Source organism: Thamnophis sirtalis, unplaced genomic scaffold, assembly GCF_051295495.1.
Source record: "Thamnophis sirtalis isolate CommonGarterSnake01/CBP01778 unplaced genomic scaffold, rThaSir2_p1.2 scaffold_8, whole genome shotgun sequence".
NCBI lineage: Eukaryota > Metazoa > Chordata > Lepidosauria > Squamata > Natricidae > Thamnophis > Thamnophis sirtalis.
The window spans coordinates 4,160,841-4,271,904 of NW_028261388.1; the positions used below are offsets into that span (position 1 = coordinate 4,160,841).

Consider the following 111,064-nt stretch of genomic DNA (forward strand, 5'->3'; position numbering starts at 1 on the left):
GGCACTTTTAATTGTGCAAGCATTCCATCGTGAAATTCACCGCTGATTTGGCGCTGCCCTTTGTTTGGTTCTTGGGAAATCTTTTTCCTATCGCCATTCCGACGTGGTCTCACCAGTGCCGTATAAAGCGGTACAGGCAAGTCCTCGACTTACGGCCGCAACGGAGCCCCAAATTTATGTTGCTAAACGAGACATTTGCGAAGTGAGTCCCGTCCTGTTTTCACGACTTTTCTTGCCACGTTTCTTAAGCAGTGGTTAAAATTAGTCACAGGGGTCGTTAAGTGAATCCGGCTCCCTTATCCGACTTTGTTTGTCGGACGGTCGCAAAAGGGGAATTGCGTGACCCCAGGGATGCAGCAACCGTCGTAAATGTGAGCCGGTTGCCAAGCATCCAAATGTAAACTCCATGACTATGGGGATGCTGTGATGGTCGTAAGTGTGAAAAATGGCCATAAGTCTTTTTTCCTCCAGTGCCATTGCAACCTTACAGATGAACAGAGTTGGAAGGGACCGTGTAGGTCATCTAGTCCAACCCCTTTGAACGGTCACTAAGCGAACTGTTGTAAGTCGAGGACTGGCTGAATCAATCTTTCTTCCTAAGGAGGGAAGGAAGGAGGGAAGGAAGGAGAGAAGGAAGGGGGGAAGGAAGGAGGGAAGGAAGGGGGGAAGGAAGGAGGGAAGGAAGGAGGAAAGGAAGGAGAGAAGGGGAGAAGAAAGGAGGGAAGGAAGGAGGGAAGGAAGGAGGGAAGGAAGGGGGGAAGGAAGGAGGGAAGGAAGGAGGAAAGGAAGGAGGGAAGGGGAGAAGAAAGGAGGGAAGGAAGGAGGGAAGGAAGGAGGGAAGGAGAGAAGGAGAGAAGAAAGGAGGGAGGGAAGGGGGAAGGAGGGAGGGAAGGAAGGAGGGAAGGAAGGAGAGGAGAGAAGAAAGGAGGGAAGGTAGGAGGGAAGGAAGGAAGAGGAAGTAGGATTGTTGTAAGATAAGATGGGTTTATGGGATGGTAAGAAAGCAATTTCAAGTAAATTGTCAACTGTAAGGGAGAAAAATTGTTACAAATACATATTATTAATAACAGTTATGAGATCATATAATTGTGAATGTATATATGAGAAATATTTTTTTTTTTAAAAAAAATCTTTCTTCCTGTGGCTTCGTTGAGTTTGTTTGCACATTGGCCTGAGATGCTTCTGCTTCTGTTTTTGCCATTTGAGATTCATCTTGTTTTGCTAAATCAGATTTATAATCTTTGACTCCCTCTTGTGATCAAAGAGGGAATCTTTCAGGCGGCAAACATAAATCTGTAATTGTGTCTTAGCCAGCCTGGCTCAATTAAAATCTAAAGCCATTATAGGTGGTCCTTGACTTAGTTAAATGTAAAGGTTCCCCTTGCACGTATCTGCTACTCGTTCCTGACTCCAGGGGGCGGTACTCATCTCCGTTTCAAAGCCGAAGAGCCAGCGCTGTCCGAAGACGTCTCCGTGGTCATGTGGCAAGCAAAGTCAACAGGGAAGGCAAATTCACTTCACCGCCGTGTTACTAACTTAACGACTGCAGTGATTTGCTTGACAAAAGCACTGAGCCGAGGTGGCGCAGTGGTTAGGGTGCAGTACTGCAGGCCACTTCAGTTGACTGCTATCTGCAGTTCGGCGGTTCAAATCTCACCGGCTCAAGGTCGACTCAGCCTTCCATCCTTCCGAGGTGGGTGAAATGAGGACCTGGACTGTGGGGGCAATTTGCTGACTCAATTTGCTAAAAAAAAAATTGTAAACCGCTTAGAGAGGGCTGAAAGCCCTATGAAGCGGTATATAAGTCTAATTAATAAAATAAAATAAAATAAATAAAAAAGTGGCAAGAGGGGTTGTGAAAGGGGGGAAAACTCCCCTAAGAACCATCTCACTTAGCAACGGGAATTTTGGGCTCGACGGTGGCCGTAAGCCGAGTATTTGAGAGGCTGCTACAAAGAGGAGGGGGTCGACTTATTTTCCAAAACACCTGAAGGCTGGACAAGAAGCAATGGATGGAAACTAATCAAGGAGAGAAGCAATCTGGAACTAAGGAGGAATTTCCTGACAGTGAGAACAATTAACCAATGGAACTGCTTGCCACCAGAACTTGTAAATGCTCCAACACTGGAAGTTTTTAAGAAGAGATTAGACAACCATTTGTCTGAAGTGGTGTAGAGTTTCCTGCTTAGGCAGGGGGGTTGGACTAGAAGACCTCCAAGGTCCCTTCCAACTCTGTTATTCTGGTTATTGTTCTGGGAAAATACTGTACAAGGAAGAAGGAACATTAAGCCTGTTGTCTGCTTTTGAGTTACTTGTAAAGTAATAAAAGTAATAAATAAATACTGTATCTTTTCTGGTGCATGATTTATTTATTTTTGGCTGAATGTTCTGGATTCTCCCCTTATATTTTTAATTGTAATCTACCCTTTCAAGGGTTGCTCCCTGGATGTCAATCCATTTGGGAAGGATGCTGTCCCTAAAAGGTCCTGATTGCCTGAAGATTGTGGATTGTGACCTCAGCTGTCAGGCCATTTCTGACATCCTTGAGATGTTTGATAGAGGCTGTTTCCCTCGTGGGAACTGAGGAGCCTTCGGTGAGTATGATGGTTTCTCTAATCCCCACAATGGTTTTACTTGTTTACTAGTTTGATTTTGATTGCTTGTTTAGTAACCTATGACTATCACATCACTAAGTGTTGTATTTTATAATTCTTGATCTATGTATTTTTTTCCTTTTATGTACACTTAGAGCATATGCACTGAAGACAAATTCCTTGTGTGTCCAATCACATTTGGCCAATAAAGAATTCTATTCTATTCTATTCTATTCTGGTCTGGTCTGTACAGTACAGTACAGTACAGTACAGTACAGTACAGTACAATACAATACAATACAATACAATACAATACAATACAATACAATAGCAGACTTGGAAGGGACCTTGGAGGTCTTCTAGTCCAACCCCCTGCCTAGGCAGGAAACCCGTTTCAGACAAATGGCTATCCAGCATCTTCTTAAAGACTTCCAGTGTTGTGGCATTCACACCTTCTGGAGGCAATTTCTGTTCCACTGATTTAATTGTTTTCACTGTCAGGAAATTCCTCCTCAGTTCTAAGTTGCTTCTCTCCTTGATTAGTTTCCACCCATTGCTTCTTGTCCTGCCCTCAGGTGCCTTGGAGAATAGCTTGACTCCCTCTTCTTTGAGATATTGGAAGGCTGCTATCATGTCTCCCTTAGTCCTTCTTTTCATTCAACTAGACATGCCCAGTTCCTGCAACCGTTCCTCATATGTTTTGGCCTCCAGTCCCCTAATCCTCTTTGTGGCTCTTCTCTGCACACAACTAGCTGTGATCAAGTCCTGTTCCTTAAAAAAAAGATCTTGTAGCAAAGGGAAGGCCAATATTTGAGATGGGGAGCCATATTGTTCCTTCGGAAGTGTTTGTAAACAGTAAGGCAAATGGTTTATGATTTACTGCCATGGTTTCTTGACCTGCTCAGGATATTATATATACAACAGTGAAAGTACATAATCATTCTATTCTATCCTATTCTATCCTATCCTATCCTATCCTATCCTATCCTATCCTATCCTATCCTATTCTCTATTCATTCCATATTCTATTCTATTCATTCTATCCTATCCTATTCATTCTATTCTATTCTATTCATTCTATTCTATCCTATTCTCTATTCATTCCATATTCTATTCTATTCATTCTATCCTATTCTATTCATTCTATCCTATCCTATCCTATTCATTCTATTCTATCCTATTCTCTATTCATTCCATATTCTATTCTATTCATTCTATCCTATTCTATTCATTCTATTCTATTCATTCTATTCTATCCTATTCTCTATTCATTCCATATTCTATTCATTCTATTCTATCCTATTCTCTATTCATTCCATATTCTATTCATTCTATTCTATCCTATTCTCTATTCATTCCATATTCTATTCTATTCTATCCTATCCTATTCTCTATTCATTCCATATTCTATTCATTCTATCCTATTCTATTCATTCTATTCTACTCTATTCATTCCATATTCTATTCATTCTATTCTATCCTATTCTCTATTCATTCCATATTCTATTCATTCTATCCTATCCTATTCTCTATTCATTCCATATTCTATTCATTCTATTCTATCCTATTCTCTATTCATTCCATATTCTATTCTATTCATTCTATCCTATTCTATTCATTCTATTCTATTCTATCCATTCTATTCTATCCTATTCTCTATTCATTCCATATTCTATTCATTCTATTCTATCCTATTCTCTATTCATTCCATATTCTATTCTATTCATTCTATCCTATTCTATTCATTCTATTCTATCCATTCTATTCTATCCTATTCTCTATTCATTCCATATTCTATTCATTCTATTCTATCCTATTCTCTATTCATTCCATATTCTATTCATTCCATATTCTATTCTATTCATTCCATATTCTATTCTATTCTATTCTATTCTATTCTATTCGATTCGATTCTATTCTATTGAAACTATGTGAAATCTCTCCACACGCTGTGAAATTGAAGAGTTTTCTTACATCTTCTAACATTGCTTGTTCTTCAGCAGAGAACAGTGCCGGAAACCGATTTCTTTCCCATCCCAGCACCGTGATGAAAACTGTAGCATCCCTCCTGATGGACAGCCGAGAAGGCTTAAAGAAGGAGATCAGGAACCTAAGGGTCAAAGTGTCTAATCTTGAGGCAGAAAAAAACCCAGAAATTATCAAGATCAGGAAAGAGAAGAACAGGTACCCGCAAAGCCGAATTAGTTGTCTGGAAAAGGAAGAGAAAGAATTTCAGGAGATGTTCCGAGAACTGGACGACACCAAGGCGACTCTGGAGGTCCAAAACCAGACCTTGGCCCAGACCAACCAGGTGCTCCATTCCAAAATCCAGAAGATCTCCAAGAACTTGGTCAGGTTCCAGGCGTCCAAAGCGAGTCGGGACCGGGATATTTTGCGTATGAAGCAGGAGGTGGAGAAAATGGCAGCGGACGTTAAACGGGTGGAGGCGAAAATCGAAACGGCCGGGGGGAGGTGCGAGGACAGGAGGAAACAGTCAGCCGAGCTGGAACTCATGATGGCAGAGCTGGAAGGGATCTGCCAAGCTCAGGACAAGGAGATCCATTTTCTGGAGGGCCGACTGGGGCAACCCAGGCGAAACACACTGTTTTCTCTCTTATCTGGAGGAGCCTGGATGTTGGTGGCTTTAATGGTCGGTCTGGGATTTTCAAACTTGTTGCCCCTCCTGATCAATTCTTGGTGCCTGAGAACCGATCGTTGATATTTTAGGAGTTCTTGGACCAGGTATATAGGACATCCTGTCCCCTATCTCTCCTTCTCCCTCCCTCTCTCTCTCTCCCTCTCTCCCCCCCTCTCTCTCACACACACACACCGGATGCTATTGCCTTTTGGAGCAAGACTCCTAGGTGGGGAAATATAGAAAACTGGTAAATAAAGGGGAAAAAGGGGTGTTTCTTTTCTATATTCAGGAAATGTAATGTACTTGTTTCTTCCCGATAAAGAATTTTGGGTAATCGGACTCAGTTTAGAACTGGAAGGGGCCTTGGAACTCTTTTAGACCAGCCCCCTGCTCAAGCAAGACATCCTATACTGGAGATCTTCAAACTTGGCAACTTTAAGACTTGTGGACTTCAACTCCCAGAATTCCTCCTCCAGTCATGTTGGCTCAGAAACTCTGGCATTGAAGCATGCAAGTCAGTGGTGGGTTTCAAAATTTCTTGGAACCTCTTCTGTAGGTGTGGCCTGCTTTCCGGGTCCACTGGTGGAACCTCTTCTAACCGGTTCGGTAGATTTGACGAACCGGTTCTACCGAATAGGTGCGAACTGGTAGGAACCCACCTCTGCCCAACCCCCTCTCAAGCAGGAGACCCATTTCTGACCGATGGTGGTTTTTAAGAAAAGATTGGAGAGATACGTGTTTGAAATGGCATAGGGTCTCCTGCTTGAGCAGGGGGTTGGACTAGAAGACCTCCAAGGCCCCTTCCATCTCGGTTATTCTGAGTTTGTGTGCTTAGAAAGGGAGCCCCCTACAGGCTCACAAGGAGAACTACATGCTTGCAGAAGGGCAAATAGTTCCCTTGAGGCTGCAGGCTGCCTGGGGAAGGATGAACCTGGCATTGCAATGGATCGGCAGGATACCTCTTTGCAAAAAATATTCAACCAAAATTTTTTAAAAAATGTTGCTGCCGGAGCCGGCTGAGGATTAGGCTGAGTCTGGGAAGACCTTAGGAAGGCCTCAGCTTCTAAGCTGTAACCACTAGAATCTAACCACCAAGAGCCAAGGTGGCGCAGTGGTTAAATGCAGCACTGCAGGCTACTGCTAGATCAGCAGTTCAGCGGTTCAAATCTCACCGGCTCAGGGTTGACTCAGCCTTCCATCCTTCCGAGGTGGGTAAAATGAGGACCCAGATTGTTGTTGGGGGCAATATGCTGACTCTCTGTAAACCGCATAGAGAGGCCTGAAAGGCCTATGAAGCGGTATATAAGTCTACTGCTATTGCTATTGCTATTGCTATCTACTGCCTGGACTTGGGCTCCTTGGATGGCTGAGCAGCCAGGTTGAAAGCAGGCCAAAGCCTGCAGGGAACCATGGGATTGTGGGGGCAAGAAATGGGGGTGCATTGCAGTGTCCCTGTTCTGACCGAGGCTTCCCGAGAGCATGAAGCCAACTCCTTGTTGTCCTGACAAAAACCCCTTTGATTAATTTGCTGTGAATTCTGCCCAGTCACATCCAGCAAAGTCTTTCAAGGGAGGATTTACGGTCACAGACCTTATCTGGCTTGGAGAGCTGCCAGGACGATATCTGAAAAACCTGGCAAGGAGTCTCGGAGAGTCACGAACCAATTAAGGGAACTAATGGTCTCCTGCAAACTACACTCCCCTTTTGCTCCTCTTTTATTCCCTCTGGGAGGGGCCATTCATCCTCCACCTGTGGCCTTACTCCCAAGTTGACCTCTGTTCTTTAGCTGTACCATTTGTCTGGCAACTCTGTGCATGCACGCACTAGGAACAGGCTCCAGATGTTCTTCTGCCTCACTGATGTCTGACTCTGAAGGCAGGTGAAAACTTTTGGACGGCCCTGGCCCCCTCTCTGCCTCCGACACAGAGCCCTCATCAGAGCCTTCCCTAGACTCCAGGACTGGCCCATCTTCCTCCCCAACCTCCTCACTGTCCGAATCTGCCGCCAGCTCTGCTGACCGCTGGCGGGCCATAACCATCCCTGCAGTGAGTCGAAAGGATGAACAACTGCAAGGGATTGCCGTGGGTGTAACTTTGAAACGGATCGTCAGTAGTTTTCGGGGAGCAAAGTTAATGGGGAAACCAGTTTCACTTAATGGCCAAGTTATTATCTTAACAACTGCAGCGATTCACTTAGCAACCGTGTCAAGAAAGATCACACAATAGGGCAGAATTCACTTATCAATAGTCTTGCTGAACGCCAGAGGTTTTGGGCTCAACTGTGGTCCTAAGTGGAAGACTTTGTGAGAGTCGCAAAGAGAGGCCTCAGGAATGAAAGGCAGGGCTATTAAACTGCAGACTGTAAAAAGGCATTTTTTGGAATGAGCACCATAACCCCCCCTGTCACCTTCCCCAAAAACCCCTAACCGATGTTAACATGTGGGGGGCAGGTAGCAGCTTGGCTTTTCTCCAAACATGTTGTCTGAACTCAACCAATTTATCTATGACGACCATTATCCCACACAGCACCCTTCCTGAAAGATTCTTGCAAACGGACTAAATGTGCAGATCTCAGCATCTATTGTGTGGCTTGGGCTCAGAGACTATGGCTTATGAAAGGGGAAGGATGAATGTCTTTTATGTACACTGAGCGCTTATGCACCGGAGAAAAATCCCTTGTGTGTGCAATCATACTTGGCCCATAAACTATTCCATTCTATTGTCTTTTCTATTCTATCCTGTTCTATTCTATTCTTTTTCTGTTCTATTCTATTCTCTTTTCTATTCTCTTTTATTCTCTTCTCTTCTATTATTTTCTGTTCTATTCTATCCTGTTCTGTTCTATTCATTTTTTGTTCTGTTCTATTCTTTTCTATTCTATTCTCTTTTCTATTCTATTCATTTTCTCTTCTATTCTTTCTATTGTCTTTTTTATTGTATTCTGTTCTATTCTCTTTTCTATTCTATTCTCTTCTCTACTCTATTCTAACCTGTTCTATTCATTTTCTATTCTATTCTATTGTCTTTTCTATTCTATTCTATTGTCTTTTCTATTCTATTGTCTTTTCTATTCTATTGTCTTTTCTATTCTATTGTCTTTTCTATTCTATTGTCTTTTCTATTCTATTCTGTTCTATTCTATTCTGTTCTCTTCTATTCACTTTGTTGTTCTATTCTTTTCTTTTCTATTCTATCCTGTTCTCTTTTCTATTCTATTCCCTTTTCTATTCTATTCTACCCCGTTCTATTCTATTCTGTTCTATTCTATCCTGTTCTCTTCTATTCACTTTCTGTTGTTCTATTCTTTTCTATTCTGTTCTTTTCTATTCTATCCTGTTCTCTTTTCTATTCTATTCTTTTCTATTCTATTCTATCCTGTTCTATTCTATCCTGTTCTATTCACTTTGTTGTTCTATTCTTTTCTATTCTGTTCTTTTCTATTCTATTCTGTTCTCTTTTCTATTCTATTTCCTTTTCTATTCTATTCTACCCCGTTCTATTCTATTCTGTTCTATTCTATCCTGTTCTCTTCTATTCACTTTCTGTTGTTCTATTCTTTTCTATTCTGTTCTTTTCTATTCTATCCTGTTCTCTTTTCTATTCTATTCCCTTTTCTACTCTATTCTATCCTGTTCTATTCTATCCTGTTCTATTCACTTTGTTGTTCTATTCTTTTTTATTCTGTTCTTTTCTATTCTGTCCTGTTCTATTTTCTATTCTATTCTACTATTTTATTCTATTTTCTATTCTCTGTTCTATTCTAACATGTTCTACTTTCTATTCTATTCTTTCTATTCTATTATTTTATATTCTATTCTATCCTGTTCTATTCTATTCATTTTCTGTTGTATTCTGTTCTGTTCTATTCTATTGTCTTTTCTATTCTATTCTGTTCTATTCTATCCTGTTCTATTTTCTATTCTATTCTACCATTCTATTCTATTTTTTATTCTCTGTTCTATTCTATTCTCTATTCTGTTCTATTCATTGTTCTATTCCATTCCATTATCTATCCATTCTTTATTCTATTCTATTCTATTCTATTCTATTCTATTCCATTCTTAATGAAGAATTCGTGTACTTCAGATCAGGGGTCTCCAAATCTGCCCCTCTCAACTTGTGGACTTCAACTCCCAGAATTCCCCTAGCTCGCATGTCTTAAAGCTCCCACGTTTGGGAACCCGGATGTAGATAAAAGACCAAGTTACTCCTGAGACCGCACCAAAGATTTCAAGTGAGGAATCCTTTATTGGAGCAAAAGAAATATATTAAATTTCCTTTAGACCGAAAGTGGATGCAATCGTTATTCCACATCTACTATTTTTTTAAAAAATTATGCTTTTTCTACAGGCTCCCAAGGGCCGCCAGCCATTCTGCCTTTGGCCAGGATAGATGGCCTTAAGAGGCTTTAGACTCAAGCCAAGGTCAACATCGGTTCCCAGGCGCAAGAGTTGTGAACATTCCAGGCCAAGCGGTCATCATCGCCGCCATGTTCTTCTGCGTAGGAGGTCCCGCGTCTCTGAACTCCTCCTCCTCCTCCTCCTCCTCCTCCTCCTCCTCCTCTTCCTCCTCCTCCTCCTCCTCTTACAGCAAGGAGTCCATCTCCAACTTTCTGAAGGACAATTGCTCAAACCGCTCTTCCAGAGACAAGATCTGGCTTTCCTGAGCTTCGCAGATCTTCTCCAGATCCAGCACCATGCGCTCCAGCTCGGTGGATTCCTTCTTCTGGTCCTCGTAGTGTTGCTTATCCTTTTCGATTTTCACCGCCAGCTCTTTCAGGTGATCCAGGATCTGCTCGGTCACCTGCTTGATGCGCAAAATAGCCCTGTTCTGGCCAGCTCTGGCCACTTGGAATTTGACAAGTTGCTTGGAGGCCTTCTTGATTTCGGAACGGAGAGCTTTGTTGGCCTCCGCCAAGATTTGGTTCCGGGCCTCCAGGGCTGTTATGGTGTCTTCCCGTTCTCGGAGCATCTCGTGGAGTTCTTTCTTCTCCTGATCAAAGTCCTTTACCATGGCTTCGAGAACAATGGGTTTTGGGTTCTTCCAAGCTCTTTTCGGATGCTCTCGGGTATCCTTCAGGATCTCCTCGTTTGTGGGGAGAACGTCACCTTTGGAAAATGTCAGTTAAACGAAGTTAAATCAACCCGGTTATTCTGAATTGGGTCAAAGCATCACCCCGATACGATGCTTGTTTATTATGGGGGGATTCGAGAAACCATCATTTTGCCCACTTTAACAGATTAACGGAAGGGACCTTGTAGGTAGCAATAGCAATAGCAGTTAGACTTATATACCGCTTCATAGGGCTTTCAGCCCCCTCTAAGCGGTTTACAGAGCCGAGGTGGCGCAGTGGGTAGAGTGCAGTACTGCAGGCCACTTCAGCTGACTGCTAGAACAGCAGTTCAGCGGTTCAAATCTCACCGGCTCAGGGTTGACTCAGCCTTCCATCCTTCCGAGGTGGGTAAAATGAGGACCCGGATTGTTGTTGGGGGCAATATGCTGACTCTGTAAACCGCTTAGAGAGGGCTGAAAGCCCTATGAAGCGGTATATAAAAATCTGCTATTGCTATTAGAGTCAGCATATTGCCCCCAACAACAATCCGGGTCCTAATTTTACCCACCTCGGAAGGATGGAAGGCTGAGTCAACCTTGAGCCGGTGAGATTTGAACAGCCGAACTGCAGAACTGCAGTCAGCTGAAGTAGCTTGCAGTGCTGCATTTAACCACTGCGCCACCTCGGCTCTCTAAAGGTCATCTAGCCCAACCCCTATGAAATGACCCTCTGTCGGAAATGACTCTACACCAGTAGTTCCCAACCTTTTTTTGGCCATGTCCCAGCTAAGCATCGCTAAAATCCTGATCCCCGCCCTCCCCCCGTGACATATAATTTTTACTTTACTCAAAAAGTGAGTCCTACTCCCGCACGGAGGAAGCCTGAAAGGCCACTATCTTGGTTTAACCAAGGTTCAAATTCCCCCATTAAAAATCAAATTGCTTCCCTGTGGGGCCTACACTGGGAACCACTGCTGTACACTATTTCTTACAGATGGCTGTCCAGTCTCTTCCTGTCCAGACCCCCCTTGGAGGTCATCTAGTCCAACCCCCTGTTCAAGCAGGACAACCTATACCACTTCTGACAGATGGCGGTCCAGTCTCTTCTTGAAAGCTTCCAGGGATGAAGCTCCCACAACTTCCGAAGGCAACTTCTGTTCCATGGGTGGATTGTTTCTCACCGTCAGAAAAATTCTCCTTATTTCCAGGTTGAATCTCTCTTGGATCAGTTTCCATCCATTATTCTTTGTCTGGCTTTTGGGTGCTTTGGAAAATAGCTTGACCCCCTCCTCTCTGTGGTAGCCCCTCAGATATTGGAAGATGCTATCCTGTCTCCCCTGGTCCTTCTCTTCCCTAGATTAGCCATGCCCAGTTCCTGCAACCGTTCTTCGTATGTTTGAGCCTCCAGTCCCCTCATCATCCTGGTTGCTCTTCTCTGCACTCTTTCTAGAGTCTCAACCTCTTTTTATAGTGTGGTGACCAAAACTTGGAAGCCGTATTCTTCTAGGTGTCTTACTAAGGCCTTAGCAATAGCATTTAGACTTACCGCTTCACAGTGCTTTACGGCCCTCTCTAAGCGGTTTACAGAGTCAGCCTCTTGCCCCCAACAATCTGGGTCCTCATTTAACCGACCTCGGAAGGACGGAAGGCTGAGTCAAGATTGAGCCGGTCAGGATCGAACTTCCTAGCTGTGGGCAGAGTTAGCCTGCAATACTGCATTATAACCACTGCAACACCACTTCTTTCTTTCTTTTTCTTTCTTTCTTTCTTTCTTTCTTTTTTTCTCTTTCTTTCTTTCTTTCTCCCACTCCCCTTTCCTTATTCCTTCCTTTACAGAGTTAGCCTCTTGCCCCCAACAATCTGGGTTCTCATTTGACCCACCTCGGAAGGACGGAAAGCAGAGTCAACCTTGAGCCCTGGTGAGATTCGAACTGTCAAATTGCAGGCAGTCAGCAGAAGTAGCCTGCAGTACCGTAGTCTAACCACTGCGCCACCGTGGCCTTACTTACCAAAGGCTCATCAATTCCCACGAGAGAAATGGCCTCTGTCGAACAGCCCAGCATCGACCTGGCCAACGTCCGAGCCCAACTGTCAGAAACTGCCTCGCAGGTGATGTCACGACCCACACAATCTCCAGCCAATCAGGACCTTTTATGGACCGCATTCTCCGTCCATCATGCAGGGGAGACACACTCACGCTCCTAACAGCGGAAGGGAGCATCTCTGTGCAAAATCTCTACAGTAGTCCTCAACCTACGACCATAATTAACCCCAACATTTCCACTGCTAAGCAAGAACGTTGTTAAGTGAGTTTTGTCCCCCGTTGAATGCCACAATCGTTCAGCGAATCGTTGCTATTGTTAAGTTACATGGTTGTTCAGTGAACCTGGCTGATTTTGCCGGTCGCAAACGGGGACCGCTGCAACCGTCATAAATGTGAATCGGTTGCCAAGCGTCTAAATTTTGATCACCTGACCAGGGGGGATGCTGCAATGGTCGTAGGTGCGAAAAACAGCCGTAAGTCACGTTTTTTCAGTGCCATTGTAACAGTCACTAAACAAATGATTGTTAAGTCAAGGACTAACTCTTACATTTTCCTTTTCGCCCATTGGTTCTCGCAGCCAAAACAATAAAGCTCTCCTGTGGGAACCAAGGACATTCTCACTGGTGGCTGGCCAGAGGAGGAGCTAGTAACTAAGCGACAGACAAGCACTTGGGATTGGACTGTGCGACCAGGCAAATGTTGCAGGAAATTTCAGAGTCGGCTTTCACCAGTTGTGCCAATGTGATGTATCCAATAAACTGCCTCGGAGTTCTGTTTTCTTTACCTGCGACGCTGACGCCCATATTGTCTTCTTCTCAAATCCTTGTCACCATACTTGGTAGGTTCAGCTGGAACAGTTCCAAGAAGTTACCATCCATACGACCCAAGCCTGCTACTCCTTCCTTGTTCCAAGTTGCGTCCAAGAGAAATTAACATGCGGTCTTGGGAATTGAGTACAGAACATCTGGAATGTCTCGTCCCCCCAATTCTCTCCACAGGAGGAACACCCCTCCCCCCCCACAGATTCAAGCAAAAGCACAGGTAGTCCTTGAGTTACGTCCACCAAAATTTATGTTAAGTGAGACATTTGTTGAGTTTTACGGCCTTTCTTGCCGCCGTGGTTAAGTGAATCACTGCAATTGATAAGTTAGTTGTTAAGTGAATCCGGCTTCCCCATTGACTTTGCTTGTCAGAAAACCGCAAAAGGGGATCGCGTGACCCCCCCCCCCGGGGCACTGCAACCGTCATAAATACGAGTCAGTTGCCAAGGGTGTGAATTTCAATCACGTGTCTATGATCTGCAGCGGGATACTGCAATGGTCGTTAAGTGAAAAATGGCCATGTCACTTTTTTCAATGCCGTTATAACTTTGAACAGTCACTAAATGAACCATTGTAAGTCGAGGACTACTTGTAAATTCTCTTTCTCCAATCCCCTTAGCATCTCCTCTTTGCTGCCATCCCTGGTTTCTTAAGACAGTTCTTAAGTGAGTGCTGTCCCGTTTTACGGCCTTTCTTGCCACAGTGGCTAAGTGAATCACCGCAGTTGCTAAGTAAGTCACCCGGTTGTTAAGTGAATCTGGCTCCCCCCCCATTGACTTCGCTAGTCAGGAGGTCGTAAAAGGGGATCAATTGACCCCAGGACGCTGCAACCCGTCATAAATATGAGTCAGTGGACAAACAATTTCGATCACGTGACCCCGGGGAATCTCCCACGGTCGTTAAGTCTGAAAAGTCACTTTTCTCGGTGTCCTTGTAACTGTGGTCACTAAATGAACTGTTGTAAGTCAAGGACTACCCATAAAGGAAGAGAGTTCTCTGCACATGCTTTAGAACACTCTTTCCTGCCTCAATTGCACAGGTGGCCACGAGACTATTTTCAGCAGGGGGAGAAACGGTGCTCCATAAAATCCAGACGGCAATAAAAAATTGGTGAATGGACTTTTGGATGCTTTTTATATTGCCGTTGTCAACATTTGTCTTCAGCTGGTTTTCCATGCATTTACCATGTTTTTTTTCAGAGTATAAGACGCACCTTTGCCCCCCCCCCAAAAAAAGAGGGTGAAAATCTGGGTGCGTCTTATACACTGAATACAGCATGCGCTGTTTTGGGCAAAAAAACAGGCCCGTTTTCGTGAAAACCGGGCCGTTTTTTGCTCGTTTTTGCCCCCTCCCCCCCAGCCTCCAGGAGCACTTTACAGGCTTCTCAAACTCTCTGTATGCTCCGTTTTTCACAAAAACGTGCAGAGGGTTTGGGAGGTGTGCAGAGTGCAAGTGTGTGTGTGTGTGTGTATGTGTTGCATTTGTGCTGATAAATAAATAAAGGGAGACTAGTATAGATCTATTTCAAACTATTTAGCTCTCATCAGCTAGCCATACCCTTACTGGGAATCGAACCTGGGCAGTATTACATATTAGGCAGTTATATTAGCCACTAAGCCACCGGCTCCCCTCCTTTATCAGCTTAGTGGCTAATATAACTGCCTAATATGTAATACTGCCCAGGTTCGATTCCCAGTAAGGGTATGGCTAGCTGATGAGAGCTAAATAGCTTGAAATAGATCTATACTAGTCTCCCTTTATTTATTTATCAGCACAATTGCAACACAAATGTAACAAGGCAACATAAAAAAAAAAAGGCTTTCTGCCTGGATGGCTCCCAGAGTGAGCTGATAGACAGAAAAGGGAAGCAGTATGCTCCCTCCCATATTTGGGCATACCAGGGGTTGTGACACAATACATACATACATACACATACACACATACATACATATATATAAATAAATAAATATTGGAGCATCTTATACTACAAAAAATACAGTAGATGCTTTCGCCATCTAATGTTCTCACCTTTTACAAACCAAACCAGTGTGAAACACCCAGGATCTAGTTTATTCAACACCACCTGATTTTGCATCCATCGTTTTCATATCACACAAATTTTTAAAAAAAGTTTTTCCCCCCCACACGAAGAGACCAACATTCCTGATACACACTGATGCTCTCACCCGTAGCTGGATCTGGAAAGACTGAATCCTCAGTTGCTCACAGGCCCAGAGAAACCAGTCTTGATACATGCAGAATCATTATTTTTGGCAAATTTGGAAATGGGAAACCGTGATATTCTTTACCGGGGCAGCAAAGAAATACCCCCAAAATTCAAGCCTTTCCTTCACCCCAGTTCTCGAGGTTTGTGAAACCCTATTTCTGAAGTTAAGGGCCGGATGAGCAAAGTTTCCGTATTGTTTCGTCTGAGATCATGAAAACCATAGTAGCTTTTCCCCATTCGGTGCCTTCCAGCTGTCCTTGGACTTCAACTCCCAGAATCCTTCTGGCCAAGGGAGACTCTGGGAACCAAAGTTCCAATCCATCTGGAAAGTTCTGTTTTAAGCTACCCTGTTTCCCCGAAAATAAGACAGAGTCTTATTTTCTTTTGACCCCCAAAATAAGCGCTTGGCCTTATTTTCGGGGACGTCTTATTATTTTTGAGGTGCAGGAGAGCGGGGTCACCTCATGGCTGCTGCGGTGTTGCAATATTTTCAGGGAGGGCTTATTTTTTGGGGAGGCCTTATTTTAGTGCATGCACTCAACAGCCCGATTGGGCTTATTATCCGGGGGAGGTCTTATTTTTGGGAAAACGGGGTATTAACCAAAACAGTCCGATTAGGCTGTCCTAAACTGCAGTTTAAGATGGGAAAGAGCCATAGGGATTTAATCAGAAGGCAATTTGTTTCTCATACGCACATACACTCGCACAAAACCTCAAACACATTGCATGATCCATCACCGATTAATTAACCTTCCAAAAAGGGATGGGGGGGGGGGGGGAAACGGCCGATGGTGGTATTCATCCTAACTACTTCAATCTTCTTTTGACGCATGCAAACTTTCTCTGAACATCAAGTGGTTCGCAGGGGAAAAACATTAATCGCTTTCCCCTGCAATTATAAAAATCAGTCCACGTTTCTCTAAGCCTGCCTTAGTTTTCAAGTAATCCAAACAAATTTTCAGTAGTTTTAAGAATTAGGCTCCCCGAAAGGTATCGAGGATGCCTAAAAAAAACCTGTTAACTCGCTTGGGGAAAATGTCTTCTAAAAAGTTTCCGCGAGAAATTCTTCTCTCTCATTCTAAAAAATCCGTATATTAAATCCGTACATTAAAAGATCCAAGTTGCCTACAATGTTTGCTTGGCAACAACGCAACGGTTGTGATCAGCCAGCCTTTTCATGGGAGTCTTGCGAGAAAGGCAGCGCTCCTAAACTCAAGAGTTACTCCGGAGTTACTCCATCGCCGTAAGTCCGTTTCTGGATCCTCCATCTGAATTTCATGATTCCAGCCACCAGGACAGAAAAAAATTTAAATGATTAAAAGGCTTTTCTGCACAGGGCAGACATCCCGAAAGAGGAACTTTTAAAAAAAAATAGTCTCTTAAAAAAATGGAAGAAAAAAATAAACCCAAAAGGATAAAACCGAAACTGTTTGCAGAAAGATTTCGGAAACAGCTGGTGTAGTCTTTTTTCTCTCTCTCCCTCTCAGTGGTTGTTCTTGGTGGCCTCTTTCGCTGCAACGATCAGAGGGGTGAGGCTGGAGAGGGGCTTGGCAATTTTCAGGAACTGGTGCTAGAAAAGAGGGAGAGAAAAGGCAGCCATGGGAAAACAGTCACAACTTTTGTGGGTCTTTACAACCGTTGGTAAACAGAAAAGTACGTCGTATTTATGAAGTTGCTGTAGTGCTATTTGGAAAACTGAATAGGAATAGGTCCGAGTAGAGTAGAGTTGAATTGAGTTGAGTTGAGTAGAGTAGACAGAGTAAATATAGAATAGAATTCAGAATGAATAGAATGGAATCCAAAATAAGAATAAAATGGAATGGAATAGAATATAATATAGAATAGAAAATAGAATAGAATAGGAATAGGAATAGGAATAGGAATAGGAATAGGAATAGAATAGAATATAGAATAGAATAGGAATAGAATAGAAAATAGAATAGAATAGAACAGAATATAGAATAGAATAGAATAGGAATAGAATGGAATATAGAAAATAGAATAGAATAGAATAGAATATAGGAGAATATAGAATAGAAAATAGAATAGGAATAGAATAGAATAGAATGGAATGTAGAATAGAAAATAGAATAGAATATAGAATAGAAAATAGAATAGAAAATAGAATAGAATAGAACAGAATATAGAATAGAATAGGAATAGAATAGAATAGAATATAGAATAGAAAATAGAAAATAGAATAGAATGGAATAGGAATAGAAAATAGAATAGAATAGAACAGAATATAGAATAGAATAGAAATAGAATATAATATAGAATAGAAAATAGAATAGAATAGAATAGAAATAGAATAGAAAATAGAATAGAATAGAAAATAGAATAGAAAATAGAATAAGAATAGAATAGAATGGAATATAGAATAGAAAATAGAATAGAATATAGAATAGAATAGGAATAGAATAGAATAGAAAATAGAATAGAATAGAATATACAATAGAATAGGAATAGAATAGAATATAATATAGAATACAATAGAAATAGAATAGGAATAGAATAGAAATAGAATAGAATAGAATATAGAATAGAAAATAGAATAGGAATAGAATAGAAAATAGAATAGAATAGAATATAGAATAGAATAGAATACAATAGAAAATAGAATAGAATAGAATGGAATATAGAATAGAAAATAGAAGCAGCATTCAATATCAATGAAACCCTGGCTCTCTCGCTCTCTGGATCAAAGGGTTACCTGGAGAAGCTCCTTGGCAGAGCCTCTCTTCTCCACGTCCATTTCCAGGCAGCGGTTCAGGAAGTCTCTAAATATGGGCGAGAGCTTCTCCGGGTTTTGCAGCTCCGGGGTCCCGTTGGTAGCAATGAGATACAGAGCCTGAAATAAAGAAAGAGTGGGGAATCTCAAATATTCTCACAGAGGACGAGAAGCATTCGCTGCCTAAGGGAGACCGGGGGGGGGAGCAGTGGGTGGAAATGGGAAGAGGCCTCTTGAAAGGGCCCCAGAAGCAGAGATGGAGAATTGCTGCTCCTGATGCTTCTTTCTGCCACGCAGGGTCCTTAGCGCTTCTGGCATCGCCTGGTTGCCCTTTCCAGCTTTGCTCACTGAGAGATTGCTAACTAAAGTAATAAACTGCCAGTTGTTTGATCTACAATTCATTTTCTCCTTTCTTTCCTTCCTTCCCTTGCTTTCTTTCTTCTTTCTGTCCTTCCCTCCCTTTCCCATTCCTTCCTTCCTCCCTTTCCCATTCGTTCCTTTCCTTCCGTCCTTCCTTTCTTCCGTCCTCCTTCCTTTTCCTGTTCCTCCCTTCCTCCTTCCCTCCCTTTCCCATTCCTTCTTTCTCTTCTTCCATCCCTTCCTTCCTCCCTTCCCCATTCCTCCCTTCCTTTCTTACCTCCCTTTTCCGTTCCTTCCTCCCTTTCCCACTTCTTCCTTCCCTCCTGTTCTTGTTCCTTCCCTCCTTTCCTTCCTCCCTTTCCTGTTCTTTCTTTCTCTTCTTCCTTCCTCCTGCCCTCCCTTTTTCATTCCTTCCTCCTCTCCTTTTCTTTCCCATTCGTTCCTTCTCTCCTTCCTGTTGTTACTTCAAACAGTCACTAAACAAACTGTTATGTTGAGGACTACGAGAGAGAGAAAGAGAGAGAGAGAGAGAGGGAGAGAGGGATAGGGAGAGAGGGAGAAAGAGAGAGAGAAAAGAGAGAGAGAGAAAGAGGGAGAGGGAGAGAAAGAGAGAGATAGAAAGAGGGAGAGGGAGAGAGGGAGAGAGAAAGAGAGAGAGAAAAGAGAGAGAAAAGAGAGAGAGAAAGAGGGAAAGAGAGAGAGAAAAGAGAGAGAGGGAGGGAGCGAGAGAGAAAAAAGAAAGAGGGAGAGAGAGAAAGAGGCAGAGAGGAGAGAGAGAGAGAAAAGAGAAAGAGAGAGAGAGAGAGAAAAAAGGGAGAGAAAGAGGGAGGGAAAGAGAGAGAAAAGAGAGAAAGAGGGAGGGAGAGAGAGAGAAAAGAGAGAAAGAGGGAGGGAGAGAGAGAGAAAAGAGAGAAAGAGAGAAAGAGGGAGAGAAAGAGAGAGAAAGGAGAGAGAGAAAGAGGGAGAGAGAGAAAAAAGAGAGAGAGAAAGAGGGAGAGAGAGAGAGAAAAGAGAGAGAGAGAAAGAGGGAGAGAGAGAGAGAGAGAGAAAGATAGAAAGAGGGAGAGAGAAAGAGAGAGAGAGAGAAATTCCCAGGTGGGGGGGGGGCTCCAGCACTGGTACCAAAATCTTGGAAGAATAAACCTCAGGAGGGTTCCAGGGACCGACAGGTGGGATCCAGTCACATCCTCCTGGGAGGCTTATATTTGCCCTGAATTCGCAGGTGATGAGCCCTCCTCCTCCGTCAGAGGACACCCCTCCCTGAGGCCCCAAACTTACCCGCAGGGGGTTCTCGTTGAGGTACGGGGGCTCCCCCTCGATCATCTCAATGGCCATGATGCCCAGAGACCAAATGTCCACCTTGGGGCCGTAGGCTTTCCGGGTGACCACTTCGGGGGCCATCCAATATGGCGTCCCCACCATGGTGCTGCGCTTGCTCTGCTCCGGCGTGATTTGGGCGCAAAAGCCAAAATCGGCTGGAGGAGAAGGAAAAACAAACAAAAGTGAATGGAAGGAAAGGGGTTGAGGCTAAACTTGGTCTACTCCAGTGGTGCACCCCAACTCCCAGAACCTGGAGCCCCCATGGACAATGTGCAGAAGACCTCCCCCCCCCCCGCGCAAAAAAAATAAATATACACTGCTTCTGACTGGGGAGCCATGCTGGCTGGGGAATTCTGGGAGTTGAAGTCCACAAGTCTTAAAGTTCCCAAGTTTGGACACCCCTGGTCTAAATAAATAAATTTAAAAATTGGAGCAAAAAAAACAGAATTAATAACCCGCCTCTCTGTGCGTGCAATGAATAGTTTTTCAACTTTTGCTCACTGAAAATTAATACCCAGTCGCAATGCTGGGATCAAAGGCATCTATTATTCATTCATAAGGGTGGGTGGGTAGTTATAGTTATAGTTATAGTTGCGTTTATTTATAGGCCGCCCTTTTCCCTGAGGGGACTCAGGGCGGCTAACAACTTGTATGGGAGGGGAAGACATACAATAACATAAAAACACAATGTATCATTAAAACCAAGCAACATTCATACAACATTCGGGTGGGGGCGGACTATGGTCTTTACCCCCAGGCCTGGCGGGATAGCCAGGTCTTGAGGGCTGTGCGGAAGGTCTGAAGGGTGGTGAGGGTACGAATCTCCACGGGGAGATCGTTCCAGAGGGTCGGAGCTGCTACTGAAAAGGCTCTCCTCCGCGTAGTTGCCAGCCGGCACTGGCTGGCAGATGGCACTCGGAGGAGGCCTAATCTGTGAGATCTTATGGGTCGAGAGGAGGTAATTGGCAGGAGGCGGTCTCTCAAGTATCCGGATCCACTACCATGCAGGGCTTTATGGGTGACTAATAGCACCTTGAAGCGCATCCGGAGATCGACAGGTAGCCAGCGCAGCTCGCGGAGGATAGGTGTTATGTGGGCGAACCGAGGTGCACCCACAATCACTCGCGCGGCCGCATTCTGGACTAGCTGAAGCCGCCGGATGCTCTTCAAGGGCAGCCCCATGTAGAGCACGTTGCAGTATTCCAGCCTAGAGGTCACGAGGGCGCGAGTGACTGTTGTGAGAGCCTCCCGATTCAGGTAGGGTCGCAACTGGCGCACCAGGCGAACCTGGGCGAATGCCCCCCTGGTCACAGCCGACAGGTGGTGATCAAAGGTCAGCTGTGGATCCAGGAGGACTCCCAAGTTGCGGACCCTGTCTGAGGGGTGTAAAATTTGGCCCCCCCAGCCTAGATTTCACACACAGGCAAAACATCCCCCACAGACCCACAATTGTCAACAATTATCCAAGTCACGTACTTAGCTTGACAGATCCATCCATTCCAAGTAAGATGTTGTCACTTTTGATGTCACGATGGATCACCTGGTTGCAGTGAAGAAACTCCAGCGCTTGAAGGCACTAAAGGGGGGGGGGGGGGAAACGCCAAGCACAGGGGTGGGTCTCTGGGGGTGGTTATGGGGGCATCTATGCATTTCCCAATGACCAACACCCACCCACCCACCCACCCACCCACTAATGATGCAGGGGAGACGGTAGGTGAGAATAACCTTGGGAGAGAGAGATAGCAAAGAGGGTGTGGAGAGAAGCACTTTCTGTTAAGGAAGCTGTACAATAAACAGAATTAAAAGTATCTCTGAAAGGATGATCCGGAGGGAGGAATGGAGGAAAGGCAAGAAGGAAGGAAGGAAGGAAGGAAGGAAGGAAGGAAGGAAGGAAGGAAGGAAGGAAGGGAGGAAGGGAGGGAGGGAGGGAGGGAGGATGAATAGAGAGGGAAGGAGTGTGGAGAAGGAAGGAGAGTAGGTGGATGGCTAGACAGAAGAAAGGAAGGCAAGGAACGAGGGAGAGGGAGGGAAGAAGGAAGGAAAGATAAGGATGAAAGGGAGGGGGGAAAGAGAGGGAAGATGAATAGAGAGGGAAGGAATGTGGAGAAGGAAGGAGAGTGGGTGGATGGTTAGACAGAAGAAATGAAGGAAGGAAGGAAAGAAGGAAGGAAAGGAACGAGGGAGAGGGAGAGAAGAAGGAAGGAAAAAGAGGGAAGAAAGGAGGGAAGAAGGAAAGATAAGGATGAAAGGAAGGGAGGATGAACAGAGAGGGAAGGAGTGTGGAGAAGGAAGGAGAGTAGGTAGATGGCTAGACAGAAGAAAGGAAGGCAAGGAACGAGGGAGAGGGAGGGAAGAAGGAAGGGAGGAAAAGGTAAGGAAGGAGAGGGAGAGAGGGAAGAAGGAAGGATGAAAAGGGAAGGAAAGAGGGGGAGAGCGGGAGGAAGGAAGGAAAAAGGGGGAAAGAAAGGAGGGAAGAGGGAAGGAAAGATAAGGATGAAAGGGAGGGGGGAAAGGGAGGGAAGATGAATAGAGAGGGAAGGAATGTGGAGAAGGAAGGAGAGTGGGTGGATGGTTAGACAGAAGAAATGAAGGAAGGAAGGAAAGAAGGAAGGAAAGGAACGAGGGAGAGGGAGAGAAGAAGGAAGGAAAAAGGGGGAAGAAAGGAGGGAAGAGGAAAGATAAGGATGAAAGGGAGGGGGAGAGATAAGTATGGATGACTAGATAAGGAGGGAGGGAGTGAAGGAAGGAGGGAAGAGAGGGGAAAAGGGAGGGAGGGAAGGAAGGAAAGAGGAAGGGAGGGAGGAGAGAGTGGGTGGATGGCTAGACAGAAGGAAGGAAGAGGGAAGAGAGAGAAAAAGGAAGGGAGGGAGGGAAGGAGGGGGAGGGAGGGAAGAAGAAAAGAAGGAAAGCGGAGGGAGGGAGGGAAGAAAGAAGGAAAAGGGAAGGAAGGAATGGAGGAAGAAAGGAAGGAGGGAAGGAAGGAAGGAATCTATGTGCTATACAGTTCAACCTGGGTTACTTCCAGGGCAGTCCCATCTCAATACCTCCTTGAATTTCTAAATACCTTTTCCATGACCCCTTCCAAGCTCTGCCACTGTTGGAGCCCCTGAGGAATCCGGGAAGGTCATCTCTCTGAATCCCGGAGCCAAAGGCACCCCAGGGGGGGGATCTACCGTCATCATTACAAATCCTCACCTCACGGCACACGGCTGCGATCTGCCCTTCATCCATACAGGTCTCCGTTACCACGTCTGTCAAGGAACCGCCGGCCAAATACTCCATGACAACCCACAGCTCGTCTCCCACCAGGTAACTGCAGAGAACGGAAGAAACAGCGGGCGTCACCCTGGTCAGCCAAAACACACAACCACAACCGAGCGCCAAAACGACAGACGGAGCAAGGTTTGAAAAATCGGAGCCGGCGGGGAAGGAGGCCCATCAAAATAAATCCAGAAAACAGCAAAACAAATTCATTAATTAAGCCAAAAAACAATATATATATATATAAACACATATAGAACTGTGTACAAAAGTGCGTAAATATAGAAGCCAAATATTATATGCATGTACAGGTATGATGACATAACAATGTTGACATCATGACTGTAATGGGGTTTTAGAAGGGAAAAAGTAATTTTAAAAAATCTGCTATAAAAAAAAACAACAAATCCAATTTACGGTAGAGGGTAGGAGAGTTAGAGGCGACATTTTTCCAAAGAGACTGGAGAAACTCTTGATTTTAAATCTGCTTTTTTCTATTCTAGAGTTGGCCAAATTCTCCTGTGAAGGAGAAGGAAGGAAGAAGGAAGGAAGCAGAGAAGGAAAGAGAGGAGGAAGGAAGGAAAGAGAAGAAAAGAAGGAGGGAAGGAATGAGAGAAGGAAGGAATTAGAGAAGGAAGGAGGGAAGGAAGGAATGAGAGAAAGAGGGAAGGAGGGAAGGAAGGAGAGAAGGAAGGATCTCTCCTTGGTTAGTTTCCACCCATTGCTTCTTGTCCTGCCTTCAGGTGCTTTGGAGAACAGGTTGACTCCCTCTTCTTTGTGGCAGCCCCTGAGATATTGGAAGAAAGGAAGGAGAAGGAAGAAAGGTGAGAAAGAAAGAAGGGAGGAAGAAGGAAAGAGAGAAGGAAGGAAAGAGAAGAAAGGAAGGAGAGAAGGAAGGAAGGAGAGAAGGAAAGAAGCAGAGAAGGAAAGAGAGAAGGAAGGAAAGAGAAGAAAGGAAGGAGGGAAGGAAGAAGGAAGGAAGGAAGGAATGAGAGAAGGAAGGAAGGAGAGGAGGGAAGGAATGAGAGAAAGAAGGAAGGAGGGAAGGAAGGAGAGAAGGATCTCTCCTTGATTAGTTTCCATGCTTCTTGTCCTGCCTTCAGGTGCTTTGGAGAATAGCTTGACTCCCTCTTCTTTGGGGAAGCCCCTCAAATATTGGAAGAAAGGAAGGAGAAGGAAGGAAGAAGGAAGGAAGGTGAGAAAGAAGGAAGGAAGGAGAGAAGGAAGGAGGGAGGGAGGGAGGGAAGGGAAGGAGAAATGGCTGTTCAACCTCTTCTTCAAAACCTCCAGCGATGGTGCAACTGAGGTAACCTTTTCCACTGCATAATTCTCCTCACTGTCGGGAAATTTCTCCTCACTTTTTGCTTGCTTCTCTCCTTGATTAGTTTCCACCCATTGCTTCTTGCCCTAAACTCTGGGGCTCTGGAGAATAGCTCGACCCCTATTGGAAGACTGCTATGATGTCCTTCTCTTCGTTAAGACTTGACAATCCATAGGATTCTCCTTCCACAACCGGGTAGAGAAGTCTGAAGAGGGATTGTGACTGAGACCTGGTTCTCGTCCCTCATGGTAAATTTCCAGAGGTCTCACATTGCTCACTTCTGAGCATGCAAATTCACAGGTTTCATCTCGCCTCCAGAAGTCCCCCACCCATGTCTTCTCATAGAATGCTTGGAGGTGACACTTTCCTCATTTCTCATCTCACCTACCTCATTTCCCATCAAGGGAAATTTAGAGGCCGCGGCGTTCTTATTTCAAAAGTGCCCCTCTTCCTTAAATTCTCGCCATAAATTCCACAGGTAGAAACATACAAAAAGGAATGGCAGAAAAAGACCAGAAAACAAGAACAAGATCTCAATGGCCCCACTTTTGCAGAAAAATCTGGAGGCAAGCAGTGCCACCGATTGATTGATTGATTGTTCTTCTCGGGAAATTCCTCCTTAATTATAGAATATCAGGGTCAGAAGGGACCTTAGAGGTCTTCTAGTCCAATCCTCTGCTCAAACAGGAGACCTTCTACCATTTCGAAGCAAATGGTTGCCTACTTGAAATCCTCCAATGATGAAGCACCCACAACTTCTGGAGGCAAGCTGGTTAATTGTTATAGCAATCAAGAAATTCCTCCTAAGTTGCTTCTCTCCTTGATTAGTTTCCACCCATTGCTTCTTGTCCTGCCTTCAGGTGCTTTGGAGAATAGCTTGACTCCCTCTTCTTTGGGGAAGCCCCTCAAATATAGAAAAAGCCTATTGAGTTTGCCCTTGGAGTTTTTGTTTGTGTGTTTAAATTTATTTATTTTTCATTTACAGGGAAAAAAAGTTCCCCTTCCACATACGTGCCAGTCGTTCCTGACTCTAGGGGGCGCTGCTCATCTCCGTTTCAAAGCCGAAGAGCCAGCGCTGTCCGAAGACGTCTCCGTGGTCATGTGGCCGGCATGACTCAACGCCGAAGGCGCACGGGACACTGTTCCCTTCCCACCAAAGGTGGTTCCTATTTTTCTACTTGCATTTTTTAACCTCCTTTCAAACTGCTAGGTTGGCAGAAGCTGGGACAAGTCACGGGAGCTTCCTCCGTTACGCGGCGCTGGGGATTCGAACCGCTGAACTGCCAACCTTTTGATCAACAAGCTCAGTCGTTGCCACTGAGCCACCGCTTACAACAGTGATTGTCGTAAGTCAACAACATTGAATTGTTGTTGACTTACAACAATTCATTTAGTGACTGTTCAAAGTTACACCCGCACTGAAAAAAAGACTTACAGCCGTTTTTCACACTTACGACCGTTGTGGCATCCCCACGGTCAGGTGATCAAAATTTGGATGTTTGGCCACTGACTCATATTTATGACGGTCGTTGAGTCCCCGGGGTCATGTGACCTCCCTATTAAACAGCCTCCTGACAAGCAAAGCCAGTGAGGAAGCCAGATTCCATTTAATAACCGTGTAACTCACTTAACGACTGCATTTAGCAACTGTGGCCAGAAAAGCTTGCAAAAAGGGCAAATCTCAATAAACGTCTCGCTTAGCAGCATAACTTTTGGCTCAATTGTGGTCGTAAGTCGAGGATTACTTGTAAGCTCGAAACACCCTGATAAAATCCCTGTCAAATCTCACACACTTTGCAATTGCTACTCAATCTCCGAAAAAGCCGGTTTGGGCTACTACATGTTGCTAACCGAACTGCACTGATTCGCTTAACAACGGTGGCAAGAAAGGTTATCCCAATGGGGCAAAACTCACTTAATAACTGCCTCGCTTAGCAACAGAAATGTTGGACTCAATTTGATTTCGTAATTGATAAATATAAGCCAGTTGCTACACAGCTGAATGCAGATATTTCGCTATACAGAATTATTTTAGAGTTGATCAGAGAAATGTGTTTTGGTCCTTGATAGCTCGATAGATTTAAAAACCATTAAATGAATGATTAAAATGGCTCCCCGTGTATTTCATAATTAAGAATTATAGCTGTCTGGGCGATGTTTTGGCTGCCATGGCAACAGATACTGTACCCCAAGCCACTTGCGAGGATCTGTTTTTTAAAAAGGATTTTAAAAAAAGAAGATTGAACTCCACAAATAAATCCACATAAAAACAAAGAGAGGAAGAAGCAAACAGAGAGAATGAAAAACCAACGGGAGAATATTTTAATCCCAATCATCTGAAAGCATCTTTTTTTTTGCCATCCCTTCCACAATGGAAGAGGGGGAAAAATCAACAGATTTGGCACAGCATGGAAGTCCATAGGAGGGCCAAGATAATACAGAATTACATAAATTAAAAGCTGGCCAACATCTTTATATATATATTTTTTTTAAGAGGGTTTTCTTTTTCAACGAAGGCACAAAATGGATCTCGAAGTAGAGCTACCAGAGAAAATGCGTTCAACAGAAGGTATAATAAGAGGTAAAAGATTGAATTATGTCCTGGAAAGGTGGGATTTACAGAAGCATCAATGCACATGGATTTACGCTTATGTATTCATCACCCTGCTGGTTTTCAGGCTCAAGGCAGGACTAGAACTCACAGTCTCCTGGGTGATTGGCCCAAAGTCACCCAGCTGGCTTTAATGCCTAAGGCGGGAATAGAACTCCCAATATCCTGGTGATTGGCCCAAAGTCACCCAGCTGGCTTTAATGCCTAAGGTGGGACTAGAACTCCCAATATCCTGGTGATTGGCCCAAAGTCCCCCAGCTGGCTTTCATGCCTAAGGTGGGACTAGAACTCCCAATATCCTGGTGATTGGCCCAAAGTCACCCAGCTGGCTTTAATGCCTAAGGCATGACTAGAACTCACAGTCTCCTGGTGATTGGCCCAAAGTCACCCAGCTGGCTTACACTTAAGGCAGGACTAGAATTCACAGCCTCCTGGTGACTGGCCCAAAGTCACCCAGCCGGCTTCCAGGCTTAAGGTAGGACGAGAATTTACAGGCTTACAGTCACCCAATCAGCTTTCATGCTTAAAGTGGGACTAGAATTCATAGGGTCCTGGTGATCGGGCTCAAGAGTCACCCAGCTGGCTTTCCTGGCTAAGGCGGGACTCGAACTCACTGTCTTCTGGTTTCTAGCCTGGTTGCTTAACCACTAGGCCAAATTGGCTCTGTTCTCACAGATCTGGTGGCAGAAGGTTGGCGGAGCCTTACGGGTGGAGGTCTTTGGTGATTTTTGGAGATAGGTGGCCTTCAGACGGCATCTGTCAATCAATCAGTCAAGATTTGACACACCCCCTCCTGGTTATCAAAAGGCCTCTGTGCAATTCGGTCTGAGGAGTCCTTGGTGCTCTCTGAACGTGTTTTGTTTTTCCTGCAGACATTTCATTACCCAACTAGATAACAAAATCAGTGCTAGTAGGGAGTGGGGATTGAAGAGAGGAGGAGGAGGAGGAGGAGGAGGAGGAGGAGGAGGAGGAGGAGGAGGAGGAGGAGGAGGAGGAGGAGGAGGAGGAGGAGGAGGAGGAAAAGTAGTCCTTGGTGTTCTCTGAGCTTGGTTGTTTCCTTGCTGACACTTCATCACGAAGACGGCTCCCACTAACACTGACAGGGCAAGTATATAAAAAGAACAAACCCCGCTCCCTTCTAGCACTGATGACATTCCCTAGTTGGGTCATGAAACGTCTGCAAGAAAACCACCCAGCTCAGAGGGCACCAAGGACCCCTCATTTCAACCCTGAGCGACCAATATTCTCCTCCTTTCTTCATACAAATTCTTTCTATCAAATTATAAACCCATCCACTGAATTCCCATCAAGGCCATCGGTGTGGCAACTTCGGGACGAGGCCCAGCCCCATCCATGCTGACGTCTCTCACATCATCCCCGTCACCTCAGATCCCGTTTTATAGGATGGTTTTTAAGGGAAAACGAGGGGCAAAACTTTCGGTCTTTTCACCTCACCCTCCCAGTTAAGAGACCACACAGACGTCAGTCAAAACGGACTGCGTAAAGCGAGGCGCCCCCGCCCCGTCATCTGAATTACAGCTACCTGTCCAGGTAGTTGACAATGTTGGGGTTCTTGTTTTCCCTCATGACGAGAATCTCGTTGATGATCAGCTCTTTCTTCGGCTGCTGCTGCAGATTCATCTGTTTGATGGCAACCTGAATTTTGGAAGAGCGGGGAAAAAATGGAATCCATAAGTCTGGTTGAACGAGTCACACTTCTAATGGCGGGAGAAGATATTAGAAAAACAAGCAGTCCTTGATTTATGACCGTAACGGAGCCTGCTCATTAGGGTGGTACGTTGTGGCGGTCGTTAGGCAAAGCGTCCATGGGATCACCTCACTTAATGGCCATAATCTCTGCTCTCCTCATTGCTGTTATTAAATGGTTGCATGGGTTAAGTGTGACTTTCATCGGATCTCCTCACTTAATGGCCATAATCGCTGCTCTCTCCATTGCTTCATTAAATGACTGCATGGGTTAAGTATGACTTTCATCGGATCTCCTCACTTAATGGCCATAATCTCTGCTCTCTCCATTGCTTCATTAAATGACTGCATGGGTTAAGTATGACTTTCATTGGATCTCCTCACTTAATGGCCATAATCTCTACTCTCCCCATTGCTATCATTAAATGGCTGCATGGGTTAAGTGTGACGTCCATGGGATTACCTCACTTAATGGCCATCATCTCTGCTCTCCCCATGGCTTTCGCTAAACGACCGCATGAGTTGTTAAGCAAGATGTCCACACAATAACCTTATTAAATGACCATAATCCCTGTTCTCCCCATTGCTGTCGTTAAGTGAATGCATGGATTGGAAGTATGACATCCACGACCTTAGAGGTCTTCTAGTCCAACGCCCCCCCCCCACCTCCTGCTCAGGCAGGAAACCCAATACCATTCCAGAAAAAAGAGTTGTCCAGTTTCTTATTGAAAAACTCCCATGATGGAGCAACTTCTGGTGGCAAGTAGTTCCATTGCTTAATTGTTCTCACTGTCAGGAAATTTCTCCTCAGTTCTAGGTTGCTTCTCTCCTTGATTAGTTTCCACCCACTGCTTCTTGTTCTGCCCTCAGGTGCCTTGGAGAATAGTTTGACTCCCTCTTCTTTGGGGCAGCCCCTGAGATATTGGAAGACTGCTATCATGTCTCCCCTAGTCCTTACAATACAATGAAATACAATACAATACAATAGCAGAGTTGGAAGGGACCCTGGAGGTCTGCTAGTCCAACCCCCTGCCTAGGCAGGAAACCCTATATTGTTTCAGACAAATGGTTATCCAACATCTTCTTAAAGACTTCCAGTGTTGGGGCATTCACAACTTCTGGAGGCAAGTTGTTCCACTGGTTAATTGTTCAGGAAATTTCTCCTCCGTTCTAAGTTGCTTCTCTCCTTGATTAGTTTCCACCCATTGCTTCTTGTTCTACCCTCAGGTGCCTTGGAGAGTAGTTTGACTCCCTCTTCTTTGTGGCAGCCCCTGAGATATTGGAAGACTGCTATCCTGTCTCCCCTAGTCCTTCTTTCTATTAAACTAGACATACTCAGATCTTGCAACCGTTCTTGATATGCTTTGGCCTCCAGTCCCCCTCCAGTCCCCTCTGCCCCCACCCCACCTCACACTTGCCAGAGCCTTTACCTCTTGTGCCGTTGCGACATCCATCGCTGTGTAAACTGTACCGGAAGCCCTGAAACACAACACAAAAGAGACAAATCTATTTGAAAGAGCTTCAATTGCCCTATAAGCATTTGATAAGCATTGATAACCTCCCCCCCCCCTTTCAGGATAAGCCGACTCTCCAATTTTTAATTAAAATAATATGTAAAATGCGCCACCCGTGGATGCCAGCCCCCCACAATTTTCATATGTTTTTATTTTCACAATCGGCTTATGTGTGGCTAATCCACGGATGATCCATTTTTCATCTTATTTTAGTTCAAGGCTCGGCTTATCCGCTGATGGCCAATCACCAGGAGATCGTGAGTTCTAGTCCCGCCGTAGGCATGAAAGTGAGTTGGATGACTTTGGGCCAATCAACCGGGAGACGATGAATTCTAGTCCCGCCTTAGGCATGAAAGCCAGTTGGTTGACTTTGGGCCAATCACCAGGAGACTGTGAATTCTAGTCCTGCCTTAGGCATGAAAGCCCGCTGGGTGACTTTGGGCCAATCACCAGGAGACTGTGAGTTCTAGTTCCGCCTTAGGCATGAAAGCCAGTTGGATGACTTTGGGCTAATCACCAGGAGATGGTGAATTCTAGTCCTGCCTTAGGCATGAAAGCCAGTTGGTTGACTTTGGGCCAATCACCAGGAGACTGTGAATTCTAGTCCTGCCTTAGGCATGAAAGCCAGTTGGTTGACTTTGGGCCAATCACCAGGAGACGGTGAGTTCTAGTTCCGCCTTAGGCATGAAAGCCAGTTGGATGACTTTGGGCTAATCACCAGGAGATGGTGAATTCTAGTCCTGCCTTAGGCATGAAAGCCAGTTGGATGACTTTGGGCCAATCACCAGGAGACTGTGAATTCTAGTCCTGCCTTAGGCATGAAAGCCAGTTGGTTGACTTTGGGCCAATCACCAGGAGACGGTGAATTCTAGTCCTGCCTTAGGCATGAAAACCAGTTGGATGACTTTGGGCCAATCACCGGGAGATGGTGAATTCTAGTCCTGCCTTAGGCATGAAAGCCAGCTGGGTGACTTTGGGCCAATCACCAGGAGACGGTGAATTCTAGTCCTGCCTTAGGCATGAAAGCCAGTTGGTTGACTTTGGGCCAATCACCAGGAGACGGTGAATTCTAGACCTAATTTCCTCCTGAAAAACCAGCTGGGTGACTTTGGGCCAGTCCCTCCCTCTTTCAGCCCAACCCACCTCGCAGGCTTGTTGTTTGGGGGGGTAGGGAGGAAATAGGAAATAGGAGGAGGGAGGAATATTAGGCGTGTCCTCATCCTGAGCCGAGGTGGCGCAGTGGTTAGGGTGCAGTACTGCAGGCCACTTCAGCTGACTGTTATCTGCAGTTCGGCTGTTCAAATCTCACCAGCTCAGGGTTGACTCAGCCTTCCATCCTTCCGAGGTGGGTGAAATGAGGACCCGGATTGTTGTTGGGGGCGATATGCTGACTCTGTAAACCGCTTAGAGAGGGCTGGAAGCCCTATGAAGCGGTATATAAGTCTGCTATTGCTATTGACTGATATCTGCAGTTCAGCGGTTCAAATCTCACCGGCTCAGGGTTGACTCAGCCTTCCATCCTTCCGAGGTGGGTGAAATGAGGACCCGGATTGTTGTTGGGGGCAATATGCTGACTCTGTAAACCACTTAGAGAGGGCTGAAAGCCCTATGAAGCGGTATATAAGTCTAACTGCTATTGCTATTGCTATCCTCGAGTGATTTACAAAGTAATAACAGGCAAAATAACCTATTCAGAGGTGTCCAGGAGGGCTCCTAGGGAATTGAAATAAGCTTGCTGCAACCGAGAACCGCTACTCCCTCAACCCCGTTTCAATTCTCCCCCCCTTTACTTTCCCTTTCTCACCAAACCCCCCCATAGGGTCATTTGTGGGGGACTCGGAGAGTTTGTGGGAATTGTGCGGCCGTGTGACAACAATTAAAACTGCGTGACAAAACCCGATTCCCGACTGCTTGGAGCCCTTTGTCTGAGGTGACCTGGCTGCTTATTCGCCCGTGGAAATCGGTTCGTGCCCAGCGGAAAACCCTCACAACCGATACAGGGCACTCTTTATGTGCACCTTCCGAAGATCCGGCTGCTACACCCATCGCACAGAAACAGACGCTTGGAAAAACCACAAACATGTGCAAGGAAAACTTCCATGGTTTCGACTCAAGTCCGAGGCAGCAAATTTCCACCGGAAAAACAAGGTGGGGGGGAGGTTCCTGGTTTAAAATGTCCACATTTGGAAAAACTACGGGTAGTCCTTGACAAGGAGTGGTGCGGTGGCCTAGAGGTACAGCTCTCGCCTAGCAATCATGAGGCTGGGAGTTCAATCCTAGGTAGCGTTGTGACCCGCCAGCAGCCAGCAAAGCTGGTGGGAGATTCGGACGGTGAGGAGGTTGGGGAGGAAGATGGGCCAGTCCTGGAGTCTGGGGAAGGCTCGGATGAGGGCTCTGCGTCGGAGGCAGAGATGGGGCCAGAGCCGTATGCCAGTTATCAGCTGCCTTCGGAGTCGGAGATCAGTGAGGCAGAAGAACAGCTGGAGCCTGTTCCCAGTGTGCGCATGCGCAGAGTTGCCAGACAAAGGGAGCAGCTAAGGAAGAGGGATTGACTTGGGAGTAAGGCCACAGGTGGACGATGAATGGCCCCTCCCAGAGGGAATAAAAGAGGAGCGAAAGGGGAGTGGAGTTTGCAGGAGACAACTAGTTCGCTTCACTGGTTCGTGACTCTCCGAGACTCCTTGCCAAGTTCTGCAGAGATCGGCCTGGCCGCTCTCCAAGCCAGATGAGGTCTGTGACTGTAAATCCTCCCTTGAAAGGCTTTGCTGGATGTGAACGAGGAGAATTCACAGCAAATTAATCAAAGGGGTTTTTTGTCGGGACAAGGAGTTGGCTTCAGGCTCTCGGGAAGCCTCGGTCAGAACAGATAAGAGGCAGATATTTCTCTCTCTGGGCATGCTGAGAATATTATATGCTGAACAAAACTCCGCATTGGCGACAGGAAGGGCATCCGGCCATTAAAACACACCGCTAGCTCCATTCAGTTGCCCAGGCTCCACCCCGCAAGGGATTATGGGGTTGTTAAAAGATGATGATGATGATGATGATGATGATGATGATGATGATGATAGGTAGTCCTTGCCATATAACCATTCGTTCCAAGTTACAACAGCAGTGAAAAAAGTTATTTATGATCATTTTTTTCCCATTTCAACCCTTAAATACAAGGTAGTCCTCAACTTACGACTGCAAATGAGCCCAGAATTTATGTTGCTAAGCGAGACAATAAGTACGTTTTTTCCCATTTTACAACCTGTCTTGCCACGGTGGTTAAGTGAATCACTGCAGTCGTTAAGTTAGTCACAGGTTGTTAAGTGAATCTGGCTTCCCCCATTGATTTTGCTGGTCCGAAGGTCGCAAAGGGCGAATCACGTCACCCCGGGACACTGCGACCGTCATAACTATGAACCAGTTACCTAATATCTTAATTTTGATCACGTGACCACGGGGAAAGCAGCAAGTGTTGCAAATATGACAGTCGTAATTTGCTTTTTCCGGCGCCGTTGTAGCTTCAAACGGTCGCTAAATGAACTGTCGTAAGTCGAGGACCACCCGTACCGAAGAAGCAGTCGCTCACAATTAAAGACTTACCCTTGTCCAATCTTCTCAAAACTGGTGTATTTCTTCTTGGGATCCCCAATGCTTACGATACCTCCTTTTAAAGCAAAAAAAAAAAAAAAATGTAATCAAATTTTAATTCTGCAGTTTATAAGCTTTTGGATACTTGCAGACATCAATTCCTTGGAAATACAGTTAGTTTCCCGGGATAAAAAAACCTACGAAGGAAAAGAACTGAAAGTTCAAATCGTGGGACTTAAAAAACAACTTCCGTAAAAAGTTTTCCAATGTTGATATTTTTCCTTATAGTGCAACTTGATCAATGCAGGAACTCGCTGGCAAAGTATTTGATGTGGCCCAGTCTGGTTAAATGGAAAAGAAAGAAAAGAGAAAGGGCACGTTTCTAATATGTTTAATTTCACAATGCTTGTGGGTATAGAATATCTGTTGTCGTTCCATTGTCTGTGCAGATTATAGAGATTGTCTGGTTTGCTGAGAGTCTAGAACACGCAACCTATAATTGTCCATGTGAGAAACAATTTTCAATTGTTGGGCCGGCCACATTTACCAACAGCACGTGAAGAAAGAAACATTCCCAGGGTGGTTCCCTCCGGGCGGGGCCATGTCGTCGCCAGCAGCGGCAAGGTTTGTGAGGATCTTGCCCACCTGGGGGGCCCTGCTACTCGCTGAATGAAGCTGGAGAGAGGCCGAATATACTATACTCACGAAATGACCTCAAGACTGGACTACTGCAATGCGCTCTACATGGGGCAGCCCTTGAAGAGTATTCAGAGACTTCAACTCGTCCAGAACGCAGCGATTGTGGGTGCACCTCGGTACACCCACGTAACACCTATCCTCCGCGAGCTGCACTGGTTACCGATCAGTCTCCGGATACGCTTCAAGGTGCTAGTCGTCACTTATAAAGCCCTTCATGGTATTGGACCTGGGTACTTGAGAGACCGCCTGCTGCCAATTACCTCCCACAGACCCATTAGATCTCACAGGGTTGGCCTCCTCCGGGTGCCATCTACCAGCCAATGCCACCTGGCTATTACCCGGGGGAGGGCCTTCTCTGTGGCAACTCCGGCCCTCTGGAATGAACTCCCCGCAGGGATTCGGACCCTCACCTCTCTCCAGGCCTTCCGAAAAGCCGTCAAAACCTGGCTTTGCCGGCAGGCCTGGGGGTGATGAGTTCCCTCCCCTCTCGACATGTATGGTTGTGTGACTGTTGTCTACTTTTATTATTTGTATTTTGTCTTGTACGTTCCCCCTTTTTTCCCCCTTGAATTGTTCACCGCCCTGAGTCCTCCCGGAGAAGGGCGGCATACAAATAATAAAATACGATACGATGGTAAATGACACAGCTCAATTCCAACCCAATGTCACGCGCAATAATTAAATCCAAATGAAAATAAATCAAAATCTATGAAAATTCGATACAACAATGCAATCGGAAACACTGAAATGGAATCGTGAAATATTTAGTATAGCGTGTGTTGCTTTTACGTCCAGCAGATGGCGCTGGTTTTCAAAAAAGCATGTTTTTACCTGTCACAGGTGTGACATCTATATAATACAGGTATATAAAAACACGCGCGCATTCGAATGCAACGTTGTGTCAAAATTTCAAAGCAATCGGTGAAGCACTTTTCGGAGATTTAAGATTTTGGACAAACGAGCATTTACGTTTTTATTTATATATAGATGGATCAATTTCCTTCATTTAAAACAAGGGGTAGTAGAATAATATTCCATAAATATGGATGGGGAATTTGCAGACAAATCTCCTCTTTAAAAAATCCCTATTCAAAGTGTTGCCTCTCAAAATATGAGTATCCCACCCAGCTTTGTTTCATCTACCCTGTTTCCCCGAAAATAAGACCTTCCCGGATAATAAGCCCAATCGGGCTTTTGAGCGCATGCACTGAAATAAACCCTCCCCCCCAAAAAATAAGCCCCCCCGAAAATATTGCAACATAGCAGCAGCCATGAAGTGACCACACTCTCCGCCTCCTGCACCTCAAAAATAATAAGACCTCCCCCAAAATAAGGGCAAGCGCTTATTTCAGGGGGTCAAAATAAAATAAGAGCCTGTCTTCTTATTTTCAGGGAAGCACACTATCCATCTGTCTGCCTGTCTGTCTATCATCTATCTCTCTATCTCTCTATCATCTATCTATCTATCTATCTATCTATCTATCTATCTATCTATCTATCTATCTATCTATCTATCTATCTATCTACCTACCTACCTACCTACCTACCTACCTACCTACCCACCTACCTATCCATCTATCCACCTATCTTCCATCCATCCATCCATCCATCCATCCATCCATCCATCCATCTATCGTGTCTGCCTGTGTCTTTCTGGCTGTCCGTCCGTCCATCCATCCATCTACCTATTATCTATCTATCTATCTATCTATCTATCTATCTATCTATCTATCTATCTATCTATCTATCTATCTATCTATCTATCTACCTACCTACCTACCTACCTACCCACCCATCTATCCACCTATCTTCCTTCCATCCATCCATCCATCCAGCCAGCCAGCCAGCCACCTATCTTCCTTCCATCCATCCATCCATCCATCCATCCATCGTGTCTGCCTGTGTCTTTCTGTCTGTCCGTCCGTCCATCCATCCATTTACCTATTATCTATCTATCTATCTATCTATCTATCTATCTATCTATCTATCTATCCATCCATCCATCCATCCATCCATCCATCCATCCATCCATCCATCCACCTATCATCTGTCTGTGTCTGTCTGTCTATCTCTATCCTCTCTCTCCCTCTCTCTCTCCCATCCATTTATCTATCTATCTATCTATCAACCATCCATCCATCCATCCACCTATCATCTGTCTGTCTTTCTGTCTGTCTATCTATCTCCATAAGCCCTCCCTGAAAATATTGAAACACCGCAGCATCCATGAGGTGAACATGCTCTCTGCCTCCTGCACCTCAAAAATAATAAAACCTCCCCGAAAATAAGGCCAAGCGCTTATTTCAGGGATCAAAAGAAAATAAGATCCCGTCTTATTTTCGGGGAACCACAGTAAGTTTTTTCTGCTAGAAATTGTTCTGATGGTTAAAAGTGTTCCTGACCGATTTATTACAAGTATTCCTCAGTTTACAACCATAACTGAGCCCAACACTTCTGTTGTTAAACGAGACAGTGGTCAAGAGAATTTTGCTCCATTTTACGACTTTTTTGCCCCTGTTGTTAAGTGAATAATTGCCGCTGTTAGGTTATTCACACCATGGTTAAAGCCCCCGTTGCTTATCAGAAGGTCGCAAAAGGGGTATCAATTAATTGTGGGACACTGCAACCGTCGTAAATATGAGTCAGTGGGCAAGCATCTGAAACTTGATCACATGACCATGGAGATGCCGCAATGGTCATAAAGTGTGAAAAAACAGACATAAGTCACTGTTTTCAATGCCGGAAAGGTCCTTAGTAACTTTCAACAGTTGCTAAGCGGCCTGTCGTAAGCCGAGGACTGTACTACAGCTGAGTCTCCATAATATATCTCATTTTTTCGCCTTGACAGTCCTATTTAACACATTCCATCTATTTAGAGAAGCAAAGCATCACACATCACACCACAAACCACACGGGGAGACATTTCTGAAGTCCTTCAAACACCGATTGTGTGAAAGTTGGCAGTTTGCACACCCAGGGAAATGGTTTAACACAAAACAGGAGATCGAGCTCAGGCGAGAAATATTTTGGTCTGCGATCACAATTACCGTGTTTCCTCGAAAATAAGACAGGGTCTTATTCTCTTTTGACCCCCTGAAATAAGCGCTTGGCTTTATTTTCGGGGAGGTCTTATTATTATTTTTGAGGTGCAGGAGGCGGAGAGCGGGGTCACCTCATGGCTGCTGCTGGGTTGCAATATTTTCGGGGAGGGCTTATTTTAGTGCATGCGCTCAAAAGCCCCGATTGGGCTTATTATCCGGGGAGGTCTTATTTTGGGGGAAACAGACATCCACACCCACCAATGCAATATAGGTAGTCCCAGTGGAGGGTTTCAAAAAATGTTCGCGCCTACTCTGTGGGTGTGGCCTCCTTTGTGGGAGTGGCTTGCTGGCCATGTGACCTGGTGGGAGTGGCTTGCCGGCTATGTGTTTTCTTTCTTTCTTTCTTTCTTTCTTTCTTTCTTTCTTTTTCTTTCTTTCTTTCTCTCTCTCTCTCTTTCCTTCCATTTCAATTTAATTCAATTTATTACATTTATATGCTGCCCTTTTCCCCCGAAGGGGACTCAGGAGACTTTTGTCTCTCTGTCCCTTTTTTCTTTCATCTCTCTCTCTTTTTCTTTCTTTCTCTTTTTTCTTTATTTATTTCTTCCTTTCTTTCTCTTTCTCTCTCTCTCTCTCTCTCTCTCTCTCTCTCTCTGTCAGTCTGTCTGTCTTCCTGTCTGTGTGTGTGTGTGTGTGTGTGTGTGTCAGTGATGTGTTTCAAAAAAAATTTGAGCCTACTCTGTGGGTGTGGCCTCCTTTGTGGGAGTGGCTTGCCGGCCATGTGACCTGGTGGGAGTGGCTTGCCGGCCATGTGTTTTCTTTCTCTCTCTCTCTCTCTCTCTCTTTCCTTTTGTCTCTCTGTCCCTTTTTCCTCTTTTTCTTTCATCTCTCTCTCACTTTTTCTTTCTTTTTTATTTCTTTCTTTCTTCCTTTCTTTCTCTTTCTCTCTCTGTGTGAGTCTGTGTGTGTGTGTGTGTGCGTGTGTGTGTGTAGCAGTGGTGGGTTTCAAAAGTTTTTGGAGCCTCTTCTGTAGGTGTGGCCTGCTTTCCAGGTCCACTGGTGGAACCTCTTCTAACTGGTTCGGTAGATTTAACGAACCGGTTCTACCGAACTGGTGCGAACTAGTAGGAACCCATCTCTGGGTAGTCCTCGACATACGACAGTTATTTTTAATGACCAGAGTTAAAACAGCACTGAAAAAAAGTGAACCTTGACCGTTTTTCACACTTACGACCGTGGAAGCATTCCCCATGGCCATACCATCAAAATTGCCACATGCTTGGCAAGTGACTCACACTTATGACAGTTGCTGCATCCCGGCGGAGTCATTTACGACCCTCTGACACGCCACGTCAATGGGGAAGCCAGATTTAATTAACAACTGTGCGACTCACTTAACAACTGCAGTGATTCGTTAAACAACTGTGGGAAGAAAGGTCGTAAAAAGGGGCGAGGCTCCCTTAAGCAATGTCTTGCTTAGCGACATAAATGTTGGCCTCAACTGTGGTCGTATGTCGAGGGCTACCTGTAATTTTTTTTTCTTTCGGTCTTTCCCAACAGCCCCTCTTAACCTTCGTCATTGTAATTCAAAACAAATCTTACTTAGTTTTTCCAGTATTTCTTCATCCGTCATTTTAGGTTTTTTCTTCTGTTTTTCGGCATTTCTCGCCAGTGTGTCGGGCGGCGTGATGCTGGTTTCAGAAGGAGAGTTGATGGGTGAGGTGGTCATATCCCTGGTTGGGGCTGGCGGAAGCGGTTCGATCACGGAGCGGGTGTAAATCTGTATTTTTGGAAAGGAGAAAGAGACACACACCCACACAGACATAGAGAGAGAGTGAAAGAGAGAGAAACAGATAGAGAAATAGAAAGAGAGAAACAAACAGAGAGAGAAACAGAGAGACAGAGAGAGAGACACAGAGAGAGAGAGTGAAAGAGAAACAGAGAGAAATAGAAAAGGAGAGAAACAGAGAGAGACAGAGAGAAAGAGAGAGAAAAAGAGAGAGAGAGAAACAGAGACAGGGAGAGAGAAAGAGAGAGAGAGAAACACAGAGAAACAGAGACAGAGAGAGAGACAGGGAGAGAGAAAGAAAGAAACAGAGAGAAAAAACAGAGAAAGAAAGAGACAGAGAGAAACAGAGAGAGAGAGAGAGAAACAGAGAGAAAAAGAGAGAAAGAGAAAGAGAGAGAAACAGAAACAGAGAGAGACAGGGAGAGAGAAAGAGAAACACAGAGAGAAAAAAACAGAGAGAAAGAAAGAGAGACAGAGAGAGAAAAAGAGAGGGGAAAAACAGAGAGAGAGAGAGAGAGAGAGAGAGAGAGAAACACAGAGAAACAGAGACAGAGAGACGGAGAGAGAAAGAGAAAGAGAGAAAGAGAGAGAAAAGAGAGAAAAAACAGAGAGAAAGAAAGAGAGACAGAGAGAAAGAGAGAAAGAAACAGAGAGAAAAAGAGAGAGAAACAGAGACAGAGAGAGAGAGAAACAGAGGGAGAGAAACAGAGACAGAGAGAGAGAGGCAGAGAGAGAGAGAGAGAGAGAGACAGAGAAAGAGAGAGAAAAAAACACACAGAGAGAGAGAGGGAGGGAGGGAGAGAAATGGGCATTAAGCAAATGACAGAAAGATCATGGAGAATGGTTGGGATCTGATAATGCCCTCAAAAGGCGATCCCACTTAGCAGAGGGCAAACCAAGTGCTAAAAACGAAATTTTCAGCCACCGTTTTATCAAGTGGAGCTTCCAGCAACAGTAGCAGTCTACCTTCAGGAGCTGGGACTGGTAAAAAAAACAACAAGGTTTATTGCTACGTCTATCTTAAAAGGGTGTATATATGTTCTTCTAACCCCAGTATGGGCAGTCCTTGACTTACGACATTTGATTTAGTGTTTGAAGTTACGACGACAACTGAAAGAGGCGACTATCACACTTATGACCCTTGCAGAATCCTCCCCTCATCAAAATGGGACACTGCGACTGTCATAAATACGAGTCAGTTTCCAAGCCTCCGAATGCAAATCACGTGACCGCAGGGAGGGCGCAACGGTCGTTAAGTCTGAAACGTGGTCCCAAGCCACTTTTTCCCATTGCCGTCGTAACTTGGAACGGTCACTAAGCAAACCGTTGTAGGTCGAGGACTACCTGCATTTGTACAAACCCGTTTTTTCAAAACAATTCACTCACCGATTTTGTGTGTTCGGGCCGAGGGGCGATGACTGGCGGAGGGAGAGCTTCGTCATCCTCATCCTCATCTTCCGACACAGAGGACACGGCTGGAGTCTCCGACACAGCCTTCACGTTCTGTGTGGCAATAACACCAGTTTCATTATTCATTTTATTTTTTAGTATTTTGTTCAAATATCTGAGGGAAACGTACGGACATTTTTCACAAAATGGCTGCCCAAACACTGCGCTGTGGCCAAAAAAAAAAGGTTGTAAAATGGAGCAAAATTCACTTCACAGATGTCTCACTTAGCAACGGAAACGGCGGTCATAAATTGAGGACAGCCCTTGGAGGGCTGAGGGCGAAGTAGCATCCCCGTCCATCATTTCCACCCCTTAGGCCGGACTGCCATTTTCTGCCGAAAGAAAGAATGGGCTTGACTTACGACCACAACTGAAACTACTGTTGCACAAAGCGAGGTAGTCGTTAATGTGAATCACAATTTTATGACCTCATTGCCAATGGGGAAGCCCGATTCGCTTAACAACCCTGTGACTCACTTAACAACTGTGGCGATTCGCTTAACACCTGTGGCAAAAAAAGGTTGTAGGATGCAGCAAAATTCATTTCACAGATGTCTCACTTAGCAATGGAAATGACGGTCATAAATTGAGGACAACCTGTAATTGGTCCTGGATAAAAAAATCCTCATTTGTTTCTTAATAGCATCTCTTATGAAGCAAAATGGAGCAAAAAATCACTTAACAAATGTCTCATTTAGTAACAGAAATGGTGGCCATAAGTTGAGGACTACTTGTAATTGGTCCCCGGGTCAAAAATCCACGTTTGTTTCTTAATAGCATCTCTTATGAAGCAAAATGGAGCAAAAAAATCACTCAACAAATGTCTCATTTAGTAACAGAAATGGTGGCCATAAGTTGAGGACTACTTGTAATTGGTCCCCGGGTCAAAAATCCACGTTTGTTTCTGAATAGCATCTCTTATGAATTGCTGATTGATTGAATACAATTAAGTCCAATCATGAATGGAGGAGGCTTTCAAGAAGAGACTGGGCTGCCATTGGTCAGAAATGGTGTAGAGTCTCCTGCTTGGGCAAGGGGGTTGGACTAGATGACCCACAAGGTCCCTTCCAACTCTGTAGATCTGTAATCACATCAAGGACTTCTCTCAGCATGGCAAATTCCCTCTGCCAAACTAACCAAGGATGCCTTGACCAGCAGTCAAGCCAAGAATATTTATTGCTGCGCATTAAAACACTCCCTGAGCACATTATTTTTTTAAAAAAAATTCCTTTGTTCAAGATGTACATCTATTCACCCGCTGAGTAATGAATATGTCATCGTGGTATTTTAAGCAACCCATAACATTTCCATCATTAGAGGCAGGAGCGTCAGAAAAAAATAATAATTGATAGCCGGGATTTCAAGACGAGCCATTTCAGAGCGGTCCTCGATTTACAACCGCAAATTTTTGGTTGCTAAGCGAGACATTTGTTAAATGAATTCCTAAACAAGATGGTTGTTAAGTGAGCTTCGCCCCGTTTCACTACCTTTTCTTGCCGCAGTCATTTAAGTGAATCACTGAAGTCCTTAAATTAATGACATGGCCATTAAGTGAACCTGGCTCTGGGACTTTGATCTGTTGTTAAGTGAAGACTACCTGTAATTTGGATTAAAGCTGAGGAGAGGGCAGAAGATAAAGGGGAATTCCTTAGAAAATATCAACCAGGCGTAGCCTCGCTTAGCATCCAGTCCAGAAAAAATCAGCCCGGGGAAACCAATGACTCCCAAAACATGAGGGCTAGAAACTTGACTTCGGTTTGAAGCAAGTAAGGAGGACAATCTGAAAAACTCTGGAATTTGGTGTCAGCAAAAAACTGGTCTTGTGTTCATATAATACAATAGATCCTGTTTTTTTGGTTCGTCTTATCCATCCTATTATCCCGTGGCTGAAGAATGGGGATAAACATTAAAACAGTAGAAATTGGGTTAACCACAAAATATGATTCCCGCAGATTTTCTTAAGATTTTCGTTGGCAAATTGGAAGAGAACAGATTACGGTTTTTTTTTTTAAATTCCAGGCCAAGAAATTCACATGAAGCGGCCTGAAACTGACATTGCTGGTTCAGATGTGAGACAGGGCGTTCACACAAATTAAAATCCTGAGAACTGAGGACCAAACTACCCTTTATCAACCCATCACTTTTTCTCTCTGTGTGCGAGAACAGCCACTGGGAAAAACTAGCTCGTTTAAAAATAAATATTATTGCTTGGAAGTGAGAAAATTAGATTCATCTGAATGTGTTAAATACAGATGCCAGATTTTTTTTTTACCTGTTATTTGGAAAAGGCTGGTTTTTTTAAAAAAAATAGTTCATTTCACAAACATGTTTTGTTTGGTGCTTGAATATTCAGTGGGGCTGTTTTTAAAAAAAATTGCATCAGTAAAATAAATTCAGATGTGAGGCACTATTTTTAGTCCTGCCAATTCAGTTCTCTCCCTTATTTCATGCCTCCCTGTTTCCTATCTATATATGTGTTTTAAGGGAAAGCAAACTTGAATTATTTCTACTAACAATCACACAAGGAACAGGTGAAGTTAAAGCAGGTAATCTTCGTTTTACAACAGTTCATTTATTTTTTATTTATTTTATTTATTTAGTAGATTTATAGGCCGCCCAATCCCGGAGGGGTTTAGTGACTGTTCAAACTTACAATGGCACTGAAAAAAAGTGAGCTTTTCACACTAATGACCATTGCAAAAAAGAAACCTAATTAAGCAAAATAAAATTAAGGGGGAGAGTTATTATTTTTATTGTATTTGTTTGCCACCTGACTGTCAGCAATTTGCGTTTTTGCCAAAAACGGGAGTTGACTTCCAGTTTCCAGCAAAAAAACAACAACAACACCCAATAGCAAACAACGGATTCGCTTAATGACTGCTACATTCACTTAACAACAGCTGCTGAAAAGACCTTAAATATGGCACAGATGCCCCTTTTACTAACTATCACTACCTGTCACTAAATAAACATAACATAAACTGTTATGTTTATCTAGTGACGGATCAAAGTTATAACAGCACTGAAAAAAGTGACTTATGACCGTTTTTCACACTTACAACCGTTGTAGCATCCCCAGGGTCACATGGTCAAAATTCAGATGCTTGGCAACTGGCATGTACTTATGACAGTTGTTGGATCCCAGAGTCAAAGGATAACTTTTTGGAACTTTTTGCCAAGCAAATTCAACAGGGAAGCCGGATTTACTTAACAACTGTTGTTACTAACTTAACAATTGCAGTGATTCACTTAACAACTGCGGCAAAAAAGGTCATGAAATGGGGGGAAACTCACTTGACATACTTTTCACTTAACAAACCTAAATTTTGGACTCAATTAGGGTCGAATGTCAAGGACTATCTTTACTTGCCTGGGCTTGCAAAACTTTATATTTTGGGTTTCAGACCAATATTCAGTGATAGAAAGGCCTGGCACTTAATGCCAATATTCACACAGCAAGCAAGCAAAGTTAGATAAAAGCTTAAATGTTCCACGCACTCCGTCCATAAACTGCTAAATCTCTGTTTATCTGTGTTTAACCTTTAACTGAGCTAAACGGGACATCGCAGTACGACAATTTTTTGAAGCAAAATACTTCAAACGGGCTCACTTACAGAATGCATCCAAAATCCAGAAGCTTTGAGTCATGTAGAATTGAAATTTGGCAAAATTTTATGCCAAACACTATCATGAAGCATTTGAGGATAAAATAAAAATGTCAGAGGATTAGGGGACTGGAGAGGATTAGGGGACTGGAGACTAAACCATATGAAGAACGGTTGCCGGAACTGGGTATGTCCAGTTTAATGAAAAGAAGAACTAGGGGAGACATGATAGCAGCCTTCCAATATCTCAGGGGTTGCCACAAAGAAGAGGGAGTCAAGCTATTTTCCAAGGCACCTGAGGGTAGAACAAGAAACAACAGATGGAAACTAATCAAAGAAAGAAAGAAAGGAAAGAAAGAAAGAAAGAGGGAGGGAGGAAAGAAAGAAAAAAGGAAAGAAGGAACAAAGAAAGAAAGAAAAAGAAAGGAAGGCAGGAGGGAGGAAAGGAAGGAAGGAGGGAAAGGAAGGAAGGAGAAAGAAGGAAGGAGGGAAAGAAAGAAAGAAGAAAGAAAGAAAGAAAGAAAGAGAGAAAGAAAGAAAGAAGAAAGAAAGAAAGAGAGAAAGAAAGAAAGAGAAAGAAAGAAAGAAAGGAAAGAAAGAGGGAGGAAAGAAAGAAAAAAGGAAAGAAGGAACAAAGAAAGAAAGAAAAAGAAAGGAAGGCAGGAGGGAGGAAAGGAAGGAAGGAGGGAAAGGAAGGAAGGAGAAAGAAGGAAGGAGGGAAAGAAAGAAAGAAAGAAGAAAGAAAGAAAGAGAGAAAGAGAGAAAGAGAGAAAGAAAGAAAGAAAGAAAGAAAGGAAAGAAAGAGGGAGGAAAGAAAGAAAAAAGGAAAGAAGGAACAAAGAAAGAAAAAGAAAGGAAGGCAGGAGGGAGGAAAGGAAGGAAGGAGGGAAAGGAAGGAAGGAGAAAGAAGGAAGGAGGGAAAGAAAGAAAGAAAGAAAGAAAGAAAGAAAGAAAGAAAGAAAGAAAGAAAAGAATTTCCTGACAGTGAGAACAATTAATCCACAAACCACCCTCCCTTCTAGCACTGAAAACATCACCTAGCTGGGTAATGAAACGTCTGCAAGAAAACAAACCCTCACCCCTAACTCACTGGCCCCATTGCTCATGCCACTTGAGCTGTGCGCCAGCCACTCACACGGCCCAATTCCAAATATGTCCCGGGGGTTTGGGGACTCCTGATCTACAAGACTGAAAAGTGTACATCAAAATGAGCCATGAGTGTCACACTATTGCAGGACACACTTTTCTGTGACGGCATGCAACATCGGAAGGCATGCGCAGAAGGCGTGCACCAAGACAATCCTGGGACTGGTTTTCAATCCTGCTTCCCTTGCATCTATGCCCATCCCATAATAGAGGGCTGCCTGTAAATATACTGTCATAACCCCGGTCAGCAAAATTGGATAATAGCTCTCCATTAAATGTAATCAATCTAAAAAGAGTCTTTCAGTCCTACCGTTATTGCATGGTGTACTTAATAGCTAAATTTACTATTATGGCTCTTGACCATTAACCTTAAAGAGGATGCATTTTAATAAAGGCTGATCTAAACCCCTCGTAACCAAGCGATCAAATTTCTTTTGACAAGTGCCAGGAGCAGGAGACGTGGATTTTAATTCTAACAGTCCTCAATTGACGACCGTCATTGAGCCTGGAATTATAGTCGTAAGATGTGTTGGGTGTTAAGTGAGGGGTGCGGTGGTCCTGGGAGTGGAGCTCTCGCCTCACAAATCAGGAGGCTGTGAGTTCGATCCAAGGGAGAGGCAGATATTTCTCTCTCTCTGGGCACAAGGAGAATATTATGTGCTGAACAAAACTCCGGATTGGCGACAGGGAAGGGCATCCGGCCATTAAACACTGTGCTAGTTCCATTCAGTTGCCCAGACTCCAACCAACAAGGGATTTGGGGTTCATTAAATGATGATGATGTGACGGAACCTCTTTAATGACTTTTTGTCATTAAACACAACTTCTGGAGGCAAGTTGTTCCCTTGCTCAATTGTTCCGTCAGGAAATTTCTCCTTGGTTCTAGGTTTGCTTCTCTTTGATTTAGTTTCCATCCATTGCTTCTTGTCCTGCCTTAAGAATAATCTGACAAACTCCCCCCCCCCCTCTTCTTTGTGGCAGCCCTTTAGATATTGGAATATTATAAATATCCGGATATATCAATCACTGTTCTTTGGAAAATCAATGGATTTACCCAGAATCTCCATAACCTCACAGCTGATCTGATGTGAAGGCTGTTGACAGCTGAAGTAACAATTCACCGTGGGTTTACGCGCATCGTATTCTACAAAGAATTTAATATTTGGATATCGAAGGCATAAATGTGACTCACCAGAGTATTTGAGGAGTTATAATCTTCCGCAGATTTATCTGGAAGAAAAACAGAATCATCTCATTAATGACAGAGATCAACACACAAATCAAACCACTGAAACTGAGATTTAATCATTCGGAGGCACATCTAGTTATATGCTTGGGTAAGACTCTGATAACCATAATTCCCAAGCCGAAGGCTAGTCGAGACGTCATATCGATATCCCTTGGGATTCACCTGTTTGCTAGAGGTAAGGTAGAAGAATTAAGAAGTTTAAAGGTAAAGGTTCCCCTCGAACATACGGATGTGCTAGTCGTTCTGGACTCTAGGAGGCGGTGCTCATCTCTGTTTCAAAGCCGAAGAGCCAGCGCTGTCCGAAGACGTCTCCGTGGTCATGTGGCCGGCATGACTCAATGCTGAAGGCGCACGGAACGCTGTTCCCTTCCCACCAAAGTTGGTTCCTATTTTTCCACTTGCATTTTTACGTGCTTTCGAACTGCTAGGTTGGCAGAAGCTGGGACAAGTCATGGGAGCTCAATCCGTTACGCGGCGCTGGGGATTCGAACCACCAAACTGCCAACCTACTGATCAACAAGCTCAGCGTCTTAGCCACTGAGCCACCAGGTCAAAAATAACAAGAGTTAAAAGGGACCTTGGAGGTTTTCTAGTCCAACTAGAAAAGGCGGTCAGGCAGGAAACCCTACACCACTTCAGACAAATAGTCATCCAATATTCTGTTAAAAACTTCCAGTGTTGGGGCATTCACAACTTCTGGAGGCAATTCCATTCCACTGGTTAATTGTCCTCACTGTCAGGAAATTTCTCCTCAGTTCTAAGTTGCTTCTCTCCTTGATTAGTTTCCACCCATTGCTTCTTGTCCTGCCCTCAGGTGCCTTGGAGAATAGTTTGACTCCCTCTTCTATTCTATTCTAATAATGCTTGCTTATATATGATAATCTTTCATCGTTTACTTTTACATAACAATAATCTTTTATCTTCTAATTTCTACCTCTATTATCGAAGCAAAGATAAAATAAGTCCCCATGTTAAAGTAATACAATATAATACAATAGCAGAGCTGGAAGAGACCTTGGAGGTCTTCTAGTCCAACCCCCTGCCTAGGCAGGAAACCCTATACCGTTTCAGACAAATGGCTATCCAACCTCTTCTTAAAGACTTCCAGTGTTGGGGCATTCACAACTTCTGGAGGCAATTTCTGTTCCACTGATTCATTGTTCTCACTGTCAGGAAATTTCTCCTTGGTTCTAAGTTGCTTCTCTCCTTGATTAGTTTCCACCCATTGCTTCTTGTTCTACACTCAGGTGCCTTGGAGAATAGTTTGACTCTCTCTTCTTGCAACCCCTGAGATATTGGAAGACTGCTATCATGTCTCCCCTAGTTCTTCTTTCTATTAAACTAGTCATGCCCAGTTCCTGCAACCGTTCTTCCTATGTTTTAGTCTCCAGTCCCCTAATCATCTTTGTTGCTCTTCTCTGCACTCTTTCCAGAGTCTCAACAAACTTTTTATATTGTGGTGACCAAAACTGGATGCAGTATTCCAAGTCTGGTCTTATAAGTGTCTTTAGTCTGTAGAGTTCTTAAGTCATGTTATGAAAGATCTATCTGCATCTAAGATACTGCCTTTTTAATACGCATTTTAAATACGTTAGTTTAATACATATTTATATTAAAAATAATACAAGTATTTCTATTCAGGTATTTTGAATTCAGCCCTTCAGGCTTTTAATTTTGTTGTTGTTCAGTTGTCCCAAAACATTGCATCACTTCTCAATCTGCTCTGATTTCTGCAAGGATGACTGTGTTAGTTACAGCACAGCAAAAGCCAACAGTTTATTTTGAGATTAGATCGCATGAAATAATTCTCCGCACCAGATGGAGGGACGGATCGTTGTGAATGAGAGTGGGAGGAATTATAAAACTTAGATAACACAGAATTAAAGACAGAAGCCAGAGACAAGGATAATTACGGGTAGTCTTTGAGTTACGATAGCAATAGCAATAGCAGTTAGACTTATATACCGCTTCATAGGGCTTTCAGCCCTCTCTAAGCGGTTTACAGAGTCAGCATATTGCCCCCAACAACAATCCGGGTCCTCATTTTACCCACCTCGGAAGGATGGAAGGCTGAGTCAACCTTGAGCCAGTGAGATTTGAACAGCTGAACTGCAGTCAGCTGAAGTAGCCTGCAGTGCTGCATTTAACCACTGCGCCACCTCGGCTCAGTCGATCACAATAGAGCCCAGAATTTTTGTTGCTAAACGAGAGAGTTGTTAAGTGAGCTTTGACCCGTGTTACGACCTTCCACGCCAGATTTGTTCAGTGATTTAAGTTAGTAACCCGGTTCTTAAGTGAATCTGGCTTGCCCATTGACTTTACTTGACAGAAGCCAGTTGGGGGAAGTTGCAAAAGAGGATTTCGTGACCCCGAGACAATGCAATCGTCGTAAATACGAGCCAGTTGCCAAACATCTGAATTTTGATCATGGGAGGTATGGTGCACACTTTTGTAAGTGTGAAAAAAATGGTCATAATGCACTTTTTTTCAATGCCGTTGTGTTCTGACCAAGGTTTCCCAAGATCATGAAGCCGACTCGTCCTGATAAAACCTCTTTTATTTCGGTTAAGGGGAATTCCTCTCCAGCAAAGTCCCGACTAAAACAGTCTTTATGAGATTTCACAACCACAGACCTTTATCAGGCTTGGAGAGCTGCCAGGCCGATATCTTCTAAACGCCACGCTGTAGCAACAATTACTTGACAAGAAGTCAGGAACAGATCTTCACCCTCATGAATTGAACTCCTGCAAACTCCCCTCCCTTTTGCTCCTCTTTTATTCCCTCTGGAGGGGCCATTCACCATCCACCTGTGCCTTCACTCCTGAGTCGGCCCTTGTTTCCTTGGCTGTTCCCTTCTCCTGGCAGCTCACATCGGGAACAAGTTCCAGCTTTTCTTCTGCCCAACTGATGTCCAATTCCAAAGGCAGCTGAACACTGTCGGACGGCCCTGGCCCTCTCTCTGCCTCCGACACAGAGCCCTCATCGAGCCTTCCCCAGACTCCAGGACTGGCCCATGCTCCTCCCCAACCTCCTCACTGTCTGAGTCTCTCACCAGCTCCGCTGGCGGGCCACAACACGTTGTAACTTCGGATGGTCACTAAACAGTCGTAAGTCAAAGACTACCTGAATTTATTGCTTAGCCGACTGGCCAAGATCAACGCCGGTTCTCTGTCGATCTCCACACATGCAATGCCTATCAAGGCCCAGCTACCACCTCCTCAAGAACAGCCTTCCGGATCTCGTCTAAACACAAGGTGACCTACCTGTGAAACTCATGTATTTCTGGCTGTTGGAGGTCTTTTTGGAGTTGTAGAATTCGAGGACATCCAGGACGGCTTGAGGATTCTTCTTCTGCTCCAGTTTGGTGATGTTGGACGTCTGGAGCAAGCGGGCCCATTGCTCCGGCATGCCCTGGAAATAATATAATAAGAAAGAACGATTAGCGTTGTCTGCTATCCTATGTAACGCGTTTCTGAACCTAGCCAGTTATGCAACCTAGCGTTGACCAAGCTATACAGGTAGCCACTGTTCCCTCTAAGGTGCGCGGCTGCGTGGCCGCGCACATGGCAAGAAAACACCGTGCAGGACTTTTCAACTCCCGCGCAGTGATTTCTACTGCCACAGGCTCCGGAAGCTGGGGAGGAGGTCCTTCGCAGGCGCTGGCCAACTAGCCCTGGACTTGTTTTGATGAGCACGGGGCGATTGATGGTGATTGTGAAGCCCCAAAGCCCCGGCCACCACCGGATTAACTGCTGCTGCCTCCTCCTCGAACAGCACCGCCGGATTTGCTGCCTTGAGGCTACGGGAGCCAATAGGAAGGCAGCGGAGGGGCGGGAGCAGGAAAAAAAAGCCCCGATGGCTCCTCAAAAGCACGGCGATGGAGGAGGGGGCAGGGGTAACGCGGTGCTCCTGATGATGGTGGAATGATCATCAATCCATTATTTTTCAATATACCTGTATATGATTTCTGAAGATTGTAAAAAAATTAAAAAAAATCTTCAGTGAATTTTCCTTTTAACTACCCGTATTTTTCGGAGTATAAGTCGCACCTTTTTCCCTCAAAAAAGAGGCTGAAAATCTGGGTGCATCTTATACACTGAAAACAGCATTTTTTTGCCTCCCGAAGCCCCCCCCCCTTTCACCAAAATGGCTGTGCATACCCTTATGGAGGCTTTCAGAGAGCTCCTGGGGGCTGGGGAGGGCAGAAATGAGCATTTTTTGCGCCCCCCCCCAGCCCCTAGCAGCACCCTATAAGCCTCCATAAGGCTATGCATGCAATTTTTTTGACAAAAAAGGGCCTGTTTTGAGAAAACGGGCCGTTTTTGGGAGGTTTGCAGAGTGCAAAAACTTCTTTTTTTCCTTTTGGAAAGCTCTTTAACTGATTGATGAGAATTAGATTGATCAAGTGCTCTGCCAGCAGAAACAAAGTCTTAGGTGCTGCAGATTGTCAGCAATTTCCTTCTCCAGCACATAGATAAATACACCTAGAAACATCTACCTACCTACCTACTCTCTCTCTCCCTAACTACCTACTGTATTTCTCTCTCTCTTCTATCCCTCTATTTACCTACCTACTCTCTCTCCCTCTCTCCCCCTACCTATCTACTGTATTTCTCCCCCCAACTACCTACGTACCTACCTACTCTCTCTCTCCCCCTACCTATCTACTGTATTTCTCCCCTCAACTACCTATGTGCCTACCTACTCTCTCTCTCCCCCTACCTATCTACTGTATATCCCTCTACCTACCTACCTACACTCTCTCTCACTACATATCTACTGTATCTCTCTCTATCTCTCTCTCTATATCCCTTTATCTACCTACCTACCTAGCTACTCTCTCTCTCCCTAACTACCTACTGTATTTCTCTCTCTCTTCTATCCCTCTATTTACCTACCTACTCTCTATCCCTCTCTCCCCCTCTCCCCCACAGTGGTTAAATGCAGCACTGCAGGCTACTGCTAGATCAGCAGGTCAGCGGTTCAAATCTCACCGGCTCAGGGTTGACTCAGCCTTCCATCCTTCCGAGGTGGGTAAATGAGGACCCAGATTGTTGGGGGCAATATGCTGACTCTCTGTAAACCGCTTAGAGAGGCCTGAAAGGCCTATGAAGCGGTATATAAGTCTACTGCTATTGCTATTGCTATCTACTGTATTTCTCCCCCCAACTACCTACGTACCTACCTACTCTCTCTCCCCCTACCTATCTACTGTATTCTCTTTCTAGTTCTCTCTCTCTATCCCTCTACCTACCTACCTACACTCTCTCTCTCACTACATATCTACTGTATCTCTCTCTCTCTCTATATATATATATATATCCTTTTATCTACCTACCTACCTACCTACCTACCTAGCTACTCTCTCTCTCCCTACCTACCTACTGTATTTCTCTCTCTCTCTCTCTCCCCCTCTCTATTCCTCTATCTACCTACCTACTTTTTTTTGGCCTCTTCAAAATCTTGGTGCGTCTTATACTCCAAAAATACGGTAGTGAGGAGAATCAGCAAAGGGAGAAATGATGTTGTGGGATCCCCAGAGTTTACACAGCTGTTGTGATTTGTACCACAAGGTTATTCCACAACTGGTAGCTTCACGGCCTACACTAGAAGCAAAGCCTGCCGTTCTTACTGTAAATTCGCCTGTCACGGCATCAAATCCAACATGGATCGTGTGTTCGAAGTCTGACGGGAGGGAGATCTCCGGCCGTTCTTTCTCCTTCTTCTTGTTGGCTGTCATGAAAAAGAAAACAAACTTTACAACAAAAAAATAAAAGGTTCTACATTTAGGCAACAAAAACGAAATGCACAGGTATAGTATAGGTGGTACCTTACTCAACAGTAGTAACCGTGAGAGGGATCTTGGAGTCCTAGTGGACAACCATTTAAATAGGAGCCAGCTGTGTGCAGCAGCTGCCAAAAAAGCCAACACAGTTCTAGGCTGCATCAACAGAGGGAGAGAATCAAGATCTCGTGAAGGGTTAATACCACTTTATAAGGCCTTGGTAAGGCCACACTTGGAATACGGCATTCAGTTTTGGTCACTACGATGTAAAAAAGATGTGGAGACTCTAGAAAGAGTGCAGAGAAGAGCAACGAAGAGGATTAGGGACTGGAGGCTAAAACATATGAAGAACGGTTGCAGGAACTGGGTATGTCTAGTGTAATGAAAAGAAGGACTAGGGGAGACATGATAGCAGACTTCCAATATCTCAGGGGTGGCCACAAAGAAGAAGGAGTCAAACTATTCTCCAAGGCACTTGCGGGTAGAACAAGAAGCAATGGGTGGAAACTAATCAAGGAGAGAAGCAATTTAGAACTAAGAAGAAATTTCCTGACAGTGAGAACAATTAATCAGTGGAACAGAAGTTGCCTCCAGAAGTTGTGAATGCCCCAACACTGGAAGTTTTGAGGGAGATGTTGGATAGCCATTTGTCTGAAACGGTATAAGGTTTCCTGCCTAGGCAGGGGGTTGGACTAGAAGACCTCCGAGGTCTCTTCCAACTCTGCTATTGTATTATATTGTATTACTTTAACATGGGGACTTATTTTATCTTTGCTTCGATAATAGAGGTAGAAATTAGAAGATAAAAGATTATTGTTATGTAAAAGTAAACGATGAAAGATTATCATATATAAGCAAGCATTATTAGAATAGAATAGAATAGAATAGAATAGAATAACAGAGTTGGAAGGGACCTTGGTGGCCATATGATTTACATTCATATCCTTGACAACTAACTCACATTTACTGCGGTTGGAGTATCCTGGGGTCATGCGATCCCCTTTTGCAACCCTCTGTCAAGCAAAGAAAATGGGGAAGCCAGATTCACTTAACAACCACGTGACCCACTTAACAACCGCAGTGAGATTCACATAACAGATGTGGCAAGAAAGGTCGTAAAAGGGGACAAACCTCAGTTAACACATTTCTCGCTTAGCAACATAAATCCTGGCCTCAACTGTGGCTGTAAGTCAAGGACTATCTGTACACTCAATAAACCACCACCAAACCAGCCACATTATGGTCAGTTTTCAAATGAAACACCAAGCCACGATTTCCTTAGCTATAGATTGCCAAGCAAACAACCACTGAGAATGTAGAACACATTAAGCCACAAATTGTGGTTTACAGTGCACACATTAAGCTGGGTTCGCACAACGCATACCCAGCCACGAAGTCACCAGCATTTTGGCTTCAGCTGCTCATGTAATTAACCTGTTTTCTGGATTCACACAAGATACTGAATCAGAAACTAACCGCAGATAAGGTGTTCTGACCCAGGCTTCCCAAGATCATGAAGATGACTCCTGATAAAACCTCTTTTATTTTGGTTAAAGGGGATTCCTTTCCAGCTAAGTCCCGGCCGACAGTCTTTCATGAGATTTCACAGCTACAGACCTTTATCGGGCTTGGAGAGCTGCCAGGCCGATATCTTCTAAACGCCACGCTATAGCAGCAATTACTTGGCAACAAGTAATGCCCCCCCCCCCTTCTTGAATGGTACGGTTGTTGTGTGTTTTAAATTGTGTATTGTTTGTTTGTCTTTGTTATCCCCTGTTTGTACCTCCTTTCCCTTGACTGAGTTGTGAGCCGCCCTGAGTCCCCTTCGGGAAAAGGGCGGCATATAAATGAAATAAATCCTAATCCTAATCCTAACAAGTCAGGAAGAGATCTTCACTCTCATGAATTGAATTAATGGTCTCCTGCAAACTCCACTCCCCTTTTATTCCTCTTTTATTTTATTTAGAGCCAAGGTGGCGCAGTGGTTAAATGCAGCACTGCAGGCTACTGCTAGATCAGCAGTTCAGCGGTTCAAATCTCACCGGCTCAGGGTTGACTCAGCCTTCCATCCTTCCGAGGTGGGTAAAATGAGGAACCAGATTGTTGGGGGCAATATGCTGACTCTCTGTAAACCGCTTAGAGAGGCCTGAAAGGCCTATGAAGCGGTATATAAGTCTACTGCTATTACTGCTATTATTCCCCATTCACTGTCCACCTGTGCCTTTACTCCTGAATCGGCCCTTGTTTCTTATCTGTTTCCTTCTCCTAGCAGCTCTGCGCATGCACCCACTGGGAACAAGCTCCAGGTGCAAAACCTGGCAAGGAATTTTGGAGAGTCAGGAACCAATGAAGCAAACGAATTCTCCCCTTTCGCTCCTCTTTTATTTCCCATGGGAGGGGCCGTTCAACGTCCACCTGTGGCCTTACTCCCAAGTCGACTCTTGTTCCTTAGCTGCTCCCTTTGACTGGCAACTCTGCGCATGCGCCCACTGGGAACAGGCTCCAGCTGTTCTTCTGCCTCACTGATGTCCGACTCCGAAGGCAGCTGATAACTGTCGCACTGCCCTGGCCCCCTCTCTGCCTCCGACACAGAGCCTTCCCCAGACTCCAGGACTGGCCCATCTTCCTCCCCAACCTCCTCACTGTCTGCCATCAGCTCCACTGATGGGCTGGTCAGTGCAAAACATTAAGCCAGGAACAAACTAACCTAATTTAGCATGCTGGGCTTCTGTAGATATTAGGACTTTTAACTAATTCAATTCTAGCATGTTGTGGGAATCTAAGCAGGCCACTTCTTTTTCAATAAACTCTTTTTATACAACTTACCAGAACTTTCTAACTTGGCTCCCATCTCCTCTTGGGTTTCCTCCATGCAAATTCCACCAAGGAAGCACCCAAATTTGCTTTTATCCACTCAAAGGCCCCTCCTTGATCTCTCATTGGTTGAGCCAGGAGTGACAGAAAATCCCCCGGATCCACTAAGACTTCTTGGGGTTGATTAGCAAAAGCTTGACATATGGGTCTAAACTACAAAATAGCCCTTGATTACAACCCAAATTTCCGTTGCTAAAGCCAGGCAGTTGTTAAATGAGTTTGCCCCATTTTGAGAGCTTTCTTGTCAAGCTGGCTGGGGAATTCTGGGAGTTGAAGTCCACACACACCTTAGAGTAGAATAGAATAACAAGAGTTGGAAGGGGCCTTGGAGGTCTTCTAGTCCAACCCCTTGCCCAGGCAGGAAACCCTACACCACTTCAGACAAATGGCTATCCAACATCTTCTTAAAGACTTCCAGTGTTGGAGAATTCACAACTTCTGGAGGCAACTTCTGTTCCACTGATTAATTGTTCTAACTGTCAGGAAATTTATCCTCAGTTCTAAGTGGCTTCTCTCCTTGATTAGTTTCCACCGATTGATTCTTGTCCTGCCCTCAGGTGCCTTGGAGAATAGTTTGACTCCCTCTTCTTTGTGGCAACCCCTGAGATATTGGAAGTCTGCTATCATGTCTCCCCTAGTCCTTCTTTTCATTAAACTAGACATACCCAGTTCCTGCAACCGTTCTTCATATGTTTTAGCCTCCAGTCCCCTAATCCTCTTTGTTGCTTTTCTCTGCACTCTTTCCAGAGTCTCCACATCTTTTTTACATCGTGGCGACCAGAACTGGACGCAGTATTAACACTTCACGTGATCTTAACGTTATCAAGATTGAGAAAAACAGGGGCTTTAAGTTTTGGAGGCTTAAACCTGGCCACGCTTGCAGGGACTTTCGGCATCGTAACCCCTACACATCAACAGGTCACCAACTTCAGGAAAATCATCTCTCTCGAGAATCTTATTTTCTGCCTTTTATAATAAGCAGTTTAAAAAAAAACTGGGCAGCAATGAGGATTAAGAATTCAATTAAATGGCTTGCAAATCTCTTAGGTAAGCAGACATTTAAATTCCTGGTTTAAGAAGGCTCACAGAAGTGAAAAAAAGGAAGCAACGGGGTTACTACGAACAAGAGCTGGGCTTGGGACGTATTAGAGTATTAATGATTCCCAACCCTTTATGCGGTCCGAAACAACCTGTTTTGCAGGAAGATTCATGGGTTTAAAAGAATTAATGATTTCATGGCCCGCTGAGCTAACAGACGTTACCGTATATATTCAGGGATAAGCCCATCCACAGATAAGGGGACCTTTGAAATTTTCACAAGGCTTAATTTTTTTATAATTGGCTTACCCCCTGGGTAATCCACGGATTATCCATTTTTCAGGGTGCTTTGCTTAAAAATTTGAGAGTGAGCTTATCCGTGGATGGGCTTACTGGAAGTAAAGCTTGTCCTCGACTTACGACTACAACGCTGGCCCAAAATTTATGTTGCTAAGTGAAACATTCGTGAAGTGAGCTTCGAAATCGGTTTACAACCTTTCTTGCCCCAGTTGTTAAGTGAATCACGGCTGTTGTTAACTCAGTAACACGGTTGTTCAGTGAATCTGGCTTCCCCCCATTGACTTCGCTTGTCGGAAGGACACAAAATGGGGACACGGCGACCGTCATAAATATGAAACAATGGCCAAGTATCTGAATTTGGACCAGGTGACCACAGGAATCATGCGATGATCGTAAGTGTGAAACATGTTCATATAAATCACTCTGTTCCAGGGCCGTTATAACTTCAAATGGTCACTATGCGAACGGTTATAAGTCAAGGACTGCCCATCCTTGCAAAAGATCTTTAAAGTCGGGAAAGAATTCTGAAATTCCAGCACTCACAGGAAAATAGCAATAACACTTAGACTTATATACCGCTTCGCAGTGCTTTTACAGCCCTCTCTAAGCAGTTTACAGAGTCAGCCTCTTGCCCCCAACAATCTGGGTCCTCATTTAACCGACCTCAGAAGGATGGAAGGCTGAGTCAACCTTGAACCGGGTGAGATTTGAACCGCCAAATTGCAGTCAGTCTGCAGCAGGGGTGGGTTTCAAAAATGTTTACTACCGGTTTGGTGGTTGTGGATAGATTGGGGTGGGTGGGCGTGGCCAACTTGACATCACTTACGTACACTCCAGGGCTGGGTTCCTGCCAGTTCTAAGCTCTTCTATAGAAGAGGTTCCACAAATCTACAGTGCCGTTTAGAACCGGTTCCAGCTCCCTCCCCCCACCCATCCGTACATCATCAAGATGAAGAGCGAGAGGAGGAATTCTGGGAGTTGAAGTCCACAAGTCTTAAAGCTGTCAAGTTTGAACACCCCTGGGGTTTTTTTTCCTAAAGGGTTAGGGGTGCAAGGGTCTTGTAACTTGACAGCTTTAAGACTTGCGTGCTTCAATGCCAGAGTTCCTGAGTCAACATGACTGGAGGAGGAATTCTGGGAGTTGAAGTCCACAAGTCTTAAAGCTGTCAAGTTTGAACACCCCTGGGGTTTTTTTTTTCTAAAGGGTTAGGGGTGCGAGGGTCTTGTAACTTGACAGCTTTAAGACTTGCACACTTCAGTGCCAGAGTTCCTGAGCCAACATGAGTGGAGGAGGAATTCTGGGAGTTGAAGTCCACAAGTCTTAAAGCTGTCAAGTTTGAACACCCCTGGGTTTTTTTTCCCTAAAGGGTTAGGGGTGCGAGGGTCTTGTAACTTGACAGCTTTAAGACTTGCGTGCTTCAATGCCAGAGTTCCTGAGTCAACATGACTGGAGGAGGAATTCTGGGAGTTGAAGTCCACAAGTCTTAAAGCTGTCAAGTTTGAACACCCCTGGGTTTTTTTTTCCTAAAGGGTTAGGGGTGCAAGGGTCTTGTAACTTGACAGCTTTAAGACTTGCGTGCTTCAATGCCAGAGTTCCTGAGTCAACATGACTGGAGGAGGAATTCTGGGAGTTGAAGTCCACAAGTCTTAAAGCTGTCAAGTTTGAACACCCCTGGGGTTTTTTTTTCTAAAGGGTTAAGGGGGGTGAGGGTCTTGTAACTTTACAGCTTTAAGACTTGCGTGCTTCAAATGCCAGAGTTCCCGAGCCAACATTTTGGTTGCTAAGCAAGAGCGTTCTTAAGTGAGTTTCACCACATTTTACAAGTTGGCCACGCCCACTCAGTCACATGACTGCCAAGCCACTCCCACCCGGCCACATGGCCGGCAAGCCACACCCACAAAACAGGCCACACCTACAGAAGAGGTTCTAGAAAATTTTGAAACCCCACCACTGGTACACTCAGTCACCCTCCCTCACCAAGCCATGCCTACCGAAACGGTGGCAAAATGTTTTGATGGGAGTGGGGGGGGGAGATATAGTCTTGCCGGAGTTAAGGGAGCATCTTCAAACTACCCAGGAAGAGAAAAAAAGGTTTTGTCCTCCTCGGCCCCCAGGAACACTCTGCAGGCTTCAGCAGGGCTGGGGGAAGGCAAAAATGCCCCCGTTTTTGCAAAAAACGGGGGCATTTTTGCCTTGCCCCAGCCCTGCTGAAGCCTGCAGAGTGCCCCTTGAGGCTGGGGGAAAGCAAAAACTCCTCCGTTTTTGCGAAAAACAGCCAATCTCTGGGACTGGCATGCGCACACCATTAAAAAAAGGGGGGGATTACATTTTTTCCATTGAAGATTGTTCTGCGCATGTGCAGAACAGAAAACAAAGATGGCGGCGCCCAGGACAGAACGGGTTACGGCCACGTGTCCGGTCGAGTTACTACCTATTCGGCGGAAGCGGTCCGAACCGGTACGAATCCACCTCCGGGGTCTGCAGTCGGCAGAAGTACGCTGCAGTACTGCACTCTAACCACTGTGCGATCTCCAGGGGGGGGAAGCGACTGCCTTGCGTCAAATCAAGACGGTTTCACAATACTTTTACTTCTTTTAAAAACTTGTTTTTTTTAGGGATCTGAAAATTGAAACCGACGGGTACGCATTGGGAGCAGGAAACGCGACGCTATGAGCAAGCAGAGAAGGTTCCTCCAATTTGAAGACGGAAATCATTTTTGCTCAGGGTTATTATTCTGAAAAAAAAAAAAAATTCCCCACACTAAATATACTTTCCTTTTGTGCCACAACTGCGATAATCGCACTGTATTCTGGAGGTCTGGCGCAATCTAGATTGCTCTGATTCCTCTTGTTTTTTCCCCTTATGTTTTATGCCTTCAATTCGTGAAACCTTTGCAGCTTCCCTATAGTTACACAATCCCCTTTTTCTGATAAGCAAAGTCAACGGGGAAGCCATATTCACTTAACAACGGTGCTATTTACTGAAGAACTGAAGCGATTCACTTAACAACTGTGGCAAGAAAGGTCGTAAAATGGGGCAAAATTCATTTAACGGATATTTCACTTAGCAATAGAAGTTGTGGTCATAAATGGGAGGAATATTCCCTGTACTGCACTCGGGAATATGTTGGGTTTACGAGGGGAAATAAGATTTAAGCAAAGGAAGGAGGGAAGGAAGGAGGGAAGGAAGGGAGAGAAGGAGAGAAGAAAGGAGGGAAGGAAGGAGGGAATGTAGGAGAGAAGGAAGGGGGGAAGGAAGGAGGAAAGGAAGGGGGAAAGGAAGGAGAGAAGAAAGGAGGGAAGGAAGGAAGGAGGGAAGGAAGGGAGGGAAGGAGAGAAGGAGGGAAGGGGGAAGGAGGGAGAGAAGAAACGAGGGAAGGAAAGAGGGAGGGAGGGAAGAAGAAGTAGGACCGTTGTAAGATAAGATGGATCTATGGGATGGTAAGAAAGCAATCTTCAAGTATATTGTCAACTGTAGGGAAAAATTGTTATAAATACATATTATTAATAACAGTTATGAGATCATATAATTGTGAATGTATATATGAAATTGATAAAATAAAAATTAAAAAAAAAGATTTAAGCAAACCTAAAATAAAAGTCTCAATGGATTATATTTTTTTTCTGAAACTTGGTGTAACTTTTTAACTCAAGTTTAGAACCCAACATTCTGGACTGCAAAGTTTCTCAAAACTATTTGTAACTTTTTTCGACTCAGTCGTGACTTAGATATCCTTATTAACTGATTTCGTTTCAGAATATGTCATAAAGGCGTAATATTATTGGAGGTTTATTGAAATTGCGAATGAATGCCAGTGGGAGGTTGTGTCTTTAAATACAAATGATTTCAGATAAAACCACGTTTCAATAATTGTAGTTAAATGAGAATTGTGGTACATTGATAGTAAAATATATAAAGATTTTTGATTTGAAATGGACAATTCAATATGAATGAAGTATATGTAATGATTGTGGAAAAAACGCTCGAAATGTATTTGTAACCAATCGACACGCTTTCTACAAGATGTAACGAAGGATGATTCTTTCTTTGTGTTTTAATTAAAACAATAAAAAACTTTTTTTAAAAAAGTCACAGTTGCTAAGTGAGTTTTGCCCCATTTTAAAAACTTTCTAGCCACAGTTATTAAGTGCATCAATTGTTAAATTAGTAACATGGTTGTTAAGCTGTTACACAGTCGTAAGTGTGAAAAACAGTCACTATTTTTAATGCCATTGTAACTTTTTTAACCTTGTAACAGCGTTCCATGCACTTTCGCCATTTAGTCATGCCGGCCACATGACCATGGAGATGTCTTCAGACAGCGCTGGCTCTTTGGCTTTGAAATGGAGATGAGCACCGCCCCCTAGAGTCGAGAGCGACTAGCACATATGTGCGAGGGGAACCTTCACCTTTAAACAAATTGTTGCTAAGTCAAGGACTACCTATTTGAAGGTTAAATGATCTGGGCTGCAGAGATTCAGAGAACCACTAGATGGCATCAGAGAGAGAGAGACACAATTTGCTTACACTCTGCTGCCACTAGTGACAGTCTTGATGTTTGCAGTTGCCTTTATCGATATGCAAAACATGTAATAAATTGCTTGGGGATTTTTCTCCATCTGCTGAAAGTAATGCGGCCCACACCCCATCTCATGTAAGGAAGTCTGACAGACAGATCTGCCTTAAAAGGGGCAAGCAGCCATCCAACTGGCAAAGCATTTCGCAGCACCAGCTTGGGGGGGGGGGGAATTAAATAAACCCCCACCGATTCCTGAGGAATCTAATGCAATAAGTTAGTTCCTTTTTCAGGTTGCACAACCGAAAACAGAAGTAATTCTGGCGCTGCAAATGAATGGTAGAAAGAGGAAGAGAACTCTCCGTTGATACAGAGTGAGAACTGAGGATGGTATTTTTAAAAAAAAAACATTAACCACCTAGGGACAGAATAGGTTGAAAAAAAATCAAAAACCTTTATTAAAAAAACTTCTGACTGGTCTGGGCTGCTTTCATCGTGCTTCTCTAAACCAATCTATATCCTTACTGTTTCTTTATTTTTTTAAAAAAGGTGGGAGGAATCCTGCATGTAAAAAATTAGCATGCAGAGGGTAAAAATACTGTAGCTTTAAACCATCTTAAATAAGAATTCAGGATCCTGCTTCTGCCAGCACAGTCCTTTCATCCAACTTAGCCTACAAAATATCTTTTCAGTCTTCCAATCAGTGATATTTTTTTTTAAAAAAAAACTGGCTTAATATTTTTTTTAATTTGTTTTTCCTTATTATGGATTATGATGGATTTAGTTAGACATAACTCGATTTTACATTTTCTCTTTATATACTGTATATACATATATATATATATATATATATATATTTACATAACCAGTTTTTTCTGGGTTTTTTAGATTTATCTATGGGTCTGTCTGTCTGTCTGTCTGTCTGTCTCTCTCTATATATATGTGTGTGTGTGTGTGTATATATATTTGTTATATTTGTGCTGATAAATAAATAAAGGGAGACTAGTATAGATCTATTTCAAGCTATTTAGCTCTCATCAGCTAGCGGTATGGCTAGCTGATGAGAGCTAAATAGCTTGAAATAGATCTATACTAGTCTCCCTTTATTTATTTATCAGCACAAATATAACAAATGTAACAAAAAAGGCAACAGTAAAAAAATATTAGGTTTCTGTCTGGATGGTCTCTTGTGACGAGCCGAAGGACAGAGAATGGAAGTGTGATCTTCCTCCCATATTTGGGCCTACCAGGGGTTGTGATTTAAATATATATATATACACACCTACCTATCTATCTATCTCATTTATCTGTCTGGCTATCTATCTATCTATCTATCTATCTATCTATCTATCTATCTATCTATCTATTTATTTATCTATCATCTATCTATCTATCATCTATCTATCTATCTATCTATACCATCTTATTGTATGTATGTATGTATGTATGTATGTATGTATGTATGTATGTATGTATGTATGTATGTCAGAGGGACATGGTGGCTCAGTAGCTAAGAAGCTGAGCTTGTCGATCAGAAAGGTTGGCAGTTCGGCAGTTTGAATCCCTAGCACTGCATAACGGAGTGAGCTCCCGTGACTTGTCCCAGCTTCTGCCAATGTAGCAATTTGAAAGCACATAAAAAATGTGAGTAGAAAAATAGGAACCACTTTGGTGGCTGGGGAATTCTGGGAGTTCTTACAGGTCTTAAAGGAGCAGACACTGGGGGCAGAGAATTCTGGGAGTTGAAGTCCAAAGGTCTTAAAGGGGCAGAGAATTCTGGACTTGAAGTCCACAGGCCTTAAAGGAGCAGAGAATTCTGGGAGTTGGAGTCCACAGGTCTTAAAGGGGCAGAGAATTCTGGGAGTTGAAGTCCACAGGTCTTAAAGGGGCAGAGAATTCTGGGACTTGAAGTCCACAGGTCTTAAAGGGGCAGAGATTGAGAAACACTGATTTAACTCAAAACAAAAACAAAAGGACTCTTGTAAAAAGGGGGGGGAAAGAATGAAAGAAATTGCAATACCTTTGTCTCCGGGCAGGATGGAGCGATAAAAACGATCTCTCCTTTTCTTTTCTTCGGGGTTAGGAGGCAGGGGTTTCGAGCCATGGTTGAGGGTGCCGACATCTTTGCTGCTGGAACAGATCATGGTGCTTGTATTCCGCATCGGAGGGGCTGGCGGCTTGTCTTCTGGGTTGAGGCCACTGTTGGACATCTTCAGCGGCAGCTACAGCTAGGATGGAGGAAAAAAGGACGTAAAACGAGGACCGAGCCAGGCAAATGCTGTACTTCCAACCGGCAGCGAAATTGGACAAAATGGGGAAGGAATTGCTGTTTCTCACACCCCTCACAGGGTTTAAAAATATTTAAATGTGACTAACAGGTATTTCATTTTAACTTTGGGCGCTGGTGTTGTGGCCCGCCAGCAACCAGCGGATCTGGCGGCAGATTCAGACAGTGAGGAGGTTAGGGAGGAAAATGCGCCAGTCCTGGAGTTTGGGAAGGCTCTGATGAGGGTTCCACCACAAAACCGTGGTAGACAAAAGCGCGCTCGACGAAAGCGCGTACTTGACGTCATCACAGCGCGACGAAAACATCGCGCTGTGATCGATAAATGTAAAATTAAAGCGAAAACCTTACCCTAACCCCCCCAAACCTAACCCTAAACCTAACCCTAAACCTAACCCTTAACCTAACCCTAAACCTAATCCTAAACCTAACCCTTAACCTAACGCTAAACCTAACGCTAACCCTTAACCTAACGCTAAACGTAACCCTAGCGCTCTAAACCTAACCCTAACCCTTAACCTAACCCTAACCCTAACCCTAACCCTTACCTTTATGTGAATCGGCTTGTTTTAATTTTATTTTTATTTCAATTTTTATTTTTTTTCGTCGTGCTGTGATGACGTCATGTATGCGCTTTCGTCGAGCGCGCTTTTGTGGACCGCGGTTTTGACGGGTCACGCTGATGAGGGCTCTGTGTCAGAGGCAGAGAGGTGGCCAGAGCCATATGCCAGTTATCAGCTGCCTTCAGAGTCGGACATCAGTGGGGCAGAAGAACAGCTGGAGCCTGTTCCCAGGGTGCGCATGCGCAGAGCTGCCAGGAGAAGGGAACAGCTAAGGAACAGGGGTCGACTCAGGAGTAAAGCCACAGGTGGACGGTGAATGGCCTCTCCCATATGGAATAAAAGAGGAGCGAAAGGGGAGTGGAGTTTGCAGGAGACTATTGGTTCAATTCATTAGGGTGAAGATCTGTTCCTGACTTCTTGCCAAGGAATTGCTGCTACAGCGTGGCATTTAGAAGATATCGGCCTGGCAGCTCTCCAAGCCTGATAAAGGTCTGTGGCTGTGAAATCTCTTGAAAGACTCTTGGCCGGGATTTTGCTGGAGAGGAATTCCCTTTAACCGAAATAAAAGGGGTTTTATCGGGACGAGGAGTCGGCTTCATGACCTTGGGAAGCCTTGGTCAGAATAGCTTGGCAATTGACTCATACTTATGACGGTTGCAGTGTCCCGGGGGTCTCCTTTTGTGACCTTCTGACAAACAAAAGTCAGCAGGGAAGGCAGATTCACTTAACAACTGTGTTGCCTTACATAAAAACAACAATGATTTGCTTAATAACTGTGGCAAGAATTTAACAGTTGTTAAATTAGTAACTCAGTTATATGAATACTCCGAAAAGTATGGTAGTTTTCAGGCTATTTTCAGGCCACAAATGGCCTGAAAATGGCCCCAAAAATGCCCAAAATACCAGGCATGCGTTCACTGGCCAGCTCGTCTTTCGGTTTCCGAAATGCGCACGCACCCATATGCATATACATTCCGATTTGGGCACTTGGTGCCAAAAAGGTTCGCCATCAGTGGGTTAAGATAATCCTGGCTTAGGGCATCCCTGCGTCAGCCCTGAATGCAAATATTAATGGTGGCTTTGGCGCAATGCCATCCTTGCGCCCGTGCCAACATTGTGCCTGGTTGGCTGCCTGGCCAAGCCGCAGGATTTCCGACAAGCATCGCTGTCTCGGTTTACCTGCCTTTAGCCTCTCTGAGTGAAGATCCGACCGATGAAGCCTCCAGAATCCCCGTTTCATATCTGCAAGGGCTTCCGTGCCTCAGTTTCTCTTTTCCTCTTTTATTGCCAAGGTTGGAAAGATGGCTGCACATGTAGCACCTCCCTCAGAGAGGGCCTGCTGTTCGTGGCCTCATATGGCAGCCATGCCTTCTCAGGACGAAATTTTAAATTAAGGAAATGTGCACAGCATGCCAATTTCCTTGTATTTCCTTAACTGGAATGTTTATCTTTCTGGGCTCAACAAGCAGATCCTGTTTCTTGTTTCCCTTCCTTCCTTCCCTCCCTCCCTCTCTTTTCTTTTCTTTTTCCTTCTTTCCATTTTAGTCATTGCTCTGTTTTCTGGGTTTATTTTTTAAAAGTGTTTCTTTACCTTCCTTCCTTTCCTTTCCTCCTTCCCTCCTTTCCTTTCTTTCCCTTCCTTCCACATTTTAGTCATTGCTCTGTTTTCTGGGTTTATTTTAAAAGGCTTTCCTTCCTTTCCTTCCTTCCTTCCTTCCTTCCTTCCTTCCTTCCTTCCTTCCTTCCTTCCTTCCAGTCATTGCTCTGTTTTCTGGGTTTATTTTAAAAGGCTTTTCTTTCTTTCTTTCTTTCTTTCTTTCTTTCTTTCTTTCTTTCTTTCTTTCTTTCTTTCTTTCCTTCCTTCCTTCCTTCCTTCCTTCCTTCCTTCCTTCCTTCCTTCCTTCCTTCCTTCCAGTCATTGCTCTGTTTTCTGGGTTTATTTTAAAAGGTGTCCTTATCCAAACTCCCAAATTTCATTTTATTCCTTCTGATATTATCTATCTTGCTTTTTTAAAAAAAAAAACATTTCAGTAATTGCTATTTTATGGGTAGATGACAAAGCAATTTTTAAAAAAATAAAAACATTTCATTGTCCTACAATGTACACACAATAACTTTAATTCAGAAAGCACTCTTTTACATCACACTAAAGTTGTGGTGTGGCAGGGAAAGTCCTCTGCTGGGCCCAGGAGATCCAGGTTCTAGTTCTCCCTCAACTATGGAACTGTCCTACCTTGCAGGGTTTTCTGGGGCAAGGGGGGGGGGAGATAGGATGCTATCAACTGGAGTTCCTGAACAAGAAATGGGAATAAGAATATCACAAATTAATAAGTAAAATTAATGGTGTTAAGGGGTATTTTATCTATCTATCTATCTATCTATCTATCTATCTATCTATCTATCTATCTATCTATCTATCATCTATTTCTCCTCATTTCTCCAATTCTCTATCTCTCCTCTCTTTTATCTCTCCGTCTATCATCTACTGTATCATCCATTTCTCTATCTATCTATCTATCTATCTATCTATCATCTATCTATCATCTATCTATCTATCTATCTATCTATCTATCTATCTATCTATCATCTATCTATCTATCATCTATCTATCTATCTATCTATCATCTATCTCTGCTCATCTATCTATCTATCTATCTATCTATCTATCTATCTATCTATCTATCTATCTATCTATCTATCTAACTATCTATCTATCTCTCCTCATCTCTCCAACTCTCTATCCCTCCTCTCTCTTATCTCTCCATCTCTCCATCTATCTATCTATCTATCTATCTATCTATCTATCTATCTATCAATCATCTATTTCTCCTCATTTCTCCAATTCTCTATCTCTCCTCTCTTTTATCTCTCCATCTATCATCTACTGTATCATCCATTTCTCCATCTATCTATCTATCTATCTATCTATCTATCTATCTATCTATCTATCTATCTATCTATCTATCTATCTATCTATCTATCTATCTCTCTCTCCTCATCTCTCCAACTCTCTATCTCTCCTCTCTCTTATCTCTCCATCTATCATCTATCTATCTATCTATCATCTATCATGATAAATATGAGTCGGCTGCCAAGGGTCTGAATGGTGATCACGTGACCATGGGGGAATGCTACGACAGTCGTAAGTGTGAAAAAATAGTCCTAACTCCCTGTTTTTCAGCGCCGTTGTAAGTACGAACAGTCCCTCAATCAAGGATTTTAAGTCAAGGAACACCTGTATAAAAGTTAAAGGTTTCCCTTGCACATATGTGCTAGTCGTTCCCGACTCTAGGGGGCGGTGCTCATCTCCATTTCAAAGTCGAAGAGCCAGCGCTGTCCGAAGACGTCTCCATGGTCACGTGGCCGGCATGACTCAATGCTGAAAGGCGCACAGAACATGGTTTACCTTCCCAGCAAAGGTGGTTCCTATTTTTCTACTTCCATTTTTTACCTGCTTTCAAACTGTTCGGTTGGCAGAAGCTGGGACAAGGAACGGGAGCTCACTCCGTTACGCGGCGCTGGGGATTCGAACTGCCAAACTGCCGACCTACTGATCAACAAACTCAGCGTCTCAGCCACTGAGCCACTGCGTCCCTTTTACTACTTGTATATGTTCTGCAATTTTACTACTTGTATGCTTTTTGCAATTCCCTTGATCTTCTATCTTATTTTCCCCTCCAAATTTCTTTCAATTTCCCTCAGAGTTGAGCGAAATAAGGGAAAGCAGAAGCCGCAGAGGGCTGGCGGTAAAATGCAGGGATTTTTTTCAACATCGCACAAATGGACACTAAAAGGAACAAAACAAAAAACAGGGTAGAAATGCTACACGTTCCACCCATATAAAATTCACCCAAATTCCCCTTTTCCTTATGGGTGGGAGGGGGAAAATCTCATAAAAGCAGAGGGGCTTTGATGAAACCGAACGAGGTAAGGAAGAAAATGCCTGAGCCAGCACTCCTGCTTTCCAATTATCTGCATTTCCCCCAGAAGACCTCGTAAAAAAGGCGAGCATTTATAATTCATGGGAGTCTCGGCTAGCAGGCCTTTGTAGGATTAAGTCGGCATAAATTTCAAGGGAGGAAAAAGAACCAGGATGCCTGTTAAGGAAGGAGTCAGGAAACCTTACGGAACAGAATACGGAATAGCAAGAGTTGGAAGGAAGAGACTTGGAGGTCATCTAGTCCAACCCCCCTGCTTAGGCGGGAGACCCTGAACCATTCCAGACAAACGGCTGTCCTCTTAAAAACACTTCGGTGATCGGCAAGATGCCGCCAAGGAAATTAAAAGAGGAGCAAAAAGGGAGTGGAGTTTGCAGGAGACCATTAGTTCGCTTCGTTGGTTCGTGACTCTCCGAGACTCCTTGCCACGTTCTGCAGATATGGGCCTGGAAGCTCTCCCAGCCAGATAAGGTCTTTGTGACTTGGAGGTCATCTAGTCCAGCCCCCTGCTCAGGCGGGAGACCCTGCACCATTCCAGACAAACTTCTTAAAAACACTTTGGTGATCGGCAAGACGTCAGCTATAGACTGGCCTCAACTTACAACCAAAACTGAGCCCAAAATTGGAAGTCAGAGAGCCAGTCTAGTGATTAAATCACCGGGCTAGAAAGCAGGGAGGTGGTGAGTTCTAGTCCTGCCTTAGGCATGAAAAATGACTTTGGGCCAATCGCTCTCCCTCAACCTAACCTACCTAACAGAATTGGATTAGGATTAGGATTTATTTCATTTATATTTATTTCATTTAATTGCTGGGAAAATAGGAGGTTCGCCCCTTTGAGTTATTTGTAAAAATAGGGAGGATGTAAATCAATAAAAGAACAATTCAGTTCCTTTCCCTTCTTGCATTCCCAGCTCAGAAAGTGTTGTGGCCCGCCAGGACGCAGTGGCGGAAAGTGAGGAGGGTTGGGGAGGAAGATGGGCCAGTCCTGGAGTCCGGGGAAGGCTCTGATGAGGGCTCTGTGTCGGAGGCAGAAAGAGGGCCAGGGCCGTCCGACAGTTATCAGCTGCCTTCAGAGTCAGGCATCAGTGAGGCAGAAGAACAGCTGGAGCCTGTTCCCAGTGTGCGCATGCGCAGAGTTGCCAGAGGAAGGGAGCAGTTAAGGAACAGGGGTTGACTTGGGAGTAAAGACACAGGTGGACGGTGAATGGCCCCTCCCAGAGGAAATAAAAGAGGGAGCAACAGGGGAGTGGAGTTTGCAGGAGACCATTAGTTCCCTTCATTGGTTCGTGACTCTCGGAGACTCCTTGCCAAGTTTTGCAAATATGGGCCTGTCAGCTCTCCAAGCCTGATAAGGTCTGTGACTGTAAATCCTCCCTTGAAAGACTTTGCTGGATGTGAAGGAGGAGAATTCACAGTCAATTAATAAAAGGGATTTTTGTCGGGACAAGAAGTTTGCTTCATGTTCTTGGGAAGCCTCGGTCAGAAACACAAAGGGCCCGGTTTCTCTAAACCTCAAAAACATCTAATATCTATAATATCAAAATAATTCGGCTTATTTTTCATTCCCTCCCAGTGGTTTCTCAAACTTGGCAACTTTCAGAATGGGGTGGACTTCAACGCCCAGAATTCCTTAGCCGGTATGCTGGCTGGGGAATTCTGGGAGTTGAAGTCTTCCCATCTCAAAGCTACCAAGATTGGACCGAAATTAATCAACCAAGGAAAAAGCTTGCGCAGTAAAAATCAGTCGCTTGATCGAAATTCAGACACTTGGCGATGAACTCATATTTACGACGGTGGCCGTGTCCCCGATCTCCTTTTGTGACTGTCCGACAAGCAAAGTCAGTGGGAGAGCCCAATTCACTTAGCCATCGCGTGACTAACTTAACGACTGCAATGATTCACTTAAGAACGGTGGCAAGAAACGGGGCCAAACTCGCATAACGACTGTCTCGCTTAGCAATGGAAATGTTGGGCTTAATTGTGGTCATAAGTCGAGGACTACCTGTTGGTGAATTCTCCCCAGCCCCTATGTGTCAATTCTTCCAAACTGCACACAAAGAATGTGAGACTCAGCAAAAAAAAAAATGAATTTAAAAAATCAACCCCCTCTTTATTTTCCTCCATCTCACCTCCCAAAACCCGCCCATTTAGCAGAAAAGCAAGTTTCTAGTCCCTCCCACCAGAGAGGTATGCTTGAGTGCCTCCGGACAATGGCGGCCAAAATCCAGGGGGAGAAGTGACCGCAGGCGAGTGTCAGCCGCTACCAGCAACTTCTCATCTCGGGGGATTAAAATTAGGGGCGTGAGGGGTTTGCAAAGTCACTGCGAATGCTAAATACATCCAATTAAAGACTTGGGGTAGCACTGAAAGAACTCTGCTAAAACAACACTGTTCAAAGTTTTTCAGACCGTGGAATTTGTTAGTTTAAAAAAAAAATTCTGGAATTCCTGATCCATTGTTTTTATGACGGAAAATTAACTACCTTTGAGAGAACTTTCTTTTTAAAAAAAACCATGGGAGATTATTTCAGAATAGGATGGAGTGGAGTAGAGCAGAGCAGAGTCCAGAATAGGACAGAATAGAGTAGAGTAGAATATGGGAATAAGAATAGAATGGAGAGTAGAGTAGAGTAGAGTAGAGTAGAGTAGAATAGGGTAGAATAGAATAGAATATGGGAATAAGAATAGAAGATAGAATAGAATTCAGAATAGAATAGAATAGAATATGGGAATAAGAATAGAATAGGACAAAATATGAGAATAAGAATAGAATATAGAATAGAATAGAATAGAATTCAGAATAGAATAGAATATGGGAATAAGAATAGAAGATAGAATAGAATTCAGAATAGAATAGAATAGAATATGGGAATAAGAATAGAATAGGACAAAATATGAGAATAAGAATAGAATATAGAATAGAATAGAATAGAATTCAGAATAGAATAGAATATGGAAATAAGAATAGGATAGGATAGGACAGAATATGGGAATAAGAATAGAATATAAATAGAATAGAATTCGGAATAGAATAGAATATGGGAATAAGAATAGAATAGGATAGGATAGGACAGAATATGGGAATAAGAATAGAATATAGAATAGAATAGAATATAGAATAGAATAGGAATAGAATAGAATTCAGAATAGAATAGAATATGGGAATAAGAATAGGATAGGATAGGACAAAATATGGGAATAAGAATAGAATATAGAATAGAATAGAATTCAGAATAGAATAGAATATGGGAATAAGAATAGAATAGGACAAAATATGAGAATAAGAATAGAATATAGAATAGAATAGAATAAATAGAATTCAGAATAGAATAGAATATGGAAATAAGAATAGGATAGGATAGGACAGAATATGGGAATAAGAATAGAATATAGAATAGAATAGAATTCAGAATAGAATAGAATATGGGAATAAGAATAGGATAGGATAGGACACAATATGGGAATAAGAATAGAATATAGAATAGAATAGAATAGAATTCAGAATACAATAGAATATGGGAATAAGAATAGGATAGGATAGGACAAAATATGGGAATAAGAATAGAATATAGAATAGAATTCAGAATAGAATAGAATATGGGAATAAGAATAGAATAGGACAAAATATGAGAATAAGAATAGAATATAGAATATAGAATAGAATAGAATAGAATAGAATTCAGAATAGAATTCAGAATAGAATTCAGAATAGAATAGAATATGGGAATAAGAATAGGATAGGATAGGACAAAATATGGGAATAAGAATAGAATATAGAATAGAATTCAGAATAGAATAGAATATGGGAATAAGAATAGAATAGGACAAAATATGAGAATAAGAATAGAATATAGAATAGAATAGAATAGAATAGAATTCAGAATAGAATAGAATATGGGAATAAGAATAGAATAGGACAGCATATGGGAATAAGAATAGAATATAGAATAGAATAGAATTCAGAATAGAATAGAATATGGGAATAAGAATAGAATAGGATAGGACAGAATATGGGAATAAGAATAGAATATAGAATAGAATAGAATAGAATAGAATTCAGAATAGAATAGAATATGGGAATAAGAATAGGATAGGATAGGACAAAATATGGGAATAAGAATAGAATATAGAATAGAATAGAATTCAGAATAGAATAGAATATGGGAATAAGAATAGAATAGGATAGGACAGAATATGGGAATAAGAATAGAATATAGAATAGAATAGAATAGAATTCAGAATAGAATAGAATATGGGAATAAGAATAGGATAGGATAGGACAAAATATGGGAATAAGAATAGAATATAGAATAGAATTCAGAATAGAATAGAATATGGGAATAAGAATAGAATAGGACAAAATATGAGAATAAGAATAGAATATAGAATATAGAATAGAATAGAATAGAATAGAATAGAATTCAGAATAGAATTCAGAATAGAATAGAATATGGGAATAAGAATAGGATAGGATAGGACAAAATATGGGAATAAGAATAGAATATAGAATAGAATTCAGAATAGAATAGAATATGGGAATAAGAATAGAATAGGACAAAATATGAGAATAAGAATAGAATATAGAATAGAATAGAATAGAATAGAATTCAGAATAGAATAGAATATGGGAATAAGAATAGAATAGGACAGAATATGGGAATAAGAATAGAATATAGAATAGAATAGAATTCAGAATAGAATAGAATATGGGAATAAGAATAGGATATAGAATAGAATATAGAATAGAACAGAACTCTTTATTGACCAAGTGTGATTGGACACACAAGGAATTTGTCTTTGTTGCATAAGCTCTCTGTATACATACAAGCAACCAGTGATAACTCATGATCATATTCATAAAATACATTCCTCATGGCGAGATTGCAGATACAGGACTTACAACAGTTAATTTAGTGACCATTCATTTTTTAAGCCTTTTCACACTTACGACCACTGCGGCATCTCCATCTCCGTGTGATCAAAATTAAAACGCTTGGCAACTGACTCATATTTATGACGGTTGTAGTGTCCCGGGGGGGGGATCTTGTGATTTTGCGACCTTCCGACCAGTAAACTCAACGTGGGAAGCCAGATTCACTTAACAAACTTTGTTACTAACTTAACACCTGCAGCGATCCACTTAACAACCGTGGCAAGAAAGGTCGTAAAATGAGGCAGAAACTCACTTCACAGCTGTCTCGCTTCGTAAGGGGAAATTTTGGGGAGTCCTACGCCGAGGATTTCCCATGCAAGTTTTCTTCATCGGCTTTAAGCTGACTAGGCGATTCTTAAATTGCCACCATGGATGCTTATTCTTATTTTATTTTGGTTTTTATTTTATTTTATTTGGGCAATTAAAGGATGTTTCCAATAATCCCCGACCGATAAATCTTTGCTTTGGGGTGGCCATCAAAATAACATTCAGACCGACCTCAATTCCAAGGCAGTCCCCAGGGAGCAATATTGACTTCCACTTTAATGTCAGCCGCTGACCTCGAAGAAATCTCCCGCAATAAAATATTGCAGAAGCTTCTCCGGCCAGTATTTTGCAGCAAATAATAATAAGTCAGGCACCGCAGATCCTTTTTAAAATCTATTTCCAGATATATATATTTTTTATTTTATTGCCCGAGACCTCCTCTTTCGAAATTCATTTTCTTGCTTTCGAGTAGAAATGTTATTTGGGAGAATGAGAAGCTTTCAATCAGGAAATCGGCCATCTCGATCAGAATAACCTGCATTTTATTTGGGGCTATTTTTAAAGAGCGATCAAGTTCACGGTATAAATAAATGTGCCATCCTCAGCCAAGCCTTCTAAGATTACAGCTGCGCCGGGAGGTCGAGCGAACGCACGCAGGCCCATTTCAGAAATAAAACTGTCCCTTATGGAAACCACATCGGAGAACTGTAAACCTGAACGTTTTAGTTTGCTTTCAAAGTCTGGGATCGCACCACTTTTCCCTCGAGATCCAAAAAAAAGCAAGATTTTTAATCAAGTCGAAAGCTCTCCAAATCGATGCGAAGAACGCATTTCTGTAGGCAAATATTTTTTTAAAAAGCTTCATTTTCTTCTGAATTCCCTCTTACGTGAGACCTGGGAGTTTTGTTCACACAACCGGCTTCGCCAATTCTGTTAAGAACGAGGGGATTGCAAGCCAAACCAGGTTTTAAACCTGGTTAACACGACCCTGTTCTGGTGGTTTAGCCAAGGATGCGAAAGGCAAACGAGTGAAAGTTGAGTGGCCGTATAATTATTTTCAATACTCTGGTTTCTCTTCAGATCGTATAACTCTTTCGCCCCTTTCAATAAATAAATAGAAGAGATTAACAGAGTTGAAAGGGACCTGGGAGGTCATTTATCCCAGCCCCCTGCCCAAGCAGGAGACACTACACCATTTCTGACAAATGAGCAGGCCAATCTCTTCTGGAAAGCCTCCAGTGATGAAGCTCCCACAACTTCTAAAAGCAACTTATGTTCCATGGGTTGATGGTTCTCACTGTCAGGAAATTCCTCCTTATTTCCAGGTTGAATCTCTCCTTGGTCAGTTTCCATCCATTGTTCCTTGTCTGGCCTTCGGGTGCTTTGGAGAATAGTTTGACCCCTTCCTCTCTGTGGCAGCTCCTCAAATATTGGAAGATTGCTGTCATGTCTCCCCCTGGTCCTCATCTTCACTAGACCAGCCAGGCCCAGTTCCTGCACCCGTCCACTGTATGTTCGAGCCTCCAGTCTCCTAATCATCCTTGTTGCTCTTCTCTGCACTCTTTCTAGAGTCTCAACGTCTTTTTTATAATGTGGTGGCCAAAATTGGATGCAGTACTCTAGGTGTGGCCTTACTAAGGCTTTGCAGGGTGGTGTTAGCACCTCCCTTGATCTTGATTGTATCTCTCTGTTAATGCCTCTTAGGATTGCGTTTACTTTTTTGGCTGCCACCGCACACAGATGGCTCATATTTAACTGGTTGTTCACTAAGACTCCAGGATCCCTCTCATAATACGGTAAATAAGAATAAATACATAACCCCCTCATAATAAATCAATAAACCTGCCTGTTTACTTTATTGATTGCATGCACGTGGGAATGCAGAAATAGCTCCTTCCAATAACCAGGTCAATTAGATTATGGGAAGGCAGCCAAATTGTCCCATTTGAGTTGGTTGAACATTTCGGTCTAAGATTGAAAATATGGTCCAGCCAACACTTAGGATACTTGCAACTCCTAACCATGGTCTTACAGGTGTCTGGGAGAAGCTGCGATGACATCACACCTGCTATGATGTCATTGTACAGTTAGTCCTTGACTTACGACCACAATTGACTCCAAAATTTCTGTTGCCAAGGCGTTAAGTGAATTCTGCGCCATTTTACCATCTTCCTAGCCAAAGTTGTTGAGTGAATCACTACTGTTGTTAGTCCCACGGTCATTAAGTGAAACTGGCTTCCCCGTGCTTGTCAGAAGGTCGCAAAAGGGACCGTCATAAATGTGAGCAAGTTGCCAAGCACCTGAATTTTGATTGCATGACCACCGTCGTAAGTGTGAAAAACGGTCACTATTTTCACTGCTCTTGTAAGTGACCAGTTATCGAACATTCAAAGTTACAGCGGCATTGAAGTGACTTATGACCGTTTTACACACTTACGACCATTGTTGCATTTTGACGTGATCAAAATTCAGATTCATTTGAAAATTCACTTAAAAACTCAAAATTCTCTTAACGCCTGTCTCCCTTGGCAACAGAAATTTCGGGCTCAATTGTGGTCGTAAGTCAAGGACTGTCTGTACAATGACATCATAGCATGTGTGATGTCATCGCAGCTTCTCCCAGACACCTGTAAGGCCTCAGTAACAACCACGCTACTAACTGAACAACTGCAGTGATTCGCTTAACAACGGTGGCGAGAAAGGCTATAAAACGGGCCCAAATTCACTTAACAATCGTCTCGCTTAGCAATGGAAATTTGGGGGCCTCCAAACAATGGCTCCCAACCTGGATAATTAAAAGACCTTTAAAGAACTCTAAAGAAAACTTAAAACTTAAAAGAACTCTTGAGCCAAGAACAAGAAAAAAAGGTACAAAGGCAAAAAAAATAATGGACGAAAATACATACATGATTAGAAAAAATGTTAAAGCAACACAGACTATAAGCCACAAATATTTCTGTTAGGCCTAGTACCCGAAAAATACGATAAAGGGAATATATATTTAATATTACATGGCTTGACGGCAGCAAGAATTGTACATGCGCGACATTGGAAAAACAAGGAACCACCCAGAGAAGACGATGTGGTTAAAAAAATACTAGATTGGGCAGAAATGGGTAGGTGGGCATTCAAGATAAAAAGATACAGAATACTTATCAAACATGGGACTTATTCTACCAATGGTTGGATAATAGATGTGGAAATCAGAAAGTGGAAAAATACTATTATGTATGTTTTTTACATTTAATATATTATTATATTATAATACTATTACATAAGCAAACTAACCCAGACAATACGCTGTTCGTAAAACATGTATGTTAAGGAAAATATATAAATAAACTGGTTTTATTTTTTTTTAAAAGAGCGGTGTTTCGAACTCGAGACACTCAAGATCAGCTGGGGAAATTCCTCCTGTAATCCTCAAAGACCCCATTCATGCACAGACATCTGGAAGAAGCCATGATGACATCATTTCTTTCCCCCCCTTCTACAAGCCACATCAATCCGTTATCAGTCACTGAGGTTTCCTGGTGGGAGATCATCACACGCAGTGCATCGCGCATGACAAACAAATTTGCTTAGAGGAAACACAGAGAACATTTCTTTCATGGGATCACATGGGATCTCACAAAGCCACTTTCCACGTTGAGGATCAGTTGACTTACCACTTCCCACAGAATCAGTGAGGAAAACGGGGTTGAATTAGCAAGCAGGAAAAGCAGAATCGCTTGATAATGCCAGGAAAGGTTGTCTGTATTGGATACAGACAGTCCTTGACTTATGACCGTCTCTTAGCAACCGTTTTAAGTTATGACAGACCCCTCCCCCTCCACCCAAAGATACAGGTGGTCCTCCACTTTATGACCACAATTGAGGCACAGGTTGACGTGAGACGTTTGCCAAGTGAATTTTGCCCCAATTTTATCACCGTCCTCGCCGCAGTTGTTAAGTGAATCATTGCCGTCGTTACGTTAGTCACACGGTTGTTAAGCGAATCCGGCTTCCCCATTGTCTTTGCTTGTCAGAAGGTCGCAGAAGGAGAATCACGCTATCCTGGGATTCAGCGTCCGTCATAAATATGAGTCAGCTGTCAGGCGTCTGAATTTCGATCCCCTGACCACAGGGACGCGCAACGGTCGTTAAGTGTGAAAAATGATCCTAAGTCACTTGTTTCAGGGCCGTCGTAACTTTGAACGGCCACTAAACAAATGGTTATAATGCGAGCAGGTTATACGTCGCACTCAACTCTGGTTCTGCATTCAATATTTGCTATTTTCTCCTATCTGGATAAAAGCCACAAAAATAAAGCGGAACAATTGGACAGTCCCTGAGTGACAAAGAAAACTAGCATTGGGGAAGGTGATTCAGGTAGTATAAATAAAAAAGAAATCACAATTTAAGTCAGCCGCATATCGTGTAGCCCTGAGTCAGGATTTTAAATATAGCATCGGTGTTGAAGTTCGGTGCCAACATAATGAACGAACAGCTCATTATGTCTGTTCAGTCTTTGAAAATATGTCTGTCTGTCTGTCTGCCATGGTTGCTAAGTGAATCACTGCAGTTGTTAAATTAGTAACACAATTGTGTAACACAGCGGGCTTTCACGTGAAAGCCAGATGTGCTACACAACTGTGTTACTAATTTAACAACTGCAGTCACCTGGTGATTGGCCCAAAGTCCTCCAGCTGGCTTTCCTGCCTAAGGCGGGACTAGAACTCACCGTCTCCTGGTGATTGGCCCAAAGTCCCCCAGCTGGCTTTCATGCCTAAGGCGGGACTAGAACTCACCGTCTCCTGGTGATTGGCCCAAAGTCCCCCAGCTGGCTTTCATGCCTAAGGCGGGACTAGAATTCACCGTCTCCTGGTGATTGGCCCAAAGTCCTCCAGCTGGCTTTCCTGCCTAAGGCGGGACTAGAACTCACCGTCTCCTGGTGATTGGCCCAAAGTCCCCCAGCTGGCTTTCATGCCTAAGGCGGGACTAGAATTCACCGTCTCCTGGTGATTGGCTCAGTCACTCAGCTGACTTTCATGCCTAAGGCGGGACTAGAACTCACCGTCTCCTGGTGATTGGTCCAAAGTCACCCAGCTGGCTTTCTTGCCTAAGGCGGGACTAGAACTCACCGTCTCCTGGTGATTGGCCCAGTCACTCAGCTGGTTTTCATATCTATGGCGGGACTAGAACTCACCGTCTCCTGGTGATTGGCCCAGTCACTCAGCTGGCTTTCATGCCTAAGGAGGGACTAGAACTCACCGTCTCCTGGTGATTGGCCCAGTCACTCAGCTGGCTTTCATATCTATGGCGGGACTAGAACTCACCGTCTCCTGGTGATTGGCCCAAAGTCACCCAGCTGGCTTTCATGGCTAAGGCGGGACTAGAACTCACCATCTCCTGGTGATTGGCCCAGTCACTCAGCTGGCTTTCATGCCTAAGGCGGGACTAGAACTCACCGTCTCCTGGTGATTGGCCCAAAGTCTGTCTGTCTGTCTCTCTTTTTCTTCCCCCCCTCCCCCCCTCCCCCCCCCTCTCTCTCACACACACACACAAGCTCACTTGGCTTAATAAAAGTATTGTTTCTCTAGATTTTCTTAAAATTCCCATAAAAATCCAATTTTCTCAGTGCCGTAATAGAAGTGAGCAACAATAAGACTACAGCTCACCATACAAGCCACTCTTAGCCCACATCTAAATCCGTTTAGAATAGAATAGAATAACAGAGTTGGAAGGGACCCTGGAGGTCTTCTAGTCCAACCCCCTGCTTAGGCTGGAAACCCTACACCATTTCAGACAAATGGATATCCAACGTCTTCTTAAACGTTTTTCAAGACATTTGCCAGCTGCTGGGATCCTTGCAAAAGAGACCATCTTTATAGCCTTCGAGGTCCCTAGAGGCCATCCAGCCTACCCACACACACACCCGTTCTCAACCCGGGAGGGGCAAAGGAAAGCATGCCAGACAGATGGTTCTCTTCCTCCTGCTCGAACCCATTCAGCGCAAGCCACACCTCAGGACCAAGTTGTGTCCGATTCAATTTAGTATCACGCCTGCAGTTTTCAAACACGGTAAGCAGAGCATTAATTAACACGGGAGGCTAGAGGGAAAACAGCCGGGCTTTTTTCATCAATGGTCCCCTTATCATCCAAACTGCTGGCGCAGGAATTTGGGAGCAATTATTTTAGCTCCTGTATCGTGCAAAAGAAGCAGCAAAATTTGGGGAATTTCTTTCCCTCCTTCCTTCCTTCTCTCTCTTCACTCTCTCTCTCTCTCCCTTCCTTCTCTCTCTCCCTCCTTCCCCTTTTCTTTTCCTTTCCTCCCTATTCCTTCCCTCTCTCCCTCCCTCTTCTCTTCCTTCCTTCCCTCTCTCCCCTTTTCTCCTCCTTCCCTCTTCTCTCCCTTCCTTCCCTCTCTCTCCCTCCTTTCTCTTTTCTCTTCCTTTCTTCCCTATTCCTTCCCTCTCTCCCTCCCTATTCTCTTCCTTCCTTCCCTCTCTCCCTCCTTTCTCTTTTCTCTTCCTTTCTTCCCTATTTCTTCCCTCTCTCCCTATTCTCTTCCTTCCTTCCCTCGCTCCCCTTTTCTCTTCCTTCCCTCTTCTCTCCCTTCTCTCTCTTCATCCTTTCCCTTTTCTCTTCCTTTCTTCCCTATTCCTTCCCTCTCTCCCTCCCTATTCTCTTCTCTTCCTTTCTTCCCTATTTCTTCCCTCTCTCCCTATTCTCTTCCTTCCTTCCCTCCTTCCCCTTTTCTCTTCCTTCCCTCTTCTCTCCCTTCCTTCTCTCTCTTCATCCTTTCCCTTTTCTCCCTATTCCTTCCCTCTCCCCCTCCCTCTTCTCTTCCTTCCCTCTCTCCCCTTTTCTCTTCCTTCCCTCTTCTCTCCCTTCCTTCTCTCTCCCCCTCCTTTCCCTTTTCTCTTCCTTTCTTCCCTATTCCTTCCCTCCCTCTTCTCTCTTCTTTCCTTCCCTTTTGTCTTCCTTCCCTCTTCTCTCCCTTCCTTCCCTCTCTCCCTCCTTCCCTTTTTCTATTCCTTTCCTCCCTATTCCTTCCCTCTCCCCCTCTCTCTTCCTTCCCTCCCCTTTTCTCTTCCTTCCCTTTTTTCCCTTCCATCACCCCCTCCCCTTCCTTCCTTCCTTCCTTCCTTCCTTCCTTCCTTCCTTCCTTCCTTTCTCCCTCCCACTCCTGGCTTGTGTTGAATATCAACCATGTTGTTAAATTCGTAAATTAGGGAAACGGAGTCAATCCAGCGAGCCTTGCCGTTTCTCAGATCTGCCAACTTAAACCCGCCTGGCGTCAGCGGTTCCTTATGGGGGACACCACAAGGAGAGGCAATTCAGTCACCAAGAGTGAAAATTGTGCCCTGCGTATTTCCACCCACAAAGGCAGCCTTGTTGAATCATTTTCCAGTTCATAAAATGTAATATATATATGAAGGGGAGGGGAGGGGAGGGAGGGGAGGAAGAAGCAAGGAAAAGGAGTGAGAGTAAATGAAAGGAAAGGGGGAAGGGGAGGAGAGGAGAGGGGGAGAGAGGGAAGGGGGAAAGGAAAAGAGGGAGGGAAAGGGAATGAGAGTAAATGAAAGCAAGGGAGGGAGGGGGAAGGGAAAGAAGAAAAGGAAAGAAGGAAGGGAAGGAAAGGAGGGGAAGGGAAAGGAAAGGAAGGGAAAGAGGGAAAGGAAAGAAGGAAAGGAAGGAAAGGAGGAAGGGAAGGGAAAGGAAAGGAGGAAGGGAAAGGAAAGGAAAGGAGGGGAAGGGAAAGGAAGGGAAAGAAGGAAAGGAAGGAAAGGAAAGGAGGAAAGGAAGGAAAGGAGGAAGGAAAAGGAAAGGAAGGGAAAGAAGAAAAGGAAGGAAAGGAAAGGAGGAAGGGAAGGGAAAGGAAAGAAAAGGAGAAAGGGAAAGGAAAGGAGGAAGGGAAGGGAAAGGAAAGAAAAGGAGGAAGGGAAAGGAAAGGAGGGAGGGAAATGAAAAGAAGGGAAAGAAGGAAAGGAAGGAAAGGAAAGAAGGAAAGGAAGGAAAGGAAAGGAGGAAGGGAAGGGGAGAGAAAGAAAGAAAGGAAGGAAGGAAGGAAGGAAGGAAGGAAGGAAGGAAGGAAGGAAGGAAGGAAAGAAGGAATCTCCTAATCAAAAGAGATGACCAGCTAAAAAAACAGAATTTCACATGTGCTTTGGGATGAATCGACTTTAGTAAAGATTTTAAAAGATTGATGATCCCTTTGTATTAAACTGCACCCACCCTCATTTCTCAATGCTCTTTCAGGGGGACCCAAGTTTTTACCAAGTTAAAACCAGAGCAACCTTCACCTATTTACTTCTAGGATTGCAAAGAAGAACCGGGCATCTCATTAGAAGCCTATAAGCAGGCCCAAACTTTATTTATCGATTATGTCGTCTTTTTTCCAAGGCCTCAAGCAGGTTCCCTTAATTTTACCTTCACAATAACCCTGCGAGGGAGGCCTGGGCTGAGAATCTGAGGGAAGCCCCCAAAACACCCTGCGAGTTTCTCTCCGCCAGTTCATTCATTCAACTTATTCATTCTTAGTGACTTTCAACAACTCACAACGGTTAAAAACAACAGCCCCCCCAAAAAACAGTATACAAACATAAAGAATTCACAGAGGGAAATGTATGGACTTCAACTCCCAGAATTCCCCAGCCAGCCTGTTTTAAGATGTCGGGACAGCGACTGCTGCCTGGGGGATTCTGGGAGTTGAAGTCCATCTATCTTAGAGCCAAGGTGGCGCAGTGGTTAAATGCAGCACTGCAGGCTACTGCTAGATCAGCAGTTCAGCGGTTCAAATCTCACTGGCTCAGGGTTGACTCAGCCTTCCATCCTTCCGAGGTGGGTAAAATGAGGACCCAGATTGTTGGGGGCAATATGCTGACTCTCTGTAAACCGCTTAGAGAGGCCTGAAAGGCCTATGAAGCGGTATATAAGTCTACTGCTATTGCTATTGCTATTGCTTAAAAGTTGCCAATGTTAAAAGAACCCCCGTGCAAAAGAGAGATCAACCGGAAAGTTGCACACAGCAACAATTGTGTGATGCGCTGAGCGTGCCTCACAACCAGGACGCCTGCAACCGTTCGCACAACTTGAGCAATGGGCTTTCGTAACAGGATAAGCGTGCATCGCGGAGAGAAAGCTATAAGAATATTCTCTCCTTCTGTTTGCCAGTTTTTTTTTAAAATTTCACACAACTAATTCCAGTTGAGTTGTGTGTGAAAACACAATTTAAGTCCCTGTTTTGTCAACCTGATTCGGTTTTGTTTCTGCAATTGTATTTTATTATTTAGAGAAAATCGAGGTAGCCATTCCACTGGGCAGCCTAGAAAAAAATAAAATAAAACTGAATTGAAGGCAGTCCTCAACTTACGGCAAGTGAGCCCAGAATTTATGTTGCTAAGTGAGACACTTCTTAAAGTAAGCTTTGGCCCATTCGACGATTTTTCTTGCCACCGTTGTTTAAGTGGATCACTGCAGTCGTTCGATTAGTGACACGGTTGTTAAGTGAATCTGAATCCCCCCATTGACTTTGCTGGTTAGAAGGTCGCAGAAGGGGATCGCGTGACACCCGGGACACCACGACCATCGTAAATGTGAACCGGTTTTCATGCAGATTGCCTGTAGATAAAGGTAGTCCTTGTTTTACGGCTGTTTTTTAAGTGATGATTCAAAGTTACACCACCACTGCAGAAAAAAAGGGACTTATGAGCAGTCTTCAGCTTTACAACCATTCGCAGTAGCCCCATGATCACATAATCAAAATTCAGACACTTGGCAACTGATTCGTATTTATGACGGTTGCAGCTTCATTGGGGGTGGTGGTGTCATGTGATCTTCTTTGGTGAACTGACTTCATTTAGATTTCATTTGATTTCAAATCATTCTGACTTCATTTGTTCACTCACATTTTTCACAGTTTGGCCACTGACTCATATTTATGACGGTTGTACTGTCACTGGGTGGGTGTCACCTGATCTATAGCAATAGCAATAGCAGTTAGACTTATATACCGCTTCATAGGGCTTTCAGCCCTCTCTAAGCGGTTTACAGAGTCAGCATATCGCCCCCAACAACAATCCGGGTCCTCATTTCACCCACCTCGGAAGGACGGAAGGCTGAGTCAACCTTGAGCCGGTGAGATTTGAACAGCCGAACTGCAGAACTTCAGTCAGCTGAAGTAGCCTGCAGTACAGCACTCTACCCACTGCGCCACCTCGGCTCTTTTTGTAACCTGATCTCCTTTTGTAACCTGACAAGTGAAGTCCATGGGGGCTTAACTCACTTAACAACCATGTTACTAACTTAACTGCAGCATGTTGTGGCCCGCCAGTGGAGCTGGTGGCAGATTCGGACAGTGAGGAGATGTGGGAGGAACATGAGCCAGTCCTGGAGTCTGGGGAAGGCTCTGATGAGGGCTCTGCGTCGGAGGCAGAGAGGGGGCCAGAGCCGTCCGACAGTTATCAGCTGCCTTCGGAGTCGGAGATCAGTGAGGCAGAAGAACAGCTGGAGCCTGTTCCCAGTGTCCGCATGCACAGAGCTGCCAGGAGAAGGGAACAGCTAAGGAACAAGGGTCGACTTGGGAGGAAGGCCACAGGTGGACGGTGAATGGCCCCTCCCAGAGGAAATCAAAGAGGAGCGACAGGGGAGTGGAGTTTGCAGGAGACAATCAGTTCCATTCATGAGGGCGAAGATCTGTTCCTGACTTCTTGCCAAGTAATTGCTGCTACAGCGTGGCGTTTAGAAGATATCGGCCTGGCAGCTCTCCAAGTCTGTAGTTGTGAAATCGTGTGAAAGACTCTTGGCCGGGAGTGGAGAGGAATTCCCTTTAGCTTAAATAAAAGAGGTTTTATCAGGACGAGGACTCGGCGTCATGCTTTTGGGAAGCCTAGGTTCAGAACACAGAGGATTCCCTGAACAACTATGGCTAGGAAGGATTTAAATTGAGGCAAAACTCACGTAACAAGTGCCTCGCTTAGCAACGGGAATATTGGGCTCAATTGCGGCCGTTCAGCCGAGGACTACCTGTATCCCAACGGCCCAAGGGAGGGTTAATTCATTAAATTCTAGCAACTCGGGGGTATGAAAACCAACATTTTAGCATTCTCCTTCCATGGAAAAAACCGGTTTGTGGAATTGAGAGGGGAGACTGAAGCAGGAAGCGGGCCGGGGGAAAAGGAGGGAAGAGAAATAAACGAATGCAGCTTACTTGCTCGGGACACATCACACATGGTTCTCGTTAGGAGGCATCCATGAAAAAACCCAACCCGTTGCCTGTCAGGATTTCTCGATCATAACCAGAGGTACCAGCCACCCACAAAGAAAGACGGGGGCCTTCCAAATCTTGAGAACGCCACAATTCATTCAGAAAAAAACCGTGGCAGCATTTCAAGCCAGAAAAACCTCTGGAAAGAATGTGAGATCTCAACGGCAGAAAACCCACTGGCGGCCACAAAACTAGAAGACCTTTTAAAAAAAAAAAAGGTGGGTTCGGTTCCAGGGGTGGGTTTAAACCGGTTCGCGGCGGTCCCTGCGAACCAGCTGGTCGGCGAACCCAGAAGTAAGTAACTTCCGGGAACGGCGAAGGGCCCAGCGGCCCGCCCGCGCTCCTTACCCGATTTTGACGAGTTCTGCGCTTCCACGCATGCGCAGGACGCATACAGCGCCTGCGTGATCCTCCAGGAGCAGCTGGAGCATTGCACAGACGCTAGTACGCATGCGTGCACCGCGCGTGTGCACGAGGACGCCACCGGCCCCGTTCCAACCGAACCGGTTGGAACGGGGCAAGAAACCCACCCCTGTTCGGTTCCCACGGAGGATGAGGAAGGTATGGAAGCAGGACCCTCTCTGATGTAGGTGGGGGGGGGGAAACTCAGCCACCTGACCTCGTCGAGGATGGGCTATGTAGTTGAGAAGCCAGACGTCAAAGGGTACCGTTCTATATGGCTGATTTGTTCGAGCATGGCAGAATAGGCAAGCGAAGCAATGGTCCCTGGTTAAACCCGGGTATGGCGGGTTGTGTGAACCTGACACCGGTATTTTCCAGGTTCATTTTTTTACAAGTGCAAACCATCTTCCGCGGTATTGAGATATACAAAATCTTTACTAGTGGAGAAGACTCAGAGCAGGAGTGTTCAACCTTGGCGACTTTTAAGATCTGTGGACCTCAACTCCCAGAATTCCCCAGTCAGGATGGATGGATGGATGGAAGGAAGGAAGGAAGGAAGGAAGGAAGGAAGGAAGGAAGGAAGGAAGGAAAAGAGGGAGGAAGAAAGGAAAGAGAGAGAGAAAGGAAGGGAAAGAGGGAGGAAGAAAGGAAAAAAGAGAGAGAAAGGAAGGAAAAGAGGGAGGAAGAAAGGAAAAAAGAGAGAAAGGAAGGAAAAGAGGGAGGGAGGGAGGAAAAAGAAAGGAAGGAAGGAGGGAGGAAAAAAGAAAGGAAATAGGAAGGAAGGAAGGAAGGAAGGAAGGGAGAAAAAGAGGAAGGGTATGTGGGAGGGAGAGAAAGAGGAAGGAATGAAAGAAGGGAGGAAGAAGGGAAGAAAAAAGGAAGAAGTGAAAGAGGAGGAAGAGAAAAAGAAGAAGGATATGAGGGAGGGAGGGAAAGAGGAAGGAATGAAAGAAGGGAGAAAAAAGGAAGAAGAGAAAAAGGAAGGAAGGAGAGAAAGAGGAAGAGTATGAGGAGGGAGAGAAAGGAAGGATTGAAAGGAGGAAGAAGGGAGGAAAAAAGGAAGAAGAGAAAGAGGAAGGAAGGAAGGAAGGAGAGAAAGAGGAAGAGCATGAGGGAGGGAGAGAAAGAGGAAGGATTGAAAGAAGGGAGGAAGAAAGGAAGAAGAGAAAGAGGAAGGGAAGGAGGAAAGGAGAGAGAGAGAAAGAAAAGAAGGAAGGAAAGAAAGGAGGGAGGAAAGAAGGGAGGAAGGAAGGAAGAAGTATGGCTGGGGAATTCTGGGAGTTGAAGTCCACCAATCCTAAAGTTGCCAAGCTTGGACCCACCCCCACCCCCACCCCGATTTAGGCAGTTAGTTCATGTCAATCTTACCAAGAAATCTCAATGAATTCTAAACAATGCTTTAAATAAGGAGCTTTCCCGGGAATCCACATTTGCCAGATTTTCCTTGGATCTGCACAGAAAGGGATTTTGCTCCGATCGGACAAAAGCCAACCAGCACCAGCCTCGGCTGGTATTTTGAAGAGGCAGCCTAAGACTGAAGGAAATAAATCAAAGGCTAAAAACAGGCAGCGGGGAACCCACAGCCATTCACACAAGCCCCTTCCCACAGGGAAGGCAACAGGGAGCCTGCCAAGAATTCTGGGAGTTGAAGTCCCCACATCTGGAAGAGGGTCAACTTTTGATTGCCAGCCACCCACAGCGTTTCTATGACTTAAACAGGGAGAAATGGAAAGCTTTCCACAAAGACACACACAAACACACACACACACACACACACCCTGTTTCCTCGAAAATAACACCTCCCCGCATAATAAGCCCCATCGGGGCTTTTGAGTGCGGTTCCACCACAAAACCGCGGTAGACAAAAGCGCGGTCGACGAAAGCGCGTATGTGACATCATCACAGCGCGACGAAAAAGATCGAAAAATGTAAAAATAAAGCGAAAACCTTACCCTAACCCCCCCAAACCTAACCCTAAACCTAACCCTAATCCTTAACCTAACCCTAAACCTAACCCTTAACCTAACGAAAAACCTAACGCTAACCCTTAACCTAACGCTAAACGTAACGCTAACGCTCTAAACCTAACCCTAACCCTTAACCTAACCCTAACCCTAACCCTTACCTTTATGTGAATCGGCTTGCTGTAATTTAATTTTTATTTCAATTTTTCGATCTTTTTCGTCGCGCTGTGATGACGTCACATACGCGCTTTCGTCGACCGCGCTTTTGTGGAACGCGGTTTTGACGGGTCACGTTTGAGTGCATGCGCTAAAATAAGCCCTCCCCGAAAATATTGCAACACAGCAGCATCCATGAGGTGACCACGTTCGCTGCCTCCTGCACCTCAAAATTAGTAAGACCTCCCCGAAAATAAGGCCAAGCGCTTATTTCAGGGGGTCAAAATTCTTATTTTCGGGGAAACACAGTAGATATATTTTAAATCCCTCTTGCCCAAAGATTAACCAGCTGGTGGGTCCCATACATGCCCCAAAGGGGTTTGTGAACCACAAACCACGATGCATTGATTTCTTGCCGTCCCACCAAGGGCAGTCATGTACCCCAAATAGTCCCGGACATACGACCATTCGGTTAGCGACCGTTTGCTGTTAAAACGGCACTGAAAAGAAGTGACTTATGACCATTTTTTCACACTTATGACCCACTGCAGCATCCCCATGGTCTCATGATCAAAATTTGGACAATTGGCCACCGATCTGTACTTATGACGGTCGTAGCATCCCCGAGGCCGTGCGATTCCCTTTTGCGACCTTCAGACAAGCCAATGGGGAAAGTAGGTTCATTTAACAACTGGGTTACTAATTTAACAACTGTAAGAGCCGAGGTGGCGCAGTGGGTAGAGTGCAGTACTGCAGGCCACTTCAGCTGACTGCTAGTTCAGCAGTTCGGCGGTTCAAATCTCACCGGCTCAGGGTTGACTCAGCCTTCCATCCTTCCGAGGTGGGTAAAATGAGGACCCGGATTGTTGTTGGGGGCAATATGCTGACTCTGTAAACCGCTTAGAGAGGGCTGAAAGCCCTATGAAGCGGTATATAAGTCGAACCGCTATTGCTAACTGCTATTGCTAATGGTTCACTTAACAAAGGTAGCTAGAAAAGTCGTAAAATGGGGCAAAACTCACTTAACAACATAAATTTCAGTTAACGCGTTACAGGCAATCCTCTACTTACAACTGCAACTGAGCTTCAAATTTCCAACAGGTTAAGACTTACGACCTTAATTCTGGGCTCAATTATAATCATAAATCCAGACCTCCCTGTACAGGTAAATCTGTATCTACGACCACAATGGAATCCAATATTTATGTTGCTAAGCGAGACAGCTGTTCAGTGAGTTTTGCCCCATTTTATGACCTGTCCTGCCACAGTTGTTAAGTGAGTAGCACAATTGTTAAGTGAATCTGGCTTCCCCGTGGATTTTGATTGTCCCAAGGTCGCAAATGGGACTCATGTAACACTCCCCCCCCCACAGGACACTGCGACCGTCGTATCTATGAGCCAGTTACTATGTGTCCGAATTTTGATTGTTGTAAGTGTGAAGACTGGTCATAAGTCACTTTTTTTTTAGTGCTGTCGTAATTCCAAATAGTCACTTAAAGGAATGGTCATAAGGACTGACTGCATTGCAATCCTAACCATTGATGGTATCAGAAAGTGGGGGGAGAGATGCCATAAATGTTGGCATAATTAGGATTATGGAAAGTTGTATCTTTCCTGGGCTTAAACTAAGATGAGTCTGCAGCCAAGAAAGAGGTTTAGTGGGTTACAGCCTCTATCAATCTTTTGACCTGACCCCCAATTTGATAAGAGTAGACCAGTGTTTTTCAACCTCAGCAAGTTTTAAGAAGTGTGGACTTCAATTCCCAGAATTCCTCGGGGAATTCTGAGAGCTGAATTCCGCAAATCTGAAAGTTGCTGAAGTTGAAAACCACTATAATTTTCATTGATCTCTTCTGGGCAAGGGGCATTCAATCAGTGGAGTCTCTTTACAGGAGATCACATAATTTTTTTTTATTATGATCACTATCGCTACTATTATCTATTTTATTCATGAAACATGTAAGTCAGTCAACTGAATAGCATTGACTGGGGCGAAAGCCGCCTTCTGCAATTGACGGATGGCAAATTTGTCAATGCCAATGGTGTTTAAAGGGTACGCCGATTGTTTTGGGACTGCACCCAAGTTATATTATTGTTATATTATTATTATTGTTGTTGTCATTATTATTATACTTTATTCATTAAATATGAAACTCAGTCAACTGAACATACAAAAATGCATCACAAATACCACTGACTGGTGATAATGGTTGATATGGGTTGCTGCCAGCGTCCTAGGTATCAACTAAATACCTTCTTAAAAAATATAAGATGTTCGGAGTAGCGCAGTTTTGTGCAGTTCCGCTGGTGTTGTTGCAGGAAGCTGCAATTTCTTGATGTATCTTATAAAATTCTTGGACATGGTGCCAAGTGCTCCGATGACGGTGGGTATCCCTGTTACATGTTTCCGTGACCGGTCAAAACCGCGGTCCACAAAAGCGCGCTCGACGAAAGCGCGCATTTGATGTCATCACAGCGCGACGAAAAAAATTAAAAATTGAAATAAAAATAAAATTAAAGCAAGCCGATTCACATAAAGGTAAGGGTTAGGTTTAGGGTTAGGTTTAGAGCGTTAGGGTTACGTTTAGCGTTAGGTTAAGGGTTAGCATTAGGTTTAGCGTTAGGTTAAGGGTTAGGTTTAGGGTTAGATTTAGGCTTAGGTTAAGGGTTAGGTTTAGCGTTAGGTTTGGGGGGTTTAGGGTAAGGTTTTCGCTTTATTTTTACATTTATCGATCACAGCGCGATGTTTTCGTCGCGCTGTGATGACGTCACGTACGCGCTTTCGTCGAGCGCGATTTTGTCGTCCGCGGTTTTGTGGTGGAACCACATGTTTCATCCATAATCGTGTAGTTTCGATGGCCAGGTCGCGGTATTTCATGATTTTTTCCCAGTTCTTTTCCTTCGACTCTTGCATCTCCTGGTACCGCGACATCAACGAATTGTACGTTTCCGTTTTTGACAACTGTGATACCTGGCGTGTTGTGTTACAAAGTCCCACAAAATCTTCCCCTTCTCATTTTCAATAACTTTTTCCACTTTATGTTCCCATGACTTTCTGGATACAGGTAAATCGTATTTTTTTACATAATGACCAGCGGATAAATTTAGCAACTCGGCCATGTCTAGCTTTGTAAATAGTTTGTGCAATTTTGAGCTCTGTAATCAGTTTGTGCAATTTTATTATTATATACACTTTATTTATTAAACATGAAACTCAGCCAACTGAACATTGAAAAATGCAAGTGAACATTTAAACATGTGTCGCAGATACCATTGACTGGTGCTAATAGTTGCTGCCAGCATCCTAGGTATCAACCAAGTATCTTCTTAAAGGTTCCACCACAAATCCGCGAAGCCCTTCTGCGCGGAGACATAAGCGCAAAGACTAAATCGCGCTGTTCTAAGCGCTAGGGAAAAACGCGACCCTACTGCGATGACATAATCGCGGAGGGCAAAATCGCGCATTCCCAAGCACTCACTACCCTAAACCTAACCCTAAACCTAACCCTAAACCTAAACCTAACCCTAACACTAAACCTAACCCTAAACCTAACCCTAAACCTAAACCTAACCCTAAACCTAACCCTAAAACAAACCCCTAAACCTAATCCTAACGCTTACCTTAAATGAAGTCGGCTTTCTGCCGCGGCGCCGTTTTAAAGCGCCCTTATGTTGTCGCGCTGTTGTCGCGGCGGTGATGACGTCGCGGCTTTATCGCCACGATTTTATCGCCACGATTTTGACCAGCGCGGTTTTGTTGTGCCACGCTTCTTAAAATATGTTGTTCCTAGTAGCACAGTTTTTTTACAGTTCTGCTGGTATTATTGCAGGAGGTTGCAATTTCTTGATGTATTGTAAAAGTTTTTGGACATGGTACCAAGTGCCCTGATGATAATGGGTATCACTGTTACATTATTATTATTGAATCTTTGGTGAGATTCACAGACTTTGGGGCTGGTTGGTAGCTCAGCAGCTCGAGTCCTAACCAAGAACTTAGGAACTGTTAAGGTAACATCGGAGAATATTATTAATACTATTATTAATAATATTATTGTTACTGTTGTTTTGTAAGCATTGCAATGGTTAAAGGATTATTTCGCTATCACCTGCCTCTCCTAAAGAATTCTATATTCGGAATTTAATTTAAAGTTCCTAAACATAAACAAAGCACTGGAAAATGCACGAATTTGCATTTACAAAGTGCAATTCTTCAGAATTCAGATTAGCTGGAGAAATACAGACAAGAGCTATTTCAGCCACAAGGCAAAAATCTCAGATAAATTATTTGGGGGAGGGAGGCTAGTATAAAATTCAGCACTGTGGCTTGGAAATGAATCGTGTGGGGGAATGTCTTGCATGTGGCTAACCCGAAACCATGGTTTAATCAAACCGGGTTAATATATGATCCCGGCCATGCACACGTACAGGAAGTTTTAACCAACATTCCATTGATCTAAGCCTTTATTTTATAAGCTTATAGCAGACACGTGAAAATATCTTTGGGCAAAGCTGAATAACTTTTTGTCTTATCCACAGTGCAAATTGTGGCAAACCCAAAACTCACCATACAACACTTCCCTTTATTAATTTAATTTGATTGTTTTATTTTATTTAAGTCTCCTGCTTGGGCGGGAGGAGGGTTGGACTAGATGACCTACAAGGCCCCTTCCAACTCTGTTAATCATTTTGTTTAACTCAATTATTTAATTTAATCATGTCATGCAACTATTTGATTTAATCTAATTATTTAATTTAATCTAATTATTTGATTTAATCTAATTGTTTAATGTAATCTAATTATTTAATTTAATCTAATTGTTTAATAGAATTTATACGCCGCCCATCTCACTGCGAAAAACTCACTTTTTTGCTCTCCAACACTGCTCAAGCCAGCCAATCATGGAAAAATTTTAAGATTTAAGGCGCAGCCCTCTCCAAATTGGGGGGGGGGGAAATTACACAATCATTCACACCATCAACTACTAAACCAAACAGGCTGAATTGGGTTGGGGGGGGGGGAATTCCCAAGGCCAGCAGAAATACATTAACCCTGGTTAAAACCCAACCTAATTCATGAAATCTTGGCCTTCTAATCCCCCTGGTTTAAATGGGTTAAGAAGAGAAGAAGAGTCAGCGGAAAGGATTTCTGGAGCGGGGTTCCTGCATCGAACCCCCCCCCCTTCAACCCAGTAGAGAACTTGACTGGGTGACTTTGAAACTCACTCTGTGTGTGTGTGTGTGCACGCCTGTCTGTCTCTTTCTATCTATCCCTGTCTCTCTTTCTGTTTCTCTCTCCCTCTGTCTCTCTTTCTGTGTCTTTCTTTCTCTCCCTCTGTCTCTCTTTAGTCTGTTTCTCTCTCTCTGTTTCTCTTTCCCTCTGTCTCTTTCTGTTTCTCTCTCTCTGTCTGTGTGTGCATGTGTCTGTCTGTCTTTTTCTCTCTGTGTGTTTTTCTTTCTATCTCTCTCTCTTTCTTTCTCTCCCTCTGTCTCTCTTTAGTCTGTTTCTCTCTCTCTTTCTCTGTGTGTGTCTCCCTCTGTCTCTCTCCCTCTGTCTTTTTCTCTCTGTTTCTCTTTCCCTCTGTCTCTTTCTGTTTCTCTCTGTCTGTGTGTTTCTCTTTCTGTCTCTGTTTCTCTCTCTGTCTCTCTCTGTCTTTCTTTCTCCCTGTCTCTCTTTAGTCTGCTTCTCTCTCTCTTTCTCTGTGTGTTTCACCCTGTCTCTCTTTCTCTGTCTTTTCTCTCTCTGTTTGTCTCTTTCTATCCGTCTCTCTGTGTGTGTCTTTCTTTCTCTCCCTCTATCTCTCTTTAGTCTGTTTCTCTCTCTCTTTCTCTGTGTGTTTCTCCCTCTGTCTCTCTTCCTCTGTCTTTTTCTCTCTCTGTTTCTCTTTCCCTCTGTCTCTTTGTTTCTCTCTGTCTGTGTTTCTCTTTCTGTCTCTGTTTCTCTCTCTGTCTCTCTGTCTTTCTTTCTCTCCCTCTGTCTCTCTTTAGTCTGTTTCTCTCTCTTTCTCTGTGTGTTTCTCCCTCTGTCTCTCTTTCTCTGTCTTTTCTCTCTCCCTCTGTCTCTTTCTACCCCTGACTCTCTCTCTCTGTGTCTTTCTTTCTCTCCCTCTATCTCTCTTTAGTCTGTTTCTCTCTCTCTCTGTTTCTCTTTCCCTCTGTTTCTGTTTCTCTCTGTCTGTGTGTGCATGTGTCTGTCTGTCTGTCTTTTTCTCTGGGTGTGTTTTTTTCTCTCTCTCTCTCTTTCTCTCTTTCTTTCTCTCCTTCTGTCTCTCTTTAGTCTGTTTCTCTCTCTCTTTCTCTGTGTGTTTCTCCCTCTGTCTCTCTTCCTCTGTCTTTTTCTCTCTCTGTTTCTCTTTCCCTCTGTCTCTTTCTGTTTCTCTCTGTCTGTGTTTCTCTTTCTGTCTCTGTTTCTCTCTGTCTGTGTGTGCACATGTGTCTGTCTGTCTCTCTCTTTCTATCCCTGTCTTTGTTTTTCTCTCTGTGTGTTTTTCTTTCTATCTCTCTCTTTCTCTGTCTTTCTCTCTCTATGTGTGTGTCTTGTTCTTTCTCTCTCTCTTCTCTCTCTCTTTCTCTCCCTGTGTGTGTGTCTCTCTCTCCAGCCTACCTCACAGGGTCGTTGTCCAGACCCAAAGCTCCACGGAGCTTCTGTGGAGCCGGACTTCCAGGAACAGCTCCCCAAGGGCAAGGCAAGGCAGGCTGCGCGCTTCCCTCTCCCAGCCCGATCAACCCAGCCTCGCCTCGGGCTGGCCAAGGAAGGCGGCAGCGCCTTTGTTAGCGGAGCGGTTGAATGAATGAACCAGCCCGGCCGCGCGGCTCGGCTGGGCTGGGCAGGGACGCCCCAAGCGCGATCGCGGGGCGGCCGGGCATTGTTTCCCCAGCGATGCAGCTTGCGGATCCCGACCTTCGCCCTACCCAGGCTGGGCATCGCCATGGTGGAGAGCAGAAGCGAGGCAGCCTTGCCCGATCCCCGCCGGCCGCCTCCTTCCCTCCACGCCCAGCCGGGAGAAACTTGCCCTCTTTCCCCCGCAACACTCACCGGGCTCCGGCTTCACCTCCGGGCTGCCAGGCTCCTGCTTTCCCCGCACCGGCCAGTCTTTCTTCCCCCACCTTTTCGTCCAGGCCGGCCGGGCAGACGCGCCCCCTTCGTCTCCTTCTCCTCCTCCTGCAGCGCTGCGCCGCGGAGCTCCGTCCTGCACGGCGGCGAAGCGGCGAGTGGCGCGCCGGCTGCCTCTTACCTTTGCCCACCCGCGGACCTCGCCAGGGCCCGCCTCCTCGGCCGCTCGCACCGCCCCTGCCATTGGCTGCCGGGCATGTCCTGGCAACGACTGGCCCCGCCCTCCCCCCCCTCCGCGCCTTGGAATAGGCATTGGGCAAAGGGAGGGGGGAGGAGGGAGGGGGGCTCAGCCCCACCTTCGGGAGGGAGGGGGGAGGGGAAGGGGCGAGGCCGGCTGGCAAGGCGGGGTGGGGGGGAGTTGGAGGCGCGGTGGTGATTGGTGGAGGGGATGGAATAGAATGGAATGAGAAATCAGAATGGAATGGAATAAAGAATAGAATAAAATATAGAATATAGAATATAGAATATAGAATATAGAATATAGAATATAGAGTATAGAGTATAGAATATAGAATATAGAATATAGAATATAGAATATAGAATAATATACAGTAGAATAAAACAGAAATAGAATAAAATACAGAGAATAGAATAAAATATAGAAGATAGAATAGAATAATATACAGTAGAATAAAATAGAAAAAGAATAATATACAGTAGAATAAAATAGAAAAAGAATAAAATACAGGGAATAGAATAAAATATATAATGTAGAACAGAATAGAATAATATACAGTAGAATAAAATAGAAAAAGAATAAAATACAGGGAATAGAATAAAATATATAATGTAGAATAGAATAGAATAATATACAGTAGAATAAAACAGAAATAGAATAAAATACAGAGAATAGAATAAAATAGAGAATATAGAATAAAATAAGAATAGAGAATATAATAATGCAGAATAGAATGAATAGAATAGAATATAGAATTAAATAGAATGGAATAGAATGGAATGAGAAATCAGAATGGGATGGAATAAAGAATAGAATAATATAGAATATAGAATATAGAATATAGAATATAGAATATAGAATATAAAATATAAAATATAAAATATAAAATAAATATAAAATATAAAATATAAAATATAAAATATAAAATATAAAATATAAAATATAAAATATAAAATATAAAATATAGAATATAGAATATAGAATATAGAATATAGAATATAGAATATAGAATATAGAATATAGAATATAGAATAATATACAGTAGAATAAAACAGAAATAGAATAAAATACAGAGAATAGAATAAAATATAGAATATAGAATAGAATAGAATAATATACAGTAGAATAAAATTAAAAAAGAATAAAATACAGAGAATAGAATAAAATATAGAATATAGAATAGAATAGAATAATATACAGTAGAATAAAACAGAAATAGAATAAAATACAGAGAATAGAATAAAATAGAGAATAGAGAATAAAATAAGAATAGAGAATATAATAATGCAGAATAGAATGAATAGAATAGAATATAGAATTAAATAGAATGGAATAGAATATGGAATAGAATAGAATATAGAGAATATAATAATAAGAAGGTAAGAGAATAGAGAATAGAATAATATAGAATAGAATATAGAATTAAATAGAATAGAATATGGAATAGAATAGAATAGAATGTAGAATACAGAATTAAATAGAATGGAATAGAATATGGAATAGAATAGAATATGGAATATAGAGAATAGAATAAATTATATAATATAGAGAAGAGAAGAGAGAATAGAATAATATAGAATAGAATATAGAATATAGCAAAATAGAATAGAATATGGAATATAATATAATATAGAGAATAGAATAAAATATAGATATATGTAGAATAGAATAAGAAGAGAAGAGAGAATAGAATAATATAGAATGAAATAGAATATAGAATACGGTATATAATTAAATAGAACGTGGAGTAGAATAGAATAATCAAGTTAGAAGGGACCTTTGAGGTCTTCTAGTCCAACCCCCTGTTCGAACAGGAGACCCTGCAATTTCAGATACATGGTTGTGCAGTCTTTTTGAAAACCTCCAGTGTTGGAGCACCCACAACTTTACACAACTGAGTTTACGTTATGTATTAATTCTGTGACTTTCAGCTGGTGGACAATTCACTTGAAAGGAGAGACAAAATGGTCCATAAAGATACACATCCATCACATTCTCGTGTCAGTCACTGAGTCCTAGAAGAGAATCCTAGCAAGATAATGAGGCTAACGAGCGCCCTGACCCTTTGCTGCACGGATCCAAATTAAAGGATCCCCAACAGCACAAGATTAATGTCTAGCTGGGCTTGACATCGTCAATAAACAGTTCCCTGAATAATTGGATACGCTATCATATCATCCGTGTTGCTTGAAAATGTGTTTCCTAAACTGTCAGTAGGGATTTATGTTTCTGTAACTTCCCTCCCACTCGTCCTTTCTCCCTTTTCCTTCCTTCCTTCCTTCCCTCTCTCCCTCCTCCTGTTCCTTCCTTCCTTCCCTCCCTTCTCCTGCTCCTTCCTTCTCTCTCTCCCTCCCTTCTCCTACTCCTTCCTTCCTTCCCTCTGTCCCTTCCTCTTCCTGCTTCTTCCTTCCCCTTCCTTCCTTTCTTCCTTCCTTCCCTCTGTCCCTCCCTCCCTTCCCCCTTTTCTGTCCATCTACCTTCCCTCCTTTCCTCCCTTCCTTCCCTCCTTCCTTTCTCCCTCCCTCCTCCTGCTCCTTCATTCCCCTTTCTTCCTTCTTTCCTTCATTCCCCTTCCTTCATTCTTTCCTTCCCTCTCTTCTGTCCCTCCCTTCCCTCCATCTCCTTTCTTCCTTCCATCCTTCCTTCCTTTCTTCCCAAAATTTCCCCACCCAACTCATTCATGGTGACTTTGAAATAAAACCCCAAATCCAAAATCCAATAACCCCCACATACCACCTGCAATAACAATCAGACCTGATGGGCTCCGTAGCCTCTTGGGGGTCCCAAAGTTTGTTAGGAGAACTAGATCTCCAGGGCCTTTCGAAAGCCTGTCAAGATGGAGGCCATTATCTCTGCAGGGATGACATTCCACGGGGAGGGGGTGGGAGCCACCACACAGAAGGCCCTTCTTCTTCTTGGCCCCGCCAAATGGGACTGCTTAAGAGAAGGGACCCCTTACATCAGTGGTGCGTTTCAAATAATTCCACCACCGGTTCGCCGAAAATGTGAGCGCACTCGTGCTTCCACACGGCTTCCACGAATGCACGCGTGCCCAACTTCTGCATATGCGCGGCTTCCACCATGGGGCAAGGCTCAACCAAGCAGCCTTTCGGGGCCTGCTCCTCTCCATCTCTGATGAGCTGGCGAGGCAGAAGATGTTAGGCAGATGTGATATTCAGCCGGTTCAGGTGAACCGGTTCGCATGAACCAGACCGAACCGGCTGAATATCACATCTGCCTAACATCTTCTGCCTCCCTACGCTGGTGGTGGGTCGCATAGATGTAAGGAAAAATACAGTAATTATTCTATATTTGCACTTCGGAATGACAAATACCAAGCCTGATCTTCTGCAGGACTTTCTATTTGAAGAGAACATTCATGTCCTTGTTGGAGAAACTCTTGAAGACACAAACAAATGGAATATCAAACAAATCAAGGCCAAATTCTCAGTCAATGCTCTAATAAAGAAGCTCCATTTGGGGTCATATCTTCGACACATCATGTGGAGACTTCAACACTTGGAAAAGCTGAAGGGAAAGAAAAGAGACACGTTGGACTAATAGTTAAAGTGCTAGCCCAAGGACCAGGAGACTGTGAGTTCTAGTTCCGCCTTGGCCATGAAAGCTGGATGAGTGACTTTGAGCCAATCACCAGGAGACTGTGGGTTTTGGTTCCGCCTTAACCATGAAAGCTAACTGGTTGACTCTGGGCCAATTGCCAGGAGACAGGGAGTTCTAGTTTCGCCTTAGTTATAAAAGCTGGCTGGGTGATTTTGGGCCAATCACCAGGAGACAGTGAGTTCCAGTTCCGCCTTAGCCATGAAAGCCAGCTGGGTGATATTGGGCCGATCACCAGGTGACAGTGAGTTCTAGTTCCGCCTCAGCCATGAAAGCCAGCTGGGTGATATTGGGCCGATCACCAGGTGACAGTGAGTTCTAGTTCCGCCTTAGCCATGAAAGCCAGCTGGGTGATATTGGGCCGATCACCAGGTGACAGTGAGTTCTAGTTCCACCTTAGCCATGAAAGCCAGCTGGGTGATATTGGGCTGATCACCAGGTGACAGTAAGTTCTAGTTCCGCCTTAGCCATGAAAGCCAGCTGGGTGATATTGGGCCAATCACCAGGAGACAGTGAGTTCTAGTTCCACCTTAGCCATGAAAGCAGATTGGGTGGCTTTGAGCCAGCCATTCTCAGCCCAACCTACCTCACAGGGTGGTTGTGGGGAAAATAGGTGAAGGGAGGAGAACTAATGTTTTCTGCCTTGAGTTATTTATAAAAATAATACAGGGATATATAAATAAAATAAATAAATATATAAATAAAAACAAGACACAAAAAGCAGCAAAGTAGGATTTGATTGCACCAGTTCATGAATGCACACTTACTTGGATGTTCTAAAAATCCCATTCTGAAGACCTGGATGGAATCTTCCAAAGAGATCATAAAGAATTGACACAGGATTGACAGCAATCAATCAAAGTACAGGTACTCTGCCACTTACAACAGTTGATTTAGTTACTGTTCAAAGTTACAGCATCACTGGGGGGAAAAATGACTCATCCCCATTTCTCACACCTTCAGCCCCACCATCATAGGATCAAAATTCAACTGTCTGACAACTGACTCATATTTACGACGGTTGTAACGTCCAGGGGTCACGTGATCCCCTTCGGCGACCTTCTGACAAGCCAAGTCAACGGAGACGCTTAACGGCCGGTTTGCTAACTTAACCGCCGTGCTTCACTTAACAACAGTGGCAAGAAAATTCGTACAATGGAGCAGAACTCACTTAACAAATGGTCCGGCTTAGCAACAGAAGTTCTGTGCTCAATTATGGACGCAAGTTGAGGATTACATATAAATAGATGATTCCTAACCATGTCTGACTTTTGCTGCTCACAATTTTCTGGCGGAAAACCATTTCCTTAACTGGAGAATGCTATTTATGCATTAGCATTACCCACTTAAAAAAAATATCCATCAACATGTTGTAGTCCATTTAATTAGTTAATTGATAGCCTTGAAGTCAAACATTCTAGCTGGATGTTAGTTTACTGAACATTGCAAGCAGAAATTTTCACATCGCTTCTCTTGATTCTCTGCAGCTAATAATATACAAATTGTCCTCCACTCTTCTTCTTCTTCTTCTTCTTCTTCTTCTTCTTCTTCTTCTTCTTCTTCCTCCTCCTCCTCCTCCTCCTCCTCCTCCTCCTCCTCCTCCTCCTCCTCCTTCTCTCTAGAAACCCCACTCCCTTCCAGCACTGATAATGTTACCTAGTAGGGTAATAAAATGTCTGTAGGAAAACAACAGGGTTGCGGTGGCTCAGTGGCTAAGATGCTGAGCTTGTCGATCTGAAAGGTCGGCAGGTCGGCGGTTGGAATCCCTAACGCCATGTAACGGAGGGAGCTCCCGTGACTTGTCCCAGCTTCTGCCAACCTAGCAGTTCGAAAGCAGGTAAAAAATGCAAGTAGAAAAATAGGAACCACCTTTGGTGGGAAGGCAACAGAGTTCCGTGAGCCTTCGGTGTTTAGTCATTCCGGCCACATGACCACGGAGACGTCTTCGGACAGCGCTGGCTCTTCGGCTTTGAAACGGAGACGAGCAGCACCCCCTAGAGTCGGGAATGACTAGCACAGATGTGCAAGGGGAACTTTTACCTTTAAGAAAACAACCATGCTCAGAGAGCACCAAGGATCCCACAGTTCTTTTCTCCTCCTCCTCCTCCTCCTCCTCCTCCTCAAACCTCATTCCTCCTCTCCCCCCCCCACATCATCTGTCATTCATTCTCTTCCTCCTCCATCCTCCACTCCACAAACTCCACTCCTAGTATTGATGATGTTACCTAGTTGGGTGATGAAATGTCTGCAAGAAAACCACCAAGCTCAGAGAGCACCAAGGACCCCACAGTCTTCCTCTCTTCTAGCACTGATGATGTTACCTAGTTGGGTAATGAAACGTCTACGGGGGGGGGGGAACCCAAGTTCAGAGACCACCAATAACCCCGCAGCTGAACCCTCAACTACCAATACCCCCTCCTCTGTTGGAAAAAAATAGTAGATAGGTAGGTAGGTAGGTAGGTAGGTAGGTAGGTAGGTAGGTAGGTAGATAGATAGATAGATAGATAGATAGATAGATAGATAGATAGATAGATAGATAGATGATAGATAGATAGATAGATAGATAGATAGATGATAGATAGATATCTCTATCTCTATCTCTATCTCTATCTCTATCTCTATCTCTATCTCTATCTCTATCTCTATCTCTATCTCTATCTCTATCTCTATCTATCTATCTATCTATCTATCTATCTATCTATCTATCTATTTTGTTTGTTTGTTTGTTTGTATGCTGCCCACTCCCGAGAGACTCAGGGCGGCTTACAAGTAAAAGACCTACAGATAGATAGATAGATAGATAGATAGATAGATAGATAGATAGATAGATAGATAGATAGATATAGATAGATATATTGTAAATGCCACTTTATTTATGTGCATTGACTTATTATCGTTCTAATTGAAAACCAATTGCCCTGACACCTCCAGGAGTGAGTGGGATATCATAGTATCAGCAGCTCAGATAGACTTCAGCCGATGTGTGTGAATGATCTTGGATGGCTTTGTGGGAAGAAAACAGAAGGAAAGGAAAGCCAGGAGGGTCCCTTGGTTGGTTGGTTGGTTGGGGGCTTCTTTCTGGAACCTTCCAGCTCCCTTCCTTCCTCCTCCCCGTTTGTGAAACTAACATCTTCTGACAACCTCCACAATCAGACCCCCCAGGCCATGCGGGTGGGGGGGGGACAGTGTCCTCCTCACCCTATGGAGAAGTTGATTAATCAGCCCTGCCAGCAATTCATGGCTTCTGACAGTTTTTCCTTGCTCATTTGCCTCCGGGGAGGGGTGGGGGGGGGTCGCTCCTTGCTTTGTTTAGCTCCTCTTCATCCTGGGCGGGGTGGGGGGGGGAGGAGGCAGAGAAGGGGGATATGAAAGAACCCGGAATGGGGGCTTTGGAATTTCAGGAGCCGGTTTTGCAGAAGGGGGTGGGGGTGGGGGTGGGAATGGTTATTTTAGTCTACAGTATAATCAGAAAAATCAGTAGGAGTCGGTTGTCTGGCCTGGTTAGTTATCTGTTCATTCAGAGATAACAGGTCTTTTTGAAAATATGCCTTTGTTTTAAATATTTTAAAAATATTTTACAAAACAAGCACAGGTCTCTTACAAGTGGAAAATGAAGCTGTCTACAGTATCTCTCTATCAATCATCTATCTATCTATCTATCTATCTATCTATCTATCGATCGATCGATCTATCTATCTATCATCTATCTATCTTCCATCATTCATCCATGTATTTATCAATCATCTATCTATCATTTATCTCCATCCATCCATCCCTCCCTCCCTCCATCCATTTATCAACTATCATCTATCTATCTATCTATCTATCTATCTATCTATCTATCTATCTATCTATCTATCTATCTTCCATTATGCATCCAGCTAGGCAGCCATTTATCATCCATCCACTATTATCTATCTATCTATCTATCTATCTATCTATCTATCTATCTATCTATCTATCTATCTATCTATCATCTATCTATCTATCTATCTATCTATCTATCTATCTATCTATCATCTATCTATCTATCTATCTATCATCCATCCATCCATCCATCCATCCATGTATTTATCAATCATCATTCCGTTGTTAAGCAAGGGGGTTGTTAAGTGAGCCATGTCCTATTTTACGACCTTTTTGCTGCGGTTATTAAATGAATCACACGGCTGTTAAGCAAATTGGCTTTCCTCATTGATTTTGCTGGTCAGAAGCTGACCTAGGACCCCCTCAACAGTCATAAATACATGCCAATTGCCAAGTGCCCGAATTTTGATCATGCGAGCATGGGGACAGCGCAACGGTTATAAGTGTGAGGACCAATTGTAAGTCACTTTTTTTAGAGCTGTTGTAACGTCAAAGAGTCACTAAACCAATAGTTGTAAGTCAAAGACAATCTGTGGGGGCTAAGGGGCATATCTCAATATTTTGAGACCTCTGGTTGCCCTTAGTGAAATAAAATAAAATGCAAAACCAAAATAAACCTTGGTTTGATCCTGCAAGCCTGCTTTGCACGTGCACCTGTTTCCCAACCAAGCCATCTGTAGCTCATCAGTGAGAAAAACAAAGGGAGTAAGTTTCTAAAAGTTTGCCTCCTGGTCTTCCTTAAACACTGATTACTCACCCGAAGTGATTCAATGGATGGGTATTTACTGCTCAGGAATAAACCAGATCAAATGGATTGTGTGTCATTTCGAAGAAGCTGGGGAAATTAAAACAATCAGCTCTCTATCCATTTTTCTAAAGTGGGACTTACTTGAGCTTCGCTATTGTTCGTGCTCTCTGGGGCTCAAGTGGGAAAAGTGTACTGATGATGTTACCTAGTTGGGTCGTGAAATGTCTGCAAGAAAACCACCAAGATCAGAGAGCACCAAGGATCTCAGTCTTTTTCTTCCTCCTCCTCCTCCCAAACCTATGGCGCTTTCATCACTTGTGGACTTCAACTCCCAGAATTCCTGAGCCAGCATGGGGAACAATGGCCCCTTTATGGCCTGTGAACTTCAACTCCCAGAATTCCTGAGGCAACATGGGGAATTATGGCCCCTTTATGACTCGTGGACTTCAACTCCCAGAATTCCTGAGCCAACATGGGGAATGATGGCCCCTTTATGGCCTGTGGACTTCAACTCCCAGAATTCCTGAGCCAACATGGAGAATTATGGCCCCTTTATGACTCGTGGACTTCAACTCCCAGAATTCCTGAGCCAACATGGGGAATTATGGCCCCTTTATAACTTGTGAACTTCAACTCCCAGAATTCCTGAGCCAACATGGGGAACGACGGCCCCTTTATGACTCGTGGACTTCAACAGCATGCTGGCTCAGGGATTCTGGGAGTTGAAGTCCACAAGTCATAAAAGAGCCATCGCTCCCTACCCCGGTTTTAGTGGAACTCACCAAGCAGAGTCAAACCCGCAACGGAGCCTGTCATATCTCGAGGACCACCTGTAACGTTGCTCCCAATGCTTGGCTGGGAGAAGTGGCAGGAAGGGCCTGAATGGTAGGCCGAATTTGCAGCCGCCAAAGAGTTGTGAAAGGAGACATTGGCAAACCCCCCCCCCCTTTTCTGTGTGGCTGCCAAAAAAACCTGCATGGATGAATCCACACAGTCATGAATAATCAAAACAATGAGATCATGTTTTTCCGGTTACTTGGTGAAAAAGACAGAAAGTGGGAGTGTCTCACACCCATAAGGCTTGTCCTGAAGCTGATCAGGTCAAAGGCCCATCCAGTGCTGCTCCGGGGGGGGGGCAGCGGGGGGGGGGGGTCACAGCAGCCAAGCAGGGACACCCCCCCAAAAAAAAACACCCCAGCCCTCTATAAAGCTCCCCCCTTTCTCTAACCCAGGAGGCTTCTAACCAGCGTTCGGAGTTTTGACTCCAAAGGGCACGTAATCCTCAAATTATGACCATAAACAGAGCCTGGCCATCACGGTCGTAACGGGTGAGGATCGTAAAACAAGTCATTTCACGTGACCAACCTGATTTTATGACTTTTCCAGTATAGGTGGTCCTCGGCTTACGACCGCAATGGAGCCCAAAACGATGGCTAAGCAAGACGGTTGTTAAGCGAGCTTCGTCCCGTTTTACATCCTTTCCTGCCACAGTTGTTAAGTGAGTCGCTGCAGGGATGACTATTTTCACGCTCATAAGCATTGCAGCTTCCTTGGGAGTCACGCAATCAAAATTGGGATCCTGGGCATGTATTTATGACGGTTGCAGTGTTCCCGTCTGTCTGTGTGTGTGTGTGTGTGTGTGTCAGGAAATTTCTCCTTAGTTCTAAGTTGCTTCTCTCCTTGATTAGTTTCCACCCATTGCTTCATGTTCTACATTCAGGTGCCTTGGAGAATAGTTTGACTCCCTCTTCTTTGTGGCAACCCCTGAGATATTGGAAGGCTGCTATCATGTCTTCCCTAGTCCTTCTTTTCATAAAACTAGACCTACCCAGTTCTCGCAACCGTTCTTCATACGTTTTAGTCTCCAGTCCCCTAATCCTCTTTCTTGCTCTTCTCTGCACTCTTTCTAGAGTCTCCACGTCTTTTCTACATCGTGGCGACCAAAACTGGACGCAGTATTAACACTTCATGTGATATAAGATTGAGAAAAACAGGGCTTTAAGTTTTGGAGGCTTAAACCTGGCCACGATTGCAGGGACTTTTGGCATCGTAACCCCTACACATCAACAGGTCACCAACTTCAGGAAAATCATCTCTCGAGAATCTTATTTCCTGCCTTTTATAATAAGCAGTTTCATCTTTAAAACCTTAAAACAGGGGTCTCCAAACCTTAGCAACTTTAAGCCTGGGGGAGTTCAACTTCCTCTGGCTGGGGAATTCTGGGAGTTGAAGTTGGAAGGGGACCTTGGAGGTCTTCTAGTCCAACCCTACACCTGGATCAGAGAAATGGTTTTTCTAAGCTCTTCTTAAAATCTCTTCTAATGATGGAGCAGCCACAACTTCTGGAGGCAAATCGTCCCACTGGTTGATTCTTCTCATTGTCAGGGAATTCCTCCTTCTTTCCTTGATTAGTTTCCATCTGTTACGCCTTCTTCCTGCTTCCAGGTGCTTCGGAGAATAAGTTGACCCCCCCCCCTTCTTTATGGCAGCCCCTCCAATGCCGGAAAATTGCTCACCTGCAGTTTAAGCACCAAGAGAGGCCAGGAACGCAGGTTTCCAAATGCGGTTTTCTAACTTGCATTCCTCGCCTCTCCTGGTGGCCTCCCATCCAAAGGGCCGACAACCTCCCACCATCTTCCTGGCTGCTCTTCTGGGCCAGGTGAACCGCAGGACGAGAAGTCCAAGTTGCTTCTCCTTTTCCCTTTTGCTCCATGCCACCCGTTGCTGAGAAAACTCCCCGTGCAGTTTGTGACTCAACCGTGAGTCACTTCAAGTGTGATTTAACACCACAGTTGTGAACAATTTGTTTGCCGGGAGTGCTATATTTATACGAGGGGGAGGCACCTCTCTTGACCTCCCTCCCTCCCTTCCCAAATTGTCAGGTTTTCAAGTGGGCCTTACGTAACAAAGCTGTTGTTTCAAGTGTTACTGGGAAGTAGGCAACGAGCTGGCAGATGGCTTCAAACTGATCTCAGCCTCTGAAGAGGCAGAATGGGGGTTCATCTCTGGATTTAGAGCCCCCCGACAGCTACGGCCTCCGATTCGAGATTCTTGGTCAACAAAGTTTCATTTCCGTTTCTGTCGAGATTCCTTGTCATCCAGGACAGTGATTCTCCCAAATGTGCTTTTCTTTTTCCAGGAGGCAACTGGACTTTTATTAACCAGAATTGAGTGTAAAGCTCAGGAAGGAAGGAAGGAAGGAAGGAAGGAAGGAAGGAAGGAAGGAAGGAAGGAAGGAAGGAAGGAAGGAAGGAAGGAAGGAAGGAAGGAAAAAGGAGAGAAAGAGAAAGGAAGAAAGGAAGAAAAGAAGAAATGAAGGAAGGAAAGAGAAAGAAAGGAAGGCGAGAAAGAGAAAAGGAAGGAAGGAAAGAAAGGAAGGAAGGAGAGAGAAAGGAAAAAAGAAGAAAGGAAGGAAGGAAGGAAAGGAAGGAGAGAGAAAGGAAAAAGGAAGAAATGAAGGAAGGAAAGAAAGGAAGGAAGGAGAGAAAAGGAAAAAAGGAAAGGAAGGAAGGAAGGAGAGAGAAAGGAAAAAAGAAGAAATGAAGGAAGGAAAGGAAGGAGAGAGAAAGAAAGGAAGGAAGAAAAAAAGAAACAAAGGAAGAAAAGAGAAAGGAAGGAAGGAGAGAAAGAGAAAAGGAAGGAAGGAAGGAAGGAAGGGGAGAGAGAGAGAGAAAGAAAGAAAGAAGGTATATTTTTGAAATTCCTAATAGAATTGGAAAATAGGCCTAACCATAAAGGGTACCAAAATGTCTGTCTCCCAACACAGGCCCCGTCGCTGAAATAAACGAGTCCATCTCCTTTGATGCTGTCCTCCTCTTCTTCTCTTTCCGTCCTTCCCCTTTTTCCCAGCACTGTACAATTCTCCAGGGAGCCGAGTCTTTGCGTTGATTGATTAAGTGCCATCAACTTGATGTCACTTCTTAGCAACCCCATAGATAGATCTTCTTCTCCAGGATGATCTATTCCCAATTCGGCCTTTGAAGACCACCTATAGCTACACAACTGTGAGTCCATCCATCATCATCATCTTCTTCTTCTTCTTTTCCTCCTCCTCCTCCTCCTCTTCCTCCTTTCTTCTCCTTCTCCCCCTCCTCTTCTTCCCCTCCTCCTCTTCTTTTTCTCCTCCTCCATCTTTTTTTTCTCCTCCTCCTCCTCCTCTTCTTCTTCTTCTTTCCTTACACCTCCCCACAATCGGATCCTCCTTTTCTTCTTCCTCCTCCTCTTCCTCCTCTTCCTCCCCCCTCCTCCTCCTCCTTTCCTTACACCTCCCCATCATCAGAGCCTTCTCCAGAGTGAATGGTCTTTGTATCAAGACCATACGCCAAGTAGGATAATTTAAAGACAATTTGGTGTAGTGGTGAAGGTGCTGGCCCAGAAACCAGGAGATGGTGAATTATAGTCCTGCCTTAGCCATTAAAGTCGACTAGGTGAGTTTGGGCCAATCCCCAGGAGACTGTGAGTTCTAGTCAGCCCTGAAAGTTGACTGGGTGACCTTGGGCCAACCCCCAGGAGATAGGGAGTTCTAGTCCTGTTTGAGGCATGATTGAACTTGGGTGACTTTGGGCCAATCACCAGGAGACAGTGAATTCTAGTCCTGCCTTAGCCATGAAAGTTGACTGGGTGACTTTGAGCCAATTGCCAGGAGATGGTGAGTTATAGTCCTTCCAGCTGGGTGTCTTTCACGGCTAAGTCACTTTCTTCAGTGCCTTGATAACTTTGAACAGTCACTGTTGTAAGTCAAGGAGTGCCTTTAATCAGCCTGACCAGATCTGGGGGAAGAGGAGACTTTAAAACAGCTTTAAAATGTGTGGACTACAATCCCCAGAATTCCCCAGTTTAACCATGCTCCCCCCCCAGGGAATTCTGGGAACTGCAGGCATCTCGGAGTTGGTGAGATTTGAGAAACGCTGCTTGAAGGAGACGGACAACCAGAAAAGGGGCTTTTTCAAGAGGCACCTGGACTTTCTTGCTATTCTTTGAAGACCTTTTAGTTCTCATCCAAGATGATTCTTCAGAAAAAAGCACTTTTGGGACAAAAAATAAAATAAAATGACCTGAATGACTCTCCCTATAGACAGACAATCAGAAAAAGTACAGAAAGTCTCTGCTGCCCTCTGGTGGGAAAATGGGGTGCATATATAAATAAATTGCATTAAAAAATGTTTTGCACACACAAGGGATGAATCACAAGAAGGGTTGCATTATTCCAATCTGAAGTGTTATTTCTAGGAAAAATATTTCTAGGAAAAATAGGACAATTGTTCTATATATATATATATATATATATATATATATATATATATATATATATATATATATATATATATATATATATATATATATATATATATATACATACACATATACACATATACACATATACACATATATACATATATACATATATACATATATACATCATATATATATATATATATATATATATATATATATATATATATATATATATATATATATATATATATATATATATATATATATGTTTTTTTACTTGTGCTGATAAATAAATAAAGGGAGACTAGTATATTAGCTCTCATCAGCTAGCCATACCCTTACTGGGATTCAAACCTATATATATATAATATATATATATATTTCTCTGTGTGTGTGTGTGTGTGTATGTGTATATGTATATATGTATATATATACACACACATACACATACATATATATACATACACACACATATACATACATATATATATATATATATATATATATATATATATATATATATATAATCTATCTATCTATCTATCTATCTATCTATCTATCTATCTATCTATCTATCTATCTATCCATCCATCCATCCATCCATCCATCCATCCATCCATCCATCCATCCATCCATCCATCCATCCATCCATCCATCCATCCATCCATCTATCTATCTATCTATCTATCTATCTATCTATCTATCTATTTATCTATCTATCTCTGTGTGTGTGTCTCTGTGCGTGTGTCTTCCAGCATAACTCTGGAACGCCGCGAGCAATCTCAACCAAACTTGGTACACAGATGACTACTCACTGGAGAAAAACACTGTGGGAGTAAGACACCACTAACACCCCTCGGGGTGTGTGTTCCGTTAAGATACAGCCTGTTTTGCCTTCAGATGGCTTCTACTGTACAGGGCAGTGGAATTGCCATGGTAACGGCTTCACAGTACTCCACAAGGGGTCTCCCTCTGGTAAGGGGGAAAATCCAACGTTAGAAATTACATGTAGCCCGGATATTTTCCCCCTGTAAATAAATACCCTGATTATTGGCTAGTAAGCAATAAAAACATTAAGCATAAAACTTAATATGTATACTAATGAAATATTACGGCGAAGAGCAAAATAGGGTGTACTTATCATTTAAACATATGGTTCACAAAGTCACAGCAAAATAAAACACACCCCCCCCCTTGTAAATATATTTCCTAAAGGTAAATTGACGGGGATGAAAAAGGACTTTTTAAAAAGTTGCACTTTTTCCCTCTGAAACTTCATTTCCTTCTTTCCGCATACGAAGATGAACAGCGCGCAAAATCCCCGCAGCGGATTGTGTACACCCTAGCCTGACACACGCAGAATTTTGGGTTGTGTCAAATGCCACCGGGAATCAATTTTTAAATTTGCCGTCATTTGAATATTGCATGTATTCCAGCAAGCACTAATCACAACGTACCAGTAAATTGTAGCATAATTTCTCCCAGTGTGGCATCGTCTTTGGGCACCAATGCCAGAAAATGCGTAACCTGGCCTTTTTTTTTTCAAACTTGGTAACTTGAAGAGGTGTGGACTTCAACTCCCAGAATTCCCCAGCCAACTGGCTGGGGAATTCTGGGAGTTGAAGTCCACACCTCTTCAAGTTACCAAGTTTGAAAAACACCACTTTAAGCCAGAATTTCTTTTAAGCATTTTTGAAATGCAGTTAGTGGGTGGAAAAGGCTGCTTGGGAAACATTAGTAAATATTTAATTTCCAACCTCTTCCTTCTTTATACGGCTTTTACAAACATTTAGACCACCGTTGAGAATATTTAGACTGTGGAAGAAGGCAGAACACGGAATAGTTGGACGTTTCAGGACAAAAGAAACTCATTAAGGATGAATGCAAGCTCATTAAAAGCTGGAAAGCAGACACTGTGGAAAATCTGGATGTCATCTTTTCATTTTAAAAAGTAGAAATAAAAGAGCAATAATGGAACAGAGCCCAGGACTGAAGTGCAAAGATATTATTTCTTTCAGGGATCAAGGTTTTCCCTAAAAAAAACCCACCATTTTTCAAGCAAGGAAAATCACACCTAGATAACATTAAATATATGAAAATGCCCTTATGCATTTGCCTGGGTTATACATATCGTGGTGTTAATACTAACAGAATATCTAAGTTGAAAGGGACCTTGGAGGTTTTATAATCCAACGGTGGTCCGTGATAAAATTTTGGTGGTCCGCAGAAAACCTATTTGCATTTTTTATATTGCACTAAATCAGGGGTCCTCAAAGTACGTCCTCTGGGCCGGATATGCGCAATGAATAGGATAGGATAGGACAGAACAGAATGGAGAATGGAATGGAATGGGACATAGGAATAAGGATAGAATACGGTAGGATAGGATAGTAGGATAGAATAATACTTAATAGAATTGAATAAAGTTAATAGAAGGATAGAATCACAATTAATAGAAGAATAGAATAGGATAATTAATAGAATAGATAATAGAATACAGAATAGAATGGGAGAGAAGAGAGAATGGAATGGGACCTAGGAATAGAGATAGGATAGACTAGGATAGGCTAATAATTAATAGAATAGAATAATCAATAGAATAGAATAAAAATTAACAGAATACCAAAGAATAATTAATAGGATAGGAAGAATAATAATAGAATAGAATAATTAATAGAATACAAATTAACAGAATACAATAGAATAATTAATAGGATAGGGTAGGGTTGGGTACAATAATAATAGAATAGAATAACAATTAATAGAATAAAATAACAATTAATAGAATAGAATAATTAATAGAAAAAAATTAACAAATACAAAAGAATAATTAATAGGATAGGGTAGAATAATAATTAATAGAATAGAATTATAATTAATAGACTAGAATAACAATTAATAGAATAGAATAATTAATAGAATACAAATTAACAGAATACAAAAGAATAATAGGATAGGGTAGGGTAGAATAATAATTAATAGAATAACAATTAATAGGATAGAATAACAATTAATAGAATAGAATAACAATTAATAGAATAGAATAACAATTAATAGAATAGAATAATTAATAGAATAAAAATTAACAGAATACAAAAGAATAATTAATGGAATAGGATAGGATAGAACAATAATTAATAGAATAGAATAACAATTAATAGAATAGAATAATTAATAGAATACAAATTAACAGAATACAAAAGAATAATAGGATAGGGTAGGGTAGAATAATAATTAATAGAATAACAATTAATAGGATAGAATAACAATTAATAGAAT

At 43.6% G+C, this 111,064-nt stretch overlaps 1 protein-coding gene across 2 annotated transcripts; it reads right to left on the bottom strand.

Annotated features, from left to right (window-relative positions):
• Positions 1-15,197: 15,197 nt before the first annotated feature.
• On the bottom strand, positions 15,198-94,242 carry PAK1 (p21 (RAC1) activated kinase 1). Of its 2 annotated transcripts, none has more exons than XM_087720990.1 (15): positions 94,062-94,242; positions 63,292-63,499; positions 52,390-52,490; positions 50,021-50,168; positions 46,701-46,738; positions 40,695-40,811; positions 39,122-39,299; positions 33,792-33,855; positions 30,117-30,165; positions 28,523-28,635; positions 22,982-23,099; positions 21,263-21,362; positions 19,745-19,941; positions 18,089-18,226; positions 15,198-16,945 (listed from the first exon to the last, which is right to left on the bottom strand). In XM_087720990.1, exons 2-15 carry the CDS (start codon positions 63,479-63,481, stop codon positions 16,859-16,861), a joined length of 1,638 nt encoding a protein of 545 aa, XP_087577116.1. In that variant the 5' UTR covers positions 63,482-63,499; positions 94,062-94,242; the 3' UTR covers positions 15,198-16,858. The 2 variants fall into 2 exon arrangements, with proteins under 2 accessions (XP_087577116.1, XP_087577117.1); XM_087720991.1 differs by lacking the exon at positions 94,062-94,242 and adding an exon at positions 65,298-65,457.
• Between the last annotated feature and the right edge of the window lie 16,822 nt (positions 94,243-111,064).

What these genes read in the sequence shown, in the direction of transcription:
- PAK1 (XM_087720990.1), bottom strand. Translation starts at nt 63,481, where the DNA reads ATGTCCAACAGTGGCCTCAACCCAGAAGACAAGCCGCCAGCCCCTCCG. An exon ending in ATGTCGCAACGGCACAAGAG is followed by an intron (nt 28,636 to 30,116) that starts GTAAAGGCTCTG and finishes TCCAAAATTCAG; the next exon opens with GTTGCCATCAAACAGATGAA. An exon ending in TCAACGAGAACCCCCTGCGG is followed by an intron (nt 18,227 to 19,744) that starts GTAAGTTTGGGG and finishes TCTTTATTTCAG; the next exon opens with GCTCTGTATCTCATTGCTAC.